The sequence below is a fragment of the Tauraco erythrolophus genome, chromosome 4, assembly GCF_009769465.1.
Source record: "Tauraco erythrolophus isolate bTauEry1 chromosome 4, bTauEry1.pri, whole genome shotgun sequence".
Lineage (NCBI taxonomy): Eukaryota > Metazoa > Chordata > Aves > Musophagiformes > Musophagidae > Tauraco > Tauraco erythrolophus.
In genome coordinates, this window is record NC_141468.1 from 64,721,681 (window position 1) to 64,865,859 (window position 144,179).

General features: G+C 43.4%; 3 protein-coding genes across 5 annotated transcripts; 2 read left to right on the forward strand and 1 right to left on the reverse strand.

The window, feature by feature from the left end:
• Nucleotides 1-1,683: 1,683 nt before the first annotated feature.
• On the reverse strand, nucleotides 1,684-2,334 carry ASCL1 (achaete-scute family bHLH transcription factor 1). Its single transcript, XM_086610792.1, has one exon. The coding sequence runs from the start codon at nucleotides 2,332-2,334 to the stop codon at nucleotides 1,684-1,686; it is 651 nt and encodes a 216-aa protein (XP_086466918.1).
• Nucleotides 2,335-12,047: 9,713 nt separating this feature from the next.
• PAH (phenylalanine hydroxylase) lies at nucleotides 12,048-56,065 on the forward strand. Of its 3 annotated transcripts, none has more exons than XM_086610303.1 (14): nucleotides 12,048-12,129; nucleotides 12,272-12,396; nucleotides 16,596-16,703; nucleotides 27,699-27,882; nucleotides 37,129-37,217; nucleotides 39,384-39,451; nucleotides 42,278-42,474; nucleotides 42,837-42,972; nucleotides 44,279-44,348; nucleotides 45,807-45,863; nucleotides 48,094-48,189; nucleotides 48,517-48,650; nucleotides 55,294-55,409; nucleotides 56,022-56,065. In XM_086610303.1, the coding sequence occupies exons 2-14, from the start codon at nucleotides 12,355-12,357 to the stop codon at nucleotides 56,063-56,065; spliced, it is 1,341 nt and encodes a 446-aa protein (XP_086466429.1). In that variant the 5' UTR covers nucleotides 12,048-12,129; nucleotides 12,272-12,354. The 3 variants fall into 3 exon arrangements, with proteins under 3 accessions (XP_086466429.1, XP_086466427.1, XP_086466428.1); XM_086610301.1 differs by having other exon boundaries at nucleotides 12,055-12,104; nucleotides 12,270-12,396; XM_086610302.1 differs by lacking the exon at nucleotides 12,048-12,129 and adding an exon at nucleotides 15,505-15,552 and having other exon boundaries at nucleotides 12,355-12,396.
• Nucleotides 56,066-61,850: 5,785 nt separating this feature from the next.
• On the forward strand, nucleotides 61,851-97,500 carry LOC104383676 (tyrosine 3-monooxygenase). The gene is made up of 12 exons (XM_009991893.2): nucleotides 61,851-62,048; nucleotides 62,967-63,141; nucleotides 67,151-67,239; nucleotides 70,834-70,901; nucleotides 72,108-72,158; nucleotides 75,862-76,007; nucleotides 82,930-83,065; nucleotides 83,715-83,784; nucleotides 85,468-85,524; nucleotides 88,580-88,675; nucleotides 95,610-95,743; nucleotides 97,341-97,500. The coding sequence occupies exons 1-12, from the start codon at nucleotides 61,851-61,853 to the stop codon at nucleotides 97,498-97,500; spliced, it is 1,380 nt and encodes a 459-aa protein (XP_009990195.2).
• Nucleotides 97,501-144,179: the final 46,679 nt, after the last annotated feature.

Genomic DNA, 144,179 nt, shown 5'->3' on the forward strand with positions numbered 1-144,179 from the left:
TGTGCAGTGATTTGAGGAAGGACAATGTAAACATTAATCATCCCCTCGCCTTTTGATTTGGATACACATTTGCAACACAGAAGGGCAAGAAAACAATGGTGATACCGCTAGATCTTTGCATATTTATGTAGAGATAGATAAAGATATATATATATGTTACATCCATCAGATACAAGCACTTCATATGCAAGTTAGCTCCCGCATAATATCATTTAACATTTTGTCCTTACATTCATCGTTGTCAATGGCAGAAAGAAAAACAAATTGCATGCAGTAGGCAGCCGATCATTAATTAAAAAAAGTTTTATTACGAAACTAGTTTGTATAAAACAGGGTTATACAGGACCTTTGTAAGTTTGTAATAAAACAGTAAGAAAAGGCAGTGGCATAGGGGTTGTTTGTTTGTTTGCTTGTGGTTTTTTTTTTTTCTTCCTTTTTTTTTTTTTTTTTCGAAAAGGCAGCATATAAAAACAAACGGCTACCATTTTGCGTTTGGACAATAGCTGCATAAACTTTGTTCACTTTGAACATTGTTTAATAACATTATTAATACATTAACAAAGTTTCTATAAAGTAAGACACGTTGGTGCTAAAGTACATCTGGAGGAAATCCAAGTCCTTTACAAAACCACATACAAAAATGGCAGTTGTAAGGTAACGTTGACTACAAGTCTAAACATGAAGAGGTAATAAGCATTACATATTAAAAAAAGTATCAAGATATACACATTTTAAACCATTTGTACAAAACCTCTATAAATCTCTCTCTCTCTTATGTACAAAAATAGCTTAATATATCCCCAAACTGGTTAGGATATATACAAATAGATTTTTCTTATAATAAAAAAATTCACAAAAAAGATTGGAAGCATTCTATGATGGAAACGAGAGGGCAAGCTCGGAGCGAGGGGAGGGAGAGGCGCGAGGAGGGGGGAGAGATGGGGCTCCAGGGGTTCTTTGAGTACAGCATAGCTTAATTTCAACATCTCCACAAACATCGGGGAACTAACTTTGTCCACAGAGTGATGAACGCCAGTCTCTGAAGGGTCCGCGGCGGAGGATGCGCCTGTACAGCTGCTGGGGAGGAGGAAGAGCTCCTCCGCAGGCCGAGGAGCGCAGCGCCCTTCCCCGCGGCTCCGGGGCGGGGGGCGGGGAGGTCCGGCCGGGGCCAGCGCGGCTCCCCCGTGGGACACCCGTTCCACCGGGGCACAGTCCGTGGCGGCGCGACGGAGCTCAAAGGCCGGCCGGGCTCCGGGGCTGGGGGCGGCCGCTCCGACCGCCCCCGCGGCGCGCAGCGCTGTGCCCGCCCGCCGAGAGACGTGCCCGCACCGCCCTCCGACGGCGCGGGAGAGGGAAATGCAACAGGTTCTTTTTCTGTGTGGATTTTGTCTGTCTGTGTGTCTCACATATATATATATTTTTTTTTTTTCCCTTTTGCAACTGTCCTGTAACAATAAAAGAGAGAGGAGATCAGAGCCGCGCCGGGACCAGCGCGGCGCCGGGCTGCCGGAGCCGCTCCTAAGCACCGCGCCCGCCTGCGGGGCCACCCCGGCTACGACCCCCTTCCCGGGAGGCTGCACCCCCGCTGCCCCGCGACCCCCCGAGTCCCCCGGGCTTCCCCTGTCCCGCGGCGTCCCGGCCTTCCGCGGGCGCGCACCCACCTGCCGCTGGGGCCACCGGCGCTCAGAACCAGCTGGTGAAGTCGAGCAGCTCCTGCTCCTCGGGACTAAGCGGGTCGTAGGAGCCCTCGTCGGAGGAGTAGGAGGAGACGGGGGAGCCCGCCATGGAGTTCATGTCATGGGAGTAGCTGGGCGAGATGGTGGGAGAGAGGACGCCGGCCTGGAAGGCGGCGCTGACGGCGTCGTGCTCGTCGAGAAGCTGCTGCAGGGCGCGGATGTACTCGACGGCCGAGCGGAGCGTCTCCACTTTGCTCATCTTCTTGTTGGCAGCGCCGTTGGGGACGTGCTCCCGCAGGGTGGCGAAGCCGAGGTTCACCAGCTTCACCCGGTTGCGCTCCCGCTCGTTGCGCCGCGCCACGGCCGCCGGCTGCTGCTGCGGGAGGCTGTACCCGAAGCCGCTGAAGTTGAGCCGCCGCTTGCAGCGCATCAGCTCCGGCGAGGCCGAGCGCTGCCGCTTGGCGGCCCGCGGCGCCGAGGGTTTGCCGCCCGGCGAGGGCTGCCCGCCCGCCGGGCTCAGCTGCGGCGGCGGCGCCCCCGGCGGTGGCCCCGGTGGGGCGGCGGCGGCGGCCACCGCCGCGGCGAAGAAGCACGCCGGCTGCAGGAAGGCCGGTTGCCCGGCGCCGCTGGCCATCCTGGCGGGGCTGCCGCTGGCCATGGGCGCGGGGGCGTCCTGCGAGGCGGGGGCGCCCGAGCGGCGGCCGGTGCCCGTCCCCCCCACCAGCGAAAAAAGTATAAAAAGAAGGAAAAAAAAAAATTAATTTGCGGCGTTCGCTTAAAAAAAAAAAAAAAAGAAAAGACACAGGTGGCGACGGAGGGCAGGGGGAAAGGAGCGGGCGGCGGAGCCGGGCGGGCGGGCGGCCGGGGCTGGCGGGCGGCTCTGCCCGCCCCCCTCCCTCTCGCCCTCCGTGCGGCGGCCGCGGGGAGGCTCGTGGCGCTCGCGTGTGTGCAGGCTGCTTTGCAAAGCCCCTTTTGCAAAAAAGTGGCTGGGGATTGTGTCTCTTATAAGGGGCGGACGGGGCTCGCCCCCCCCCCCCCCCCTACTTACTCACTCACACACACACACACACACGCACGCACTCCCCCCCCGCGCTCGCTCACACACACACACACACCCCCCCCACACACACACGCACACTCCGCACCTTGCGCCTTCCACGCTCCCCGGCTTTGCCGGCAGCGGCCGCGGGCCTCGGAGCGCCGCCGCCTTTTCAGCGCGGAGTGGGGGGGTTGGGGGGCGCGCACACACACACACACGGACATACGGACCCCCCTCCTCCCCCCCTGCAGCCCCCGGCGCACACGCGCTGGCCGCCGCGCGGCCCCGCCTCCCCCCGCCCCCCTCCGCCGCCCCCCGGTGCCCGCTCCCCCCGCCCCCTCCCCGCCGCCCCCACCCCTCGCGGGTTTGTTGTTGCAAGTGCGTGCGCCCGGCGCGTGCCGCGCTCCCGGCCCTGAGCAAACACCCGCGCCGGGGCGCCGCGCGGGGCGGCGGCGGTGGGCGCGGCCCGACGGGGCGGGAGGCGGCGCGCGTGGGCCGCCGCGGGGAGGGCGGTGGGGGTGGGGGGAGTGGATGGCGGCCCCGGGAGGGGCGCAGTTGAAAGGGAACGCGGGGCAGCCCTGCCCGGGGGCAGGGGGAGTACCCGAGCGCCGTTTGCTGCCGCGTCGTCCCGCTCCCCGCGGAGGTGGGGGGGGTGGGGGAGGGCGAGGGGGTGCGCACCGGAGCGCTGCTGCGGCGGCAGCGGCTGCGGGACGAGGGCGAGAGAGGGGGTGGCTCCCGGCAGATCCGGGGTGCAGCAGGTGCGGGCAGCCTCGGGAGGTGCGGGGCATCCTCTGCTCCGGCTGCCGCCGAGGTGCCCGCGGGCCGGGGGCGACCTTAGCGGCACCTGCCAGGTTTCGGAGGGGAGAGCCGCGGTGCGGGAAGTGCTGGCACGGAGGCATCCCGTGGCGTGGGCGGGCGGGCTGGTGCGTGCCCGCGGGAGAAAGGCCCTCGCCAGCGCCGGGACGCGGCTTGTGCATGTGCGCAGGCAGCCGGGAAGTGAAACTTCTCCGCCTGCGGGACCGCGAAAGGGCGGTTTCGTCCTTGTCCCGGCCCGGTACCACTTCCTTCGCTCGCCTGAGCTTCGTGAGCGTCCGCGACCCGCCGCCCAGGGCTGCTCCCCTCACGGCGGCCGGAGCGGCGTGTGCTCGGTACCGCACATGCCTGATGGCTCTATTAGCTTGCGCCAACGGCGGGTGAACCGGTGCGGTGTTAGGAGGAGCGCTGCTCCGAGCAGCAGCCTGCGTAGCCTCGGGAGAAGTCACCTTGAGTTACCCCTTCGAAATTCCCAGTGCCAAGGGGTGAGCCCGTCTGGCAAAAAAGAACCCCAAGAGGGGTTTACTCTTGGGTGCATCCAAAGTGGACGGTACCGGAAGGCCTAAATGCTGCCAACCGGCATGAGGTTTGTCTCAGAGGGTGCAATCAAGTGTGGGTGTGCTAAGCAGAGCAGAGCAAGCAGATGGGGAGCTGGCTCTCCCTTTGCTGCCAGAGCCCGTTTCCCAGGTCGTGCCCTCTGCTTACGGGTCCTGGGAAACTCTCCAAGCCCCTACTGCCTCCGGTGACATCCTGCAAAGTGGGAGCAGGTCATCACCATTCCCAGCAGGCGATGGCATTTGCTTGGAACTGGGGAGTCGGGATGGACCTGGCCTATGCAGGAGAAATTACCCCTGCTTCCAGGTGAAGTCTTGCTTGTGGTTTGGGGACGAACGTGGAAAAGCAGCGCTAAGGTGCTGCGAGCTTGAGGCTGGTGTGACTTGGAGGCCACACCGAACCTTGGGGCTGCAGCGGTGTGGGTAGCCTGGGAGACGTGGCCAGGCTCAGCACCGGGCATGCTGGTGGCCATACTCTTGGCCACCAGTGTGGCTGCCTCTCCCCGCCCTCCTGCCTTTCACATAGCCACGTACCTCTACAAGCTTTAACACATTTTCTACCCTCAGTCAGCTCTGTCTCATTTTCACCTCTCTCTGCACCTCTCCACTCTGAAAACTCAGAGGTGTGTGCACTCTAACCCCTTAAAAAAAAAGCAGAGCCTTGATACAACAGTCTTACTACAGAGGAGATTATGGCTCTAGAAAGTCCCTGGCAGGTGACTTTCATCCCTGGTGCTCACACCAGCCCTAAAGAATGGAAGGAGAGGACCTGCAGAGGCCCTGTTCAGGTTTTGGTGGAAATGAGTGCAAAAATAAGCCTGGCTCTGCTGCTGGCCTCAATTACAGCAGCCTGGAGCTGTGGAGATCGCTGCTTCTTGTCTGCCACTGCATCTCTGACCCTGACTGGGCATATGAGTTTAAAGAGAGATAAGCAGGGACGTGGTACGGCAGAACCCTAACATGCACCTGCTAACTAGTCTTTTAGAATTTTTTAACACGGCAGCTTTTAATGCAGCTGAATGATGAAGAAGGTGAAGTAGTTCTGTCTGGTCTAACCTCTTTCATATTTATTTCAGGGCCTTCTACACTGGTCACTGAGTTTCTGATTTTTAGCCTACTAGCTCATCACATGTGAGACATGTTACATCATTTTAATATCTCTTGGGTGGGACAGTGGACCTAATCAGGACACAACATTTGGTTTTGTTTTGTGTAGGAAGCTCTCACTCTTCAGTTCCAAGTCTTCTGGATGGTTTGTTCAACATTCCTTGTCTGACATCAGAATTCCCTGCACTGGAAATAGTTGTTGCATCATCAGCTCTGCACTGTGACATCTTTTGAGTGGGACACCAGTAATGAACCAGCCCTGCAATTTGAATCTCAATGCTTGGAGAAGCCACAACAGAAATACCAAAATAATTGCAGCCCTGTAAACTATATATACGTTTAAACAGAGCAATTCTTCCAGAGCAGCCCACTACTAGAACCAGTGTGGAAACACCAGGTGGGGACATTCCTGCCCTTTTTCCCCGAAATGGCAGAATGAGGCCGGACTTTCTGGGTCTCTCCTTCTCGAGTGGCAGAGGGCTCTTAAAAAGGCAAAAGACGTGAGTCCCAGAGGTCACCGAGTGTAACTCGCATGTAATTTTGCCTCCGTGACTCTATCCCCGCTCGGCTCCTCCGGCTCCGGGACCCAGGAGGGGAAAGGGAGGTGAGAGGGGAGGGCAGAGCCGTTTCCTTCCCTCTCCATCCGCTGCCACCGGGGAACAAACTCACCCCCCCGTGTTGTCCGAGGTGATGCCAATCTTGCCACCTCCCCTGTCTGCTCAGGGCTCAGAGTAAGGGCTCTGGGGCTGCCAGATTTATAGATAATAAATATTGTTTCAAGGTCCCCCGCCTCGAGCCGCTCGTATGCAGAGTCCTGCACCTGCACTTCGAAATTCCTAATTCTAACATAATGATAAATAGCCCTTGCCCTTTTCATTGGGCTTTTTTTGTTTGTTGTTTGTTTGTTTGTGTTTTTTTTTTTTTTTTAAATCTTTAACTGTCATTATTTTATAGTGGCTTTTTTGTGTGCCTAAATCGTAACCACACTCATAAGGTCTTTTGAAGTCCTTGCTTTTTTTTTTTTTTTTTTAAACTTCGGTACGCCTTGCCCCTCCCCCTCCCTTTTCTTTTTTAAAGGCCATTTACGTTATGATTAAATGCCGTCTTGGAAAAGCAGAACGAAAGTCGTTAATCTATATAGATCTTCAAAGAATCGATACATTCGGGACTTCTGTAGGATTTGTTACACTCCATTTTGTTACAGTAGGCAGCTCGTCTGAATTTGGGCACATGTGTTTCTCTCCCTCCCCTCGCCCTCCCCCTCCCCTTTCCAGCTTCCCCCCCAAGAGTGAAAATAAAGTAAAAGGTCTTTCATGGTAAACAAAACCAGCTTATTCTCCACATAGAACACATGAATAGCTGGAAAAAAAACTTACAATAAATGGTGCATTTTTTTCTCTGCTGGGTATAGCATTCAAGATCAGTCCAGTATTCAAGAAGCAGTCCATTTTTTGCTCAGCAAGAGAGTTTAGAAAAGAAGCGTGGGGTCTATTCAAGGATCTTTTCCCCCTTCACAATTGCTGGGCTTTATGAAACCTATCTTCCATGCCTTGTCAGAGTATTTCTGGGGACCAATTAGTGCTTTGTTGCAAGGCTTCTTTGCTGAATCTTTGAGCAGCAAGAAAAAGCTCTCTTGAGTCTCCCCTTATTTTGACTATTTCAGTCATTACTCAGTGTAATAATTAATATGACAACTGGACGCTGAAGTTTGTATAGAAACACCTCGGCTGCAGGAGAGAGCGTGCAGTGGGTGGTAACAAGCTACAGATCAGACCGAGAAGCCACACACACAAGGAAGGGGTAAAAAAAAAAAGAGAGAGAGAGAGGGAGAGAGCATAATGAATGAAAAGAAAGAGGGAAAGAATAAGATAAATAAATAGTTGGCGCAACCTGAAGAAACATAATACTTGGAAGGGAATAAAAAAAAAGGCAGGGGTTGTGTGTGTGTGAGGCAACCGCAGAGAGGTAAACTTATTTTGAAACAGTTTCTATATGAATATAATTTTCAAAACTTTGCTACTTTCAGAGGGCAGGAAAGCGATTTTTGCCTGATGGCTGTTCCTTCGGGTAAGGCATTGTCAAGGAGCATCTGCCTACACTTTCGCATATTTGATAAACTTTAGCGTCTCTTCCTAAGCGTCCTTTCACAGAAAGAAGGACTTTGAGCACTAAATCGTGTTCCTGAGTAATTGTTGCCCATCTTGCCCAGGGTGGAGGGAGGCTAGTTCTCGACATAGCGAGTTGAACGAGTTTCTTAGCGTTGCATCGCCTACAAGAGGAAGAAAGCCTGTGCCCTGAATGAAGAATTAAAAATGACATTTGACCAGGGACACCGCTGAATCCTTCTCGAAAGGCGTCTTGGGATGAACACCCATCACTTTGCAGACATTTCTTGGGCTGCCAATTAGGGCATAATAAATAATTAGAGGTTTTAAGCATATTAGATACAGCTCATGCTAATGAGCTGCACCAGGTCTTGTGCTAACCTGAAGTGACAGTTTGCATATAGGGCTGCAAAAAAAAAAAAAAAGAAAAAAAAAGAAAAAAAAGAAAAAAAAGAAAAGAAAAAGACAAAAAAAGCAATTAAAAAAAGCAAAAAAAAAAAGCAGCAGCCGCGGCAGCCACCCACTATCGGCCCCGGCCCCGGCCCGCTCGCCCCTCCGCCGCTCCCGCGGGTCCCGCCGGGCGCTGCCGCCGTCCTTCCGCGCCCGCGGAGCGGGGCCCTTCGCCCTCCGGCCCCGCCGGGTGGCCCCATTGTGCGGCCACGCGTCCCGCGTCCATCACAGCCCCGGGAGATAAATCACACCAGGCTGCGCCCCCCCCGCCAGTTTTTGGAGAGCTGAATTTTGGAGGCCGAGGGGCGTCTCTCCCGGCGCCTTCGAGGCGGCAGTCCCGTGGAAGGAGGCGTGGGAGGGGGATTGGGGTGATGCCGGTCCCAGCTTGGGAGGCGCACCACCACCACCCCCCCCCTCCCCGGGGGCAGGCGGAGAGGACAGCCGGATGTATGGGTGTCTGTGCCCCCCGTCCCCCCTCCGGCCGCCCCTCTCCGGGCTCTGGCAGCCGCTGCCATGGGGACACAGTGCCACCTCCCGGCCACGCCGCGCTCCAGAGAGAAGGAGACGGGGAAAACCCTCTGGGGAGGGGATAGGGTGCAGCCGAGAAGTATTTAGCAGCGGGCGGCAGGAGGATACGGGGAGCCTGACTCTGCAAGGATGGGAGATGCGGTGGTTGGGTGGTTTTTCAACCGTAGACCGGGATGTGAGGAGACGCAGCCTGGCTGGCACGTAATGGAGAGCTGCGGCACCTGGAGACCTCTGGTAAATGTATACACGATATTGACAAGGGGGGACCCTCCTTGCTCCCTGCCATCGCACACACCCCCTGAGATATTCACTGAATCCTCATTTGGGAGTTTTTCAAGAGCTTCTGGTTTTACTAGAAAAGCTTCTTTCCATTGCTTGCTGCTTCCTTAAATCGACTGGGACACCCTGAAGCAGCAGGGCAGGCAGGGAGCTGCAGGCCAAGGATGGTCCCAGTGTCCGTGCATGGGAAGGGACACCCCTGCCCAAACCAGAAAACACGCAGCTCTGGGGAAGTTGCCGCTCTGCAAATACTGGCTAAAAGCAGAGGCGGGAAAGAGCACCCTGTAAAACAGCCAAAGTCCATGACCCTTCGAACTTGCATCATGCTGGCCAGGGGAACCGGCCAACTTTCTGTTCAAAGAGCCCTCCTGGTTGTGCTGAGCAGCACAGCCAGGAATGGATGTGGGTGTGAGGGTATGTTTCTGAGGACAAAAAGGTGTTTTTTAGATGGTGGCAGTGTGGGACATCAGTTCATATCTGCATACGGTTGAAAGGAGAGGGGCTGCACGGTGCTGTAGCAAGAGCCCAGAGCAGAACTAGCAGACCCAAAACTTAGGTGCTCACCCAGGAAACTATGGCATCTGATCATTATTAGCCAGCTGGACTGAGTTGAATATAATGAACTAATTAACTAAGCAACTCAAGGTACCGATCCTGCCTACAAGAGGCAGGCCATTTCCTCCTAGCTGTGGAAGATGCAACAGTGTCCTTGGTGCTGCAGCCCAGGCTGGTGAGCAACAACTGGTGACCCCGACGTGATACATCCATGAGACCCTGAGAAGCCCTGACTCACTCACCGGAGCTGAGAGCCCGAGCCGAAAGAGTAGGAGCCCGAGCGAGAGTCCTTTGGAGAAGAAGGTAAAGCTGCAAGCCCCAATGTAGTATTTGCGGGAGGGAAGAGTGCTGGAGTTGGATGAATGGACTGGGTCTCTGCTCATCTTAAAGCCTTTGTGAAAACAAAAAATTGTAAAACAAAAAGGGGGAATTATGGCATCAGATCATTATTACCCAGCTGGATTGAGTTGAATATAATGAACTAATTAACTAATCAACTCAAGGTACCGACCCTGCCTACAAGAGGCAGGCCATTTCCTCCTGGCTGTGGAAGATGCAACAGCGTCCTTGGTGCCGCAGCCCAGGCTGGTGAGCAACAGGAAACGGGGAACCTGACACATGAGACAACTTGAAACCCAAGTGGGAAATCCCAGTTAGCAATGTCACTGACAGGGGACAAACCTATGCTTTCTATGCTGGACTAATAGTACGAAGAGGACAGGGAAGCTCAGGTAATTTGAGTTCTGAAATGATCCAAGGTAACCAATACTGATGCAATAGAGTGTTTGTACTGTAATGGCACTGCACACACACACACACGCTTTTTCTCCAGAACAAGAGAATTTGGGAATTTCTCCTGGCAAGAAGGAGTTTTGCTTCCCCCAGCCAGTGCCTTTTGCTACCATGCAACCTCTGACAGTCTAGACTGATTAAGCAGTGAACTGGTGGCAATACATTGGTCATATTATTATGGTTATGTAGCAATAAGAGTAAGAGCTAAGCTTGCAACATAAATAGAAAAAGCAAGGGGTAGGAGGAGTCAAAATATATGTTTACAAGGATATGGTGTGAGCCATATTTTGCAGAGCTGGTATTTCACTTTACTTTGCCATTACTGTCAGGGTAGAATAAACAGAGGGTGTAACAGTAAGAAAAGGAGAGGGAGGGATGGAAGAAAGCTGAAAAAGATTAAATGCATATAAAAGCTACAAGGAAGGAAAAGAGATCAAAGATTAGTGAAAAGAGAAGGAAAAAGAAAGAAGAAGGAAGGCACAAACAAATGACAGAAAAAGTAGTTTATGACTTTGGATGCTACAGTTATTTTGGCCAGCCGTAGGACATGCATTTAGGTTTTCTAAAATCTCATTGAAAAATATACCAGGTAGTGAGGCACGGTGTTTGGGAAAGTAAACAATACCAGTTGTTGGAGTCCGTCTTGCCCTACACGGGGACTACTGTAATCAGTGTTGCCACCATCCTCATCTCATGGTTCTTTTTTGCAGCGTGGCCTTCAGTGTTGCACAGTGGCTGCTGTGCCTGATCTGCACAAAGACAGGACACAAAATACTGCCTCCCATACTGAACTTCTTGGCTGAGCAGATAAAAAAATAGTAGTTTTCATACTGCTGGCAAGTACCAAGGTTAAACCTCCCTTTCTCTTACTGCCCCATCTCTCCTTGCCTCCACCTGCTGCTACAGTGTCAGCAGGGCCCATGTGTTACTCGTGTATCGCATCTGGGTGCCTACCTGGACCTGCCAGCCCGTACCACAGATTTGCTGGTCACTTCAGATAGTAGCTTTCTACGCATGGATGTAGCTATAGGATGCACAAACAAGCAGCTCCTCTGAAAAAGGTATGTATTCATATCCAAAGCACTGAGTTACTTCAGATGCACGTTATACAGTTGATAATTTCAGTGGGCTGGATTCTGACTCCGCAGTCATGGGGTTCCACATAGGTTTGGACTGATTTCTGAAAGTGACTCCACTCAGTTTTCCTACTGTGAGGCTGATTGGATTTAGTAGCTATTGGATTTTTTAAGTACAACTAATTCATGATAAGTCTTTGTTAGTATTCACCAGTCTGAGTTGACTGTGGTGCATGCAGTAGAGCTCCCCTCAAGACTAAAAAAACTGTAAAGAGATGATTCTGCTATTCCACATAATTCATCTTTATCACTAAAACATAGCAAGATTACCTGCCTTGACATAGCTTGTGTCAGTATAGACATCATCCTTCTGTATAACAAGACAGATACTTGACCAGCTGCTCACTTGCCCTCCGGTACTGGGCTACAGTATTCCCTCAACTGCTTTGGTGACTCTTCCTAAACCAAATCTGGCCTCTTTTATACCAATCCTTTACCAACCTTTTCTGAAGTTATTCACACACCCCACCCCATTCCCCTTGTAGCTCTCTGCGGCTGACGCTATATACAAGCACATATGCATCTTCTGCAGTTCTTCTGCGTCCTCCTGCCCTGCCCTCTAGCTCTGACCTACTCTCCCCTGCTCCTTTTCTTCCTTTACCACCTTCTCTTTCTCAACGTCCAGACTCACATCCCAGTGTGAGGTTCACACAGTTAACTTGTGTCTCACGCTTCCTTTGCACCGGGTATCTCTCTCCCATGCCTGGTGTGTGGAACGATGTCTCCTGCTCTCTGACCTCTTGGATGCAGCCCAAAAGGCCCTACTAAAGCACAAATCCACGGCCCTCCTTGGCCCCATGTCTGGCATCCAAAAAGCAGATAGTGGAGAACATCTGATCTCTGGTCACATGGAGTGAGCCCCAATGGGAAACCCACCTGAGGCTGAACACGCACACAACAATGGGAACGGACGGTGGGGAGGCTGAACCAAGGACGACGCGTTCATATGCAAAAATGAAAAGAGTGGCTGATGTTGATCAGGAGCTGGAAGGCTGATAATTCAAAGCATTCCGCTCGTCCATGTTGGGCTCAGATAGAAACCATATGCTGGAGAGCTGCTACGTGCTGGGGTGGGAATTGCAGGGGGGGTGGTTTGTCCATGTGCCAGGGGTGGGTGGGGGGGGCGTGTAGGGAGAACGCCCCCTTGGCACAGTGTCCAGTGGAGGGAGCTCGGGAAGGGGGGAGGAAGGGGATGGCTTTGCTTCAATTGCTCCACTTTAAATACCTTTGCACAGAGCTCTGGCCACTGTAGTAAGGTCAGAAGGCTTCATCTGCAGCGGCAAAGGGGCCTCCCTGAGTGAGCATCCCTGCCTCTGCAACATGGATGCACAGCACTGCAAAATGAATGGCGATCCTTTCCAGGTAAGCAGTGGAGTCTGTGCTCCTGCTTTTTGCAGGGGAGGCTATGGCTTCAGCCTCCCCATGCTCACAAATCTTGTCCCTGCTCTCTGAGAGGCAGTGTGACCCAAGATGGGAGGAACAACATGCCTGTCTCGATGTGTCTGTCTTGATTCTTTGCTGCGCCTGGTTGCCACTGTCCTCCCTTTTGGCAGCCGGCATACTTGTCTGTTGTTAATTGTGCTCGCAAATGTGCAGTGACAACAAAAATAAACATTGAAACAGTAGCCTTATATATATGGCAGGGAGAAGAAGCAGCAGTGAAAAAGACCAGCAGCTAATTAGAGGTCTTAAACCTGTGTGTGATGACAGAAAGCCACCTTCTTTTGTTAAAGGAAAGCAGCCGAATTTACGTGCTCTTTTGGCGGAGCTATTAGTTAAATTTTGGGACTCTGACATCTCCTTTTTGAATGTTTACTGACTTAATTTGAACCTTTTGCTTTGGGAAATACAAGAAAGTCCCGAAGCCCATGCCTTTCGATTACAGGTGCTATAGTTACTGGAGGGGCAAGCAACATAACCTGAGGCCAGCATGGTTAATTATTAGGACCAAATTCTGCATTTATGTCCTTTGCAACGCTGCTGAAGCCAGAGGCAAGCTGCAGAAGATGTGTAAAAAAGGGCTTCAGTTTTGACAAGCCTTTGTAAGAGCGGAGCAGCCAAGGAAGCCTGGTTTCCTACTGCTTTGTGTGCTGAGGCTGCACTCCCACAACAATTCTCTAGGGTCTCACCTGGCTACTTTCCCAAGTTGTATATAATTGCTTGGTCCCAATGACATCTATGGGAACTGGGCATCTAAGCTTAAACCTGACTTGGAAACTGTTTCCATTTCCAGAAGTAACTTAGGAATCTTATTTGCTTTGAAATTGTTTGGTGTTTTTTTTTTTTTCTCCATGTTTTTTCCCCTAGTATTTTGTATGTCTAGTAAGTCTGGAATTTATGACAGAGGTGAAATTTTTCTCTCACTGAAACAGCAAGCAAAACTTCCTTTGGCTTTAACAGCATTGGAATTCACTCTAAGGGCTTTATCTAACCAGCTCAGAAATGGATTAGAAGGCTGACAGGTCTGTGTTATTAACCTTCAATACTGCCATATGTGTCAGACAGGCAATATCAATCTATGTGGGAAGTGGTCAACTAAAACCACAGATTTGCACTGTGCTCAGGTAAACCCATCCTTGCATGCACACATCACCTATCTTTGAGATTGTACTAGGTCCAGGAATGGATGGTCATGTTCATTAACTGGTTCTTATTTTACTTCCTGAAAAAAAGAGGAGCTTGAAGAAAATTAGATCTTTATTTATTCCATGCTGTATTTATAAATCACATATTCATGTCATATAGGCAACATTTCAGTGACAATAAAACAACGTATTCAACTCTGTCATAACTGCAGTAGTAACAGAACAGTAGAACTATCCCAAAGTTGCAACTTGTCTCTATATGTCGAAAAACATGAAATTAGAATTGAGAATGGATAAACTGTGATCAACTGTTAAAACTATGCACAGATACTACAAAAAGCTCAGCAATAAATGTGAGTGCCTGTGTCTATGTTGATGTGTATTACCCTCCAATGTATATGTCAATGTATATTGTCTCCAGTGTGTATTGATGGATATTTCCTCCATATACATTGATAAGAACTGAGTACCAGGAAAACAATCATTTCACTCTTCTTTCTCCTTGCAATGAAAGCTGTCATCTCTGTGGGCTGACTCAGGCACGAACTAACGTTTGTACAAAGATCTTCCAGTGAAGTGAGCGTGTGTGCAAATGTGCAAGAAGTGAAGCAACTGTCACTCTGTTTGCAAGATGAATGCCTACTCCCTGCTGCAACGTGTCTTAATTTTAAGCACCAACATAAATCTATCTACAAGAGTGGGAAAATGAGTGAGGACAGATTGAAAGTGGCTGATCTCAACACATCAAGGCTAGTGGCCAATGAGAATCCGTCTGGGTTGGAAAGAAAGTTTTTAAGGCATTTTTGGGTAATCTCGTGATGTATAGAGATCAATTAACATCAGAATTGCATTGCGGGACTTGAACCTTGCATTATATCCCCTGCAGGTGTTCAAACCACATATTCTTCCTTTGTCACATAGATTCAAGTCAACCTGCCATAGAAGCTGGTCCTCACAGCATGCCTTGGTGAAAGTATTTTAAATGGCTTTTAAAACAATTCCAGTGCAGACCATGAAAACCAAATTCTCAGTCCATTGGGCAGACACTGGTGTAGCACAGTTCTGCCCTTAGGATCAATTTTGGTTGTGGTGGGGGAAAACAGAAGGGCAAAACAATGTTGGGACAATATTTCAGATGACGTTTTTTGTTAGACTATCAAAATTTCTGGACTATTGATGTTTGATTTGCCTTTGAACAGACTTCTGTCATTGTTTTCCTTTGTGATTGCTTGAGATGTAAATGGATTTCATTAGCCAGCTGCAACATCACTCCTAACTGCTTTTCCTCTTGATACCCATCACATAAGAGCTGGGCTACCCTGGCTGGGTGAGGACTCAGGAGACACAAAGATACTGCGGGAGGTGTCACAGTTGGACAGGTGACAATCTTCCCTCTGATTCATAAAACCAGTATTTCTACTACAGTTCCTACTAGAGGCTCCCCGTAAAGGTGGAAAACATTTGGATAACCTTTGCAACCTCTAGAAATAAAGCCTGATAGAAAAATCTGTTGCCAGTCTCTGACAATGAATTCTCAGGTTAGCAGCAGTCTCAGAGACACGCTGAAGAATCGCCAGTTATTTACTTTACAAAAGCAGGCAAATCCTTATAACACTGCCTCACAAAACGTAGTCCCACCAAGAACTTCATGGCTTCAGGGCAGCTGGATTTGATTATTAATTTGTCTGCTACAAAGACTGTCTTTTCTAAGGACAATATTTGGGAACTGAGACTCTTTATACTCTGATTTATGTGTTAAATTAAGCAATATAGTGAGGACAGGCTCTGACTGAAAATACAGATCTTCATAAAGAAAAATTGAATGGATATCTTGGGTCGAGTTTTGGCCCAGGACTTGTTACAACAGTACCTGTCTATGTTGCAGATGTCTGGTGTGAGCTTTGAAATACCAACCAGGGGGAATTTGCCCAAGGTCAGTAGATGTTAAAAGCCTCCCAACAGATAAGGCATTAATGAGACTTCCAAAAGCTTGTGATGGTTGTGGATCAAATTTACTCTAACATTAGAGAGATTAAGAAATTCTGGATGTTTCAGTAGGCACTTACCTGCCATGTCAGGTTCCCAGATAATTTTGAAAATCTAGCCCCCTTCCAGGAGTCAGTTTCCTATTTCTCAAGTGGTGAAATAACTCTTCCTTACTTAACAGGGTTGTTTTGAAAACAAATGCATGTACTGAGACATACTAAGACATTCTGGTAGTGAGAACCAAGAAAATAATTAAAATAAACATTCTCTTTGCTTGGGAATACTGGAAATTGCCTTTTGGAATTTGCAGAGCAGAAAATCAATAAGAGAAAGGGAACAAACATAGATGAAAACAACAAACTTGCCCTAACTGAACTCTTGTGGGATTTAGGGAAGATCTAAATGTTTGCTCCAACATTTTTCCTTTTTTTTCCCCTTGGTTTGTTGTTGTTCTTTTGTTTTTAAACTATCATCCATATCCTTCTTGTGAATAGCACTTCTCCTGGGTCTACCTGGAAGGCACAAGCAGAACCGAAGGGAAACATAGATCAAGGCCTGCCTCTCTGCACAGAGCTCATCTACATCGCTCTGCTTAATCCTGAGTGTTAATGAAAAGAAAGCTTGAGGGAAGGTCTTTGCGCTGTAGCTGAAACCAAAGTGCAGTAATGTTTCCAGTCATCCCTGAGCTTGATACACTCGAGAGATGAAGCAAGACAGATGATATTAGACTATTTTCATGTCCTTTTTCACTATCTCTCTTCCACATGGGCTCTAGTTTGAGAGAAAGGATTTGTGTCTCTACCATCCTAAATCAGAGCAGCCCCAGAGCTGCTCTACTTCTATCAGCAACAGTTGCCTTGATTCCCACTTAAAGCAACTTTATACCCTCCTTACATTGCTGATGCAGTGCAAAAGGGAAAGGGAGCACAGCAAAACTGACACTTAGGGTGAATGTAAATCGTTTGTTTGTTTTCGTTTATTTTCTTTCAGGAATCTATGTACATTGAAGAGTCCTCAAATAAAAATGGTGTGATTTCTCTGATTTTCTCTCTGAAAGAAGAAGTTGGGGCGTTGGCTAAAGTTCTGCGCACATTCGAGGTAAATATTTTCCTCCAGGTGACCTGATCAGGTCTTTACATTTTTGCATTGCAACAACATTTGCTCAGGGTATTGTGGTCATGTTTGTAACTCAATTTGATTGCCATAATGGGGGAAAACAGCATGCATTTGTTTTCTGGGGTTAAAATCCCTTAAAATCTTGGAGCAGATGTAGCCTTTTTAAGTTAAAATTTGATTTAAAACTCTTAAATTCAAACCTCTACTTTTAACAGATATGAGAGGGAAAAAAATGCATTTTCTCCATTTAAGAAGGAAATATTCCACTGTTACTGCTTGAGTAAGAGATAGAAGTGAATTGGGTCGTAACCTGAGATTGACATCTAAAGATGTATATGTATATGTCTTTAAAGGCAAATACAACCTGCACGTGAGCCGTGTGACTTAGTGCACATGTTGCATGAAGTACTTCTGGGAGCAGCTACCGTCCTCTTAGCCCTTGTCACTTCAGTAAATCTGATACAAATAAGCCGACCATCTCCCACCAGTGGTACTTCTACAGAGAGGGTAGAGGGTATCTGCAAAACAGCACCAAAATGACAGCACTCAATTTACACCAAAGGGACTAAGCAACTTGTACTGACTGATTTTAAAAGATTTTGGGGAAATAAGGAGCTGTCTACCTTTCAGGACATTGTGTGCCTATTTATTCTTTCAGAAATATTTCCCAGATGTCATGGATGCTATTTAAAAAGAACAAAATCCTTGCCATTCAGGATGGTTGTGTTGCAATACACAGAGCTGTGTACTCAGTTCTCTCAAGCAAATACACTGTTATATTGGTTTTGTAACTCCTTTTTTTTAAGAACATCATCATGTAATGGTTGTGCCTAAAAACAGCCCTTCCTACAGAACACTGGAAGAAGTTGTGGCCTGCATACTTTCCATTCATAAACTGAATTCACTAGGAAATGAAAGGATTGTGTGATATTAGTACAAATGCAAAATAATTATGAGTTATAGGATATATTTGATTCATTCAGATGAAGGGAAATTCATACCAATGACAGCAGAGCTAGTCTAAATCTGTAAATTGACCGCTGTAATACAGTCTCGCAAAACGTCCATATGTCGGTGGTGTGCATGTCTGTAGGAGGCTGTTGATGTTCTCTGGTTAAATGCGCTGCTGTCTACTAACCAATTCACTGTCAGCTCTAAAGGAAAATCTGCAGGGGAGCTAGTATGGGAAAGAGAGAAGTAGGCACTTCTTGGATGTGACTCTTCTTGCCCCAAAGCAGGTACCTAAACTAGATCAACTGAGTCATGGTTTTCCCCAGTGACCCTGATGACAGCTGAGGGGATGGGGCTCAGCTAAAGATGTGGGCATGGGTGGCTGGGTGGTTTCCCATCCCAATGAAGCCAATTCTTTCTGTGAAAACTTGCAGTCCCCCCTATCATCAAGGCTTGACCAGAAACCTGGCATAGGAGCTCTTATATCAGTTTTGGATGCTGTTGGCAATGTAGCAGGGAAAAGGATGGGTGGCTGGAGGAAAGACGTTTACTGGTACAAGCCTGGCCTGCAGCTTCAGCTCCTCAGGGCTGTCATTAGTGAATTCATGCGTGTTGGGGTGTGTAAACCAGAGCAGCCCTTGGGCTGTTCTAGCTCGGTGCAAAGGTCCTCACCCTGTGTACAGCGGTGTAAGACTCATGTGCACGCATGGTTGAGATAACCTCCACCTTTTCCAACCTGGGCCATAACCATGGTGCCCTGGAGGCACAGACTTTGTGCTCAGTGACATTTGCAGAGATAGGGGCAGGTGAAGGGTGGGGACAAGGAGGAAGACCTTGAGAGGATTTTTTTCTGCTTCTACCCCTTCCCTGCTTAATAAAATCAACTGTGAGATGCAAGTTAGCTGCAGGAGTTAGTTCCGACACTCTGTTGGTGGGCTTCTCTGGGCAGGGAGACCTCTTGCCTTGTCCCCAGGGTTTCTGTCACCAGCTCAGCTCTGGGCTATGGAAACACAGTGGGTTTGTCTCAGAGGGGTGGCACAGGGAGGAGATGTGGGACGGCTGCTCTGACTGTCGTTGGCTCATGCAACCACATGAAGTAGGAAAAAGGAAAACACAAAAGCCATAAAATATGATCAGACTGTTCCCCGGAGCAGACGCGGTACTGCAGCTGTCGACCCCCGTGGAAGGCCAGACCTTGTGCGGCCGCCGGTGCTGATGGCCATGTGTGGCGTGTTTGGAACCCATCTGCTCCTTGCTGAGACTGGGGGCTGCCCAGGCTGCTGGGATCTCTCTGGGCACTTGTGCGTGGGAACGCAGGCAAAGAGAGCGGCTCAGGCCTCTGCTCCTCCTAGCTCAAGCTTGGGAGCGATTAAGGGACAGTGCCTCCAGCACTGGGTTTCAAGGATTTTGCCTCTTCTCCAGCCAGTCTATAAAACTACTCTGGGACATGAAGGAGAGAGGAGGAGAGTTAAAAAAGCTGTAAATATGAAAGCCTTGAAAATAAATCTTGTCTCAAGACAGGGAAAAAAGAGTGGAAGCAAGACCCAGACTGAGACACAGGGAATTGGGGGATACCTAAAGAAAGGAGAGATCTTGTGGTGTCGTCAGCAGCCAGGCTACCTTTCTGTAAAGGAAGTGTCTGTGTGGACCTGAGGAGGTTCATCCTCTCCTTGGTTTAAGAGCTGGAGAAAAAATGTCTATTACTCTGGAAGGGCTGTTCAATCACTCTTGTGTCCCTGCCCAAGATGCAGGAGCAGCTCCTCACTCCCAGGTTCACATCCTGCCCACATCCTATTTCTGTGCTGAGGTGAAACTTGGCAAGGCATTAGCCCCCACCACAACTTCATCTCCATGGGGAGCAAGAGCCCAAAGGGAGCTGTGTTGTGTTCCAGGCTGGCCCTGCACCTGGATGACAGGAGGTCCAGGGCTGCTCACTCATCAAGCACTGTGGCTGCTCCCCAGTCCAGATGTTATCTGTACTCACTCAGAAGGCAAACCTTCCAGGGGAGCAAGTAGTATCCAAACACAGCCCAGATGAACTGGGTAAGCCCTGGTTGTGGGCCAGGATGAACTGAAGGTAGGGGAGCCTCATATCCAGGTAGATGAAGACACAAGGCCAGTGGCTACACAGAGAACGCTCATGGCACAGAATTACATCCTGTAACTGAGACATCAAGTTTAAGAGAATTTCAATGTTTTGGGGAAACATTACTGTTTGTCCTACTCAAACATCCCTCAGGGTTGCTCATGCAGTTGACAGAGTGTTGCACACTTGCATGTTTGTTGTTGTTTTTTTTTCTCAAAGACCTGAACTCTTTTTTTCTGTTCAGGAAAGGAAAGGTTCAACATCCACTTTGGGTGGGAGGAGAGACATTTCTCAGTCTCGCACACAAAAATAAGCAGTACTCAGGAAGACACCCCTCCCCAAAATCAGACACCATCAGGCTCCTAAGCTCTTCTGACCTCTAGCTATTGTCTACCCTCTGTTTTGCAAATCTTTACCTGGATGCATTAATCTGCTCTCCCTGTACCCAGGGTGTCCTATGCCACTGCTGACAGTACAGTCCCTGCAGTCTTTTCTCCACCTTCCCTGTGGAAAGGCAGTGTCCACAGGGCCAGACTCACACTCTGACATGTGCTATCATGTGCAGCTCAATCATGGCTTGCAATAGGCAGATTTAAAACTGAATCCACTTTGCTTCCACACTAGCTGCTCTGCGTGTATATTGGGATGTAGTAAAGATTCACTTTCTGGTTATCAAACCCAATTATTTTGCACTTGAAAAGCCTATTTGTCAAAAATCTTTATCTGTCCTAGTGCGCGTACAGCTTCCTTATGTGTTCTGCTTGGGCAATGCCTCTGTCCTCATCGTAGGCTTGAGAGTGGTCATAGATACAGCAAAAGTCCATCACCAGAGTCTTTACACCAACTCCATTTCAATAGGACCTGCTGTACTCTAAGCCACTGTTTGGTGCAGCCACATGCTGTTTATTTGTCTCATACTATTACAGAAGATGATAGCTAGGAAGCCAAAACTTGAATAAATACCTTAGTCTGAAACAGAACATCCCACGTAAGTAAAATATCATGCTTAAAATCAAGAAGGCAGAATAGTTATTGTGGAATTATGTTTCTTTTTCTGATTCACTGGAAACATCAAAAAGCTATAGAGTAGAAGTCCAGGTCAGAAAAAGACAAAATTTCCAGGTTTGTTATCAAAACTGAAAAAGTAAAGCAGAACATTTTGGGTTATCCTGAGTGTTACACTTGATGGGAATGTTTATTTTTCTCTGTAGTGATAAAAGCCTATTGAAATTGAGATCACTTTTTTAGACAACAAAGTCCATTCTGAAAGAAAAAAAAATGAGGGGAAAAAAAATTTGTCCTCCCTCAAAGACTGGTATTTTGAAAGTTAAATTCATCATTAAAAATATCAGAACTAAACATTCCAATATGCAAAAAGGATTACCGTCAGTTTTAACTGAAATTTTTACACGTACATTTGTGAATACATTAATCTCCTCCAATGTTCTTTGCCTGATGGATTCACAAGTAGAAGATGACATATCAGCTGTAGTATGTGGCAAACGTTGTGTTGGAGTATATTACAAGTTTGCTCAACCCGTTCTCAGAGAGGAGCCTTCCATCTTCTCTTCACTCATGTGACCTTCCCAAATGCAGAGCAGGACTTCAGTACGAGGTGCAGCTGTCAGTGGTGTTACTTACAGTGGGTAGGGCTCTAGCTCAACAGCAGCCCCATAGATTTGCACTGAGTAGTACCCCTGCTCCCAGAGTAAGTCACCGCGCTGTGGGAGGAAGTTCAGTTCTCCATTGGAGGACTGGATGGGAGTAACGAGCTGTGCTAAATGAGACCCTGCACTTCCAGAGCCAGCAAAGATGACTGTGCTCTTTTTCTGTTTAGGAGCTTGCTTTATTCAGCAGAAAGTTCAAAGTGACTGTTATCTCTTTGTCCCTTGGGAAGATATTGGCTCAGCAGTGTTTTGGGTTGTTTCCAAATCAGGACAAGCAGTTGCTTTGGCCAGAGGGTGTGTTGGATGTGCCTGCAGTGATAGGTGAACAGGTCAGACATGCCTCTACCAAAAGACTTGTTTTTTTCATCACAGTGTACATGTGCACAGTTACAATCGTTTTACTACACCTGAACTCACTGCTTCAAATCCATGTCTTTAGCCTGAGCTCTCCTCTTTCCAGAGCCAGGAGAGCAGGACTCCTTGATCTAGTAAACCAACATGTGTTTAAAGAGAGCAGTGCCCTCTTGCTAGCTGCTTGTGCAGTGCCATATGTTGTCATATACGCTTTTTGATTTCTCCTGCTCCACGTGTTTTGTGGCTAGGTTGTGCTGAATGCCTCATACCAAACCTTAGGGTTGGAGCAGAAGTGAAGAATGATGGACAGTAGGGGCTTCTCCAGGGCCAGCTGCCCTTTGGAACTGTTTTCTTGCAGGGGCCAGCTCTGGGTCCCTTTGCCTCCATGAGCTTGTCATGCGAGGAATACCCTAGCAGATGTGAAGGAGAAGATGGGGAAGCACTGTCTTCAGGTGAGAAGCAGGCTCTTGGACAGTAAAGCTGAACCAGACAGCTTCCTTTGCCTTCACTTTGGGAAACCATGGCTGAAGACATCACTGTAACTTCCTAACTCCTCTGATGTCCTGTGAAAATTAGACACTGAATTTCTACTTGTCCTTCTGAAAGTGTCCTCCTTTAGGAAGCCCTGAACTAGTCCGTGGCAAGGGTTAAAAGAACATGTAAATTTTGTGTGTGTGTGTGTGTTAGGAAAGTGCAAGTTCTCACTGAATGTTGATTAGCTGCTGATGGCTCTTCATCTGGTAACAATGTGAGGTCTTCTGATGAATGACAACAGTCATGAAAACAAGCTGCAGGTGGATTTCGAAGCTGTACTTAGTTTTAGCAACCATATACCAGAGCATTTAGTAGCGGAAGGACATATGAATGCCATGGGAAGCAGTAGCCCATAACATTCCCAGAAAGTATCCATCCCCACTGAATGCTTCTCCATGGAGCTATGAAAACACAACTTTTCTTTTCCAATGGTCAGGCCATTAAACTCTCTGCGGGTAGAACTAAGTTCTTTTGGCAGTGACATCTGCAAGACTGCCGACATAGTCTAACACCAGTCTGGCTTGATCCTGCTGGTGTGGGGTAGCTGCAGTGCGGGAGATGCTCAGTTGAGATGGCATAACTGGAATAACCTGGGGAAGGGGCTGGAGCTGCTTCTGGGGCCAAGGCAGAGATGCAGCACTGTGGGGTAAGGCAGTGTCATGGTTTAGCCTGGCTGGCAACTAAAGGCCACGCAGCCGTTCACTCACCTCCCCCACCTCCAAGGGATGGGGAAGAGAGTTAAAGAGGAAAAGGGAAAGAGAACTGTGGGTTGCGATAAGAAAAATTTAATAATATAATAATATCTGAAAAAATATATGTAATATAATATAATATAATATAATATAATATAATATAATATAATATAATATAATATAATATAATATAATATAATATAATATAATATAATATAATATAATATAATATAATACTGCTACTACTACTACTATCACTACTACTAATTTTTTTTTATATATATGTGTATATATACACAAACAAGTGATACACAATGTAATTGCTCACCACCTGGTGACCAACACCTGTCCTGTCCTGGTAAACAGTTCCAAAACAGATAAATCCTGACACCATAATCCCAGATGAGCAAGAGGTCTGAAAAGAGAGCGAGAGGGAGATAACACTCCAAGAGTCTGAGAGTGAGAACCCCTGGAAGAGCAAAAGCCCTTCTTTCCTGCCAACTCTCATCTATATTTTGGGCCTGACGTTGCATGATATGGAATACTCCACTGGCCAGTTTGGCCCTCAATCCTAAATCTAAGTTCAAATCACAAGGGGAGTTGTGGACCCATTGTCCCAGCCATGCCCCCCCCCCGCCTGTTGTGCTCCTGCACACTGGCAAAACACAACAAGCTGAAAAGTCCTTGAGACCTCAGTGCCAACTTTAAACATCAGTGCACTATCAATATTCTTCTCATAATGAATCCCAGACTAAAACCAAAACAGTGAGCTCTTGTAGCTGCTAAAAAGAACTGACTCTGTCCCAGTCGAAACCAGGACAGGTAGGCAGGGAGATGGGCAATCTCCTCCTGCATCCACTATTGCCTCTGTTGTAAATTGATATCTATATCCCTAATCCCTGTCATTCTAACTTGATTTTTGAGTGCTGAGGACATGTCTTGAGACTTCTTCTCTGATGGGGAGTGATAAAGATACAGTTAACTTGGATATTCAAATAATGAAAGCTGAGATCTTTCACCCCCAGGAGTGGAGATTTTAAGAAAGAAAACCCCAAGAAATCTGGAGTGATCTCTGCTAACTTCAAGGGATCTAGCAATACTGTACCCCTGTGATCTCCATTAGGTGTTACACAATGCTTCCCTTAGTCCTCAAGGCAAAATCTGTTCCGAGTTGTTAATACTTGCTAAAAAAGTATGTTAGAAATGGCCTAGTACCCTGCTTTGAAATAAATGCAAGGTGAACAGCTACCCCTCCTCTACCAATACAGAAGTGCTCCAGCAGACACATGGTTGTATGATAGGATGTGTCCATGTAGGAGAGACTCAACCTCTATGCCGGGCATAACCCTGACGAGAAGCAGGGAGAGACTGAAAACTGCTCAAAATAAACAACTAAACAAAAAAATGCCCTCACTCTTCTTTCTCAGGTGACCGTTTGTCCCCAGAAGTTGCAGCTTTAAATAAAGCATCAACTACAGTGAGAAATTGCAAGATTTGGCAATACTGAGGATTCAAAAAAGTTTTGAACAATGTGAAACTATGAAGATTAAACACTAGATGGAGTAGTTGGACTAGAATGAAGTTGAGATTCGTAAAGCAACTCTAGTAAGAGCCACTGTAAATATTTTGAAATCAGGGGCTTAGTAGCAAGGCGCAGTATATGAGAGCATGTTTCTCCAGGAGCACCAGTTCAGGGAGCTGGGCATATGCTGCTGAATTCTTGCTTTGAAAACAGTCACCAGAAGGGTTCTCCCTTCAGCTTCTCTGCTGTGGAGTCTGAAGCCTCGGCACAAAGCAGTCACGGGTTGGCACATTGCTGAGCTGCAGGCACTCCTCAAATAAACGGCAAAACAGCTTCACACTCTGTGGGAAGCTGTTCTGCTTATCTTAGGTGTAAGAAAAGAGGTGACCCTATGAGCTCCTTCTTCTCTGTCTTCTTTTTTTTTATCCTTTTTCCTACTCTTTTAGGTTGTGTCCGTACTTTGGGAGGCATCGATGGCCCTGCTGCCTTAAGCATCCTTGTGCCCACTCTGCAGCTTGTCTCTTCTTTTCCAACCCCCACATCATTTGCAGCAGTTGGTGAATGTGCTTTTGACTTTTTCAACTTACTATCTGGGTATCTAGCCTCCGTTTTGTAGGCGCCGCTGGTGGTGCAGCTGTTTGCTAAGCCAGGTTGGAGAGCTGGTACAGTGGGAAAGTAAAAAAACAAAACAAAACAAAACAGATATTGTTGAGGTACCTGTGTGATCTCTCAAATAGCTCTGCTGTCTCCAGGGACGGGATGCTGACGCAGGGATGAACACTTGTGAGCTGGGGAGGGAAGCAGGGCATAATGGCCACCGAAGAGAGGTCCGTGTTATCACAGCCTCTGCGAGATGTAGAAAGCCCAGTCAGCGCCCAAGACCCCGTTCCCCTGTGGATCTACGCAGAGACAGAATACAACACCCCGACTCATCAGCGCAAGGTGAAAGCAAAGCAGCACCTCGGCATGCCTGAGCCGAGCCTTCCACGGGGGAGGTCTTGCACCCGCTCTCCGCCATCGTGGGCAGGCACACCGAGCAGCCCAGCAGCCCCCGGGCTGCGGGCGCTGGCTCCGCGTTGCCGCACTGCTCTCGGTGGCGCAGCTGTGGCCAGGGGGCCGGTGGACCCCGGCGCCTGCTCCCTCTCAAAAGCTTTCCAGCCCCGAGTCATCCCAACTTCCAGCTCGGAGCCGCCCCACCTCCCAGCGCCTCACCAAGCCGAGGGTACAATGTGCGGTCTGTTTGTGAAATGGGGCTCTGGAGGCCTAAAACAAATTGTTCTTGGGATGCAGGACAGTGGCGGTGGTTCTCCCGCCCCCGACGGCCCCGCCGGGGCAGCGTCTCTCAAGAGCGGCCGTTGGCGAATGCGCTTTTGACCTTTTCAACTTATTGTATTGGTATCTAGCCAAACAATTCCAGTTCATCTGTAGCGTGCGACACGCAGGAAGCAGAGGAATGCCATGCATACTGTTTCCTACCAAGTAATAAACTGCCTTTTGTGGTGCAGTGAATGAGGCCTTTGCCACGGACAGCCAGATGCCCCCCTGCGCTGCGCAAGCAGTGAGAGGAGCAAAGAAAACCCTCAAGGGCTTGAGAAGCTCAAACTAGAGGGAGGTACTGAAAAAAAAACTTCCCTCTTTCTTTCCTGTGGGTCACAAGCAGATCCTCGCAACGCGTCTTCATGGATGAAATCTTGACCCTGCTGCAGTGGGGGGTTTGACACTGGCACCAGCGGGGCCGTCATTTCACCCCATGGAGTTTGGGGTCTTCTTAAGCCTGCAAAAGCCTTCTTAAGCAGCAAAACAAAAGCTTCTCCAGTGCTGCTAAGCACCATGTGTTAGCTCCTCTGGCTCTTCTGTGGTTGATCTTCAGGCCTGAATTTCCTCCAGGAGTTCGTCTATTCATCCCAGGGGATGGAAGCCCAGACCTGGCCTTGGCATGCCAAGGCTACAGCTCCAGTGTGAGCCTGACAAGAAAGTCAGGTTGTAAAGTCAGCACCAACTGAAACCAGTTTAAAAGATTTTTCTCAAAAAACAGAACATATTATTTTCATATTCAAATTGCAGTGCTCAGGAAAAGATTTGAGGTCAGCTAAATTGAGGTAGATTTTCCTGGGCTTGAGTTTAAGTGACTGGAAAAATAGGATTTTTAGCTACTTGTTGCTTTGCACATTGACATTGCACATACCCACCGGCCATGGTCATCAGGACTATAGTTGCCAGTGATCCCTTTCTTCAGAGCTAGGAGGAACTGCTGCTGATCAGTGAAGATGTTTGGTGAGATGGAATTTGAATTTCTGTGCTAAAGAAGAGAATTCTTTGCCGTGAGAGTGATCAGACTCTGGAGCGGTTGCCCAGAAAGGTTGCAGAGTCTCCATCTGTGGAGATACTCAGAACACAACTGCACACAGTCCTGAGCAATCTGCTCTAGCAGACCCTGTCTGAGCAGACTGCTGGACTAGATGATCTTCAGAGGCCCCATCCAACCTTAGCAACTCATAGATTCTGTGATTTTGTGATTGTGTGGTTTTGAAACACACATGTTTTTGTTTGTACAAACTTGGGCTGCCTTTTTGGTGCAGATCCACATTTCCCATTGGATCTCTGCCCAACACCTGCTCACAGCCCTGGAGACTGTGCAGGTGACTTTGCAGGTGACTGTGCAGTGGCTTGGCGGAAGCTTATCTCACCGGGTGCCCAGTTGCTTGCTTTTCCAATCTCCTTTCAAGATGCTCATAAATACAGCATTCACTTTCTCATGAGAGGGTTCTTTCCAGGTGGAATGCCTACTTCCCATGTTAATCCTGGGGAAATGTTCTTGTCCACACAGACAAGCTCACATTATGTACTTGCGGTACTGGAGTCACCATTTACAATACAAAGCCTATTTACAACTTGTATCCTGCTTTCATGTTTTTCGAAGGTCTATGTAGTGCATAGTCTTTATGTTGCTGTTCTGCACAAGAATGAATCCTACACCCTTCTCGTTCTTCCTTTTGTCTCTCTTCCTGTTGTGAAAGTCCTCAGTCCAGTGGTCACCAGAGGCAAGTCTGTACTTTTGAGTTATTTGGATTATAAAGTATGGGTTGTTGATCGGCACATAAATTTTAGCTAGTGTTTATGTCCTATTTCTTCCTCCAAACCCTGTGGGACCAAAATCTCTCTTTCTCATAGGAAAAAGGTATAAACCTGACCCACATTGAGTCCCGACCTTCCCGTCTCAACAAAGATGAGTATGAATTCTTCATTAACTTGGAAGGCAAGAATGTCCCAGCACTGGACAAGATCATCAAGTCCTTGAGAAATGATATCGGAGCAACCGTCCATGAGCTTTCACGAACAAAGAAGAAGGACACTGGTAAGGACACACTGACAGCGACAACATTGACAAGCAATAATTATGTCACATACTTAAATGACTTCTTTTTCCTGTGGCAAAAGAGTTCCTCTTGGATCTGTACAGTTGTATTTCTCTCTCTCTGCCTATTTTGCCTATGTCGTAAGATTTCCATGTGGAGATTTTCTCTCAGTGTAAACTGCCATGCTCCATCTTCTGCCATGCTTCTGACTAGGTCTCCTGGGAACTGGTGTTATGATGTTGTCATCTGTCTGACTGGTTGGCAGCACTCATAGTCTCTTAAAGACATCCTTGTTGCAGTAGCTTGTCACATTACTTACGGAAGTTAACAGGGATCAAAGAAGGATTGGAGTTACAGGCTAAGGGCTCAACTTCTAAATCCCTAGGAAATGGTGCAGGAAGTTGTAGGTACATCTATTTTCTGCTCCTAGTCTCTGTCCTGTTTTTAAATAGGTCAAATATATATACACAGATTTTGGCAAGTCATACAGGGTGGTAACCTTTGTTCTTGATACACACCTGTATCAAGAAATACGCAAAGGAATAACAGGGGTCCAGGTGGGACCCATACCACCATGTTTAGCGCAGATAGGTTAGCTTATCAAGCCCAATGACACGTCTTCTGAATCTCTGGCTACCATCCCATAGCCTTAGGACCACTGAGCACTGAAAGTCACTGCAGGGCTTTTACACTTTTAGCATTTTCCTATATTCTCTGTCCAAGAGAGAACTTAGAAGAGAGACAACAAGGATCTCCATGTAGGATGCACATCTGTCTAGTTACTGTCAGCCCTGATTCAAAAAACCCACATAAACTCAATCACAATTTAAAAGGGCAAACAGTTCCAGTAAAATCTGCAGCTGCATGCATGGACTTGGTTTGTAGATCAATTTCCCTGAGAAATCTAGGCCTTGGTTTGCCTTCTTTTCCCTCCCATCCTGTCCCCATGATAAATCTGTCTGTCAGTACCCAGCAGAGTCAGGCCTCTACAGTGCCATTTTGTGGAAAATACCACCTATTGAAGACTGCCTTCTGCCTTCCAAACGAAGGATGGCTCCCTGGAGTCCTCAGGGAGGTCACCAAGAGGGTGTTCTGGAGACATTTACAATGCCTGTGTGTTGTGTGTCCCAGCTGGTGGACTGACCTATCTTAAACGCCTCTCCCAGAGAGCGCTTAGGTGAAAAGAAGCTGTATTTTAACTTTTTAATGATACACAGGTCCTGTGAACCCAGTCAGACTTTGCCATCTTGTATAGTAAGTCCATTCAGAGTCAGTCCATATAGTGCCAGCACTGGCAGGTGAGTAGGTTATGATTGTGATAGGGCATCTTAGAAACAGATGTCAAATTTTAAATCAGAAGACAGGGTGGAAAGTCCTGCAAGGGGCCATGTGGTCTGTCTCCTGGAAAAAGGCAGGACCAGCTAAACCACCATCTGCCCTGAGCAGTGGAGATCTCCTAGGCTCCATGTCTCTGCACTGTGGGACTGCCCTGCTCTGACCAGTCTTGCTTGATGCACTGGAAGCTGTTGACTTCTCCTGCCTGCCTTGGACACTGGGAACAGATGATACTCTTCCTCTTTAGACCAGCCTTTTTACTCTCTGGTGACAGTATCCTGCCCAATCTCAGCCTTCCCTTCTCAGGACACCTGGCTTCTGGGCTCACGGCCGATCTTGTTGCTCTTCTCTGAAGTGTCTCCAGAAGATTAGATAAAACTCAGATTTAACTATGGGCTATAAGGACTTGTCGTGGTTTTAGGCTGATCCAGCAACTAAAACTCACACAGTCTCTCCTTCTCCAGTAAAGTAGAGAGGAGAGAAAAAAAAAACCAAAGGGACTGAGGGTTGAGACAAGAACAGAGGGAGCACCCACCAACCATGGTCCCGGGCAAACCAGACAGGGCTTTCTCAAAGCAAATGGGTTTATTAATGATTACTTAGAAGGACAGAGGGAAACAAAAACCGATTACTTGAGAGGACAGAAAGAAACAAAACCAGATCTTAAAACCGACACCTTCCCCCCCCACCCCTTTCCTTTTCCTCCCGGCTCTACCTCCTCCCCCCAGCAGCACAGGGGGCAGGGACTGGGGGAGTGCAGGTCAGTTCATTCCGTGCTGTTACTGCTGCCTCTTTCTTAAAGGAGAAGGAGTCCTTACCCCCTTTTCCCCTGCTCCAATGGATCCCCTACCCACGAGGAAAAAAATCCACAAACTTCTCCAGCGTGAGTCCAGCCCACTGGAAACAATCCTTCCCCACAGATTGCTCCGGTGTGGGCTTTACCACAGTCTCGGGTACTTAGGGAGCTGTAGCCACTCGCTCCGGCGTGGGTCGTCACGCAGACTCCAGATGCCTCTCTGCCTTGTCGTGCACCCCAACACGACCATCCTCAGGCTCAGGCATCTTCTCCCCACGGGCTGCGAGTGGGTCTCTGCTCCACCGAGGCCATCCTGGTTGCAGGGGGGCCGCCTGCTATCTCACCATCAGCCGCAGGGGAAACTCGGCTCCGGCACACCTCCTCCCACTCCATCCTCACTGACCTGCTGTCGATGCGGCTGTTTCTCTCAGATCTCAGTCCTCTCCAGGTGAACTCAGCCCAGTGGGCACCCCGGGAGTGGGGTGCCCCCGAGTTCCCCAGCTGGCTCCGCCACCGCCATTCTCCATGGGCGGCGCCGGCCCGACGCAGGCAGCCGCCCGGCCGGGAGCCAGGGAGCGGGGGCAGTGCCCTCCTCCCTTCTCTCCTCGATCCTGGGCGAAGCACCTTTTCCGGTTCCCTTGTCCTGACTTAAATAGGGCAATTCGCAGAGGCGCCCTATTGGCTCAACCCCGAGGGGGATGGCAGTCTGATCTGGTGGCCAGAACTAAGCCTAACCCGGTTCCAAAACCGGGGAGGTCGCAGGGAGCAAAACCCCTCTCCTGCCACCAGAACCACCCCCCCCTCCACATCAAACCATGACAGGACTCTATTGCTCTAGTGAGCAATTCATTAACTATTTATTAAACCAGTTGTTGCTATTTGCATTGTTGGATCCTTCATACAAAGTCCAGCTGCCTTCCAGATTCTCCATATTCAGGTAGGAACTGATGGTAAACGGCAGCATAACAACACAAAGAGTGACAGTGAAGTGTTGTCGCAGTGCCTTCCCCTTGCCAAATATCTCTAGGACCTCACAAATCACTCTGACACAAACCTTGTAGTGTAGCAGAGCTGACAAGAGCCCAGTCCTGTGCAAGGTATGGGGTATGGAGTGGTGGCATCCTCGTGAGGTAGAGGGAAGGATTGATCTCCTGCGCTTCCTTGGGCTGGCATGCTTCTGTGAACACCTGGCTTTACTTTCTGATTTTGGTCTTGTGGACCTTGGCTGCTGCAGCCCCATCCTTGTGCACCCTTGCACCACTGGCCGAGATGAGAGGAGGGGAGCAAAGATCCCACTGGGTGACCATCATCCCCACTGACTGCTCTCCCTCACACAGGTACGCATGAGTCAAACACCATCCATCTGCCTCTCCACTTTTTGGACTTGTGGATGCCGCTCACTCCTGCTGTTGAGATTAGGGAGGCTCTGCCACCCACTTCGATGGGAGCAGGAATAACTCTCCATTCCTGTAGGAAATCCCAGGGAGGTCAATTGTAATTCTGCCTTCGCAGGGAAATAAGGAGAGGTTTTGTGAGTTCTCCATGCTCCTAATTCTCGGGGATTTGCTGGAGTTGAAGCTGCTCTGTACAGTGGTGGCTGCCCAGCATCCAGTCTGAGACATACTTAAATGCCTCTTCAGATAACAGATGTGATTTTAATAGGATTTCAGACTTTAAATACTTTAGGTCTGGATCTTCCTCTTCCTTCCTAGGAACAACATGAAAGGATATTAATACCTTCTTGAGATCAGTGTTGGTAATCCTTTTACCATTTCCTTTGTGTCCTATCCATGACATTACATTTGAAGATGAAAAAGAAGGCGGCAGATACTCTTCGGAGTCAGTTCTTTCCATTCATGAGATGAAGGGACAAAAGGTTGATTAGGTGATTTATGATCATGTCAAATCAAAGAGGTTCTCTTTTGGGGGCTTTTTTATTTCCAGAAGAAAGCTACAGGGCCTAGCAGGGTTTGCCATTACTTTCGTGTTTCTAATTATTGTTAAGAAGTTAATAATAAACTTCATTAAACATATGTATAAGCATAGGCCAGAGTCGGTTAGAGATAGAGCTCTAAATATCGGCCAAGAAAGGCTTGTGAGTGAAATTCTGACCTCACAGAAGTCAAAACTCCTGTGGTCAGCTGTAGGATTAGGATTTCACTGCATGTTATTGTGTTGATCAAAGGTTTTTTGAGCTCGATTATCCTGTCAGTGCTGCAGAAAGGGACTTGATCCCTTTCTGCCTGAAAGGATAACTTGTGTTTGTTAGTTTCAATAATTCAGAAATAGTATAAAGTGGGAGTAATTTATTACTGAGGAAAAAGAGAAAGATTGATATTTCTTTTTGCCCTTTCCTTTTTTTTTTTTTCAATTTCAACTTCTCTCATGAGTAGTAAGGGTCCAGTCAAACTGAAATCCCTGAAGAGCTGTATTTTGAAAGGTCAAACAAGCCCTGCTTAGGGAATGAACTGTGGGTGGCAAATTCTGGGCTGAGGCAGCTACAGGGGCAGAGTGAGATGAGAGCAGCCCAAGCTGTAAAAAGTGTGGTAAGATGCTGTCCCCTATCAGTGATGGCATTAACAAATAACAGGCCTCATGGTGCCTTTTAGGTCAGCTTGCCTTTCAAACGTATCCTCCTGGCAAATCTGGCCATAATCCACAGATGTACTTCTGTGAAATTCTATTCCTAAAACACAGAATGAGAGTGATATGCCTCCAGGGAGAAAAATCTCAGAAATAGGGTTTGTGGGGATATTGTCACACTTTTTTCAGTGGGCAGGTAAAGGCTGGGAAGGTTTGCTCCTGGAGGCAGTCCAGGCTCCCATGGGACTGATTCTCTCCGTGCTGCCTAAAGATGCTCTCAGCCCTTCCTTGCTAAGGATTCATTTTGCTCATGCTCATGACTTGAGAAGAAAAACCCTATTTTGCTCAGTTTCCTGTAGGAAGCACACAGTGCCATTCTTGGGATAGCACTTTGCAAACAGTCAGAGGAAACTTCTGTATTCTGCCTCTTCTGTATAATTCAGTGTTAAACACGTGTATGTGCTTTGTTGAGCAAGGGCTAAACAAATGGCTTTCTCTCTCCTTTTTTTTTTGTTTTTGTCTGATCACTTTAACAACTTTTAGGGTCTTTTCTCAATCAAATGCAGAATGTAATTTTGGTTTCTCTTTGACACACCCAAATAGTTGCAAATGCCAGATTTGGATCAACAGTGTAATTTTCGCTGAGAGCTCTAAATCCAAAGGTAGTTTTAGAGCTTCAGATGAGATGGGCTAGCAGTCACTGGGCCAAAAGTCCTTTGTAGAATGGGAAGATTTGTTGTGAAAACACAGTGCATCTCCTCATGGTTCTTTTTGGAAACAAGCTGAGTATCTGCAGTCCACTTGGAGCCTATGAATAAAAAGAATTAAATATTATTCTGTTGCAGCATTAGGGAAATGCAGACAATTTATTGCATTTCTGAGACAGCCTGGGAGCTGAGGTTCTGTAGGGGCCTTGTTTGCTAAACCCTGAGGCTGGCCAAAGCATTCGGGACTGTTTAAAAAAGGGCTAAACCTGGGCCTCGAACTGCTATAAATTGCATAGACCTGTCTTTGACCCTCCTCACAATGGTCCGAATGGAGGAGATCTGCAGAAGTCCTTGCTGCCCCTGCTTTGCTGCCTCTCCTATAAATGGCTTATTAGCATTCTGCTAAGCATTTGACCCCGTGGTAATTTGGTCACCACTTGGGTGTCCAGCACGATCCCATAAATGCTGCTGTTTCACTTACAGACAAATCAATATTTATTACTGATCAGCCCACGTTTGCTCCTCAGACCTTCACAGAGGCCCAGTGTTGCAACAGCTTGCCCTGGCAATTCATTAATGGCCGTGCAGACAGACAGCGAGTCTGGTGAACGGGCTGGAGGAGGATGTTGCAAACAAAATATGGGATAGATTCAGCCAGGGGGTAATTTGATTTGATCTTTTAAATAGTTGCTGGGAGGGCTGGGGACGGCCTCCTGGCACACCACAGCTAGGCGAAAGACCCAGTAGCCCTTCTGCACCCTGGTCCCTGATGCGATGGCTGTACGGACTTGGTGTAATGCCTGCCCTTGGGTTGCGTTCAGGACCTTCGATTCTTGTTTCCACCAGAGCTGAGAAGGCTCAAGACTTTCCAGGACCCTACTTAACATCAGCTATGTCAGTGTAAATACCATTAAGCCTCCTTAGGATTTCCCTATTGTAGTCTGCCTTTCATTCAGTTCTGTGAGCTCAGAGCTGCTCTCTCTTAGCTACTGCCAGTGTCTGGAGGGACCTGGGAGGAGGGCAGAGATCAGCTGGAGATAGTTCAGGTACCTATAGGGTTGCATGCCTACAGACAAGGTGCTGCTCCTGTGTAGGGGGAAAAAAAGTCACCCATGTCCATCCCAGGGACTGTCACTGCATCAGCCCGAGAGTCAGTCTATCCCAAAGTTTATCCTGAGCTCTGACATCACTGCTGAAATCCACTGCAGGCTTCAGCCCCCACCAACTTGTCTGCACAGCCTGGACCCTTCAGCTCGTGGTGGCATCCCTGAGAAGAGTGGTTATTCATCTAACACCAACAAATCCTTTGCTGTGGGGCTGCGAGACAGCTTTTTTTCCAGTGCCTATCCAAAAACATTTCTGGGTGTGCCTCACCCCAAGCTGCTAGTGGGGAGTCCGAAGTACAAAGCAGCGAAACCATCCCCCCACCATCACACAAAGCTCAGTGGCAGAGCTAGGAGATAAACCGGGTGCCCGGCTGCCCACAGAGAAACCAGGGGCAGGATGGCTGGGTGCGCTCACCCTTCTTCACATGGCCTCAGGGAGTAGTGACTCCTCTCTAGGACTCAGACACACCTTTCTCTTCTCACCTCCTCTGACTAGTTTAACTCAAGGGGTTGGAGGTGCAGGAAGGTTGCTAACAGCAGCGTGAGCCAGTGTTTCTGGAGAATAACTAGAGAGCTAGCGATAGATCCAGTCAATAAAGCAATTTTGGGAAGATCTTCCCGGGGCTGCTGCTGCCATCTAGTGGCGTGTTCAGGTCTGGGTTTTAGGGCAAAGCTGAAGGTTGTGCTGCTCGGAAAGGGGGGGACCAAAACTCACTTCTGCTGGGCAGGAGAAGCGGGGACACAGCCAGGAGCACTGCCGAGCCGCCGGGCCGGGTTTCTGCCGGATCTCTGCAGCCCGAGGAGCCTGGGCAGCCCGGGACCTCTCCCGGCTTGAAGCCACCACCTGCCTCCTCTCCTCGGCCTGCCTGAAACAAATCTGAGGGTTCCCAGCGGGAGTGTTGGATGGAACCAGGCTGGTGGTGGGACGGTAGGTCGGGAGGAGTGAGCATGGGACTGACCCACGGCTGCCCAAAGTGTGCTCTGTAAATCTGCTGTTGTAGCTCCAGCTCCTCTATGCAGGCGCCTCGCAGAAACCCAGCGCCGCAAGTGCCCTCTGTATTGCTAGGCTCAGCAGAAAGCAAGGCTGAATAGTCCTGGAGCCAGAGTGATCCTCTTATCCTGTCGGTGGTCCATCAGCAGGGCACTGCAGGGAGCTCAGGCAGCAGCTGCTGGCTGGGGATCAGGTTTACTTGACACAAACCCCAAAATCAGATGGGGAGGTATGGCTGCGCGGCAGCGCTCCCAGCCGAGCAGAGAGCCACACAGGGCAATGGGCTGTTTTGCAAGGAGTGAATGAGCAAGCGACACTCGTTCGTGCAAGAAAGTCACTAAATGAACTGCAAACATTTTGTTGATAGAGAGACTCCTGCGGGCCCCTGGGCTTGGACCAGCAGACCTTTGGGTGATATTAGCCTTGAAGTCCATGTTGCTGACTTGTACTTAATGTGGGGAGCATATGGGACATGATTGCATGACCTGAGCATGGGGTACCTCCTTAGATGGAGGTCTCTTAGATCTCTTAGATGGTACCCTTTCCTTAGAAAAAGTATGGTCAACTGCAAGTGGTGCAGAGAGAAGTGTTGAGAACGCTCAAAGATAGCCCATGATTTCTGTACCTGAAATACACAGGCAAAGTCGGCCAGGAAGATGAATAGTAGATGAAGGATCTGACAGGGACCTATAAAATCCTAGGTGACCCAGAGAAGGTGAAAACCAACAACTGGTGTTTGTATGCAGGAACTAATTAACATCAAATAAAATAATCAAGTTTAAAACAAAAGGGAGTAATTTTTCATATAGCATGAAAAGAAATGATAGAGCTCAGTGCTGCAGAGTTTCCTGGAGGCAGGTGCGTACACAGTCTTAAAAAGCAATTAGTTGTATTTGTGAGAAGTTCTTTACAGGCGTAAGTTCTTTACATAATGTTAAATTCAGACATAGAATAATAATTTAAACCTGCTGCAGAAGATGGAAGAGGGAATTGCAGCCTGGTACAGCTGCTGTGCATGTAAGCCAGGACTCTTGCGGTCAAGGGGACATGTGGCAGGGGACTGCCTGGGCCGCTGGGTGAATACACTCATGAATCCACGAAGAAGACCTGACCTGGGATGACCTCTCCAAGTACCTCACGAGCTGCAAAGAGCCTCTCCTCATAGTATGATTGCCATGAAGACACTCGCCTTCCGCTTTCCCCTATCTGAACACATTGCACCTGGAAAGTCCTGTCATTCTTCCTTGCCTGCCGCTTTATATCCTTCTGTAAGGGGAGAGCCACATGGGCATTGCATGCTGTGTAGTCAGTGTGATCTCATTTCATATCCTGGCTGTGCTGTAGGCAGTGTGTAATAGTATGTGAGTTACAAGGCAATAGAGAACTGTGAAAGGAAGGATAATCTGGAAAATTCCTCCATTTCGATAAGCCAATAGATCAGAATAATAAACAGTAAATTGTAAACATTACAAGCCAGCTCTGCACCAAGGGCTAGAGATTCCTAACGCTCTGTATTCTTCCCACAGTGCAAAACAGCCACAAATTCAAAACAACTTTCAGGGTTTGGTCTTGCCTCCTGCTACAGGGAAAGGCCATTGCAGCCCAAAGAATTTAGTCCCTTGTGTGTGGTTCTTTATATTTATGACGAAAAGATGGAAAGACCAGAAGAAGGCCCCAAACCAAGTTAAAAACAACATACCAGTCTTTATTTCTTTTCTGTTTTGCAGTGCCGTGGTTCCCAAGAAGTATCCAGGAGCTGGACAGGTTTGCCAATCAGATCCTAAGCTATGGAGCAGAATTGGATGCTGATCATCCTGTAAGAAATGTACCTTTATTTTTTAAACATGTTTCTAGCTGTTGGGACAGGTGTTTCTCTCGTTTACATTTGCTCTGCTATAAAACAGATCTAGTAGACTGAGTCTCACATGGTACAGGACAAGAAGAGTACCATATTTCTACGGTTAGAATCAGCCTGATCCCTGGTTATGAAGTAAATCAGACCAAAGGTTGCCTTAATTCGAGCAAATACCAGGAGATCTTAAAAGTCATAGCGGTCATCAAAGCACAAGGCCACCACAAGGACACCTCTAGTTTTCTCGGGTGGCTCTGATGTGGTGACTTTTGTGAATCACTAGCAATAAAAACTTCAGAAGCAACGTATTATAGCTCAGAGATAGGAAGACTTGGTTTTTTGTCCTTGGTTACATACACACAATTGAGCTTACTGCCTTGTTATGTGGTTGTTAAATCTGACATGATTCTTATATGGTGAGACACAACAAAAGAAAAGGTCCTTGTTTCTAAAGGTTTGTGGTTTAAATGGTAGGGTCAGAAAGTTTTGTTCATTGGTTTAGCTGATTAAAAAATTTATTCAGTGGTTTTTCAGCTCTTCCAGATACAAGAATACTTTCTGTCTCTATTCCGTCTCCAAGCAAACAACAACTTATTTTCATTTGTCAAAACACACTGAGTTCCATGCGGTGCAACAGAAATTGCTGCTATTAGTTTAATTGAGATAGGGTGATTATAAATAAATTACATGCAGCGCAACAAAAATTGCTGCTATTAGTTTAATTGAGATGGGGTGATTAGTCATTCACTACCTATTGCTTAATTTGAGATGTGTTGTGTATCACGTACAATGATTCATGATATTCAGTGTGGTCATATGAAAGGCAGAATGAAAGGAGATACACTGAGTCAATGGCCCCCTTGTGTGTCATGCGGGAATAGACCAAGATTGTGTTTGAAAAAAGAGACCAAAAGGAAAAAAAAAAGATATTAAAAGGAATGAAACAGCTCTGCTCTAGTTCCTATAATTAGTTAGTGAGCAGTTTATGCCTTAAAAAAGAAACCCAGCTGCTGGCGTAAATAGGTGTGACAGTGCATAGAGTACAGAAAAAGAGAAATTAAAGGAGCCTGTGTTTTTAGTAGTTAAGTGATACGGAATTTCATCACAAATACCTCTATGCCAGGTTAATCTTGGACAGCACATTTTTTAGGCCATTGGCTGCCCCTTTTTGACTCACACTCTTAGATCTCCACTCTACTTCAGCTGCCTTCTGTACTTGGTTGTGTTTCGTGGCCCCTCAGTCCAGTTGTGCTGTGCACCACAGAAAGATTCGTTCATGAATGGCTGCAGTGCCCAGTGAATTGTTGCTATTTGCCCTGCAGAAGTGTGCCCTAGCTTGGAAGGACTTTCTCTGCTTTAGGTGGTGAAGACACTCCTAGCCCTGAGGAACTTTAAGTCTAAATAGCAGGCACACTGAGATAGGAGAATGGTTATCCTAGATGAAGATTTAGAGATTATATTTCTCATCCCTGGTTTTATTGGTAATTAGCTGCAAAGGTCAAGCTCCCAACCATAAGATCTATTAGACATTCTCTGCAGTAATTAAACCCTTTCAAATGGCTGAGTTTGTAGTGCAGATAGGGCTTTTTGGCCTGCTAAGTGCCTACTGTTCTTCTAAGAGTTTGAAAATGAACACCTTTAAGTGTGGTTCATGCTGAAAATCTGCCTGAAAAGTCTGACTGAGTTGATGAGCGTGTTTCTAACGAGGTTTAACTCTGCTCCTCTAGATCAGCCAAGCTGTCAGGAACTGCAAGAACCTTCATGAGAAACCAAAAGGACACGGTTATCTGAGTGCCGTTACTTCAGTGTATTGCTCTTGCAGAAGCACCTTGTTGGCACTGTAAAGGAGCATGTTGCCCTTTTTTGTAGCGAGTGGAAATGAGAAAATGAAAGGACCTGGGGAGTGAGAGGTGCTGGGAAGCTGTGGCTGAACGTCTGCTTTAGTGGCCCCGCAGACAGAGATATAGCGGTGCCCTGTATGCACAGAGCTGGGCAGGATGGAGGCAGCTTCCCCACTCACCCTCCTGCACTTCTCGGACCGCACCAGCCATGCCCGAGGGTGCTCGGTGAGAGGAAGACTGTTCACCACCTGTGCCTACACAGGGACTGACCATCCTTGTTTCTCTTCAGGGGTTCAAAGATCCTGTGTACCGGGCCCGGAGGAAGGAGTTTGCAGATATTGCCTACAACTACAGACAGTGAGTGCTCGGTGCACAGGGAGAAAGCAAGCCCACATCTCCTGCCCTCTCCTAGAGCTCTCACTCTACTGGCAATCTCTACATTTCCACAAGCGTCTTCCTGCTGTTGGCTTTTTTCTGCGCTGTGTTTAAATCTTCCTGTTCATGCATCTATCCCCAAATTGAAGTAGAACAAAAGTAAATTGTTCCAGGCACACATTTAGAAGAGAACATCGCCTCCCTTCTTTCCCCATAACACACCGCTCTTCCCTGGCTTTGTTGTCTAATTGAGCAGCAGACTCCTTTGCTACTACAAAGACCTGAGCATTGAATAAAGCTGCTTCTGGTATTCTCCCCATTAAACCAGAGCTGGGGGAGGAGTGCCTATCATTTACATTAAAGCAGGAGCTGCATACACTATTAAAATAATGAATAACTTATGGTTCTGATGCTAATCCAGTGCCTGATACTCTACTTTTATCATGTCTGGCCCAGCTGCAATCAGCAATTTGGGGTCTCATTTCCCAAGAAAAATAAATGAATGGCGATAATAAATTCAGTTAGAACAGGCTTGCTTGATTGCTTTCAATGATCAAATCTGGAGGAGATAAAATTCTGTTCCCAGAGCCACTCACACATTTACATTAGTACTACTGGGCCTGATTCTTGCTGAGACTGGTAAAAATTGTGATTGCAAAGGATAAAGTAACATATGTTGTACATTTAGGGCTCCACTTTGCACAGGACTGTGATGAAAAGATAGTCCCTGAGCTAAAGAGCTAATAATCGAATCAAAAAACAAGAGACAAGATTGGACTGATAGGCGGAAAGTGAAAAGAGTCAGGTGCAAAAAGTCAGGAGCCCACTCTATAGATAGAAAATTTGGATAAGACTATGTGGCTAGATGTAGATGGATCTAATGTCCATTTATAGGTATCCCACAAAAGATTTACCTTTCCTGCATAACAGACAGCAAATTCTGGTCTCCAATTTGCAGGCTTTCACCAAATCCTAGATAGAAACAAAAGAAGAAACATGTTAAACATCCTCTCCCCCAAATGAAACCATCTTAGGAAGATGAAGCCATTATATTCCAAAATGTAACTAATTAATATTTAGTCTGTTAACCAGATCCTCAGATACATTGGGAACAGAGCCTATACAGACCTGGATCTATGTCCTCAAAGCACCTTTTATGTGATGTTCCTGGACTTTCCATTTAGGTCTTTCAGTAACAGCGCAGTAAGTAGGGTGCGAAAGCCCACATCTGGGCTTCTGGGGCTTGTGGAAAGAAGGCATGTGGTTTTTTGTGACTTTGAGTGTTGATTCAGGAAGGCCCAGAGATGGATCTGTGATGTCTTTGCCCTGGGTGCTACACCTGGGGGACATGCCTGTCAGGGTCTACAGTGAGGAGGAGAGGTCAAGGGGGTGTCTCCAGCATGGGGGGACAAAGATGCAGAGAACCGGGCAGAAGGAGAGAGACAAGCAAAGTTATAAGGCTTCATGGGAAGTATCTGAAAAGGCAAATGTGCTGAGCTTGTTAAGGTGCTACCCAGCTACAAAAGTGAGGTGGATCTGTGGTTGCTTGTCTTGTACTCTTCTTCCCACCATCAATTACATCCTCTTCTGTGTCCCTTCTTTTGCACCTATTTTGTCCTCTTTCCTCTTGCTGTTTGCCTCTCTGGTCTGCCTTTGCTCTTTTGCCATCCTTTCCCAATGCATTTACGCATTGTTTTTGTTGAATGCTGTTTCCCTGACTTCTCTCTTCTTTGCTTTTAGCTTACCTTTTCCTTCTGCCTTCCTATGCTTCTGGCCCTGTTGATCCCAGAAATTTTTTAATTGAAATTTGAAAGATTTTTAAGCCATAGCTTCCCCCTGTGGCCCTGGAAGGTGATTGAGGATTACTTAGGAGTGCTATAGGAACAACAGTCCCCCAGCAATGTTCATAATTCAACATGATGTTTAAAGCTTCACAGATCAAGGAGGGCTGATACAGAGAGATAGAAAATGATGGTTCTCCAGAGGAGCTGCCCTGAGGCTCAAGGGAAAAATGAGGGAGTGGGAGATGGTAGGGTGTCATCAAGAGTTTAACAATAGGTCTCTGGGGCTTGGAAAGCTCCGGCATTATTCCAGCAGTGATGTTAACCCTATTAAGTTACTTAAAACCCTTTGATTTTTCAAAGCTGCTGGATTCACCTATGGCCCTGTCATTATTGCGAAGGAATTGACTATTCACAGGAGGCCAAGCTACATTGCTTGTGATTGTCTTATTCCTGCTAGCTTCAACATGAGCTAAGCACATGGAGGCCTGAGGGTGGGATTTGACTCAAAATTACTCTTTATGGTTATAAAAAGTCAAACAGGCTGGAGTTTGCATCTGTTACAACATAAAGCACGAATCAAAATTTCTCTGCTCCTCCAAGAAACAGTGTTTTGTGGAGCTGATGGTTTCCCTGTTGTAACCAAACTAATTAATGTAATGTATATTACAGCAAGAAATACAACAGCTGCTCCATATCTAGGAATGCAAATAAATTGAAAACAACAGCCAGCAAATATTTTTATAAGAACATCTTGATAAGACAAATAAGCACTAATTTCCTTTTACCACAGTAATGCAAGCAGTTTTTTAAAGGCCAGTATCTCAGCTAGGGTCAGTAGAGTACTTTCCAGCCTGTGCCTAGGGGCAAGTGGGGATCCTTTTGCACCTGCATGTCAGACTGAAGGCATCTCCCCTCGGGCACCAGCAGCTCCTGGCCAGCCCATGTAAAGTTCCTGAGTATGATGCTGAATGACATAGGACATTTTCTCTGTCATTCCTACAGAGGGTATTAATTTTCTTTCCAGTGGCCAACCTATTCCTCGAGTCACCTACACAGAAGAAGAAAAGAAAACATGGGGCACTGTCTTCAGGGAGCTGAAGAGTCTCTATCCAACTCATGCTTGTTATGAACACAACCACGTGTTCCCACTGCTGGAGAAGTACTGTGGCTACCGGGAAGACAACATTCCCCAGCTTGAGGATATTTCAAAATTCTTGCAAAGTAAGTTTGAAGCATGTAAAAGAATCAAATCAAATGAAAGGCCTCAGCTGTCAGCGGAGGTGGTGCTTCCAGAGATAGAAAAGCAGTCCCTGCTTTATCATAGGCTCCCTGCGGTGCTTGGACATGTCAGTCTGTGTCCCAGGTCTCTAAATCTTCCAGTGGTACGATGGTACAGGTGCTCAGATACTGTGATGGTGGTACACATGCGTAGAAAATTACCTGCTCTTTCACAATTAAATTCTGTTTAACATAAGGAGAGCAAAGAAAACAATTAACAAACTTTTTCCGTTGTAGGGAGTCTGGATAAGGATAAATCTAACACACTAGCTGTTTTTAAGATGCCTTTTTTTTTGTCCCTTCAGCCTGCACTGGATTTCGCCTGCGTCCTGTTGCAGGCTTGCTCTCCTCTCGGGATTTCTTGGCTGGGCTGGCATTCCGAGTATTTCACTCTACGCAGTATATTCGCCATGCATCCAAACCCATGTACACACCAGAGCCGTAAGTACTTTGACACGGAAAGTGTGTGAAGTCACAGCAGACTAACAGGAGAGTCAGCCCAACTGATAATAACCATGTGGGACTTTGGAGCACTCCTGGAAACAGAGCTAACAGAGATCGACGAGGCAACTGTTATCTTCTTGAAACATTTTTGGAAGATTTCTAGACTTTTTAGCAAGCTGCATTCTCTTCTGCAAGTTCTTATGGGACTGATCAGACAATTTTTCTACTGAAGGCGTGCTTATGAGGTGGCTGGGATGTGAGAGAGCAGTGTACAAAGGCATTTAGCTTAGCTACTAGCACCCAAGCAGTGGTGTGAAGTCCAGTGCAGGAATGACTCAACATGTTGCAAACAAGCTTCTGGCAGCAAGACAGAGGAAGCGCAGATCATTGATCTGTTTTTCAGTTTTATGCTGTAATGTTTCTCTCTGTTCCTGTCCGTTGTCTTTTTCCACTTGCTGTTTTCAAAACAGTTTTCTTCCTCTTCTTCATATTTTTGCAATTCTTCCTCCCCTCCCTTACCGTTTCTTTGCTTCCTACTTCTTCCCACAACACACTTTCCCCCTCTGTTTTTCTATCCCTCATTCTTCTGATTTTCCTCCCTGATTCTGCTCACCCATTCTTTTCCTGCACAAAGCCAAGCTGAAATGTTTTCCACAGACCTGGCCCTCCTGGGAGCATCTTATCCCTCTCCCCTTTCTGTCTCACCAAATCACTTCTCTGTCTCTGAAAAACCTAGTAGTCTCTAGATGAGTTCTTCCCCAAACATACCTGTCCAGCTGCCAACTTCAACTTATCATGAAAATAGTCCTACCTGAGGAAGGGCAAGCTTCCACCTAGCAGTGGGAGTCTGTGGGCCTGAACAGGGACTGGAGTTGAGCTCTTGAGGTACATGTTAACACTATTGTGAATTGTCTTAATAGCCTGAGCTTCATCTAAAGAGGTTTCTTGTCCTTGAGACTGAAAAGTCCATGTTCTCTTGGGTGAGGTGATATCTTTTTGGGCTTTCCTGAGGTGGATGGGTAGTTGGATGCATGGTTTTCTTCCGTAAGGAAGAACAAACAATGTATCATCCTTTCTTTGATGGATATATGATGAGAAAAACACTGAAAACCCTGGAGTGTGCAAGTATTTCCTTCACAAGAATAATTTTAGAGCAAAATGTTTTCCTGTGAGTCCTGAGCATTATCTGCTGGTAGCAGCAAATGCACTGCACTCCTGACTTTGTGCAGGCTCTAGGGCATTCATTCAGCATTGCTGGACTTTTCCTAAATTAAAGTTATTCAAATGTCATGTTTTCCTGCAGTGATATTTGCCATGAACTACTAGGACACGTGCCTCTTTTTGCTGATCCCAGTTTTGCTCAGTTTTCCCAGGTAAGTTGCTCTGTGGTTTTACTCTTTTTATAATTGAACACACCAGAGACTAGGTGACTCAGAGGATGAACCAAGAGCTATGAGGGATGGGGTGTTTATTAGCATATTGTTTAAGAGTGGCTGAGGCTGATTTATTTATTGCTTGAAATCTTGACACAAATGACTTAGGTGAACTCATACACTCAAACTCCAAACAGCTGTCTGCGTGAGTTATTCTTTTACAGGCGAACCCTTTGCAAAACTATAATCTAAAAAACTTTTTGTAGATGTTGATCCTTCTGAGCAAAGTTAAATGTCTCATGAGTCAGATAAATTATTGGCCCACCCTGCAGTACAAATGTTAGGGAAAGTGAAGATGTTTTTTTTAATTTTGTTTTCTGTTGAAGCCACAGAGGAGGCTGAGTAAAGTAGGGAACTGTCCCAGCTGCAAGCATGGGAGAAGGCTGGAGAGGAGCTTTCTCTCTGGTAAAGTTAATGTCTCTGGAAAAGAAGACAAACCTTGGTGAAGGAGAAAACTTTTGGCTGCATCTTGCCAGAAAATGTGGAAAGAGATAAAGTCAGAAAGACAGATAGACAGAGAAAAAGAAGGAAAAGAAAGAAAGACAGAAAGACAGGAAGGAAGGAAGGAAGGAAGGAAGCAAGGAAGCAAGGAAGGAAGGAAGGATGAAAGGAAGAAAGGAATGGAGGGAAAATGGACTCGATACAACATCCTGCTCACAAGACAAAAGTTGAATAGATGTAATTTGTAAGCACTCGGTGTTGCCCTCAGGCTCTATAGTTTCCAGGAACTGGGGTTTCCTTCAAGATGAGCCCTACTGCACCTTGGCTTATTAGGATTTGACATGGCGATGGCTGCTCCCATGCTCTTGGTGGGGGTGTGTGTGTGGCTCTGATTTTGCACTGCTCAGCCCTTAATGGAGCAAACGAAGAAAGGTACCTGGTTATATACAGCCCTCTGTGGCTGTCTTCTGAATCCAGCTATTACATTCCTCCTGGGAAAGTCTACGTTAGCTCTTAAGGTACAAATAAGCTCTTTTAAATCACTCATTCAAGACTCCAGAAAAACTCCTGCAATCAGGGCCCATCAAAACAAAGAGTTGCTAAGGTGTGTGGGTGTGACTGACTTATCTCCTCTTAACCGTATCATTCTCTTGGATGTGCATTGTAGACTTGATTAAAAGCCTGTCAAAGCAAGAGGAAAATTTTATTTGACCTCAATGGGCTTTGTACCAGGCACAAAGGATCATGCCTTGTAAATGACATTTGGACAAGACCCTTTGTTCATTTCTGGAGAAATTTCTGGTTTAAAATTGATCTTGCACTATAGGAGCATGTTCTGTAAACATTTGTGTGTGGTAGTAAGCAATGGTAACATTTAAAATGTGAGAAATCACATAAGACAAGATGGGAAGAATGTTTGCAATAAACAGCTTGAAGAATAATTGTTTATTGTTACAGGAAATTGGACTGGCATCTCTGGGAGCTCCGGATGATTTCATCGAGAAACTTGCTACGGTAATGTCATGGTTTGATGTGGAGGGGGGGGTGGTTCTGGTGGCAGGAGAGGGATTTTGCTCCCTGCGACCTCCCCGGTTTTGGATCCGGGTTAGGCTTAGTTCTGGCCACCGGATCAGACTGCCATCCCCCTCGGGGTTGAGCCAATAGGGCGCCTCTGCGAATTGCCCTATTTAAGTCAGGACAAGGGAACCGGAAAAGGTGCTTCGCCCAGGATCGACCAGAGAAGGGAGGAGGGCACTGCCCCCCGCTCCCTGGCTCCCGGCCGGGCAGCTGCCTGCGTCGGGCCGGCGCCGCCCACGGAGAATGGCGGCGGCGGAGCCAGCTGGGGAACTCGGGGGCACCCCACTCCCAGGGTGCCCACTGGGCTGAGTTCACCTGGAGAGGACTGAGATCTGAGAGAAACAGCCACATCGACAGCAGGTCAGTGAGGATGGAGCGGGAGGAGGTGTGCCGGAGCCGAGTTTCCCCTGCGGCTGATGGTGAGATAGCAGGCTGCCCCCCTGCAACCAGGACGGCCTCGGTGGAGCAGCGACCCACTCGCAGCCCGTGGGGTGAAGATGCCTGAGCCCGAGGATGGTCGTGTTGGGGGCACGGCAAGGCAGAGAGGCATCTGGAGTCTTCGTGACGACCCACGCCGGAGCGAGTGGCTGCAGCTCCCTAAGTACCCGAGACTGTGGTATAGCCCACACCGGAGCAATCTGTGGGGAAGGATTGTTTCCAGTGGGCTGGACTCACGTTGGAGAAGTTTGTGGATTTTTCCTCGTGGGTAGGGGATCCATTGGAGCAGGGGAAAAGGGTGTAAGGACTCCTTCTCCTTTAAGAAAGAAGCAGCAGTAACAGCACGGAATGAACTGACCTGCACTCCCCCAGTCCCTGCCCCCTGTGCTGCTGGGGGGAGGAGGTAGAGCCGGGAGGAAAAGGAAGGTGGGGGGGGGAGAAGGTGTCGGTTTTAAGATCTGGTTTTGTTTCTTTCTGTCCTCTCAAGTAATCGGTTTTTATTTCCCTTTGTCCTTCTAAGTAATCATTAATAAACTGTTTTGCTTTGAGAAAAGCGCTGCCTGTTTTGCCCAGGACCATGGTTGGTGGGTGCTCCCTCTGTTCTTGCCTCAACCCTCAGTCCTTTTGTTTTTTTTTTTTTCTCTCCTCTCTACTTTATTGGAGAAGGAGAGGCTGTGTGAGTTTTAGTTGCTGGATCAGCCTAAAACCACGACAGGTAATTTAATAAATGAGGGCTCAATTTTCCAAAGCATCCTGTGTTGTCTTAATTCTGCTGCCACTGAAGTCACTGGTAGAACTCCCATAGAGTCAAATGGGAATGGAGTGAAGTCCATGATTGGAAAACCCCACCCTTAAACAGTTGCATTAAAGGAAAACAACTTTGGCACCCCTTATTCAAAGTGACAGTTGTGATTAAACACAGAAGCTCAGACAAAATTTCCTCCAGCACAAACATATTGGGCAAGAAGAGATTACATGTTACTACATCTCCACAGGAAATTTCAGAAGGCAACTTTAGTAGCTATTCTACCTGAGAGTGTTGCTTCTCTTCCACCCTGCCAGGCAGATAATGTCCTCTGCAGTGCAGCTCACCTGAATCCTACTCTGAGACTCCTGAGACCCAGAAATGCAAACTTAGATGAAAACAAGGATATGCCTGTGAGATTAGTGTCCTCTGCATCAACTCACCTGGGCAAAGCGTTGCACCATCTTTGCTATTTCTGATAGATGAGATAGTTCTTCTGAGTCAGAGCAATTATCCCTTCAAAATGACAGACCAAGAAGTCAAGCCAGGCTGTGCACCATCTTCCATCAGTATTGCACTAACAGCCCATTCCCTCTCTTGCTGCTGCAGCTAAACACCCTCTGTGTGAAAACAGAACACAAACTTCTATCAACTAAGGTTCAAACTTCAACTGGGCTGGCCAATTAAAATGAAATTTTATTGCTATAATTTCATTGTCTCGGCTCTCTTAACAAATGTAAGCACAGTAAAACACAACTGTGTTTGTCAGGGAACTGAACTGATTCACAGGCACACCGTCTAGCACTATGCCCCTTCCAGAAGAATTTCAGTCTGTGTGGACATTTATTGTATTTATACAGTTGATAGTTGACACATAGCAACATTTTAAATAGAAAAGTGAACTGAAAATGTATTCGAATCAATGATATGCACTTCCTCTTTTTGGTCAAGGAATCACATGTTTCTGTCTAATTTTCTTGCTAGGTTTATTGGTTTACGGTGGAGTTTGGACTATGCAAGGAAGGCGATTCACTCAAGGCATATGGTGCAGGGCTGCTGTCTTCATTTGGGGAGCTGCAGGTGTGTTCTATAAAATAATATTTCAAAAATGTTTATTATCGTTAAAATTTCTCTCCTTAATGCATTCAGGTCATTATTTTGCTTCATATTTTATGCATAGAAGTAGCATGAAATGTCATACTTCATTGAAGAGCTCTGACAATTGTTTAGTGTATACATACACAGGGGACTCATACCTGCTTTTTTCCTAGTAAGTGACATTGTTGTTGTATTCCAGAGGAGCAACTCTTTCCTGACTGAAACTGGATGGCATTCAGTACCTCTTTCTTTCACATCAAATTCAAGCACTTTTTAACTGAAATGGATTTTTTATCCTTTTGCTCATAGTATTGTTTATCAAGCAAGCCTGAGATTCAGCCTCTCGTCCTGGAGAAGACTGCTGTGCAGAAGTACCCTGTTACTGAGTTCCAGCCTGTCTACTATGTTGCTGAAAGTTTTAAAGATGCAAAAGAAAAGCTAAGGTAATCCAGTCATTCCATCTAAGACCCAATTTCTTGTCCATTGCCTATACACTGGATCTCATTGCCATTACAGGTCTTGGGTTGATAATAATGTTATGAGAGGCATTAGAAAAAGTCATGCAATGCTTAAAGAGACTAAATCATTGTTAAACTCAAAATCTTGTTATGGGCAATAAGGGGAACATACCTTATGCATGAAGCCAAGAGTTTGTGGTTAGTCTAATTAAGAGTTTCATTCGTATAACCAAAATTCAACAAAAAGTTATTATTAGTCCAATTGCAATGACAGAATAATAGAATCATAGAATTATAGAATCATTTAGTTTGGAAAAGAGCTTTACGATCATTGAGTCCAACCGTAAACCTAACACCGCCAAGTCCACCACTAAACCGTGTCCCTAAGTGTCACATCTACACGTCTTTTAAATACCTCCAGGGATGGTGGCTCAACCACTTCCCTTGGAAGCCTATTCCAATGCTTGATAACCCTTTCAGTGGATAAATTTTTCCTAATATCCGATCTAAATCTTCCCTGGTGCAACTTGGAGCCATTTCCTCTCATCCTATCACTTGTTACTTGGGAGAAGAGACCGACACTCACCTTGCTACAAACTCATTTCAGGTGGTTGTAGAGAGTGATAAGGTCTCCCCTCAGTCTCCTTTTCTCCAGGCTAAATAACCCCAGTTCCCTCAGCCGCTCAGTTCCCTCAGCCATAGGAGTTGTTCTCTAGGTCCTTCACCAGCTTCGTTGATCTTCTTTGGACTCGCTCTAGCACCTCAATGTCTTTCTTGCAGTGAGGGGCCCAACACCGAACACAGTGTTTGAGGTGCAGCCTCACCAGTGCTGAGTACAGGGGAATGATCATTTCCCTAGTCCTTCTGACCACACTATTTCTGATACAAGCCAGGGTGCTATTGGCCTTCTTGGCCACCTGGGCACATTGCTGGCTCATATTCAGCGGGCTGCCGACTAACACCCCCAGGTACTTTTCTACCAGACAGCTTCCTAGCCACTCTTCCCCAAGCTTGTAGCATTCCATGGGGTTGTTGTGACTCAAGTGCGGGATCCAGCACTTGGCCTTGTTGAACCTCATACAATTGGCCTCGGATCATTGATTCAGCCTGTTCAGATCCCTCTGTAGAGCCTTCCTACCCTCAAGCAGATCAACACTGCTGTCCAACTTAATGTCATCTGCAGTCTTACTGAAGATGCACTCGATCCCCTTGTCCAGATCATTGATAAAGATATTAATTAGCACTGGCCCCAATACTGAGCCCTGGGGAACATCACTTGTGGCCGTCTGCCAACTGGAATCAACTTAGTTCACCACGACTCTTTGGGCCCGGCCATCTAGCCAGTTTTTCACACAGTGAAGTGTACATCTGTCCAAGCCATGAGCAGCCAGTTTCTCCAGGAGAATGCTGTGGGAAACAGTGTCAAAGGCTTTACTAAAGTCCAGGTAAACAATGCCCACAGCCTTTCCCTCATTCCCTAAGTGGGTCACCTTGTCACAGAAGGAGATCAGGTTAGTCAAGCAGGACCTGCCTTTCATAAATGCATGCTGACTGCGCCTGATCACCTGGTTGTCCTGTATGTGCCACATGATGGCACTAAGATGATCTGCTACATAACCTTCCCTGGCACTGATGTCAGGCTGACAGGCCTGTAGCTATCTGGATCCTCCTTCTGGCCCTTCTTGTAGATGAGCATCACATTTGCCAACGCTTAGAGTCAAAGCTAGCTAATTAATGCAAAACAAGTCTCTTTAAAATATTATGGTTATAAATTCTTGTACAAAAAGTCTCCTAATATCTACTTCTTTTTCTCAGAAGTTATGCTCACCCTTACACTTTCTTTTGTAGGTTAAGTGAACAATCTGGCAGCGGGGCATGAAGTTGTCAAGTAAACAGCATCTTGAGGTCTTCAGAGCAGGGCTGTGACATTAGTGAATGTAGTTTCTTCCCCTCTTTTGTGAGGAGGTGGATGATGTTCATGCTTCCTTTCTTCTTCCTCAGCCCAAGGCTTCCTCAGGGCCATTTTTATGTTTTTTTTAACATGCTTTACATCTTGCTCTTTCTACATTCTGCAAATCTGTGTTACTTGACTTTACAATTTATGTTAAATATTTTTTTCTTTGTCCCTTTTGTTTCCTCTAAAACTGTTTTTTTCCTCTGAGCTCCTAAGTTTGCTTTACTATAAGTAACTGACCAGTGGGGAGTTGTTGATAGCCCAGGGACCACCAGCATCATCTTATTCTCGCGCCTTCAAGCGTCCTTACTTTAGGGTCAGACTTAGTTCGCTGTGTACAACGTAACTACTTGCTATTCCTGCCTATATAAAAATTAACAATAGAGATTATAGCACATGGTTATTCGGAATTAAGCAAAACTGAAATAAATTAGGTAATAGCTACACGGTCATTAAACAATTGCTGTTACAGCTAAACAAAACTGCAGGCAAGCCTAATAAACCCAGTCCGGAGGCCTGTGTGGTTAGCTTAGCACAGAGCCTCCAGCTTGTTACTAGCAGCCTGTGTACAAGACTACAAGGCTACATAGTAAATCTTTCAGTCATCTGCAACTGATACACAGATCAGTTCCAGTTCAACAAGATTTTGAAATAATAGTCCAGGTTCAGTTCAGGTTCTTGAAACAAGAATGACTCGGACTGCGTTTGGGGTTCAGCTTGGGTTCCATCTCATAGCAATATTTCTATTTCTGTTTAAAAAAACCCCACACCACTGTATTTCTGGATATCAGCCAATATACTGGGGATTAGCCTTGGTTCACACTCAACAAATTTTTCACTTGGACATGCCACACAGGGACTTGTCCCAGACCTGCAGTCCCTCTTCTCTCTCTCTTTCCCCCCCTCCCCCATTCACAGATAAACACATACCAAGAACTGAGATGTTTTTCTGCCCCAGTGTCGTGGTTTTAGGCTGATCCAGCAACTAAAACTCACACAGTCTCTCCTTCTCCAGTAAAGTAGAGAGGAGAGAAAAAAAAACAAAGGGACTGAGGGTTGAGACAAGAACAGAGGGAGCACCCACCAACCATGGTCCTGGGCAAAACAGGCAGAGCTTTTCTCAAAACAAAACAGTTTATTAATGATTACTTAGAAGGACAAAGGGAAACAAAAACCGATTACTTGAGAGGACAGAAAGAAACAAAACCAGATCTTAAAACCGACACCTTCCCCCCCCCCCCTTTCCTTTTCCTCCCGGCTCTACCTCCTCCCCCCAGCAGCGCAGGGGGCAGGGACTGGGGGAGTGCAGGTCAGTTCATTCCGTGCTGTTACTGCTGCCTCTTTCTTAAAGGAGAAGGAGTCCTTACACCCTTTTCCCCTGCTCCAATGGATCCCCTACCCACGAGGAAAAAAATCCACAAACTTCTCCAGCGTGAGTCCAGCCCACTGGAAACAATCCTCCCCACAGATTGCTCCGGTGTGGGTTTTACCACAGTCTCGGGTACTTAGGGAGCTGTAGCCACTCGCTCCGGCGTGGGTCGTCACGCAGACTCCAGATGCCTCTCTGCCTTGTCGTGCACCCCAACACGACCATCCTCAGGCTCAGGCATCTTCTCCCCACGGGCTGCGAGTGGGTCTCTGCTCCACCGAGGCCGTCCTGGTTGCAGGGGGGCCGCCTGCTATCTCACCATCAGCCGCAGGGGAAACTCGGCTCCGGCACACCTCCTCCCGCTCCATCCTCACTGACCTGCTGTCGATGCGGCTGTTTCTCTCAGATCTCAGTCCTCTCCAGGTGAACTCAGCCCAGTGGGCACCCTGGGAGTGGGTTGCCCCCGAGTTCCCCAGCTGGCTCCGCCGCCACCATTTTCCATGGGCGGCGCCGGCCCGACGCAGGCAGCTGCCCGGCCGGGAGCCAGGGAGCGCGGGCAGTGCCCTCCTCCCTTCTCTCCTCGATCCTGGGCGAAGCACCTTTTCCGGTTCCCTTGTCCTGACTTAAATAGGGCAATTCGCAGAGGCGCCCTATTGGCTCAATCCCGAGGGGGATGGCAGTCGGATCTGGTGGCCAGAACTAAGCCTAACCCGGTTCCAAAACCAGGGAGGTCGCAGGGAGCAAAACCCCTCTCCTGCCACTAGAACCACCCCCCCCTCCACATCACACCATGACACCCAGGCTCCCCAGCTCCAAGGTGTACCTCCCCTGCTGCTTCCTCAGTCATCATAAGGCTGCAGCCTTTCCTTCTGCCCTTTTCTCTGGAGTAGCACCTGAGAAAGATAGCATTCTTTTCTAGTTTGTGGTATTAATATCCTACACACAGTTTCTGTCTTCTGCGTATACTTCTCTGAATCGCAAGTTCCTTGAGAAAGTGGAAGATTCTGCCATCTATAAAAATGATCTCTATAAAAATGATCTTGGAGCTTCTTTCATTTGTTTCAACAATCAAACTGGAAAAGTCATTAAATTGAAATAGAGGTCTAGAGGTTGGTCCAATGCCTGTGTTTGTGGCTTACACCTGGGCATGTGTGTTTGTGTGTAACAGAAAACCTCTCTGAAAAATTATGCTGAGGCTGAGCTAAAATATTTCAGCTTAAGGCATTCATCTTCTAATTAAGATCTTACTTTCAGCTGAGATTTAGGAAAACTGTCTTCTAATGTGGATCCCTCCCCTTAGAAAAACTAGACTGATGCCACTAAACATTTTCATCCAAGCCAACATAATTTTTTACCACTATTACACCTCGTGGCCTGCTCACACTGAACTCTGTTTGAGACAATGGCCTTAGCTGATAATAATTAGGACTAAACTGAAGAAGCAATGTGGAGGTGGCATCCAGCGTATTCCACTGTTCTGGGCATCTGGGATTTACCATGCTGAGTCACAGTCTGTATAGTGGGGCTCCATAATCAACTGCTGCGTGCTTTCCTTCCTCTTTCGGCAGTAACTTCAGTAATCTGAAGCAGATATGTAAGCCCGTATCCTGCTGAGGTCTACAAGGAGCCTGGAACAATAGCTTTGACCAGCTCATCCCATTCAGAGTCCTCCATTCCACAGTTCTGTGGTTATGCAAATTAATGTTTTCCCAAGATACCAACATCTTAATGCTTCTGCCACAGCATTAACTATTTTGCAGTAGGGAAGGCTGCAAATAAGAGATGGCAAGAGTGCTGCTTCACTCCATTGACTATCTCCTATCTTTGCAGTGACTTGGAAGCTACTACCAACCGTGCCAGAAGTTAGCACTTTGCTTGCTCCTTCATATGCCAGGATGGCATGGGTACTTGACTTGGTGGTAAATGGGGCTAAATCCGGCTGGAGGCCGGTCACCAGTGGGGTTCCCCAGGGCTCAGTGCTGGGTCCCGTTCTGTTTAACATCTTTATCAATGACCTGGATGAGGGGATTGAATGTACCCTCAGTAAATTTGCGGACGACACCAAGCTGGGAGGCTGTGTCGATCTGCTCGAGGGTAGGGAGGCCCTTCAGAGGGATTTGAACAGACTGGATCGTTGGGCTGAGGCCAATGGCATGAGCTTTAATAAGGCCAAGTGCAGAGTCCTTCACTTGGGGTATAAAAACCCCAAGCATCGCTATAGGCTCGGGGAGGAGTGGCTGGAGAGCTGCCTGGCGGAAAAGGACCTGGGGGTGTTGGTTGACTACCGGCTTGATATGAGCCAGCAGTGTGCCCAGGTGGCCAAAAAGGCCAATGGGATACTGGCATGTATCAAGAATAGTGTGACCAGCAGGAGCAGGGAAGTGATCCTGCCCCTGTACTCGGCACTGGTGAGGCCGCACCTGGAATATTGTGTCCAGTTTTGGGCCCCTCGCTTTAAGAGAGATATTGAGCTCCTGGAGCGAGTCCAAAGAAGGGCGACTAAACTGGTCAAGGGGCTGGAAAATAAAACTTATGAGGAGCGGCTGAGGGAGTTGGGGCTGTTTAGCCTGGAGAAGAGGAGGCTGAGGGGAGACCTGATTACGGCCTATAAATACTTGAGAAAAGATGGTGGGGAGTTAGGGGAAGGGCTCTTTACATTAGTGATGGGAGATAGAACAAGAGGAAATGGGCATAAGCTTAGTCAGGGGAGATTCAGGTTGGATGTTAGGAAGTATTTCTTCTCTGAAAGGGTTGTCAGCCACTGGAATAGGCTGCCCAGGGAAGTGGTTGAGTCCCCATCCCTGGATGTGTTTAAGAATAGGGTGGATGAGCTACTTGAGGATATGGTTTAATGGGGATTAGGGATGGTTGGACTCGATGATCTCTAAGGTCTTTTCCAACCTAGAAATCTATGAATCTATGAATCTATGAATCTATGAATCTATGACTTTACTTTCCCAGAAATGGCAGACTTGGATCAGGATTCCTATACTTTGCGTTAAGGAAAGGACAATAAAGTTTTCAAGTCCGGCAAATCTCGATAGCTACATAGTTGGTAGATACCAACTGCCATGCCAATAGAATAATTAGTCCTGCTTGGAAAAAAGCAAAGAGGGTAAGAACAAATCCAGATTCAAGCGTGTTACAGAATGCTGTAGGTCTCAGATCACTCAGCAGGAATTTCAGTTATTTCCTCTTGCAGATTTTCTTATTCCCTTCATCAACAAATGCACATACAAAGAAAAGAGTGAGTTATTGAAAAAAGGAGCTTTTTAACTTTGTATGTTATTTGTATTTTGCCTCAGGAAATTTGCTCAAACGATCCCTCGTCCTTTCTCTGTTCGGTATAATCCCTACACCCAAAGGATTGAAGTCTTGGACAATGCAAAGCAGCTGAAGAACTTAGCCGACACTATCAATAGTAAGAAATTACAGATTCGTTACCCTGAATTCCTCAAAACTTGAATCAGAAATAGCAACCACAAAGCAAATTTCTTCTGGTTGCATTTAATGCTCTGAGCCTGTGCAAGATAAAGCAGCATACATATCCTTTCTGATGCAAAAATTGCTTCCTAATTGTAGTCAAGCTTCAAAATAGCATTTCCACTTTACTGCAGCTTTTTACATCTGAAATACAGTTTAGTGGAGGTGCTAGGAAAGGCGGGAGGGCCTTATGATGGATTGTGATGTGTGGCTCTAGCTGTTCTCAATAAGGAAGAAAAGGAGCAGCTTGGCTTTAATCACACTTCCATTTGCCATTCTAACCTTTTTCCTGATGCATTTTCCCCCTGAAATTGGCTAGCCTGCTGAGAACCAGCACCTCTGGTCCTGTGAGCCATCCTTGTATGGCTGGTGAAGGCAAAGGGCTGACTCTGCAGATCTAACTCCAGTAAGACTCTAATAAACATTTCCAATTTAGCACTTCTTTGTTCACCTTATTCTTTCAGGGAATGGATATGAAGGTTAGATATATACAAGAGTGTTAGAAATGGGTTAGCTGTTGGATTAACAGCTCTGATTATTTCCTTTGCAGGTGAGATGGGGATCCTTTGCAATGCCCTCCAGAAGATAAAATGAAGATTTGCTGTAACTTGCTAATCACTGGCTACTGACAAGAAACCGCCAGTATTCATCTAGCCTTGGTCTATTATCTTCCTGTGTACTGCATGAATGCTTATGCTATATATCTTTATTATTATAGATTAGCAGAGAAAGAGGCACCTGCAAGTGACCCTTAAACTCTTTTGGCTTTCAGACACTAATCCATTTTTTCTCACTGATGCATAAAAATGACCTGAGTTGTGTGAATCTGGGGAAAGTCTCTGTATCTCTTGTGCTGGAGGTTAGCAGAAGAAGATCTCCACCATGCAGAGCTATAGTCTGCTGCAGCCGTGAGGCTGTATTACCACCCTGGGCCCAGGGACAGGATAGCAATGATTAACAGGATAATCCACTTTGCTTTCTCCCACAGTCATTCTCACCCTCAGTCCCTCACATTTGTGCAAGGTTCCCATGGAGTCCCAAGCTCTACAGCTTTCAGGGGATATACATATACTGCTTGGCCCTCTATACATTTGCTTTTACACACAAGCACCTCTATCCTGAAATAACACTTTTTTTTCTTTTTTTCTCAAGAACCTGGTGTTTCCATTGATCCAAAGCACAGATGCTAGCAGAAAAGACAGCAAGTATGCTGTAATGTCATTAACAAAAATTTATCACCGTGAATATATATACTGTATTTGCATAAGCACCAATCCCCAAAAGGTTTGTGCAGGTCAGGAAAGCTGCATGCTATGATGTGGCATTGGCTCGCAGAGCAGAGTCCTGAAGCAAGGCACTGAGGCTGCCTATCCAGGGCATGGAGTCTGTGCCTCAGTACACAACCCACAAAAAAGTCCCTTCAGAGGGGAGTTACCTAAAGGCAAGTCTGTGTGCCTGTTTGCAGTTGGATATGAGGTCAGTTTGTCAATACTTTGTGCAAGCAAGAAACCACACAGATGTTTTAACAGGACATCAATGCCCTATTAGTTCAGTCTCAGAGCTGTTCTGGCTGTAATGTTGTGTAACAGCATAGATTCATAGCTGACTCAGGACCAGCCAGCTTACAGAAAGGGGAGATCTCTCTTAATAGACATACTCAGCTAATCACTGTGGAAGGCTGACATGTGAAGACTACCTTGTGTTGTGTTTGTCCTTCTCTGAGAGTGCTTTACTCAGAACTGCTACAAGGTGTCTCCTAACTTTCTGGACTCATAGTCCAGAAGGTGGATGCCAACACCTTGGAAATGAAGGAGAAGTGGTTCTTACAATGCAGCTGGAGACATCAGAGCCTTCCAACTCCTAACTCACTGTATCTGTGACTAGAGTCCCCACCAAAGCTATGGAAGACCTGGGTTAGCTGTGTCTCAGTGCGAGTGCATTCAAACTCAAACATGGTCTCTTTTGAGATAGCTCCTAGGTTGTGGTCTGTTTTGGAGTCTCCTTCCTTCTCTCACTTGAGCTTTAATCTCCCTTTTTTGGTTAAAGCAGTTTTATTCTTCTCAGAGTATAGCTCGACTGAAGAAGCAAACAGAAGAAATTCCATCTTAACCCAACGGTTGAGCCACAAAGAGAGGGATGTTCAGAAATCTGTTTCTCTATTTTATCCAATAACTTTCACTTAAAGCAGCTAAATGCCCTCTTGGACCTGTCTACATTGTATAATGCCTCCCTGTAGCTCCCTAGTTGAAGGAAGGAGGAGATTAGTGTTTGTAAGTTGGAACTGAAGGAAGTGAAGTAAAGCAGAACAGTATTTCCAGCTTGAAACAATTCTGTATCATGATACTGACATGATTCAGGAGCCACATTTCTACTAGAAGACTCAAAGAAGGAGAGGGATTTGCAAGTCCACAAATCTCATACCTACTACTGTACTACTCTTGTATTTATAGTTTGAAAACCAATGGAGTTTTAATGTAAGCAAGAAGATAGCAGGAAGATAGCAAGTACAGCTGTTTCCATTATATTTATGGCAGGTAATAACATTGATCTAAGAATACCAGCTGGAATCCTTTTCGATAGATATATATACTTATGCAAAATGGTATCGTTTTGGTGCTTTGAAGTAAGCTTTTTTATCTCTGTATCTTTTTCCTTCTTTTTTTTTTTCTTATGACAATATCCGTGTAGATCTTTCAACCCTGCTTGTCATGTGTTTTCAGTGTGAAAGCCCATATTTTTCTCTCTTAATATAATAGGACCCATAAGGTAACTGTGTACCACAAAGAGACAATTTCTTCCCAAGTGTAAAGTCTTTCAAACTAATCCTCAGATAGCTTTCCAAGCTCCTCTGCTTCTGGCTGTTGTTATGAGTGACAGCAGTAAATCTGATACTGAGAATCCAGGATTCATGGTTGTCTTTTATGTGCAAGTGGAATGGTTAAAGAGTATTGATGCCATATGTCTGATTCTGTGTCCCTTAATGCAGGTTAAAATGAGCAATAACTCCAGCCAAAGCAGCATAACACAGCTGCTCAGCAAGACTAAGAGATAAGAAAAAGTTCAATGCTCAGTATTTTAAAAGCAGGCGAAATATACTGAAAGTAGATTTTATTGCAGAATAAATTAGCTTATGCATATGTGCTTTAAATAGTAAAAATAAGTTGCATTTTAAATAGTACTTCTTAATGAGTGACTTTTTATTTCCATGCTAAAGAAAATTAAAGTTGTTTAGCAAAATGCTTTTTGCGTTATCTGGCCAGTGTAACTCTTCTTTGTAAGATAACCACACAGATGGATCAGAATTAAATACCCAGGTAGGGAGAAACGCCCATTTGAGGCGGGTTCCATCACCAAAAAAGATATCTTGCACTGGTTATCACTCATCCAGACAAGATAATGGAGCTTTAAAGTGAAACTGATATTGAAAGAAATCTCTTGGTGTGTGTAATTACCTAGAAATGTACAGCAAAGCCTTGATTGCTCTACCTTTACATAATCTACATCTTTGTATGCTACTCTGACTAACCTAACCACCTAACTCAAGCAACTTTTTAAAGAAACCTTCCTCTCGTCTATCCCACTGTGATCACACTTTTTTGACGTCCCCATCTCCAGCTCTGTTTCAGGTGACCGAAGACGCCCTTTGGTTACACAGGGAGGCCTACAGGTTACACAGGGAGGTAGTCTCCAGATGCCTAGATATGACAGCAGCCTTGGAGTAGGGATGCTTTATTGCTCAAAGGATGCAGAAATTGTTGGAAGAGGGGTTAAGCACAAGGGCACTCCAGAGGAGTGCATGCTTTTAAAGCCTATCTCTTCACTGCTTCAAACCATGCTGGCAATTAGCAGAAAAGACTTTTTTAATATTCAAATGTAACCATTTAAATAACCTAAATAAACATAAATATTAATACTGTATCCATCTCAAATGAACAGCACTGTGCTTATAGAGGGTGGAGATATTTGCGATGGGAACGGATCAAAAATGGGCAAGTTGTTTGTGGTCATCAGCCATGGCCTTTTAAAGCACCCACCCCAGGGGCTGCATGAGAAGGGGTGAGCCTATTCTTAGAGTGGGACATCCCCACCTTCTACAGGGAGAAGCTGCCTGTCCCCATGGGAAAGGATTACACACTGCGCCCCAGTCCTCACATAGCCCTTTAAAGAGCAGCACCTGGCCTGAGACCTCTCCTCCTGCACTCTTAGAGGTCTCCAAAAGAGCTGAAAGCAGGACTCTGGGGTGTCTCAGCAGAGCTGACTTACACTGTGGGTGAGCCCTTCCTGGGCCTGCCCCAAGAATGGATTCAAGGTGGTATTGTAGTTTCCACTGGCTGGGGAAGGACATTTCACCACCTGGAGAGCCAGGCAGCTCTGTGCTGGTTCTGCAATGGTCTGCAAAGCCGAAGTCGTGGTGTAAGCTCTGCATATAGCGCTTCAACTGTCACACTGGTTGATGAGTCTGGTCTGGCTCCATAAGGAAACCTCAATTCGCATACAGGATCATCATACTTAGTGCTGTACAAACATGTAGAGATGGGACTCTGACACTAGAACATAAAGACAGCCATAGGAGCCTGATGGCCCTGCTCTGCCAGTATTTGTAACCAGTGCCTTAAACATGCACCTCAAGCCCTAAGGCTTTCACCTACGTGTCCACATGTAGCTGGAGTAGGAGACTTCGTACCCTTTGTCGTTTGTGCCATGCCTGTTGTTTGGGTGCGGGGATGCATGCACTCACCCTTCATGGGAAAGGGTCCAGTCTGCACTCAGATAGTCGTATTCAGCTCAGCTTGTTCTCCTTTGCCCAGCCTTGCCACCACTGCCGGGGAATGTGGGAGAGGGAAGAGAGTTTTTCCCCTTCAGTTCAGTTTGCAGCTGCAATTCAGCCGCCCCCGAAGCGCCCCCTTGCCCTGCCGCAGCCCCCGGGGACACGAGCCGGGCCGGGGGGCTCGGGGCAGCCGGCGGAGGGGCGAGTGCCGCAGCCCGGGGCCGGGCCGCGTTCAGCACCGCGGACAGCGGCCCGCCCCGCCCCGCCCCGCCCCGCCCGCGGGCGGCGCCAGCCCCGCGGCGCCCGGGCCCGGCCCGGGAGGGCGCTTCTTCCCGGGCTGGCCCGCACCGAGCCCTGCAAAACCCACAGTGCCTGAGGTCTGGATGGGCCAGTGTTCCTCAGGACACTGAGACATGCCTTCTGGGCACGGTGCTCCAAAATGTCCCGTGGGTTTTTCTGTCTTAGCCAGGCCATAGGTGGGGAAAGTGAGACTTTCCCAGTGCTCTGCGTTGGGCCAAAGGGAAACATGGTGCTCTGGAGAACAAAATTTTGTCGCACCGTCTTGAACTTCCCTGGCGAGGGAAGAGGCAAGAGAAATACAGTGCTGGGGTGTGTGAACCAGCCAGGATCAGCTAAGGGGCACATCAGAGATGGCTCCATCTGCAAAGGGAGGACAGAGAGACGGCCTTCCATGTGGTCCTGCAGACATCTTTCACAGATGTTCCAGCACACTGTATCTTCGGGTATGAAGATACGAGTGCTCATACCTAGAAACATGTTTATGGACATCAAGGGACGCCATGCCCCAGCAGGAGCAGAGATGAATCCTCCCTGAGCTTTCCCTGCCAGTTGTTAGAAAGATGTGATCCTGAGCTTTTTGAGAGTCTATTTCACTGGAGATGAAATCGTGACAAAAACAGACTCCAAAAGAGGAACTTAGGCTGGAAGCAGCACTCAACTTGTGTGAGGCTAGGGTAGGACAGGTCAGATCCTGTGGGCAGCAAAAGCTCAGAAGTAGACAATGAGTTTTGACTCTGGCTCAGGTATCTCTGGCGCTCCAACAATTGTGTCTGTGCAGAGGAGACATCACTTGGATTGGGCTAGGAGTTGGGTGAGACACCCCTTTGGTTTCCTGGGGGCATGGTCAATGCAGAGGTCCCCAATAAGGTAAGAGTGGGAAGAAAGGACAATCGCAGACATTATGCAGGACAGTCCAGACTGGCAGATGTAAAAGGAGCTCACTAATTGCCTCTCCACAAAGGAGCCCATTTCCAGGGGTGAATGGCTTGCAGACACCTTCAAACAGAGCAGGATGTCCCCGCTTTGAAGTTACCTATAGGAGGAGGGTTATCTTGAGCTGTTGCGCATATCCTACGCAGACAGTTTCCCTTGATGTGTCTGGCGTGGCCAACATAAATGTCCCCACATCTAACACACTGGCAACCACCTTGCCTCGCTGCTGGCTGGCAGCTCTGATCTAACCACCCACATAGACAAGCTGCATCTCCAGTCCCACCACATCCCCTGGTCATTGCTCTGGGAGAAGCACTCACATCCTCAGGCAGTTTCCACTCAACATCTGGCAATTGCAATCCACTCCCCTGTCTCCCAATGAAGACTGACTTGGTGGGGATCTCAAGCCAAAAGGAAGAGGCCAGCAAGGAGAAGGAGATGCATGGTATAGAGTCTTTGAACAGACGAGGCAGCCTGGACTCCAACAGGGAGGATGGCAGAGCCACTCTCATCTTGAGTCTCACTCTCTGCAACGTGAGGAAGATGGAGCTCTCTAGGGCAGCCAGAGTCTTTGAGGTACAGACCTAACCATTCCCTTCCTCCACTGAGCTCTCTCTTCTGTCCCTATTGCCTTCTCTCACAACCTGCATCTCCCCCTCTCTCACCTTTCTCCTACTCCCTGCCTGACTTATGCCTCCACCTGCCTTCCCTCTTTCTCATCGTCCCTGTTTTTCTACAGCTGCTCAGAGAGGTTGGCTGGCCTCTCCAGGTGAAGCAGGAGAGTGCTCTGGAGGGAGAGAGCAGCTGGGCACAGTCATTTAGAAGAATCATCATTTTATCTAAGGGCTGTTAGAGCAGATACCAAACTATTATTTCTTTCTAGCAGTTGTGGTGGCCAGCCACGACTAAACAACAGGCCAGCATTTCAAGCACTCAGCCTGTGGGGATGTTAGGAGCCAATGAATTTTCTCTGCATGTTTGGCAGGAGATATAGGGAATACAAAAGCTGTAAACCATACAAGCATTGTATATTCTGGGCACTTGAAGTATCCCTACCAGGTGCTCCCTCTCATCTGTGAAAATGAATAACTCAAAAGAAAAGTATTGTATTTGTTACTTATTTTTAATCGTTGGCAATTATTTACTGATTATGGTGTTATTATACATCAATCGATCTGCTTTCATTCTGCCAGGGTCTTAAGAGTTACCCAGCCACTCATTTGTTATTTCTGAACAGATGAAATGCTACAGTCATCAGTATCTCATCTTTCATCTCCACCTATCTCTGCCAAATTCTACAGAGTTGAATCTTTAGCTCTGCCTTCATTTTAGCTCCCTCTAAACTGGGCATTATTAGGCTTCATTGCTTAACATGCACTTCTTGTTAAGACCTCTTTTAGTCACCTTTTAAAGACATTGTAGAAGTGTATCTAGACTTACCTGGATTGTCAGTCGTTGGAGAAGCGTCATCATATGAACATCTGGCTCTTGCAGATGTTTGGAATTCAGATGCATCACTTCGAAACCAGAGGAGCCAAAAAGCCCAGGAACTCTGCTGATGATCTTGACATTTATGTTGAATGTGAAGTTCACAGTGCTGATATTAGTATCCTTATCACCTCCTTACGGAGAGTAGCAGAGGATGTGAAAACTAGCAGAGAAGACAAAGGTAAGAAACATGCATCTGTTAGTGCTGTTCTGTCTCTTTTTGCAGTAACTTTTTTAGCTTTAGCTTCATAATAGTAATTTAATTAGTATGGAAAGCAGGTGCATTCATTTTCCTTCACTGCGTGGATGTTTTCCCTGAATTAAGGCCATTCCCATTGGTGTGGAGAGCGATGCATTTTGTCATAGCCAGTAGAATTAAAGTGAGAAAAGCCTTCCAGCAAAAAGGGAGATGAGAAGGACAGAGCAGCAAAACAAGAAGCTGAGGAGAAACTGGAAACTCCTCAACGACAGGAAGACTGTGGGCTGAGAGCTGTGCAGAAAACTGACTTCTCTGAAGCTCTGCAGAGTGAACACAGATACTTGATGAGAATGCAGTGATATAGCAGAGGGTCTGAATGTTTCATTATCTTGTAGTGTATTGCGCTGGTTTTGTTAAAAGGAGCAGTAGCTGTCTGTTTATGGTGTCCTGGCTACTGCTCTTTGGGATCAGTAGGACTGTCTGGATGTAGATTGGCTCCTTCACTAAAGGGTACTAAAGGCAACAAGCTGTAAGAAGTTTCCAGAGTGCAAGAGGGAGAGAAGATCAGCAGAAAGTTTGCATGTTATCAGCAGGCTGGAAGAACCAGGGGATGAACTTCTTGTAGAGAACAGACCTGCTGCCAAATCTGGAGTAACAGAGCATCAGGCGTTTTCCCAGACACATGAAAAGCTTGTCTGGAGGTTGTGCAGCTTCAAAGGTTGCACTTTAGGAACAGTATTTTGCCTGGCAAAGTGCTGCAAGTGGCTACTCCACTGCCTGTGCTACATTTGAGTCACCATTCCTATCAGTCATCAGAATGGGAAATGAGTTTGCCAGAGACAGACGGGTATTTTTCTTGTTTACAGGCAGGTTGGGGATGAGTGAGTACAACCAGCTTTTAGAGACCTTTAATACAATCCTCAGGATGCCAGAAGTACCCCTGACAGGTGAGAAGGCTGAAGGTCCAGCTCGTAGGTTGACTTCTCTGAATACAGAATTTCCTTGAGGTTTCCCACTCTTGACCAGGCCAGGCAGAAATCCCCAGGGCTCTTTTAGCCAATATAGTCCTGTCTGGATACCTTTGGGTGTTGCCTGAAATTCACCTTCAGGCTAGTGGTGAGAGGCAGCTCACGTCAAGCTGTTATCAGGGGCTGTGGAGATATCAAAAGTATCACTGTCATCAGGGAAACTGGAGAGCAAAAGAGGATTTTAGAGCTGAAGGAGCGTTTCTTTAGGATTTTCTTGGGAGTTGGGAGGTTTGTGCTCAGAAATAGCAGTTTCAGATGTGCTAGGACTGGGATCTACAATAAAAACAAGGGACTGTTAAAAGAGGGTGTGTTTATGGTTAAAGCAGAGGAATACTAAGACATATTTTTTTCATATTTTCCTTTTTCTTATGGTTTTGAACAGCAATCACAAAAGTAATCAGGCTTATTTTGGATGTAATGATGCTAGAAATAATATACTTGCAATGCAAATGGTCACAGTCTTTCTGTTTCTAAGTTAGCTCAGACTTACACACATCACTCCTTACTTTGTAAAGAGTCTTTTCTGGGTGCTTCAGATCCCAGAATTCTGTAATGTCATAAGCAGTTCATTTGATTTCAAGATAAGAGCATCGGAGATTTGGTATTTGTGGCCCACAGAGACACCGTAGGTGTGGGCACCAGCAAGAACTGGGGATTTGTTGGTTTTGGCTTTAAAGCTTTTTGTGTTTTGGTCCTATTGAGGTGAATTTGGGAGTCCTAAAATGTCCGAGGACTTTCAGCTCAGTTAGCCCCTAGGTTTAAGATTGGCTAGTGGCTCATTTTACTGGTATATTTTATTGAAAGCGGCAGTGCATCTTCTTGAAAGAGGCTAGAGCAGCTTCACTTTTTAGTGGGGTTTGCAGATGCCTGTTAGAGCATGTTGGTAACTAGGACATTTCTAAGTTATACAAACATTCTTACTGGTCAGCAATCATTTTACTGGGAAGATGCAAGTGTGTAAGTTCTGGTTACACTTGTCACCTGAGGCTCCATCTCCTGGATTAATCTATTTTTTTCCCACATGGACTTTTAATTCTTTTCTTGGGAGTTTTTAGGTGAGCCAGATAGGCCTTCTCATGCAGCTTGCTGAAGGACAGTGATGAGACAACACCCTGCCCACAGTGACTTGAACCCAAATTAATTTGGTATTTGGTTGAGAAAAGCAGTGGTTATCTCTGCTTCCATGAAGCAGAGACAGATATAGCCAAACTGACATCTGTCAGCACTATCCCTGTTTTATTGGCTGCATCCACTTTTGTGGCCAGGCCAAGGGTTCTGCCATGGTCCTTCCTCTCCTCTCTTTTAGCCTATCATCTGCCCTCTCTCCCAGGACTCAGTAAAGGATAGGCAAGATGTGTATGGGAACGTACACTGGAGGACTTACGATCAGGTACAGGTTTTCAGGAGATATGGCTGTAGATGGCATGACAGGCATCTTGCATGCAGGACTATTGGTACAGCCAAAGACAAAGTCTCAGAAAAAAACTTCTGGGTTCTGTAAGACATCTGTCAGACTAGTATTGGCTATAACTGCATGAAAGACCTGAAATTTCCCAACATCATTGTGTGTTTGTAGCCTTGCACCTTTGTGAACTGACTGTGTCTGGTTATAATATAATAGGGCTAAAGCTAAATTTGCCATTCAGAACAGGAATGCCTGATTTATTGTGAAGTATGAGACTAAGATGACCCCAAATGGACCTTTTCTGAGTTGTAACACACTAAGCCTGATCAACAGCATCAGTCTGACCTCAGAAAACAGTATAACTTTGTCTTTTTTCAGTATTATTTGAATTCATTGATTATAAATATGGGCCTTAAATTAAAATGAGCACATTCTATTTTTATTTTAGTCACCAGAAAAGGTCTCTACTTCAGGGGAAGGAAACTGTTTGGAAATTCAGCTAATGCTAGAATAATTTTGCTCAATGTCCTGGTTTCGGCTAAGATAGAGTTAATTTTCTTCCCAGTAGCTGGTATAGTGCTGTGTTTTGGATTAATATGAGAATAATGTTGATAACACACTGATGTTTTAGTTATTGCTAAGTATTGCTTATACTAAGTCAAGGACTTTTCAGCTTCCTTTGCTCTCCCAGAGACGAGGTCCACAAAAAGCTGAGAGGGAGCATAGTCAGGACAGCTGACCCAAACTGGCCAAAGGGATATTCCATACCATATGATGACATGCTCAGTATATGAACTGGGAGAGTTGGCTGCAGGAGCAGCGACTGCTGCTCCGAGACTAGCTGGGCATGGGTCAGTGAGTAGTGACCAATTGCATTGTGCATCGCTTGTTTTGTATATCTATTATTATTTTTATCTCCCTTTCTTTTTCTATCTTATTAAACTGTCTTTGTCTCAACCCACAAGTTCTCCCATTTTTACTCTTACAATTCTCATCCATCCCACTGGGGAGGAATAAGCAAGTGGCTGTGTGGTGCTCAGTTGCTGGCTGGGATTAAATCATGACACTGAAAAAAAAGTAAAAATGAGCCAGAAGGAAAAAACTTGAAGTCAGGATACTTCTTGGACTGTTTTGTTTCTAGAAATTGTGTTTTCCTTTTAAAATGTTTTAACTCTTAAAGGTATGAAAATTTAAGACTGCTTTTTAGACAAGATCAAAATATTTTCTTAAATCCAAAATATAGAAATAAATTTGTTGTGCTGTGTCAAACAGAACATCTCATTTGGCCTAAAAAGAAATGTTTTTGCTTTTAAAATTGTTTATACTAATTAAAACTGAGAGATTATCATTGCAAGTTAGTTTCAGATAATTTTTCATCCAGTCTGCCAGTTTGGTCAGCAAATGAAGTCAATTGCTGACATACGGTGACAAGTAGATATAAATATTCTTAGATATTGATGAAAAGAAAGCTTGTAATCTTCAGCACAGCTTTAACTTTTTGTGTCTTTTTAAAATTATTTGATGCTATCTCATTTAACTTTTGTTGCTTTCTCTCCAGTGCCCTGGTTCCCCAGGAAAATCCAAGATCTAGACAAGTGTCACCATATGATCACTAAATATGATCCCAGTTTGGACCATGGTCACCCTGTAAGTTTGACATCACTGTTATTTCACTTTTTAAAAAGAAACTCTCTGTAAAGACATTTTTGTAAGGAACATTTCAGGAGTAAATAAATACTCATGAAAGGACATAAAAAATGAAGGATGAGATAAAGAATGATCTTTAGCAGAATTAGGGAGCACAGAATGAATAACTTAATGAGAAAAGCTTACAGGTCCTAATTCATCAAGGTACATAGGATTAACATCAGATACACACTGAAGTAATTTCTATTCAACATATTCTTTAGCATGAGTTTGCATTTAATCGATTTCATTGTTTAGTTTAATAAAATCTCTTGTTTATTATTTCAACCCTGATACATTTGAAGTAAGTCCACTTTTTACTAGCTGGTCCACATAAGGGTCAAGTTCCCTAGCCTTCTGCTTTTTGTGTTTTCTATGTTTTGACCTTTCAGATATTCCATATCTTCGTTTTTAATTTTACATATGCCAGGAATCTTATTCAAGTGCAGATGTACATAGGATGGTAGTGAGAACAAGTAGCAAAGAGCTAGTCACTAATAAATACCAGGTCCTCAGATCCCACAGGAGGGAGTATTATGCTTAAACTTGCAAAAATAATCTAGACAGAAAATGAGATAAATACATGGCAGCACTGATTAATGGATACCTGAACTGAAAGTTAAATGTGACTGGAGAAGCTCAAAAGGTCTAGTGATTTCAGTTGAGGTAAGCATCTAAGTTTAATATAGGAAGCAAGTCGGAAAGATTATTATCCAAATTTACACCTGACTTTTAGCAAGGTGTTTGGAGCCAGGATTTTGGCAGTATTTATTGATACTAGTCTGCAAAATATTGTTAGAATGCTTGTGATGGGCTTTGCCTTGGATTCAGGCATCATGTCTAGATTAAATGGGCCACAAAAAGAGCTTTACTCATAATAGTTTTGTGTGCATACCCTTTGCCTTGCCATAAGTAGAAACTCTAGAGAAGGAAGAGGAAAAATATGCACCGTAGAGTGATGATAATAGTAAGGCAAAGTACTGGGAACAGACAAGCAAACAAAGACTCGTTTCTCATAAAAGTTTTCTAACTATAGTATAGATGAGATATGAGTTAGATACAGACAAATAAAGGACTCCAAAGTGCCATTTTCTGACTGCCGAGGTAGGTCACGGAATTGTTGTGAAGTGTTCTGCCAAACATCACATAGAAGTGATGCATGAACAGGAAAAAAACCATTCGGAGGGACCTAATAGCTGCCTTCCGATACCTGAAGGGAATTTACAGGAAGGCTGGGGAGGGACTTTTTACAAGAGTGTCCACTGATAGGACAAGGGGAAATGGATTTAAGTTGAAGGAGAACAGATTTAGATTAGATCTTAGGAAGAAATTCTTCAGTATGAGGGTGGTAAGACTTTGGAATAAATTGCCCAGAGAAGTTGTGGATGCCCCCTCCCTGAAGGTGTTCAAGGCCAGGTTGGACAGAGCCTTGAGTAGTCTGATCTAGTTGAGAGGTGTCCCTGCCCATGACAGGGAGGTTAGATTAGATGATCTCTGAGGTCCCTTCCAGCCTATGCCATTCTATGATTCTATGACTTCGTACTGAAAAATGCAAAGAAGATTTAGAGGGGTGCCAACAGAATCTACGAGATTTTGTCATTCCCTTCTCTAAATATCTGAATTCTATTTAGACCCTTTCATTAACCTATACAATGTTAATATTGTTAGCTATGTACAATTCTGTGTGGTACAAAAAAAAACCCTTTACAAGTTATCTTCTATTTTTGAGAATCACTTATTAAACTACGATGCTCTAGGAGAGCTTCATATCCTTCTTAACTGGGATGTATTTCATTCTTTTTCATATTGTTCTGATAGAAACAATCCAAGCATTTATTATTTTCCCTAGCTAGCTCTGAGACTGTTTCTCATGTGATAAATGAAGGCATATGGAGAATTCTTTGAACTCGAGTAAGCTCCCCTCCTACTTTGCCAAATAGGATGTTTGAGCACTGAAGAGGATGAGAGAAAGCACCAGCAGTGCAGATACTGAAGTATTGATTGGGGATAAATCTACGCTGCAAAATGCAGTGCAATGTAGAAATACCTAGCTTGAAACAAGTTGGCTCAGGCACTGAAAATCGTTTGTCTGCAACAGAAGGGAGCACAACACAGGCTCATTTACTGTGCTGCTGAACATGGCTCAAAAAAGGACAGGTTGAAGGAAAGTATCAAATATGCTGATGGACAGGTAGCTCAGCAGAGATTTTGCACATACATTTGCTAATGAACAGGCAGTTTGGGCTGCCCATCTCTACAGCTTCACTTTGTTCTTTTCTATCTCTTTAACAGCCAGAAAAGCAAACGAAATACACTGTGACACCAGTCTCTGGGGCACCACGACACTAGCTGTAGTGGTCCCCAGGGAGGCTCCTGCTGCTCAGGGGATGGGTACAGAGCCCTAGGAACAGCAGAGACAAAGCTGAGAGGTCACTGCATCAATGCTAGCCTGGCCCAATGGCTTTTCCACGGACTTGTTATAGCTACTGACAAGCAAGGGTGGCATCTGAATGAACATATCCGTAACACAACAAAAATAAACACGCTCTCAAGATCCAGTTCTTTCCTCAGATTCACACACACAATACTCATTAACTGCAGTATTACTGTTGTTATTGCTACACTGAAAATTATGTGAATAAACCTAAGGGAGAAATTTGGCTCGTAGTGCTCAAAGTGGTTCCAGTAAATTCTGAATATTTTAGAATAATGAATATTTGTACAGTGATGCTGATCAACACTGCTTTATGAGTTATATTAGTAACACAGTGCCAGATTTCAGATTTTCTTCATATTATGAATGATGTAAAATTCAAAGGGATTTGACTCCACTTGGCTATTAATATTTAATAGCTGGAGAAGCTTGCTTGAAGATCAACTTCTAGTAAACACTGGTGGGGGGAGAAAGCTCCAGTATTTAATAAGTAAACTGCCCCTTTAAACAGATACCACTGAATCTGTCTTTATCATAACACAGTGATAAATGGACAAGGGAGGATTGAGAAGAAAGCCTCTAATTTCTACAGATTCAGCGGTGGATCTAATGATTTCTAGCCTGTGAGGATCTCTTCTCTCAAAGAGCAGAGTACTGTGCAGGCACAGTGTACTTTCTCTGGAAAGGTGGTACTAGGCTTGATACCATCATGTCCATCACAGCCCTGTACTGCAACCTTCGTGCTTTGTGTTTCAGAGCTTCACCTCTTCCCTAACAGAAGTGACGCACCTAATTCAATTCCATTTTTAATGTGATTTGTGTTTAAATTTGACTGTAAATGTAATGGTTTGTTATGCAGTGTTTACGAATTACTCCAAACCTTCCCTCCAAGCCATGTTACTCTCCTTCCTGGTCACAGGCCCCAGATTTTCACCAAAATGTCACGGATGTAACTGACTGCAGACTTTGGCTTATCCTGTTCATAAGTGTCAAGATTCATTGCCTCAAAGAAAACAGCCTATTTGAAGCCTAGTTTTTCTGAATGCTTCTGTCAGCAAATTTATTTATACCCAGAAATGTCTCTTAATGTAAAACTTTTTTCAAATTATTTTGTAACTCAGGGATACGCTGACCTGGAGTATAAGAAACGGAGGGCATTCTTTGCTGACCTTGTCTTTAATTACAGAGGGTAAGTACAAGGCTGCTGAAGAGAGACTTCAGCAGTCCCCATGTGCTTTCAGACATCTTTGTGTGCAAGAAATACCAGAGACTTAATCTTTCATCAGTGTATTAATGGGACTACTTTTAGAAAACAGAATTCAGCCACAGAAGCTTCCACTCCATACGAAATAGGCTTTTCACCCAACACAGCAAATATACCTTAAGATAAAAAAATCTTAGGATTGTATTTACATCTCCTTCAGTGCTGTATTTTGTCTTAGCAGAGGTGATTTCTCAATGAGACTTTCATTTCAATTTTGCAGTTCCTTTTAGGACTAGCTCCTGAGCTGAGGCTAATATTTTTCAAGGAACTATAAGGAACAATGTTTAGGAACGTATTTTTAACAAAGAAAAGCAATCTGTTATTTTTATCATTTGTTTCTACAAAGTATCTCTAACCATTTACATTAGCCACCTAAAAACTTAAAAACCTCTCGGGTCTCAAGGAGGTGATTGAAAATATTTCTGCCTTTATGTCTAAAACTTCACCAGAATCACACTGCTGTCTGACAGAGTCAATCAGGTGTGTGGATAGAACTGGTTGTGGATTATCATCCTCATGGTGTCCAAGAACTGGTGAAATCTCCCAAGTCTTGAGACATTTCTGAGTACAGTTTTCTCACCGCCACCATATATCACAGCTAGCACAGCACAAAACAACACAAAAGCACACACTGAACTGCCTCAGAGCTACTGAAGAAGCAACGATAAGGACCAGGAGAGAAGACAGCCTATCAGAGAAGTTAGTGGTGATAATCACACAGTGTATGCCTGGTCTGCTCTCTGCTGATGAGTTTATGAATGCTTGTCTGCGATGATTCTGTGCTGATCACATCCCTCAGGGATGGACCCTCCAGGCACACACTATATTTTGGTCACTAGGTTGCCTTCAGCAGAGGTAAAGGTAAGCTTGGAGGCCTCTTTTTTTCTTCTGTAAAGCAAAACATAGCTCCCTTTCTTACAATATCCCTCTCTTTCCTCCCTGTACTGGAAGAGAGGAGAAAATGCACACATTAGAGCTTACCAGGAAAAAGAAGTTGTAAATTATGTACTCTTCTGCTGTTTCTATGTTAATTACAGCAAATATTCATGATACAGGCAAAGAAAATAATACTTGGAAACTGAACTTGAAACCTGCTTCAGACACATGCGTTATTTCCTCTCTTCATTACAGAGGAGACCCTTTGCCTCGCATCGAGTACACTGCACAGGAGACTGCAACTTGGTGAGTTTGTTACTTACGCTCTGGCTCCTGGGCCATTCCACTGCAGTCCCAGGAAAGACTGTCAATGTGAGACAGTTGTAACATTTTAAAACCGTATTTGTCCATCTCAAATTTTACTCCTTGGTTAAGTGTCACCTTTTGGTCATTTGTTTTGCAGAAAGCTATTCTCAGCATTGGTCTTAACTGTTCACTTTCCAGAGCAAAATGCATTTTCCTGACCATCTCCACGCTTGCCAATTCCATCAAGATATCAGAAGCCTGAAAACACATGGAGCCTGTAGTAGAACTTCTTCTAACTGACCTCCAAATTAACCATAGCTATGGTGGTGACAGAAATATCACCTTTCCAAAACTGTTACCAGGAGAAAATGCCTACTCACAGGATGGAAGTTCACCCATGTGATGTGGCTAATCCAGCGTTCATAGGACGGACAGCGTTGCTTGTTCTCCTGCAAGTATTCATTGCTGTTAACACGAATAGATATCATTCTCTCAAACTGAAAGTAAAAGAAATTTGGAGTGCCCTTCCAAGATACATTATTTACACTGTAAAAAGGCCTTTGATGTCATATGAAATGATGGCAAGTTACTTTTACATAGGTGCAGCATTTCTTCACTGAGGCTTTGTTTCTCCTGAAGATTTGCCACTCAAAAAACCTCAAACTGAAACACGAACAAAATTAATTCAATTTAAAGTATCTTTGCAGACTTTATGTGAAGTATATGGAAGATTTGAAAGAAAGCAGAGTTCTTATTTCATATATCTCTGTTTCCACTTTCTCCCACTAACTTTAACAAATCTCAGTAAGCAGCAATAATCACACATTTGTATGATAATACAAACATAAATATGTCCAAATGTCCCAAGTAAGAGCAGAGTCCCAGGATTGTGCAAGGTCCCACATGTGCACATAATGAGAGAGTTTTTGTTCAGAAAAGTTTACCATTTAAATGGAAAGACAGCTGAAAGGTGGGAAAAAGGAAGAATGATGACCACATTTTGTAAGTGTGGAACTGAAAAAGCTAGAGCGAAAGTAATTTGCCCAAAATTATATACAAAGTTTATGTCAATGCCAGGAATTAAACCCATACACTAGATGTCTCATGCCAGAATGTCAACCACAGAGCTATCCCATCTTTTTCAGTGATTATTTTATTTTAAATAAAATCTACTGTGCCATAAAAAGCTTGAGGGGTGTTGCCCACAATCACATAGAAGCCTTGCATCCAACTCATCCAGGCAGTCACATTTTTATTAAGCTCGAATAGGTTTTTATAGCATTTTTCAGTTGTCTAAGATTGATGGTCAGTGTCATGCTCATGTTTGCCACCACCAGCCAACAATCTTGGCATCAGATTGTGTGTGAGAATGTCATATTTAAGAAAATTTAATTTTGTGTTCTTTCCTGTTTTTCCCTTTTGTTGCCAACCTCTGTCATTCCAGCCCTTCTCCACCTAGAATTCGTCTTGCTTTGGTAACTGAAGAGATTTTAAAGCAGTATCTGCCTATTTCGCCAAACGGCCAGCCCCAGCAACCCAGGTTGTCTTGTTATGTAAAGCTGTTTCCAAAATTAGACCTCCCAATAGTTGTCACAGCCCCCTGAGGCTGTGCCCTGAGGTCAGCTGCATTACACCACAACTTAATTGAGCACTGTGCAATTGAATGGGAAATTATAGCACAGACTAAATTCCCTTGGTGTTCAGTCTGAGGAGTTGTTGGATGCCTTCAGCTTGTAGCAACATGGTTATAAAAATGAAAACTAATCAAGTGAAGAAACACGAATTTCAGAAAACAGAGGGTACAGATGATCTGAGTTTCTGTTTTCAGGCAGGTCTCTTGGAAGGCCCTGAAACTAAGTAGTCATAAAAGACATCTTATGGGTAAAAGATATATAAGAAAAAGGGACAATCTGGGACAAAATTATGGGAATGCACCTGTCATGTTCTTCATAATAAAGCTGAATAATGACATTTTTTTCTAAAAGAATAGGGAAGTCTATGTAAAGTAGGGTCATTGCCTTTAAAGTCTTTCAAGTGGCTGGCTCCATCAGTTGTTATGAGGCTCCTTTCTAGAGCATTTCACAAGCTGTGCTTTCAGCAGTTTCCATCTCTGGACTGAAGTACCATCAAGTAGCAGCTTAATGGTCTTTTGAGTGATAGCACCTCCATACAGTGAGACATTACACCCATTTGAGACACTACATTAGGGCAAGCTAAATTGCTGACTGGAAATATCTACTACTATTGACTTTGGAGTGGACTTAGATGATTGCCTTAGAGGTACTTAGAGAGGAGGGACACTTAGCCTTGGATAATTCATCACTAGTCTCTGAGACTGCCTATGTTTCTGTGGTAGTCGATGTTTGGACACACAGTAGAATAATACTTTGATAAAAGAGACCATACGTGCAGAAGTATAAACAAGCCTGCTCTCTCTGTACTCCAGTCTGGGTACGAAGTGTGTGCTAGTTCAGATTCCTATGCAATCCCACTCAAGTCAGTAGTATTCTATAGGGAAATAAGCCAGGACAACACTTGAACTCTAGTTCTCATTTTTCCTAATTATTCTATGGAAATGTCCCAGTCTCCTTCAGCTTTTGCAACAGTGACAACAGCCACTGTTTCCCTATGTTCTTTTATTTTTTTTTCCTCCTAAGGTTTTCCTCTCTCCCTTAATTTTGGTTCATTACTCCCACACTGTGTAAGACATTTGTACAAATTAAGAGAACCATTACTAGGGACTGGCTATCACCTCCATAGCAACAATAGCATCACAAAAAAAAATACAATACAAAAACAACAAAAGGTCATTTTCCGTAGCCAGCATTTCCAAGAATGATCTCAATTTTCATAAAACAATGTTTATAAAATTGTTAACACCCTAGGGCCATGTCTGAACAAAAATAACTCTTTCTATAAGGTTCTTTGCCATCCTCTTACTACTTGTTTATTTTGCAACAGCTAAATATATTCCAAACCACAGCTCTAAATCCAAGCACCATCAAGTTTGGGAGAAGCTTGAAGCCTGTGCCCAAATCTGGTTATATGTATTTTTCTTCAGCTGGTCTCTTTTTGCATAATGGGCTAAATGCTTCAAGAAGTTGGCATGTCTTTCAAATACATAGCCCATGCCAGGCATTTTGAAGTGCAAAAGCACGAACCTCTTTGTCTGTCCAGATGTTACTCTTCAGTATAAGAAAATGTGCTTTTTTAGGAGGAAGTTTGTAAGAGTCAAGTATAGGCTAGGCTTCAGCATGAAGATGGAGGGACCAAATTTCAAGTTGTACTCTGACATAGAGAAGAAAGAAATACCTAACTCGTTTCATCCCTAAACTGTGCAACATAGAGAAGGCCACAGCCTCAACTTTCTGCCTGGAATTTCCCTGGTGCCTCTAACACCCTGATACCTAAGCAAGAAACACTTCTGAATCAGGATTAGAGTCCTGTTACATTAAAAGGGGGTATAGGAAGGGATAAAACTGATTCGCTGAAGAGAAGCCACCTTCTGAAGGAAAAGTGAAACAAAAACCCTTATGTTTTGCTACATGGACCCAGACATCAGCTTCCAAGCACAATGTGTCCTTAGTTCAGATTTTTAGACTATTGCTTATGCCAGGAGTTTGTGCCTCTCTGTGGATTTGTAGATGGGACACAAGTACTGCTTTATCGAGATGGGTTGTGCTATATGGCTTTTGCTTTTCAGGAAAGAAGTCTACAGGAAGCTGAGCAGCCTTTACCCTACTCATGCCTGTACACAGTACCTGGATGCTTTCCAGCAGCTGGAAAAATACTGTGGCTACCAAGAGGATAACATACCTCAGCTTGAGGACGTCTCCAGATTTTTAAAAGGTCAGTCATTATGAACCATGGTTTCCTGGATATGTTTCTACACCACATACGCACACAAAGCATCTCATAGGACCCAAGCTGGTGAGCTGTCGAGTTCCCTTGTGCAAGATGAGCTGTAGCACACAAGGCATTAATACCAGGCATATTTAGGGACCAACTATAAATTTGTGTTTGCTCTGTGAGTGGCTACAGTTGGTGTAGCACAAACCAGCTAATTCCAGTATTAGCAGCAGTACAGCCACAGCAGCACACTGCTCAGAATGACTTCCACACACAGGTTTTCTATGGGTTTGGCTGCATTTTATGCTTTTATAGCTACACTGCTAGTAAAATTCAAACATAAGTACAGGTACCTACCTCCCAAGTCTGCTTTTTTCTGATGCATGAGACAGAACAGCAAGGCATGCTAGAGGAAAGGATTTCCAGGTGGTCCTGCTAAGTCAGCTGCTGACTTGAAACAACACTGCTTCTTTCTGTCTCCATGACCCCACTTTCCACACTAAACTCTTTGGTACCTACCACCATGTGGCTAGCAGTAGGGCAGAAAGGCTCTGGTGCTAGTCTGGAAGTGTATGTAGAAGTGGCCTTAAACAAAAGGACACATAAGATGGCTAGACTGACCTACCTGCTGTTAGCTGGAGGCTGACTAGCAAGCAGCAGGAGAGGAAGGGAGCCTGCATTATTTTTATGAGGCCACAGGCTGCATGGATTCCCAAGGCCAGGTGCTTTGTGTCAACCAGCTGATTTCTGTTATCAAGAATGACTAAGGAAAGGCGGTCTTTAAAGCCTCCTTGCTGCTTCTCAGTGACAAGGAGAGGTACTAGAAAGATGAAGACAGGTGATCACTGTGAAGAAATACATAATAATAATAATAATAATGTGACCTGCTCCATGTATCAGTGGGTGATTCTAGTAAGTTTGAATAAGCTTTCTGGTTCTGCAGAGTTTTATAAGACATTGCCATTTTTAGGGAAGTTAAGCAGTTCAATAACAAAGTTTTTATTGCACCTTTAGTGTAAAGGAATGGAGGGTTGGCATATGAAAAGGGTATCTCATGAGCACCATTGCATCCAGCTGTAGGAATTTTTCTGTGTAAGCATTACATATTCTTTCATGCATTTTCCCCTCTATTCAACTATCCATCTTATTTCTCACCTGTAGTAACTGGGCTAATGAACATTCCCATGAAGTACTTGATCTTATCTCATTTACACAGTAGCTGACAGCAGGGAGCCCCAGAAATCATGTGATGCTGATTTGATTACTACAGATATTCATATTCTGTAAGTGAATCAGGTGATTTCAAAGTGGTAGAATTTAGGATAATGTAAGAATATCCTGTCATAATACTATTTGCATTGCTCATGTTGTTTGACAGGATTTGATTGCCTGGAGTCTTGGCCCTCTCGCTTCTTTTGTAGGCTCTGGTTCTAAATTTTCTCTATGCCATACAAACTGTCCTAAGGAAAAAAAAAAAGCATTAGAAATAGCAATTCTGAAAATTCTTCTAATAGTGGTTGGGAAGATGTTCACAGTGAATTTCAACTCATCTACTATAAACACCGAGTGTCTAGTGTAAGCTAATTATCCAAATTATTCTGACCAGAAATGAGAATCAGACACTTCAGAGGCGTTTTATTCTGTCCTAGAATGGGTGTCTAAGGAAAATGGAAAGAATGGCTCTCAGGAGTGCTGGCCCTACCCTCTTTAAACTGCAGATAAAAACCCGGATTAGTTTAGCGCACAGGCTTTGTAAAAGATTATGCATAGATGGAACAAAGTTTGTTCAAAAGAACTGTGTTTACAGCTAGACACAAGTAAGAGTGAGTAAGCATTGCGGTTTAGGCCTAGCTGGCAACTAAGCACCACACAGCTGCTCGCTCACTCCTCCCCACCAGTGGGATGGGGAAGAGAAAATATAACAAAAAGCCCCAGGGTTGAAACAGGGACAGGGAGGCATCTCTCACCAATCACGGTCATGGGCAAAACAGACTTGACCTGGGGACAAATCAATTAAATTTGTTACCAATCAAATCAGAGAAATAAGGAGAAACAAAGCCAGATCTTAAAAACACCTTCCCCCCACCTCTCCCTTCTTCACGGCTCTACCTTCTCCCCTGAGTGATGCAGGGAGATGGGGAATGGGGGTTGCAGTCAGTTCCCACATGCTGTCTCTGCCGCTCCTTCCTCCTTAGGGCGAGAACTCCTCACACTCTTCCCCTGCTCCAGTATGGGGTCTCTCCTATGGGAGATGGTCCTCCGTGAACATCTCCAATGTGAGTCCTTCCCATGGGCTGCAGTTCTCCATGAACTGCTCCAATGTGGGTCCCTTCCATGGGCTTCAGTCTTTCACCAACAGACTGCTCCAGGGGAAGCTTCCCACAGAGTATTGGCCTTCTTTGGGTGCAGCCACCTGCTCTGGTGTGGGGTCCTCCACAGCTGCAGCTCTTCATGGACTGTTCCACCGTTTCTCTCATGGGCGACAGGGAGGCCGCCTACCGTCTCACCATGGGCTGCAGGGGGAATCTCAGCTCCGGCATACCTCCTCCTGCTCCATCCTTACCAACCTTGGCATCTGGGTAGCCATTTCTCTCAGATCTCAGCCCTCTCCTTGCTGCAGCTGCACTGGGCCCAGCTGGCCCAATGATTTCTGGCACTCCTGACGGGATGAGCTCTGCCCAGCAGGTGCCCTGGGAGCGAAGCACTTCAGAGCGCTCCAAGCTGCTCCAAGCCACAGCCGCCACCCCTGGCCCTGGTGAGGCGAGGTGGGGGGGCCCAGCACAGATGGCCGTCTGCATCTTCTCCCTCTCTCTGCTGTAGGTCCCGCATGGCGCAAGTCTCTTTTTCCCTTCTTAAACATGTTACTCACAGAGGTGCTGATTGTCTCGGCCCTGGCCAGAGGCAAGTCCGAATCGGAGCCTGGGAAGCTTCTAGCAGCTTCTCATAGGAGCCACCCCTGTAGCCCCTCCCCTGCTACCAAAACCCCGCCACACAAACCCAGCACAGTAAGCTATTTCAGTCCCATTATATGTGGCTTTGAACTGATATCTTACTTATCTTCAATAATTCCTTCTAATAAGGTCATTTCACTATGCACAATAGTTTCTAGAACAGCATGAAGATTGACATTATTGCAAGGTCCCTTTGTAACAAACTCAGTTGGAGTCAGAAACATCTGCGAGGTCTGCAAAATCTGTATTAAAGACAGCCTCATGCCAAGCAGCCGCTGGGTGAGGGGTATGATTTATAAGGAGTTCTTCTGATTTATTACTAATTTGGGTGGCTTTTACCACCAGCATCGGCAAGGCCAGAATTTTTGCTCCTTACAAATCATCAACCAACTGCGTGCTCAGGCTCTTTCCTGTGTTACAGGTGTGCAGTGCTCAACCAAACAAACCTTAACCAAACTGTAGGCTGTGATGTGTCATCCCAAAATTCCTCGGCATACAGTGGATACATTTCAACTATAGCCTATGTGGAGATGCGTAGTGCAATTCCTTCTGTCACTGTTTAGCTCTGGGTGAGCACCAAACTGTACCACTCTCCCATTTAGGCCATAAATCCCAGCACATGTCTTTGCTAAATACCGCCTCTAAGGACTGGACCATTCTTTAGCATATGTGATGGTAAGACTTTATATAGAATAGAATAGAATAGAATAGAATAGAATAGAATAGACCTGCCTGACCAGTTCAGGGCTGACCAAAAGTTAAAGCACATTGTTAAGAGCATCGACCAAATGATTCTTAAACAGACAGGCTTGGGGCATTGACCACCTCTCTAGGAAGACTGTGCCAGTGTTTGACCACCCTTTCGGTAAAGAAATACTTCCTAATGTCCATTCTAAACCTCTCCTGGTGCATCTTTGAAAAAGCTGCCTGGTACAGCTTTGAATATAATAAACTATAGGGATGAAGTGAGAGAGAGAGAGAGAGAGAGAGAGAGAGAGAGAGGGATATCCTGGAGACAAAGTTACCATGTTATAACCAGCACACACAGCCAGATAAACTTCCATCTTCTTTTTTACTCCGCAGTATTCATGAACTCAAGCAAGCACTTCATTTTGACTTCAATACAAACTGAACTACAAGATCTGCCTAGTGTTACCTGGCCTGCTAGTAAGGCTAGAACAGAAATGAACTCTACATCTCATAAGTATTTCATAATTACTTAAAGGGAATTGAAATGGTTAACCATGAGACCATTTAACATGGCAAGTGTTTTTCTAAAGGGGTAACTGGATGAACCTAGGTACATCTTTCTTTCTAGGAAAGATGTTTGGATTTAGGCATTCATTGTCCTCCACAGCTGGAAGAAATTACAGCCAGTGAACTCAAGCAAGCTCACACGACAATGCACAGGCCTGTATACATGAGTTTTTTAGGCCAAGAATCAAGCCTTACAGATCACTTTAGGTCGACTGCTCAAGACCTCTTCAACTCATTTTGATTTCAGAGATCTTTGGGCAGCAGATCCAATCAGCCACATCCCTAGTTCTCTACTGATTGCTGGTCTTATTGTTCAGTAATGAAACAAGTTCAGATTTTGCATTTATTACCTTCAGCAGATAACTTTTCCTATGGTTTTTCAAGGCAACTGGCCAAGTCTGTTCCATCAGCAGACTGTCTGATTCACTGGCCTATATTTAAAAGGGCATCTCGGGGAACATAAGCTGTAATTTTCATTTTCCCTCCTGCTCCCCCAACATGGATGCTAAAGCAATACAAATTTCCCTAGACTCTTTCATAGTCCTTCCAAAACTGAGTTACTTAAGGCTTGGTTCTTGTCTGATGTATTTTTAATCTGGTGCAGTTTTCACTTCACTTCAACTCAGAATTTATCCCAAAGATGAACAGATTCTGAGATATTCACATTCCTCTGGATTGGTTTAGCATAGCATCAGCAGCAAGGGAGTACCCTTCTTGTGCCAGCTCCTGGCCAGCCTAAGGAGACATAGCTGATGGTTTGTCTATCAGACAGACCAAACACCTTGCTTTCTTAATTGGGGAGGGGGGAGAATAGTAAGCTGCTTTGCAATCACTTCTGAATCCCTGGTTAACTCTGATGCTTTTGCCCACCATATACACAAAGATAAAGACATAATCTCCATAGGTTTTTTGCTGTTGTTGAGCTTTGAGGCAGTTCTGTACCCATTACCTTTGAATTCAGTGCAGTATAGGAGATAATCATGGCAAATGCTAACCACTTAGTCCCTCACATTGTCAAGTAGAAGCACTCCTTGCTGCCCACTCTTTTTTTTTTTTGTCCTGTATAGCTTCAGATGTTTTGTCTTCTTCTAATTCTTCCAGTGAAGCCTTTTTTTTCCCCCCTTTTCTTCTCTTTTTTCATCTTTTTTTTTTTTTTTCTTTTTCTTAAATGAGAAAAGTGCTAATAGCCAGACAGACCAAGACAAGAAATGCTGGAAGAAATACTAAAAACCAAAACCAAACAAATCTTGTAAATGGCTTGGTTTCTGGGTGGGATTTTTTTTGTTTGTTTACATAAAATAAATCAGGTTCCAGGCTTCATGACACAATAGAATATGGATAGAGAAGGAAGAATAAAGCCATTTCTGAATTTTTTTAAAATGTAGTTTTATACTTTAAAGAAGAAGAAATGTCATTTGTGGGAGCTGAGAATGCAACACAGATTTTTAATATAGGACTTCAAAAAGATTATCATTGGCTCTCTTTAAAAGAAGTGATTTTTAGTTTTCTTAGCTTTGCAGACCACCAACATGTTTCCCATAGAAATGTAGATTTTGTATTTTGCTGACCATGGGACTGGTGATTTTGTTAGTCGTCTTTCACGCACCTTTTGCAGTAATGCAGAGTGTCCTGGGGTAACATTGATAGCACAAGCTGAAATCATAGTGCAAAAGTATTGCATTTTTCTGTCCTGTTCTTTGGGCACACGCAAAGCAAAACACGTACGATCACATCACTGGGGGGATGTGTAGTTAGTTTTAGACGAACTTAATTGTGAAAAAAACCCCCACAAACAAAGGGGAAAAAGAGGTGAGAGCACTGATGGAAATTCTTTTGTTAAATGGTTAAGAGCCAAATTCCAGCACCCTTATCTCTGATGAGGACCTGTTTGCTCTTTCTTCTGCATTTTCCCATTCTAACGAGGTCTGGGCAGAAACATAAAATTGATAGCAAGTTTTGCCAGGGCTGACCTAGTGTATACGTGTGCAGCATGGACTGGTAAAGGTAGATGATGTTGAACAGTATGTTCCAATTCTAGCTCTAGGGTTTGTTGAACCAGGCCCATTGAGGAACAGAATTGCTCAGACTGGAGCAGACCCATGGTCCACCTGCTTCTGTCTTCAACAGTGCAAGGTACCAGGGGTTTCAGTGCAGGGAATAAGAAAGTCTGCAAGATGAGGCTAAACAGTAACCTAGCATCAGGGAAGAGCCAGGTGCTCTCAAACAAGGGTAGGGGTGGGGTGTGTCCCTTATCTAACTCCTGTTTTTCTTTTACATATGCTATACAAGAAATGAGAGAGAGAATCCAAGCATTAATAGACTAGTCAGGACTGAAAATGTAGATTCTGTCCCCTGCTCGATCATAAGGATCATATATGACCTCAGACACATCACTGGCATGTGGGACATAGCAGATAAATGTGTGCAAATGTGCTAAAAAAGTAAACTGGGATAGGCAGCACTTCCACACCTCATATCATTGCTGTGTGAATACATGTAGGATGGATGGCTAGGTGATTTGATGTTGCAGTAATTGGACCTATAGCAGTTCAGGGGCACGTTGATAATGATAAGCCAGGATGTTCCTACTGTGCTTAGGTGGAGGGAGCTACTACAATAGAGCATGAAGGTCCTCTGAAACTGCTTACCTGAAGTAAGTGTGCCATGTAGTTAACCCTAGAAATGCCTAAATTCAATCTCACTTCCTTTTACAGAGAGAACAGGTTTCCAGCTGAGACCAGCTGCAGGACTGCTGTCTGCTCGTGACTTCCTGGCCAGCCTGGCATTTCGTGTCTTCCAGAGCACACAGTATATAAGGCATTTCTCTTCTCCTATGCATTCCCCAGAACCGTAAGTTTGATGCCCTGGTACAATCCCGTCCTTCTGAATATGTTGGGGATGATTCTCTTGGGAGCAACTCTGAAGCTGTATCCAGTAGTCCACAGAATGAAACAATTTGAGAAACTGGTAGCTGGAGAGTTAGAAAGGGAAGTCATGCATGAGAGGGTGTGGGTCTCTCTCTCTTGCAAAGTTGTCTGGGGAAGGAAAAGACTGGGGAATATCTGGCTTAATCTTTTCATCCTGCCTTCAGTTACCATCTGCTGGGGTTTGATTCCTTGCTGTGAAACCCTCCCAGTAAGTGCTGGCCAGACAACAGCAATTACATTTAATGAGAAATTATGAGTTTGCACAGACGCTTTTGTTGTATGCTGGGACAAAACCGGGGCCTTCCAAAGATGTTGTGACATACGAGACTAGTGCCTATGCCATCCCAAGTGAGACAATAGCCTAGGTAGTGGGGGGGCAGCTGAGTCCCCATGGCAGAAGGGAGTGCTTTGTCACGCTCCCTGTAGAGCCAGGCCAGATACGGAGGCAGCTACTGCAGAGCAGCCCTCACGATAGCTCCCTTTGTGGGGGGGTCTCTCAGTTAAAGTCCTTCATGGGAAGTTCATGTAGGAAAAGAAACCTTCATTAAACATGCAGGTCACTTGTTTTCCAGAGACTGCTGCCATGAGTTGTTGGGTCATGTTCCCATGCTAGCTGACCAGGAGTTTGCCCAGTTCTCACAGGTAAGAAGCTTGTTCCGCTGGCTGTTTAACCAACTTCTCTGGATAGCAGGCCAGACGTGCCTCACAGGCATGCAGCTCTCCCTGCTCAAAATGCTATTTTAAGACTCGATTGTGCCTGACTCACAACCTCCGGGGTGGTGGGCTAGCAGTGCCCCGGGAGACATTTACTCTGAGGGAGTGGTAGCGCTGCTCCCTATGGACATCTTGTAATAGGAAGGGCAGGCAGTGCTTGTGGGACTTCTCTGTGGGAGGGCGGTGTCAGCCTGCAGAATTATGCCAGCAGAGTCTCTGCGGTGCTGCGTGTTTGAGTCGTACCGGCTGGCTTCCTGTCCTACACCGCATGAACCTAACCAGCAACAGCCAGTGAGTCCCCAGGCTGGTTCTGTCTCTGGATGTAGGTTTTCATCTCACATGATACTTTAATTGTGTCCATTGCCATGTCATTCATTAGAGTTGTTTTTCATTTTACAACTCACCAGATTCTCACGGCATTGCTCACACTGGTGAGGAGGTTCCAAAAGCAAACAGGGCTTCTTTGTACAATGAGGGGCTATTTAGTAGGAGCAGTCAGTGACAGACCCAAGTGAACTCAATGACCTCGTATAATTAAAGACTTCAGAGCTATGAATGTGCCTCAAAACCATAGCAGAAGGAAGAAGATAACTCATATTCTAGGCTTATCGATCAGTGGCCAGTGTAGAAACTGACAATAAGAGCAGAGGGGTTACATGATGTAGGCCCCTGTCAGAATACCTTAAAAAGAAAGCCGATTCACTTCATATAATGTGGTTTCCAGTTGTATTGACTTAAATACATGCCAGGTTTCATTTTGGTGATAAATATTGGTTATTATCAGATTCAGATGAGTAGTACTTAAAATATCCTAGTGGTCTATAATTTACTCTGGAAGAAACTCTTCAGTTCAGTTCAAAACCAGAACTGAAGACACATTAGAAATACGAGATTATAGCAATTTCAAAATTTTCAGCTTTTTTCTTTTCCTATCTATAACACAGACTGTGCAACATGGGATCGTATTAAATGAATTTTCACATTTCACTTTTTTTTTCCCACAAAGTATTTTCACAGTTGAAATTCACCCCATGGAAATTCTGTTTTTTATTCCATTTGACATGAGACGATGAATGGTGAAAATGCCCTAATTTTTTTTTTTTTTGGCTGCATGATATGTCTCCTTGGATAGCTAAGAAGAGACATCTACAGATTCCTGTTGTAAGAATAACAATTAAGAGGAAGCATAGATGAGAGTAAACAGAATCCTCCCTGCACTGATCTGACCCTCTCAAAAGGGCTGTCAGAAAGAGAGTGAGAAACGGAAAGGTAACGGCAAAGATAAAACCCACCTTGCTGTCCTTCCTACTCATGCCTCTCTATAAATCTCTGCCAGGAATAGCCCAGCATTAAGCCAAGAGATGGTTAACTTTTCACAGAGAACGCTGAGGATTAAGTGCTCATCTAATGTGGCTCCCAGTGGTATAGCTAGGGGCCAGGGAGAGGTAGGCATCCCGGAAGCCATGGAAGGTCATTTTGGGTGACAAAAACAATGAATAGTTCATGCTATTCATGCTAGAAATGATGTGGTCCTCCCCCTTCCCCTCTTTCTCTCCCTTGGGCTGAATAATCACACTAGTGTAACACTGCCTGCTTGCTTACTTGCTTTAGGATATTGGACTGGCTTCTCTTGGATCATCTGAAGCGGAGATTGAGAAACTGGCCACAGTAAGTACAGATGGCAGTTTAATATCGGAGGCAAAACCCAAACAATTCACTGCATATCCCTCACTGTGCAGGGAAGGCTCTTCTCCGATGTCTCAGATTAGCCACAAAAATGGGAGCACCAGCAGGATTGTCTCTTCTCCTCATCCACAGGTTAGGGAGGTGCTGGAGTAGGGGCAGGAGTCCCTCCGGGGGAGTGCAGAAGCATATGATTCCACATGAGGAAATGCTTATATGTTTTGCTTCCATGAGAATATATTGCTGAAGCTGAGTTTCTACCATTTCAGCCACAGAAGAGTCCCAACTTGCTTTCCATATTCACCTAATAGAATGGATACTCAATGTGATTCCTGCATTTTGTCCTACACAGGTGCAGGGAACCATTAGGATTTGATTCACCCTGTATTCATTAATCTCAGAAAATAGGTGAGCGCTTAAAAGCCACTTGAGAGCACGTACTGTTGTTCAGTTCTGAGTCATTAGCCTGTATATATCTGCCAAAACAACTCACGCAGCCCCTTGCTGCCATCTTAACGTGTTCTGAAAGTGGGCTGGAAGCCAGATGTTTGGGTTTTTGTTTTTTTTTTTTTTTTCTGACAATGACAGCCATTTCCCACTCTTGATGATTTTTGGAGTGGAGGAAAAGAGCCTTACCCTCACCCAGCTGGGTGAGTTTCACTCGGAAATGAAGTGGATGGGAGGATACTATCGCTCCTGAAATTCCTCACCCAGCCCACAGGCTTGCTCATGGTGAAGTGGAAGGAGGCACTGTGTGAGGGAGATTATGACTCACCTAAAACCTATCTGCATGTATCCATCCTTGGGTCAGGACTAGGTAAGACTAGCAGTGCTTTTAGAGTTTGGAGAGCAAAAGGTACCAGTGCTGAATTTTTTGTAGCATCATCCAGGTCCTGGGCTGGTGATGTAAGGGGACTATGTGAGCAGAGGCAGTGATACATCCACATTTCCTCTGCTATTTCCCCTTTCTTCTTCTAGAGAGGCTTTGCTAGGGTTAAAAGAATTATGAGTCCCAGAGGGTCATTTTGCATTACCCAGTGGCTTACATAGCATTCCTCTGCCAGCACCCCTCCCTGACCCTGGACTGGCTAGGACTAGGTTAGAGGCAAGGTTAAGGTTAAAAGAATGATGAATCTCCTATCTGAAACTGTCATGGTATCATCTAGGGTTTGGGCAGGTAGAATAAGGGCACCTTTTTGAGAGGGCTACCTGCAGTTCAGGATCTGTGAGAATACAATTTTGTAACTGTCAATCACATATTCTCAACAGTAAACATGTTCTGGATTAACATCTCGGTCTTCAGTTGTTTAAAAGTTACACATCTAATCTAGTCTTATTGTTTATGTTCCTTCACTAGAAAGTGAAGATAGAGAAGAACCTGTGACATGTTAGCTATCCTGACATAGATGGCTAACAAAAATTCTTTTTTTCTCTCTGGAAGTCCCTGTCATTCTCTGTTCACTATAAAGAGAATGTAAGTAGTCAGCTTAGATGATATGACAACATTTAAGCTCAATAAAAGTTTATTTAAAGAACCTCAGATTTGCTTGTTGCTATGATCTATAACATTTGTAAGAAAAACTTTGAAATACCATTATTTCATTCAGTCCCTGGACTTCTTTAAGTAGGTGAATCTGTGCACAAGAGATGGGACATTGCCAGTGTTCATGTTATCCATGGGGTGCCACTAGTACCGTGTCTCGTACCCTGTTAAAACAGTGAGAGCTGAAAGATCTTAACTAAAAGTCAAATACAGAATATCTAAGGAAACACTAAAAATAACTCCTCCTCCTCCCATGTCTCATTCTCTAGTCAAAAAGACCTTCTGCAAAATGAGGAGATACTCAAAAGATTTTTCGCTGTGAAATAATAAGAATCAAGATTATTAACACAGTAAGAATGCAGAATTATTAGCTGAACTGTAGTGAAAGAAGCTCAGGATTCTGCAAAAGAAAGATCCTGGCATGCTAGTGGTAAATTTTCGGGCTAAAACCAAGTCATCAAAGTTACAAGACATGTGAAAGCGGGTGGGAGAAAGAAAGTAAGAAGCAGAATAGACAGAATAATATGGAGTTCCACAAACTGCCTGCAGTTCTTTGACAAGAGTTCTGAGAATGCAATACTTATGGCTAAACTGAAGCCAAGGTCCAGCCCTGCGTATGAGACAGCAAAGAGTTATGTGTCCCTAAAGGAACTTTGAAGAGCTGTGACATAAAACCATATTCTTGAAATGCCTCATGTTTTCCATGTTTTTCTTTTGCACAACACCTATCCAGCTGCTCAGGGGTCAGGCTGTGCCCAGAATCGGTCCTCCACTGTTTATTACCTTGGATGCTATAATAAGAGAAGGGCTAACAGGTTGGCTGAGCCAAGAGTTGCTTCTATCCTGCTACTGTCCAGCAGGTAGAGGAAGTATGGCCCTAAGTATGCTTTACTGCAAGATAGCCCAGAGAGATGTATCTTTATTTTCTACTGAAGCGTGATAAAGATACAATTGGCATAATCTTAGAGGGTGCATTGATGCTAAGGGATAACTCATTCTTCAATTCTTCTGAATGGTATCACATGGAAAAGGAGGAGAGAAACTGTCCTTTCAAGTACCTTTCCTAGGGTCTTGAACCCTAGGACCTATGGAGGTCTACCTATCCTTCTGAGGACTATGAGCTGAAACCTGCCAGCTTTCACTGACTATTATGAAGCTCAGATCTAAGAGGTTGCAGGGTGATTTGTAGCATCTTGCCGAGAAAGAAGGCAATAGGAATTTATGACTTTATTTACCTGTGTAATTATCATTAGCAATTTCTTTTTCTTTTTTTTGGGTGGTGAGAGTGGGAAGGATGACAAGTTTTGAAAAAATGTGTTGCAATTTTTCTGTTATATATGTTAAGAAAAAAATAATTTTCTTAAAATATACAACTATAAAACTTGAAGATACAAAGACATTAAGGAATAAGGATAAAAGATAGTTAAAGGAAAAATGAGAAGCTTAAAAATGAACTGCCTGTTGAGACTGTTTTTCACAAGTTGTTCTTATTACCAGCTTTATTGGTTCACTGTGGAATTTGGTCTCTGCAAGCAAAACGGATCGATCAAAGCTTACGGGGCAGGACTGCTTTCATCTTACGGGGAGCTTATGGTATGTGTCTAACGTATGGTACTGAATCTAGTTTTCTGAACTCTCTGGTAAAAGCAAAATATTGTTTCCTCACATAAAAAAAATACAGTCTAAAATATTGATTTTTCTTTTGCAAAGAAGCTCATTCTCCCTTCTGAGAAGCTGCTGAGTAGGGAGAAAACTACTGTAGGATTGCATCCATCTTCCACCTAAAGGAATGAAATGCAATGAAAGCAACCAGCCTATAAAGTACTAGATTTGCTTCTTACTGCTCCTGGCCAGTAGTAATACAGTCGACTGTAACATAAAACTCATGTACCTTTCTGAATTACTCACTAGAGGGCAATATTATGCCTATTATGAACTCTGCTACTTCGTCCATCCCATTGACGTTCATGTACATATGAATCAGAAAGGCACTGGCTGACTGGACCAAATAAAGGACAAAGAAACTGTAAACAGCATGGACACTGGCAAAAAGAAAATGCTTTAGTATTTTACATTCCTAAATACTTTTCAAAACTAATCCCAGCTTGAGTTTTATGTAGATGAAAATCTGTGTACGCAGGTTTGATACTGCCCTGCCTGGGCAGATTAACTGTTGAAAGAGGGACTGTACACCTTTACAGAAAGCTTATGGGTTTTCTCTCCTTTAGACAAACAGCTGATAGGGGAGATATTAATTCCTCCTCAGTTTTGCAGAGCATTGAAGCAGATGATCAGTTTCTGGGTGCAAAAGCCCTAAACTAGTGTCAGTAGGTCTAAATTGCTTCAGGTTGTGCAGATACTGGATGATTTTTTGGAATCAGTAAGAGCCAAAGGAAAAAAAAAACATTTTTTTCCAAGCATTTTTATAAGCCAAAAATCAATTTTTTTTCATGGGAGATGTATTTTAAGCTTAACACATAGACACAACAGCCTAACAGCCAACTACATAATGCATTCACATGGAATCATGGCTGGATTAGCACGGCTTGGACTCCCATAACTGGGGATAGTTGGATTGTTATGACAATAAACATATTACAAAACTCTCCTAATGGTATATGGCTCAACCCACTTCCCAGTCAATTGGCAGAAGGAAGAAACAACATGTTAACATATCTCAGTACATTTATTATAGGAGTCCCAACAGAGGGGAATTTGAGGGTTAAAATATAGAAAGGGGGACCCTCCCAGACATCAACCTTCATTTTATCACCTGGTGAGTTCAGCATTTGTTTTCTTGCAACATTTGCAATTTGGAAACTTTTGTGAGCAAACTCTGTGTTATATGATTTGCAGAGCTTTCTCTTTTGATAAGCTGAGATCTGCATGCTAATTAGCCCTCTAGAGAAATCATAGAATCATAGAATGGTTAGGGTTGGAAGGGAACTCAAAGATCATCTAGTTCCAACCCCCCTTCCATGGGCAGGGAAACCCTCCACTACACCAGGTTGCCCAAAGCCTCATCCAACCTGGCCTTGAACACTTCCAGGGATGGGGCACCTACAACTTCTCTGGGCAACCTGTTCCACTGCCTCACCACCCTCAATGTAAAAAATTTCTTCCTTATATCTAATTGAAATCTCCCCTCTTTCAGTTTAAATCCATTGCCCCTTGTCCTATCACTACATGCCCTTGTAAAAAGTCCCTCTCCAGCTTTCGTGTAGGCCCCCTTTAAGTACTAGAAAGCTGCAAAAAGATCACCCCGGAGCCTTCTCTTCTCCAGGCTGAACAGTCCCAGCTCCCTCAGCCTGTCTTCACAGGAGAGGTGCTCCAGCCCTTGGATCATCCTCATGGCCCTCCTCTGGACTTGCTCCAGTAGCTCCATGTCCTTCTTGTGTTGGGGACTCCAGAGCTGAACACAGTATTCCAGGTGGGGTCTCACAAGAGCAGAATAGAGGGGCAGAATCACCTCCCTCGACCTGCTGGCCACGCTTCTTTGGATGCAACCCAGCTTTCTGGGCTGCTAGTGCACATTGCCAGCTCATGTTGAGTTTCTCATCCACCAGCACTCCCAAGTCCTTTTCCTCAGGGCTGCTCTCAATCCATTCTCTGCCCAGCCTGTACTTGTGCTTGGGATTGCCCCGACCCACGTGCAGGACCTTGCACTTGGCCTTGTTGAACTTCATGAGGTTCTCACAGGCCCACCTCTCCAGCCTGTCAAGGTCCATCTGGATGGCATCCCTTCCCTCCAGCGTGTCCACAACACCACACAGCTTGGTGTCATCTGCAAACTTGCTGAGGGTGCACTCGATCCCACTGTCCATGTCACCAACAAAGATGTTAAATAGCACTGGCCCCAGTACTGACCCCTGAGGAACATCACTCGTCACTGGCCTCCACTTGGACATTGAACTGTTGACCACAACTCTTGTTGCGAGTGCGACCATCCAGTCAATTCCTTATCCACCGAGTGGTCCATCCATCAAAACCATGTCTTTCCAGTTTAGAGACAAGGATGTCGTGTGAGACAGTAGCAAATGCTTTGGATAAGTCCAGGTAGATGATGTCAGTTGCTCTTCCCCTATCCATCAATGCTGTAACTCATCATAGAAGGCCACCAAATTAGTCAGGCAGGATTTGCCCTTCGTGAGGCCATGTTGGTTGTCACCAATCACCTCCTTATTTTCTATGTGCCTTAGCATAGTCGCCATGAGGATCTGCTCCATGATCTTGCCAGGCACAGAGGTGAGACTGATGGAACTAAATGTTCCCTCTTTTCTACATAGCAACCTGATCTTGTGCCTAACTGCTCATGAACATGAGCAGAAGCGTGCTAGCACTATCACAGCACTCCTCTAAAGAACAGCGAAACGTGTTGTTTTGAAACAGCAGATCAATGAGTTTCCCTACCAGTTAGGCTCCAGTGCAAAGCATTTGGTTTACATGTCTATCTGTTCTAGGATAAGGATGAAGCTACTGTTTTTCTGAGAATCCTTCAGTACGTGGTATATTCACAGCCGACAAACAGGAAACATAGGCTTGCTTTTATTCACCTGGTAAAACCAAAAAGGTCCAATATCAAAGCACAGCTCAAGGCAACATTTATTCTACTCTGCTTGCCTGAATACTTTATAGTTTTAAATGAAATGCATTTATATGTTAAACAGGATACTAAAGGGCAGAGGTGGTAATGTCTCCAATACTTATGTAGCTTTCATAGTAATATGCACCATAGAATTTATCTGCATGATGTTACCTCCTTTTCCTGTTTAATTTTGACACAGATGAACGTAAAAGTTGCATCAAAAATGCTCACTTCTGGTGACTGGAGTTGAGTGCACCACACTTATGCTCTCTCTCCTCTTTCTACTCTTTTCTTCACCAGACACCAACAAGCTCTTCTGCTTTTGATTAGAGTAGTAGGCAAGAACTACTTGTTCACAAAACTGTGCTATATAACACAAAAGTGTAACTGCATCTCAAATTCCCAACCTCTAAGGTTGACAATGGAAGTAGTAACTGTCCTTGAGCTGATAAATGGGAGATCCTTGCCATTACTTTTTTCATCGGTAGTTGTTGGGTAATGCTGCTGAATAAACTTTTGATATAGCTGGGTCCACCTAGGTCTTCATCCATTGTATTACTGAAATTAGATGCAGATGTGATAGCATTTATATTCAATAGGTGATGAAGAAGGATTAGCCTTCTTCCAAAAGTGTGTCTATCTTGCTTGGAACATCTAAGAGAGTCTGAAGATGGGCAAGTAGTTCACCAGCAATGCTGCTGTGTCCTGTACAATCCCTATGTAAGCTCTGCAAGTTCGTTATGTAGCTTTTGGGACAGCAGCTTAGTGGGTTCTGTGAACTTCACCTTGAGTATCTGAAACTTCTTGCACACAAGTGAATTACATCCATGGCTTCAAATGCTGAAGTTTCCTTTTATGGCTGACTGATTCATCTCACAGATTTTTACTTGGAACAAAACTGAAATACAGAAATGTTTCCATTTAATAATTCTAGTCTATGTAAGCATCTGATTCGAACTTTGGTATAGACTGTGGCAGAGTGAGTACAGTGCTGAGGTCCTATGCCTAAGCACCTGCTTGCAACTTGAAAATGTATACCAACTGTCTCTTCTACATCTGAAGAGAGGAAATATGTATAGTGCGGTGTCTATTTTGTAGAAGGGATTTTTTTAGAAATACAGCAGTGGGCAGGCAGTTTTGTTAGAAAAGATGAAGACTGGAAGATAGTGAGGCTTGTGATAGCATTCAGTTTCTTGCAAAGCTCATTTTACAGTCTTAGACTGGCTCTTGAGAAAGCTCCAAATAAGTTTTCCTACCACTTGGGAGAAACCTGTTGTCCATCCTGATAATTATCTACCAGTCTTCTCAGTATGGGTCCAGACGTTGGCTTGTGCATGGAGGCTCCAGACTCGATTCAATTTCACTTAGCTGATCGGTGTATTTGGCACAGGCAGACTCACTGCAGTTCATAAGACAGAGGAGACATGCTACAGCAACCTGTTCACAGAAGGGGTTTCCTCATCACTGAAGGCTTCTGAACCAGGAATAGCAAGTCACAATGATTTGGTCACTGAAGAGGCATTAAAGACATAGTTACTAAGGGTAGGTGGTTGGCTACAAGAAGATAACATCTAATTGCCCGGGAGGACGAGCAGCAGTACATCCAGCTAATGTTACGTGAGAACTTAGCATCAGCAAAGAGCCTGGGAACATCTCTGAACTGTAGCCTGGACTGACTGTTTGTGGGTGTGTGACTGTAACCCCGGGAACCACATCCTGGCTATGAAATCTTCAAAATGTTTTCCTCTTCTCCACAGCACCCACTCTGATCAGTTTGAATTCAGCTTCAGGTAGTTGTTTTCTGTGGATGAGCTGATCCTGCCCAAACTCAGGGCATAATGTGGGAGAAAAGCAGAGGATGAGAGGTAGAGATAGACACCCTGTGCACGAGGCTTGCACTTCAATCCATGTTATCTAACAAATCATTTAGTGACAGCAGCTAGGTATTGGAAGGGACAGGACGACCATACCCAAGTCTAAACTGAACAGTTGTAATGGGTCTGACTGCTGGCCAACCTTGCCTCCTCTGAACTGTAAGAATTCCTCCCCAACAGCTCTCGGTACTGCACTGTTTATTTCACTATATTCTGTCAGCTGTTCTACATTATCCAAAATGCTTCTCCTGTTAACACTCAGCTGGACTCTGTCCTACATACTGTAAAATCTTATGGCTCATACCGCACTTCTGGCAGCACTCAGTGCTACATATGCTTTTCTTGCAGCACAACAAGTACTTAACTTGTAGAGGCCTTTAAGGCCATCCGGTTTCAAGCTGAACTTCCACTGAAATCAATGGGATTTCTGTTCTGCTTCAACACTGACAGCATAGCGGGACCCCTGTCAGGTTTTGAGTTTCTGAAATCTTTTCCCATTAGTCCCCAGAGCTTCTAAGATTATAAGAGCAGCCTCATGTTTGTGTATACCATCCATCTTAGATTGTATGAGTGCTCTCCAAGGTTTATTCTTCAATTACACACTGCAAATGAAGAACAGGAAAAACACCATCTTTTAGCTTTTTATATTCTTGTTCTTTTATTTTTTTTTTTTAAAGCCGTATATTAATTTCTGCACCAGTTCTGCAGCAAATTGGCCTACTGGTTAAGGCAGGCCTCCAGTGATGGAGAGTTCAGTCTTAGTTCAGTGAAATACCTGAAAATGTGCTTAAGGGTACTGTCTGAATTTTGCCAGTTAGCAGATTGAGCTGAAAGTATTGTGCAGCGTCACTCACTCTTACCAGTTGTTTTCAAGTACCATGGGACTTGGCATTTGGTCACAAAAGGGACCAAGTGAAGGGAGCCTTCTGGAGACTGGGGAGGAAGTAAGAAAGATAAACAGGCAGATCGCTATGAAGGCATGGGTACTAAAAGGCTGTCCCTAGGTGGATGGGACCCACTGACCAGGCTGAAGGTGGAAGGAAAAGTCTTGACGTTGACTGGGATGACTTGCCTTTTTCCTTTTTGTTTGTACCCAGGACACTTCACTAAAGTAGCCACAGCACCCACCAGCCTGGCCAACTGGAGACCAAACCAGCTTTTAGGCACATCTACGGTGCAGTTCAAATGTCATGGGAGCTGAGCTAGCTTTAAACTGTCTCACTTGGGTTTCAGGGGCAGACAAATTGTGCAGGAACTCACTTTAAGCTTGAGCTGCGCTGCCTTCCCAGGACCCTGTGCAGGAACTAAGCATCCAATACCAGTACCTGTGCAATCACACTGTCACCAGCTCTGTTGCTGGCTGGTTTAAAAGTATCTGCAGCATGTGTAAACAAATTATAAATGTGATTACAGACTGCAGCATGGACATAAGTGGCTTCCATAATCATCCTGTCTCCTGAGGGAACAACGTAGAAGAACCTGAGAAGAACATACAGAAGAATCTTTGCAGGCTCGAAAACCAAACACGCGTACACAGAGTGTAGTGCATATTTATATCTTGGGTTTCAGGGAAGCTTTTAGGCTGCTTGATGGCACGGGAGCTGTGCAGAAAATACCAGGAGCATTCTGTCTGTCCTTCAGTGTAGCAGGGAGTGTGAGATTAGTGACATGGGCTGGGGACTTTGAAATAGTGCTGCACAGGACTGTGACTCTTCTACAATACTAGTTGAAAAAAACAGCATGATATTATTTTTTCTTCTAGATATTCAGATTTTGGTGGGTGGCAGACTTTCCTATTCCCGTCTGAGAACATAGCTATGGTAACCAATCATACATCACTGTAATACAGGAAATATAACTTTCTCTTTTTTTCTTTTTTCTTCTTTTTAAAAATCATATATTATTCAGTTTATTAACTGCTAATTATGAAAAGCAGCTTTCACCTGTGAAAGAACAGGACTTGATATTACCTTTAACTATTCCACAAAGAGCATTTCACAGCCCAGTGGGCACTAATTTGTGCTGTGTTCATTCACCTGCTCTAACCTGTGTTGTTCCCATTACAAAGTACGCTTTATCAAACAAGCCAGAGTACAAGCCTTTTGATCCCGAAGTGGCTGCAGTTCACCGCTATCAGGATCAAGCCTTCCAGCCTGTCTATTTCGTAGCAGAAAGTTTGGAAGATGCCAAGGCCAAGCTTCAGTAAGTAAAGCGTTTGTGGGTATTTTCATTGGGGGGGACACACTGTCTTGAATCCCAATCTCAAATACATCTACCACTACTGCAATAACCGTGCCAGGCTCCCTCACTGAGCACTTCATCTGCACAGTGACTCTTTTATAACAAAGTTAAACATGAGAGTGTTTATGTCAGAAAAGCTTCATAGAAAATCATAACTATACATTGTTATGCCCTCTCCTATGTTTCGTCTTAGCAATGCCTCATTTTAGCAACTTCGGAGTAAATTCTGCAACTGAATAGTGAGAGTAGAGTGCAGTCCTAAAGCCGGGGTGCCCATGTGCTAGTCTGTACAAATAGGGGGTTGTGAAGAACTGATTTACCCAAGGTCACACAAAAATTTTATAGCAGACTCAGGAATTAAGATGGATCAACAGGGGGCTTAAAACAAGATTACCTTTCTCCTCTGATTATATCTGCACAAGAATGTGGAATCAGCATTCACGGGCAATCTAATTTCTACAAAGCAGCTGACTGCAACCTAAATAACATTATCAAATTAGCTCGCTGTGTTTCTAAATGCATTTCGTTGGCTGTGTTATGTTACACAGTAAGCATTTTTTTAAAGTTTTTTTTAAAGTAAGCAGGGTTTAAATTCTGGCCTTCATCTCCAACAGTTAGAACAACATGACCAATTCTGGCTGGAGGCAGGAGGCTGGTTGTGGAGCTACTGGGGAGCATGTAGGAGCTGAAATGAGGAATTTATTAGCGGAAGAGAACCTGGGCCAGACTTCTTCCCTACTCCCCCCACCTCATTGCCAGAAGCACTGTCTGCTGGGGTTATAGCAACGGCAAATTAGGCCCCTCATCTTAAATCTAAAGGTTCACATTAGATTATTAATGCGTGTAAAAACGTATCTGAGAGCTCACTGGCAGAAGAGAGAGGACTTTCAAGAGCATTTGACTCAGACAAACCTGAAAAGAACTTACAATGACAAGGAATACACCATTCTCAGACCTGAAGCTTTTTCATACATTTTTTCATGCATAGCTGTGCAGCCAAAGTTGCTCAAAATAACTGAAGGCACAAGAATCTGTCGGAATGGAAAACATAAGGCAACATCAGTACAGGGGGTTCCCACCAACATGTACTTAATGGAAACATTGTCAAAAATGGCAAGCAATCGTGTTTTTTCTTTTAATAGAGACAGCAAAATAGCCCAGGATGCCTAGTATCAACAGGTTTTTAGAATTTTACGCAGAAAGAGCTACTCCAGGTTATTTTTTGGAAGTGAAGGCGGCAGACATGCTGTGTTCCTGCATTCCTCAGCTTGTGGTTGTAATAACTCTGAATTGTGTTAACGTAGAGCTGTAAGAGCACAGATGGGTCTGAGCCAGCCGCGCTGAAAAGCAGGCACTGCAGATCTTTTGCCTGCAAATAGTCTAGCCATGGGGAGGATGTACTGCACCAGAGAATGCCAAGGAGCAACAGTGAGGAGGTGTCACAGCAGCCTCTGCTCCCTAATAGGTCCATACCTACATACTGAGACATAAGGTCCTGCAGGGTTTACACTTAGGGAAATGGCTTCTGACCTGGCAAATCTGTCTTCTTCCCCCACAGAAACTACATGATGAAGATCAAGAAGCCTTTTGCTCTGCACTATGACCCGTTCACCAGCAGCATAGAGGTTATGAACACACCTCAGAAAGTCAAGAGGGCACTCCGTCAAATGAAAGAGGAACTGAAAAACTTCTGCTTAGCCCTTGAAAACCTCTCTTAAAACTACAGCAGTACATCTCACCTGGCACTGAGATACTTATAGACAGTTTAAACACTTGAAGGTGTAGTGATGAAGTTGTAGTTGCATGTGGAAATCTTTAACCCAAAACCAAGCTCTGTCAAGTTAATCTTTTCACTGTAATTTAGGCTGCTGAATTAGCCATATTAATGAGTTCCTATTGAGTATGTTTCAATAACAAACAAGACCAAATTACTCCAATTTTTAGTAGGTGATATGAGCTACAGCTGTTTAGACTATATTTATGTGTTATTATTGACTCTTACAGGTTTTTTTATTCATCTTCCACCTTTTTATCTGTCACAAAATAGCACAGTAACTCTTCAGCCACAGAGTCTTTTATTTGCTGCTTAAATGACATGATCATGATCTTTTAGGTTGGCTAGCTGCCTACAGCTAGCAGTCTTTGCAGCTAGCTCATGTCTGCCAGCAATTACCATCGGCTATTGTGCTCACAAACTATGACTGGTTCCCTTACAATGTGCAAATGCATTTACTCCTGTCCACTATTTATTTTTTAGACAGTCATCTCATTCAGTAGCCTTCAAATATGGCTAAATAATTTCCTGTCATACTTGAGATCACAAAATATTTGTCCCTTGGCTAAAAAAAAGACAGAAAATAGTAGACTTATGATACTCTGGCTCTGTCACATACAAGGATGCTTAATTTGAACAGGAAATTTGGATTCTGGGAAGGAAATTTGGGTGTAAGGAAGGATTTTCAAAGAAGCCTACAAGAAATAAAGTTCCACTGTTTTTTTCATGGGATTCCAATACCCCTGGGGAACTTTAAACTTTAACTGTTTCTTACTGATGTCATGAAGACACTAGTAATAACCAAAAGGCTAAATCTACTGAACATCTAGTGTAAAACCTAAGATCAACCATTAGCAGCCATATAGCCTTGCTATGGAAACAATATCAGATATGTGCTCCAACTCATCCTGCCTCCCTCTCCAGTCCCTCTCTGAGATGTGTCTGAAATTTATCTACACTTTTCAGGTCACATTTCCCAGAATCGATCCCATAATTGCCTTTTCCAGACTTTCATGCGACTTTCATGCTCTTCGTGTCCTCTTCCTTTCTCTGCTATCCACAAGTAGAGACTAGTTCAGGAAAAGAAGAGGAGGATCGTGCCTAGAACGATTCCCTCTCCTATTAACAGCAGCACAAACAGATGGAGTTGATACAGGTTTGGCATAAGCAGGGGCAATGTGGATCTCATGGCTCAAGCTGAATGACAGCAATCCACAAATGTCAATCTGGATTTATCCTGCACGGCTCAGAATCTCTACTTTTTTCAAAAGCACGTTTAGCGTGTGGCAGACAAGAAGCTTGTCCACTGCTATCCACTAACTGTCAGTGTACATGGTCTGAACTCCGAGGTAAATGTGAGGTGGTTTGGCTCTTGATGGAAAAAGAGTCATCATTTCTGCCTTAACTGGTCACTGTGGGATAGGAGCATGTACACAGAAAGTCACAACAGAGCAATTCACATGCTGTTACTTCATACAGAACTTATTTCACTGTAATTTGTCCATGTGCCAGGCCCTAAAGAAACTGTCTTATTGAAAGTTAATGGGATTTTGCCTCTTAAATCTTCATGTCTATAAGCACTTCAGAAAATTTTCCCATGGGCAGCAATATAATACTCAAGATCTGGGGAGCTGCTGCAAAGGCTTCATTTTATTAAAATGTGGTGATGCCTGAAAAATTTGGAAGTATCTTGGCAAAAATGGCTATGAGACCTCTTCCTCTCAACAGCAGGAACATCCCAAGTTCTTTCTTTTTATTTTTTTCATTTAAGTCCAAGATTCTAATTTTCTGTTCCAGGAATACACTTGCATATCATAAACTCTGTTTAGCTAGATAGTCAGACAGGGACACAGCTGAAGTGAGTTCCTTTGCTTCCAGTATGTATCTGCTGTGATGGGGGATGATGTCTCAGCATACTTTTATAGATTTCCTTCTACTTATACTGCTCATACACATATGTTTTGTTACATATTGTAATAATTTATCTACTTCCTGCCAATTGGTGCATAGGCAAAAACGCTTGATAGTTCACAACAGATTGTTTTCAGAAGTATTATTTTCATCAATGAGTTATTTTACAGTGAAAATTGAACCATGCGCTCCAGTTTTGTGTGTTTTCTTTTCTTTCTTTTTAAGTGGAAGATAATGCCAGAGAGGAAGAGCTATCAAAATATTTTCTATAGATGGACTCTGTAGGCCATAGGGTCTTTTTCATGTATTCCCTCTGAAACAGTTGAATGTGGAGTTTAGACTTGAGTTTGGCTATTGCTCAGAACAGACCTATGTTTGGAAGAAATGAGAGACCTGATGGATTTGTTTTGCCCAAGGCCTCACACTTTCCTTGGAGGGACTCCAGGCCCGCCCACACACCCTTGTCTTTTCCAGTTCCTGTAGCAAGGAGAGAAAAAGAAACCATTTGGAGCCAGATCCTCCCACCCTTACACATGCTGAGTAGTACCCGATCTCTCGAGCAATCCTATCGACAGTACTGAGCCTATTTATGGTGCTGCACAGAGACAACGAGAGCAGGATTATCAAAACCTCTGTGGGTGTACTCGCTTTTTTATTGTCTCAATGACAGTCAGCCAGCATACACGGCTAGGGTAGGCTCCGGTGAAGCTTAGCAAAGCTTCAAAAATAATTAATTTAGTTACTTGAACTTTTAAGAAACATGAATATTTTTCCAAAGGAGGCAAATCTTTCCCTCCTTTCTCAGGCAAAACCTACCCCAGGATAGCCGAGTTTGACAGTCCCCTCTAAGGAGGTCCAAATTCTTCTTGTCTGATTCAGCGTAGTGACAAAGCAAAAGTCTTCAGGTTTACATACTTATGAAGTATACTGGTCATGCTGCTTTTCCAATGGTCATTCTTTCATTTCCTCACAGAAGCCAACCAGTACCTTGTACTCCTGTTAGTATAAGGCAGGGGTGATGGAGAAGGCAGTAATGGGGCCTCCTGATGAAAATAATGACACAGAGGAAAAAGCACCAACCAGTAAAAATATGTCTTTTTGTCAGTTTGCATTTTGCAGTTTCACATTAATCTTGCACAAGAAGGCTCCAAAGCCAAGTAAAACACATCTTGTGACTTGAAACTGAACTGATGAACTCCCCATGGGTCCTTTGCTTATCCTGATAAACTTATTTTTCCTAGATGGAGTGCATTTAGAACAAAATAGTGTATGTTATTAAATCTGTATTGTGTTGTTCTGTTATACATGGGAGAGTTAGTAAATTCAGTTCGTGGGTTTGAGTTTGTTTTGTTTTTTGGCTAACCAAGTCTGTCCTCTACCAATTTTGGTCCACCTTCAAGCCTCCAGCTGCTTCACTGCTTCCCTGCAGATTTACTAGGGATGCCAAGGGTACCACTGTGTAAGGAGAATACACAGTTATGCAATTTGGGGAATTTGGCAGGACAGGAAGAGGAAATTTAGGCAGGCCTCCCACCCACTCCCATGTGAAATAGTATTGTATTACAAGGCAGAGCTGTCATCCTCAGAAAGACCTTCTCAATCTCTTCCCTCTGGTTGCTTTAACATTTTGACCCTTACACTACCTGTTGAACGTAAACCTTACTTAACCAATTAAAGAAATACCAGAGGGGTAAAAATAAAAGAGAAAAAAAAGGCCTTCCAAGAAAAGAAACTTCATTACCCTCAGTCGTCCTTGTCTCTGCTGATCCATGAAGGAAGAAGCAAACAAACAAAAAAGCAAACTGCCATGGAAATGTTAGTGTATACTCCTGAAGAAACCTGAGACGTGAAATTGTTCCATGTACAACTACACACATGAAGATCACCTTACATACATCACTGAAATGCCATAACTTACTTAGTAAATCATGACCATCAATTAACCTCACACAGAGGTGTTACATGACTGCTTGGGGCAGGAAATGAAGCTATCAGGAAAAACCCTCCAGTAGCTTTGCCTTATGCATGTACTGCAAAACCAGAAGGTTCTCTGGAGCCTGCTTCCGTAGATATCCTACAGCATGGAGAAATTCCAGCTGGCAAAGAAACAGAGGGGTATATACATACATCCCTAGTAATCTCACCCATCACTAATCAGGAGTTTATACGTGGGCTTTGAGATTTAGTCAAGAGGACATTACTTCGCAGCACTCTTCAGCTGGCGCACGATCAGAGGTTGGCAGAAAGGGTTACTGGCTGTATCGTATTAAATATACATTAACTTTGGGTAACACTGGTGGCTGAGGCTCAAAGTGAAAGCAAATCTCTGGCACTCTCTCCCACCACAAGAATTCCTCAGAGGAAAGAAAGTCAGACTAGAAAAGCAGTCTGGCTGACAACTGGCAGAGCAAAGGGACAAGGAATGGAACGGACCAGTAGATAGACCTAAAACATGTTTGGTTTGCATATGCTGTTTTATTATATTTGAGAAAAGTTTCTGTTTGAAAGGGAGGGTTTTTGCATAAAGGAGAAAAGTTCATACCTGTAAGAGTGTAGAGGAGCCAAGGTCTGTTAAGACTTTTTAACTGTTCCTGAGAAATGTTAGCCTTATCTAAGGCATTTACTTTCAGCGTGGGGTACAAAGGTTAGAAAGTAGAAAAAGAGTCTTTGGTAAAGAGTTTTTTACATGGTATGTGGGAAAGCTGAAGCTGACCAGGCTTCACTGCCCTGCAAGACACAAGAGTCCTGAATGTTGAGTGATGGCTACGTTAGGAGGGACAAGGAAGCAGCTGGCCAAGCACTGCCCCTCCAGCAGAAGACTGTAAAATTGTTATTGCTATAGCTTCATGCTAGGTGCTGTCTTTTACCCTGCTTAATTATTTTTCAAGAGTTTTCTTTGATCCCTTTATTTAAAATGCGATTTACTGATCCCCTTGGCTTGTGTTTACAAATGGGGAAAATGAGCTCACTGAACATGAGAAAGTTCAATATTATTTTCCCAGGGTTTTGGGTGGAACTTGAGCAACAAATGGACCTTCTTAAACTGAAACCTGGCCCTTGCTGAAGGCAATTAAGACCTGGTGAAATGGTTACATTTGGGTAAAAGAGGTGACAGTTACCACTTCATGTATCCAGACCAAATCTCTACTCCCATCCACAATCACTAGCATTATTCTTCAAGGTATGTCTTTCACAAAATTGCCCATGACAGATTTCATCATAAGCTATGAATATAAAATATAGCACATAGCACCTGTCAGGTACAGTAACTAGAGAATTCCTCCAGTTTGGAATTTCAGTATCTAAATGGCTGCTCTGTAACAATTTTAGATACCGTTTTCAGTTACGTGACCTATTTCAGCTGTCGCTGAAGTTGTGGACTTTGAGCATGGCCTGTAATAAAGCACGATACGTTGTTGACTTCAGGGAAGCCAGTTTGATGATCCCACTTACAAACCCTGAATCAACAGCAAAATTTCTGTTGAGCAGGCTAACAGCTAAAATGCGGAAGTAAAAATAAAGTATCCATTTACAATCATATCACTGCGAAGCGTTTAGTACTTTCCTCTTATATTTACTGACAGGGGAAAAAAAACTCAACTACCAGTATTATGGAAATATTCCTTGAAGTGGTAGACTGGCACACTTTAAATACTCTGACATAGACAATTAAAATTAACTCATAGAAGGAAAATATCTATTAATTTGTTAGTTAATGAATGCTGTCTTTCAAGAACATCTCACAAGATGACACAGATGATCATCATTATGTTTTGTATAAGTGTTAGAAACATTCTCAATAGAACTTGTAAAAAAAAAAAAAAAAGAAAAAAAGGCCTGTTTTTAAGTATTTCCTGAATGAATCCCAAAACTGATGGGTTAGAAATGGAATGTGTGTTGGATGATGATATGAATTTTGTACAGTGTTTAAGTCTTGTACTTCAGACTTTTCAATTTGGTTCTGACTCTTGCATTAGTTCATATTTCTTGCTTTAAATCTGAGTAAACAAAATGATTTCACTCAATTCTTATGTCTCTAGTGTCCTACAAAGGCAGTCTTTGTAACTGAATCTGAATTTTAGCCCTCTTTATGAAACGTTGTGTTAGCTGCAGGGAGCTGGAGGAGGAAGGAGTTTTATAAATGAAACCTGCTAGTCAGTGTTGCTTGTTGTAACTTTCTTCCAATTACCAATCTTTATCCCTGGGCAGGAAACAAGTCAAAGGTTACCATAACAGGCTTTCTATTACAAATGTATGATTCAATAGTGATATCAAGTGCATACACAGTTTGGTAATAATTCCACCCCATCACTAATGTGGTAATGGCTTTATGATTATATTGCCTGTTTGGGTTGTGGGCAAACCATTCCAGCACATTTTCTCAGTACTTTGTGATACATCATTAGTTTCTGCATTGCTATCTTGCTTGGTTAAATTGAGTTAAAGATAGATAAAAAAACAAATTTGGGTGGAGAAAATTGACTTTCCTATTGCCTTGACATCTCTATTTGTCTGGGAATCAGACTGAAAACATGAAGCATAGAAGCAATGATGCTATTATGTAGAAAACTAGAGAATATCTTGCTCTTTACTGCTAAAATGGCAAAGATGGGCTGTACAAAGACTTTCCTGATTAATTTCTGCAAATTTTTCTCCACATTCCAGCAGTTTACTGAAGCCTTTAGGTGCTGACTAACAACTGAATAGAAACTGAAGTTATTCAGAGGACAGTTGGGCTCAGTATGTTTCCCACTGATTGCTTAGTTCTGTATCCTCAACTGATGTAAAATGGTATTACATCACCAGATTCAGAAGAGCTGTCTTAAGCTATACTACATGGCCTGCTATGTTTCCTGAGAATTCAGGAAAGGAAGTTCAGATTTGTGCTTTCTAATATATTGGTTTAGAGATTATGGAATCCTGTTTATATTTGCATGAAAGACAGAGTAAGATAAATTATATCATTTAGGAAACATGGAGCAAGAATAATTATTTTTTTACATAAGAAACCCAACTCGTAGAAGTAATGAAGAACGTACTTTCGTAGCTGAGGGCACCAACAAAACCCAGCAAGAGCTGTTTTGCTCTGAATTCCTCCTACAACACCATCACAGAGTCTTCTGCTAGCAATTTCTCTCCAGAGAAACAGATTCAGCATTTGTCACATTACCAGACTTCCATCCTCAGTAAAGAAGTTATTTTTGGTGTGATATGAAAATCTTTCACTAGAAAGATCTCAGTAGATGAAATTAACATATCTTTAAGATTAAGGACTTTGGTACACAACTCATTTCTCCGTGGAACCTCTGCTGTTTCACAGTATTGGTCAGCGGAAGAGAGGAGCAAAAGGACAGCAAGTGACCATAAATGGGAGAGTCCCAGATTTGTGGTAGTCCTGTGTAGCAATTCCACTGTGCTTGAGGCAGAGCAAGAGGTGAAGGATCTAATCCTGAATTAAAGGACCACTATTGCATAGAGCTGGAATGGAAGAGACCTGCAGTGCGTTTACTGCCCCTCATGCCCTAGGCTTATCCTGTGCTTCTGCCACAACAAAAAGTAATGTATGTACTTTGGTCTTTCCCATCTCCTTGTAAGACTGAAGCTGGGACCAGAAGGGAGCTGTGATGCTTCAATAAGTTTATTTGGGCAATAGGAGAAGTAGGGCAGGGAAAAGTGCTGAAGAGAGTATGAGAACTCACTAATGTCCCAATACCTGTGGGCCGAATGTTATCCTGAAAGCAGAATCAAAAGATAGAAATGTTTTTCCTCTCTCTGCCAAAAAGGGAACAAGAAGTTGCGCACAGGAGCATTGCTCCTATCAGAACTGTGTCAGGAATAATAAATATGTTACTGAACAGAATCACAGTGGTTGGAAGGGACTTCTGGAGATTGTCTAGTCCAACACCCTACTCAGAGCAGGGTCAACTAGAGCAGGTTATGCAATAGTGTCCAGTCGGGCTTTGAATATCTCCAAGGACAGAGACACCACTGGACAGCCTGTTCCAGTGTTTGACCACTCTCACAGTTAAAAAAAAGTTTTTAAAGTTTAAGTGGAATTTCTTGTATTTGAATTTGTGCCCATTGCTCTTGTCCTTTCACAGGATACTGCTGAGAAGACTCTCGCTCTACCTTCTTTACTCTCCCCATCAGGTATTTATATACATTGATAAGATCTGAGCCTTCTCTTTTCCTGGCTGAAGAGGAATGCTCTCTCAGCATCTCCCTGCATGTCACATGCTCCAGTCCCTAAATCATCTTCATGGTCCTTCATTAGACTTACCCCAGTATGTCCCTGTCCTTGTACTGGGGAGCCCAGCACTGGCTGCAGCACTTCAGATGTGATTTCACCAGCGATGAGCAGAAAGGAAGGATCACCTTCCTCCATCTGCCTCTGCAATGGCTTTCCTAATGCAGCCCAGGATGCTGTTGGTCATCTTCATCTCAAGGGCAGATTCCTGGCTTATAGTCAACATGTTGTTCATCAGTACCCTCAAGTTAGGAGGTCTTTGCACTTCACTGAGTTTCCTGAGATTCCTTTTGTCCCATTTCTCCAGTTAAGAACTCAGTGAATTCCTCAGCCTTTTCCATGACTCCATTCAGCAGCATGCCTACATTTCTCCCATATTTTTTGCAGAAGATGTACTTGTAGAAGTCCTTCCTGTTATCCTTTACATCCCTCACCAGATTCAACTCCAGCTGGGATTTAGTTTTCCTAACCTCATCCCTGCTTGACATAATGTGTCTATATTCTTTATGGGAGATCTGAAACAAATTCTACCGCTTGTATGTTTCTTTTTTATGTTTGAGGTTTGTCTGGAGGTCATTCTTTAATCCATGCAAGCCTACTGTTGTCTTTTCTTTGCCTTCCTGCGTGTCAGGATGGACCATTCTTGAGCTTGGAAGAGGCAATCCTGGAAAAAATGATCAAGCTGTCTAAAGAAAATGTAAAGGATGGGGGAAATGAGACGGAAGAGAAGCAGAAAATATTCTACTGTCTATCATTAAGGTGCTCTGTAGTCATGTTAGAGACCTAAGTTCATCTGATTTCTCCAGCGGACACCTAATCTACCACACAATCTACCACACAAAGTGAACTGCTATAATAGAAGAGCAATTGAGGGAAGCTTGTTCTGTAATATGAAATAAATGGGGTTTTTTGAACATATTCTCTAGATGTGGAAAGCCATTTGATTGTGTGTCACATCAACCCACAGAGAGAATTTAGCATCAGTATAAATCTGGGTCTCTAGCCTATTGACTAACAGGAGGCTCAGTTCCTCAAAAGATTTTGCCTTCAGCTATGTGAGACCCAAATCAGACCATGCCAAATCATCTTTGCCGTGTAATTGAAATGTCTAAGTAACACTCATTTTTCAAATCCTTCTATAGTTCTTGTGTGAGGAGATGCATCACACAGTACATCTCCTCCTGAGTGTGCAGAGCTTCAGACCGGCAGGAGGGTTCCTTCAGTTTTAGAGAAAAAGAAGACAAAGTTTTTAATACATCTTTTTCTCTTGCAATCTGTTAAGTGCCATAGGACACTTCATCCTGATGGAGTGAAGAGGCCACCAATAACATTCTTATTAATAATATATTCAGTAACTGAACTTTCAGGTGGTGTTCTGATTTCTATTCTTCCCTGAAGCACAGCATTGAAAAAAAGGAGAGCTGTTGCAATCCCAGCATGTGGAGAGAAGACCATGGAGGAGTTGGGACTCCAAGGTTATACACTGCCAAAGGACTTGTTGGTTGAGTTAGCAGGTAGAAGACAGTCAAGGAAGCTGTAAGTAGCCCTGAAGATTGCAGTTGAGAGCAGGCAGATCAGAAGAGTTGCTTATAGAAAGGTATTGGTACTCTGGTATCATAGGAACATGATTTCCTTTCTACTTGCTTCTGTCTATATCCTAGAGGAGAATTATACTGTCACATCCCTTTGAGGGGTACCCTTCACCTGCTGTCGCACTTCAGAGCTCCAGCAGACTTTCACGATCTGTTTCGCTTTTGTTGTCTGCCCAGATCCCGAACTGGCTCCATTCAGAAGATCCAGGCTATATCGTCCTAGTCAGCTGGACTGCCCACAGTCACCTTCCCCAGCCAGTGCTGTGTTTATTCCGCAGGGAGCGTACCTGCGCGAGGACCCGCTCGGTGCTATTTACCTTTTGTCCACAAGGTGGTAGCGCAGCATTAACATTAATGTAAACATGGTGGCACGCTTTACTTTTCGCCCGGTAACCTGACAGACTCTTTCTACTGGACAAATCTTGACACTCTTCTTCCTTTTGTTAACTTTCTAATTAAAGAACAGCGTGATACATTAGGCCAAAGACATATACACCGGGATAGTAAATATTTCCGAAAATAAAGAAGAGAGACAGAAATCTATTCTGTGCCCAAAAGGGCTATTTGAAAAGAACAAGTGGTGGAGATAAAATCATGTAACCCAGCTTTGAGATTTTGACTTGTTTCCAAAACTAGTGAGGCCAGATATTATCAAATGCTGCTCAAGGGGGATGAAACTGGCCGGGCTGCAGCGGTTCCTAACTTCACACTTGTTCGGCTCTCTGGCTGCCGAGCGCAGGGTGGCAGAACTTGTCCTTTCAAGGTTCACCAGAACGCATACCTAGTAGCTTGTAGAACCAGATGTTGGTCATTTCTTCAGAGTATTTAGGCTCTTTTCTAAAGCTAGTTTAGGTTATATTTTTGCCTTAGACAACAATACTACTGGCTTCAGACAGTCCCAGCTACAATCCCGCTCCTCTTTCCACTGCTCATTGCTGCCCACCACACCTGGCAGCGTTAACTACGAAAAATCAGGAAACTACTTCAACAGCATTCTCCTCTCCCTAACCCATACTGCTTTTTTTTCCAGCCAAATTTCAGAGGTCTAGTTCTTAATACGGGCTCATGAACAGTTGTGCTGCCACTAAGGACAAGGCATTGTGCTTGCAGCATAGCATCAGGAGTGGGAAGGAACACATTAAACTAGATTAAGTCTATGAACACTTTTTATCATGGACCTATGGCTGTAGTTCCCCATGGTGAGTGAGACTTCTTGCCAGAATTTGTGTCTTATTTTTCAGTTTGTTGTATCAAGTGAGGTAAAATGAGCTTCAACAAGTCAAAATGCAAGGTCCTTCACCTGGATCAGGCCAATCCTAGGCACAAATACAAACTGGGCACAGAGTGGGTTGAGAGTAGCCCTGAAGAGAAGGATTTGGGGCTGTTTATAGATGAGAAGCTCAGCATGAGCCAGCAGTGCGCTCATGCGGCCCAGAAGGCCAACGGCATCCTGGGATGTATCAAGAGAAGCGTGGTCAACAGTTCAAGAGAGGTGATTTTCCCCCTTTACTCTGCTCTTGTGAGACCCCACCTCGAATACTGTGTCCAGTTCTGGTGTCCCCACCATAAAAGAGACATAGATGTGTTGGAGCGTGTTCAGAGGAGGGCCACAAGATGATCCAGGGGCTGGAGCACCTCTGCTACAAGGACAGGTTGCGGGAGCTGGGATTATTCAGCCTTGAAAAGAGAAGACTTCGGGGGGACCTAATAGCTGCCTTCCAATACCTGAAGGGAACCTACAGAAAGGCTGGGGAGGGACTTTTTACAAGAATGTCCACTGATAAGACAAGGGGAAATGGGTTTAAGTTGAAGGAGAACAGATTTAGATTAGATCTTAAGAAGAAATCCTTCAGTATGAGGGTGGTAAGACTTTGGAATAAATTGCCCAGAGAAGTTGTGGATGCCCCCTCCCTGCAGGTGTTCAAGGCCAGGTTGGACGGAGCCTTGAGTAGCCTGATCTAGTTGAGAGGCGTCCCTGCCCATGACAGGGAGGTTGGATTAGATGATCTCTAAGGTCCCTTCCAGCCTATGCCATTCTATGATTCCATGATTCTTTAAAGTATGTATTTTGCATTAATGCTTCTAACTACTTAGAAAGTTACCTAATAACAAAATATTTGTCAATTTTTTATATCATTAGTACAGTATAGCCAAGTTAATGAACATCTCATGAGGATTCATACATTCTCAAAACCTCTTCATACTCAGGTCACAAAATAGAAGTCAGTTTGTTAATGATTTTTAGTAGTCAGTCTTTTGCTCAACAGAAAATCAGAGCTGACATCCTACCTCCAGTGAATTATGCTCAATCCTGAGATATGTAAACCAATCAAGTAGTGATTTTTGCTGGAGGAAGGAGTAGGAAGAGAGATTTATCTCTTACTTAGTGCGGTCTCTATCTTCACATCACATCACAGTTAGTGCTGATTAACTAGGCCACTCTCTAAACTTCCTAATCTGATATCTCCTTTAACAAGTTACCAAAAAATGCTGCTGTAACCTCAAACCCAGGCTGCTAGGCTTCTTACACAGAATTGAAAGGACTGAGTGTATTAGTGTCAGAGAGATCAAAAGAAGATTTTCAACCTAGTTGGTACCAGAACCCAGTGCTGGAACAAAATTCCCTTGTTAGAGTCTATTTACCAGTAATTCTAGGTGGTCTCTGATCAAAGTGCTGGAAAGTCCTCCTTAGTGTCATAGTGACACCCCACAATCCTTATGACCAAGACAAAGTGTTGCACAAACTATGCAGACTCTTAGTTCCCAAGGGCATTACTACATACCATGGGTCTGACTATAATTCTTCATCTGTTACTGTAACTGTAGTAGGAGGCCTTTATTTATGTCAGAATACCCTTACAGTGTGCTGATAAAGTATTATGAAGTATTCCAAGGAATGGACATAGCTGTCTCCAAGAAATGGAACTGCTGTTCCAGTCTAGTGAAACTATCCAGTTGAATGAAAATACTTATATTGATGGAAACAATGTTGCCAGAGTGCTCTTGCCACCATTGGGGATCTCACACTCCTGACAGACAGGGCCTGGCAGGAATTTGGAGTGTAGATGGGGCCTAGATCAAAGGAACAGTTTGGAGCTAGAAACATATAGCAAGGATCCTTTCAAAATGCTTTTATTTACAGAAACATTCAACTGAAATAAAGTCTCTTAACAGGAGGTCTTGATTACTTTTCCATTTCCAAACCACACATCATAATGGGGATGGAATGTGGTTACCATAAATTGTTGGTTTACAAATCATCACTGTCTTGTTAGCAACAGCTAGGACGTTAGAGTTAGAGCAACAGTTTGGATGTGATAAAATAGCAAGAGCCCATTTTTCATGGCATCGTTGGAATGAATATAAATGAATTCTTCCCAGAGATTCATTGTGGTGGTTGTGGTAAATAGCTAACTGCATATTTCCTGCTCATGTTGAAATCAATGGGAGTTTTATTATTGGCATCAGGATAAGCAGGATTTGACCTTAATAGAAAAGACAAGAGGAAAAGAGAAAAAGATGAGGAAAAAAGAGAAGAATGAGCCTCCGAGTTCTAAAGTGACTAGCGATTCATATGTCTGACTGAAGACACTTCAAAAGAGGAGTCTGAAAAGCAGAAAATACCAACAATCTGAAACTGGGGCCCCGTTTCATTTGGATTTCCTTCCAAATTTTCCTTTGAATTGTCTGCTTGTGAACTTTGAAACTGAGGAATAACCAGTACTAGTCACTGTTGAAAATGCAGATTTTCAAATTTTCCTTTTTCTTGGAAATGCTTCTGCCTCTCTAATGGCACTGAAGAGTTCTCTCATTGGGTTTTGGATGAAGCCTATAAAGATCAGCAAAGGCATTCTTTCAGGGAAGCCAGCACAAACTTTCTTCCATACTTGTGTTTGAGTCATGATCTAGATCACTATCAGTTACTTAACCTTGCCCAAGCAAAATCCACATCTGCTAATAAACACAATTAGCAACCCTTGACTCTGTCATATAGGTAAACCTTTACAAGAGAAATTCTGCATTACAAATAGAGGAAACAAGAAACTCTGGCCCAAAAGAGATCACTACTCTTGCTTAGCTAATAAACTAAACTACTCAAATTTATGGATTTCTCTTCAAGTACTCTATAAAAATAGACTAAACAAAACAAAATGACAATATATGCATTCTTTTCACATGGTATAACACATCACAAACTTATCCCTTTATCAGGCTTATTCAAAGCACTCACCAAGGTCACAATAACTAAATATAGTTGTCTAAATATTTAAGAGAGTGAGTGAAATCTGGTCCTCTAAAGTCAACAGCAAGACTTCCAATGACTTCCCATAGACTAGAACGGATTCTTAGCTGAGTAAATTTAATATCAGTGGGACTAGAATGCTGTCTATTACTGAACATATAGTACTCGCCTACTTAGATTTTAATACAATAAACATATAATCATCCTCCCTGAGGTATAGATGCCCTTAAAAAATAGCTAATGTGGAAGGATGCCAATAAAGAGATAAAGACCAAATGCAAAGAACAACTCTTCTGCCCAAAAGAAGTACCGGTCTATTTGACTGATGTCTATTTTTCAGTATGCACAAACTCTGTCTCCTCAAATAAAAGTCTATATCCAAGAATTCTGATTACTTACCATGAACCTCCATTTGTACCTTCAGATGGGCACATGGGTGCTGCTGCTGCTCATTCTGATGAGCATGTTGGTAAAGAACTTGGATAATGTATCAGTGTTTCAAACCAGATCCTGCAGCAATGTGAGGCAGGATGAATTTAACCTTCTCTAACAAAAACTGAAATTGCAGTATACATTAAATAGAATCTAACATATGGAGAGAAAGAAGTCAAGTCAAAAATTACCATGTTGTTTTTTTTTTAAAAAAAGGGCCTAATACTGTTTATTCTTTCCCATCTGATATTATTTTTTGCTTCACTATACAAAATTCTCATTAGCTGCAAGACAGCCCTTTAAATAGCATGTGTTATCCCAGCCAGATAAGGAAGGTTTGTAAAGGAAAGTTGCGTCTAATAAATGTCATTTTTCCTTAACAGAGTCAGACATTGTTGAGTTCTAACACGTAAGAGCAGATGATCCAACTGAGATTATCACAGGAAATTCAAAAGGAATTTAATCCAATCCTAAGATTGGAAATCAATAAGATTTCTTAACTGTGAAGTACACAAAGGGCTATGTTGACTTTTCTCATATTTGGTAGAGACCCCTTGTCTTACCATAGTACTCTCTAGAAAATGATCCTTTATCCCCAAAGTGTTTCTGAAGTTGCTTGAAGAAGTCAGCAAACACAGCTGAGACTGATTTTGGAGGACAGATATATTCTGTGTTCTAGAAAACCCTAACCTGTCAAAAAATTCACCCTCCTGGAAAAAAAAGGTAGGTAGTGCTTCTCAGAAGATGGACTTAAATTTATCAGTTTCATTTACCTTTAACCTGGACAACATATCTCAAATCTAATCACTGGAGTACATGAGGTCTCTACTGAAGAGTGACCTATCGCCCATTTTACTAGTTTGATAGATTTGTTTCTCATTCCTCCAGAGTAGAACAGGGATCTTGGGTCCAAAATAGCAAAATACCTGCATTTCACAAGAAGATGACTTATCTCCCTGGTTAGCTCACTGTTCTACAGATTTCAGAAACAAAATTTCACATAGAGTTTCACTGATTTCCCTGTGACATCTAGTATGCTCAAAAGAGAAGCATTCAAAGTGGTATCTTGGACATGTGTTGATTTCCTTCCTTGGAAGTGGATTTGATTTCACTAGTTTGATTTAATTACGATGAGTATTTAAACTCTGAATAAGTCTGGGCTATGGCTTTACTAGGTGGTACAATATCCAGGACTCAATATGAATAAAGGTATTAGAGGAATTTCAAAATGTTTCAGCATTTCTTTACATGGCAGACAGAACGGTCTTGTAATGTAAGCTTACCTAACATAAGCAGCCTTGCTTGCAGGCTGGTAGCTGTCTCACTGTGGAGCAAGGAGCTTAGTAAGTAAGGGCTACTTCGCCCACCTTGGGAGAATTTTGCGGCCTCTGCTGAATTCCCTGCTGCCACAACCGGACTCTCCCTCCCAGCACTCATCTGCAGCAGGAAGTCAAGTCTGCTAGCTTGACGTTTTTGGTGGAATCAAAGCTCACTCAGAGCTCATTCTTAAGCTGTCCTAGTATGTGCCATAGCAATATCAGTTAATAAACTACTTGCCTGACCTTCATCAGTTTTGATTAAGAGCGGAACACCCCAAAACCCAGACTTGGGACTCCAGGAATTATGGACCAGAATATTTAGAGGCTGTGCAGAGTTTACACTGTAGACCAAGTTGCCTTTGAATGCACTAAGATTCAGGCATAAAGAAGCCATTTTCTGTATCAAGATGTCTAGAGGCAGTTTACACTAATTCTGTACTTTCTGTGTGTTTATTTGCCAATAACTGAGTAATTCAGGTAATGACATGCTTTCAGGATTACCCTTTTATGCACAAGCACTTCCACATCCCCACCTGCCCTTTTAACTACTGCTTTTTCCTTGACCTTAATTGTAATTAAGGAACTTCCATATTTCAGCATTCTGGGCTGTAAGAGAAACATTTAAGTGGTTCTGTAATAGCCATAGTTAATGCAGAGAGCTGCTCACAATCAAGCAATAGGCTAGGAGTGGAGTGTATTGAGACCTTACTGGGATATGCCCAGAGAGATAGGGTCTTCTCAGCCCGCATAATCCTGAGAACACCCATGAAGTCGACAGACTCTGTAGAGACTCCTCTGGAGATCAGAAGATGCTTCAAACTGAGAGCTTCTTACATCCTGCTTGATGGATATAATAGCAACTGTTCAGGCATCTGGTAGCCTTTGGCTATGTGCTTCCTAAAGAGTGTATAGTACTGCATACTTCTTGAAGAGCACAAAGGCTGTTGGTATGTGATTTATAAACAATGCACAAACCAGAATGTGGTATTCAGAAAACCAATGTGTTTCTAATGTTGTAGATGTTGTTACTAACATCTAAATTATAACCCCTCCCCATACCTTCCAAACTAAGTCCAAAGCACCTATCCTTGCCAGGGACAACAAAGTAACCCAAATTTGGAGTTTCTCGGTCAAGATAGCTTTGAGTCATGACATTTCTTTAAAATAAACATTAGGAAATCATCCAAAAAGTGAGATCACCCCACTTTTTAAAATATCTTCCTATTATCAGTTAAATTTTCCTGAAAAACTGTAATCTGACAGAATTTTGCCTGTGCAATTTCAGGTGGACTAATTTCAGCTTGAGAAAGTCAGGGTGGGATTCAAAATCAGGCTTGTAATGGAAGATTTTGCATCAAACTAAACTGTGGAAGAAAGAAGCATCTCTCCATCTTGTATTTTCTCTCAGCCAGATCTAACAATAACTTTGCCTCTGTTACTGAACTGAGCCAAAAAAACAGAAAAACAAAAGCCAAAGAAAAACCAAAAAGACAAGAAGCAGAGACAGCAAAGAAGACAGAAAGAGAGAAAAAAAAATCTACCCTGCATACAAACGTTGCTCTGAAAGCTCAAAGATAAGAACAACAGTCTCAGTAAAAGTCACTTTTGACATTAGGAGATGACAGAGGCCACAGAGATGGCAAAGCACCTAGTCTGACCTACTGTCAAAAAAAGCTAATGAAAACAAGAGGAGAAAAATAAGGGAAGTTTGTCACTTTAAAAGAAAAAAGTAATTTTTAACACCAACAGTATGCAAACCAATAAAATACTCAGATGTTGGATCAGGTCCATATCAAAGTAACTCAGCCTATAATTACATGAGAATCAAAAAATGTCAAAACACAATAATAAAGATACTGTGGAGTGCTGTGTCTTTTGTGGAGCAAGCTCAGCCATACCACCAAATAAGGGAAAAAGCTAAATAGGAGTTCAGGATGATGATTACAAGACGGGAACCATAATGAATGGGAATGGGCAGAAGTGGGAAGAAGAGAAGAAAAAGGGCAGTAACTAGCAGCAGTGAATAGTGAGTGAAAAAAAAGAGGCTGCCTTGTGTTAGATACCTGAGAAAGAGCTGCAGCAGTCATGTCTTGAAAAAATCTCCATATCCGAGTTTACAGAGAAAGATAGTATCTCTCATCAGTCCCACTGATGCTATTAGAAAAAAAAACAATCATGCTTTCAGAAACACGGGCCAACCTTCAGGTACGAAATGGAAAAAGGGTTTTATGTGCCTTTAAGGTGTTCTCATTTTCCAACGATATAAGCTGGAGTATCAAACATATCACCTCTTCCCACAAAACTGATTTTGGCAGCATACTTGGCCCATCATAGAGGTGTCAATATTGTCATCAGGAATTCCCAGAGCAGAGAGTCAGATATAAATTGATCCAGTTATGCTGAGTAAAGTGAACACCTATCAATTTTCATTAGTTGGTAAATCACTTCAGGATCTGGCCAGCAGCATGCTTAGTCCTAACTGCTTGACAGGGAATGCTCCCAAATGTGCTAATCATTTATTTACCTTTGTTCCTATTGAAGTGAGTGGAAGCATTAAGCTTTCACTTTGGTGGGAGCAGGACAAGGCCAGCCCCAGATGCTTTGAAAAATCTTACCTATTTCAAAGAAAAAATTCGCTGCCTTGTGGTGTAAATCTCCTATATTTAAAAATCAGACAGGAGAGTAGTGCCTGATCTAACTCCTTGTTTGCGGGTACAACATGGATGATTTCTAATATCTCTTCATCAGACTTTCAACTGTGCATCAAATGCAAAGAAATGGAGAACAGGAAGTCTGAGTACAGTTATCACTAACTATTCTACCCAATGGCAAATGGAAGAATCAAAAGGTAAAGAAACCCAACTGGATAAAACCTCCTACTCCTTCAGATTGCACATTTATACAAAGGGACAGTAACCTTCTGTCCCCAGAAGCTATTCCTTTTTTTTTTTCTTGCAAACACCTCATTTACTCTTGAAGCATAAATAACAATCCCGAACTTACTGCATTTTATCCTAGATCTACTACTGCAGTCAGTGGGAGTTTTGAAAGTGCAAGGAGCATGCACTGGACTAGATCCTTGGGCTGTAAGATCTAAGTCCGAGTCTATGCCTTTTTCTATGCCTGAAAAGTGCCCACAATTTTACGAGTAACCTATAAAAACAATTGAAGTAATTGTGGTTGTCTCACATTGTTTAGATTGTTTGCTTTCCATTCCCCAGCTTTGTAATATGAACAGAGCTATTACAATGATCTATTACAGTTCGGGCTAGTCTCGCTATAGAGAACTCTGTACAAGCTGAGAACCAAAATGTAGTCACAGCTCCAAACAGCTTGGGGACGAGATGAATTCTTTGTCTATCCTGCATCCTAAATGTGTCCAAAATATTCTAGTATCCATATATCTACGTGGATCGCTTAACTCCCTCTTGAACTCTCCAAGCTTTAAATTGCTTGTCAGCCACATGTGAAAATCTCTACCTCCTGTAATATCTACATTCCAGAGCTTTCTATCACTGATTTCTCTCAGCAGTAAGGTTTCTTCTGTTCTTGATGCCACTGGAATGATGGGACTGAGCTGCTCCTGCCTTTTGTACAGATACTCAGAGTTGTATGTGGAGCAGAAGTGTAATCAGCCCTAAGCCAGAATTTCAGAATTTTGTCAGTCCCTTATTTAGTGCATCAGCACGAGGGAAGGGCTAGCTGAGATAACAAGGTAACGTGATCGCTGCTGCTGGCAAGAGGACAACCGTCAATATTGCCTCTCCTTTTCACGGAAACATACCTGGCTTTATGAAGAATAGGTTAGCAAATATTTTAATACAAATAGTAACCTCAGCAGAGCTGCCAAAGCAGGCTCCAAAGAGACTGACTTGTTTACAGTCTGGACCAGTGCCTTAAAACCTGACGTGCTTGTTCAACAGAAAATTAACCCCAAAACGGGTATCATCTTTACGGCAGGGAGAAGTTCCAGAAAGATAATATCCTAACTCTCTCCAGCTGAACTCAGGACATTGTTCACGTTTTATCACATCAAGTGCCCTTGTAGTCATTCAGAATAAACAAACAAATAAAGAAGTGAGGTATATCACATGTGATAGCTTGGGTCACTGGGACTGCATAGATGTTTGGATGTGGCCCAGTCCCCTGCCTTCACTTGAATTACTACTGGAATCTAACTTCTCGCATTGTTTTAAGAGACTAAATTGTTCTCTCTATGTACTTTGGTCATCCCAACTCAGATGTTATCTTTTCCTTTCCCACTTTAGTTTTTGGCTACAAAAACATACATGAAGAAGAGTGCTGAGAAGAGTGTTTTTCTCCCAGCTGTGGAGTGTGTATGTGTGTCTACGGTACCGTTCTCCTCCAAACACCTTTGACAAAGATTGTAATTTATGAGGACATTTGTTTAAGAGGTTACTAGTGATTCTCATGATAATGAATTCTGGTACAAATTTGGCCTTGGAAGTAACTGGTAATATCAAACTGGTGTAGGTAAAAAGGAATAAAAGAAATAGTTTCCAAAGTTACTATAAACATTCAGTAACAGATGAAAACTTCATAGGGAATGGTCACCAATCCGGAAAAGTCACTCTGCACAGGTGTCATAATCTTTAGCTACCAAATTTCTTGGAAGATGGAGGGAAAGACTGGTCCTGGAATTATTATGCAAGACCTGTAATATTGGATTTACTAACAGAGACCTCGGTCAACTTTTGTTGCGTAATTCAGTTGATTTTAAGCAACCCTATGGGAGAACAAGAGAGAAAGCTAATGTGGGACAGGTGAGAGCCAACGCTTTTCTATGTGACCTGCCGGCAGAGCTCTGTGGGAGGCCACGCGTTGCCCCACATCCTCCATGGAGGTCAGTGACAGGCATGAGTATTGCAGCTCGTAGGTGGAAACAAATGAGGGTGATGCTTTTCATGCCCATTACCTGGTATGTCACACTCCACTTCTTTGGGAGAACCTGATCTCAGACCTCCATAGTGGTAAAACAAATTAACTGGATTTGGATTTCATGCAAGTATTCAGGGATCATGAAACTTTTACTGAAACTAGAAAAAAAAAAGATTTCTTCTGTCCTACAGATTATTGCCATTGGAATTCCTAACTGCCATTATGAAGCCATTTATGAGATGTTAATATTAAGAGACTTCAGTTGTGATCATAGAATCACAGAATGGTTTGGGTTGGAAGGGACCTCTAAAGGTCATCTAGTCCAAGCTCCCTGCAATGAGCAGGGACATCTTCAACTAGTTCAGGTTGCACAAAGCCCCATCCAACCTGATCTTGAACATTTCCAGGGATTGAGCATCTACAACCTCTCTAGGCAACCTGTTCCAGTGTTTCACCACCTTCATTGTAAAAAAGTCCTTCCTTATAACTAGTCTGGATCTACTCTCTTATAGTTTAAAAACATTACCCATTGTCCTGTTTCTACAGGCCCTACTAAAAAGTCTGTCCCCATCTTTCTTATAAGCCTTCTTTAAGTATTGGAAGGATCTAGAAAAAAGGATGAACATAAGGAGTTGTTGCTTGGGATGCTCAAAGGAGATATTAATTTATGATGGCAGAGGAATAGTAGCACTCTTGATGACCAAGTAGCTTCATGTTTCCAGTAGCGTGAAAGCACATGACTTACTTTCTCATTCAGCTACTCTATCAGTGAACTTGTCGGACAAGCAGTTTTTCTGGGGCTGCAGCAATATGTCATTTCTTTTAGGGATAGAGTAACAGTCCCTGTCAAAGTGGTGGACTGTTGTTGAGAAAGCAAAACTGAGGCAGCCTGTAGTTGCCAGTTCACAGGAAGGCTGGGATTAAGTACATAATCCAGCTAGGTTTTGGTGAGACCTGAAAGCACATACCCACTTCCACAGAAGATACCTGATGGCACCTCCTCTATACTGAAAGCATAATAGAATGCAATGAAAACGGAAAGGTTTCCCACAGTATCCTATAATTCTTTCAAAGAATTGTATCCTTTTGGTAGAATTCTGTAACTGTTAAAACCAGAAAAAAAGAGCATCGTTTCCTCTTCTGTCTGTATTTTTAGAGTACTATCCACAGAAACTTGTTAGAGCCAACCCTATTAAATTCCTTACAACCATCCCACAAGGGTGGTTCTTAAAGTGAAAAAGAGAAAAATGCTGACAGTTTATGTAATGTCTTTTTCACTTATACAATCTGAGAGGTTATCTAGGAATTTTAATGGTATACAAGTCTCTGGTGGCAAGAATCAAGCTGGAGAGATTTCTCTGCAAGCTCAGCCTTGTTTATCTGCTTGTCCTCCTGTACACCCTTGTCCCATATCTCTCTCTGCTCCTGAGAAGGGAAAGAAAAACCACATTCCCTTGAAAAATGACAGACTGAACTAGAATGCAGTATTTGGACGACTGAAAGAACCCTCACATTTTACGAGAGCTGCTTCTGGGTCTGTTTTGCTGGAAGCAAACATTTGCCTACTAAAAAGTCTGGTTGGGTTCAAGTGGCATAGTAAAATGTTCCCTTGCTAATCTTTACTCCATTCCTTGCCTTTCCCGTAAGCAGCCCAGGTTCCTTAATCTTTTCTATCTAAACTTACAAAGGGGCAGAGTCCCCTCCCCTCTCCCTTGCACTGTACACGATTTGGAACTCCAGACCTTTAAATGCCTAACTCATACCCTTCTTGCCATTTAGTGTATTACCAACTTCTGCGCCCCTGTGCTATTTTTCCTCCTCACATGTCTGGTACAAAATGTTAAGCATCCTTGTGACCTTTAAACATCCTGCACAGCTCTCCATCTCCTCTTTACGTGATCCAGACTCATCTCCATCTCCTGTTAGAAAATCCTGTGCATGCACCTGGCTTCATTACATCAGCATATATGCACACAGCTGAGCTAACACATTTCAATGAATCTACTGCAGAAGCAAACGGAAATGAATACCTCTCCTTCTGTCCACAGTCCAGCAGTTGCTCTACTGTGGTGTCAACTTGGCATAAAATTAGAGCTATCTGTAAATCTGCTTTCACTGTAACCTGCATGCCGCAAGGTGGGAGCTAGAAAAGAACAACACTGACAAAATTTTGATGGTGGCTGCTAAAAACTGGAACTGTTTTGGTTCCTTGTGCTTGAAATATCAACTCCTATGAGTGTTAAAATTTAATTCTCTTTCTCTGCTCGATGAAGTAGCTACATACTCCAGGAGTAATGTGTGAGTAAAGCAAGCGTTGCATGAGAGATCCAAGACACATAACAGTCACTATAAGCTATACAAAATTTACCTAAAATGCAGACATCCCCATAGTTGTATTTTGCAAGATTTCTGATAGGGATATGGTATGTTTCAGTGCTGTTTTACTGTACAAAAGCACATGATAGCTCTTTCTTTAACCTGGACAATGAGCATTCAGGAAACAGCAGAAAATGGCCTAAAAATCATATAAATATACATGCAGAGCAATGCATTTTATCTGTAATCCTGAGTTTGACTGCAGGGAATACACAGTCCTTTCACCTTCAAGGGCAGAGGGCTCCTGGGTGGGAGGGTATGGTAAATGACTCCTGAGCAGGATGAGCCAGTGAGTAGAAGTGTGAGTTCATCACAGGCACCAGTTAGCTGAAGGAGGGCAGTGGTGTAGGAAAACTAGTGCTGTTAGGAATAAAAAGTCTGCTCAGGATTCTTGTTCTGAACTTGACACCAGAGTACCAGGAAAGTCTCTGTGGGAGAGTTTGGAAGACTTCAATTCATGTCTGGTGGAGCAAACGGCAGTTGTAAAATCTCAAGAGATGTGGGCCACCCAGAGTGTGTCAGTTTATCAACTGGACAGCTGCGGTGTGTCTGCAAATGCCAAACCATAAGCAAATTGGCAGGGGAAGCAGGAATTGTGGCCAGCACACAGTGAAGTGGCTCCTGAGTCTCTGAATCGCCTGCCTCTCAGAATACACTTACGGTCCAGGCCGGCCTGCCAGCTCCAGCAACTCTACCGTGCAGCAGGCCAGTGACATAAACACGTCTTGCACCTGGCTTCACAGTCTTTGGGAAGATTTCTCTAATATAGAGAATGGCAATCTGGGACTATTGTAACACTCTGCTCAACTCCCTGCCTTGGGTAGGATATCGAGATAATGATGCTGTAGCTAGAAAGACCTGATACTCTTATTGCTCCTCAGCTAGAGAAACAGCCCTTTGGGAGCTACAAGCAGTGTAATATAGGGGCCTTCCAGTGGCAGAGAAACCACTGAGGGACTTGATCAAATGATCTACGATCACAGGAGTGAGCGTAGCAGTAAAGCTACTTTTGTACAAACACAGTGGTCTTACTACAAAAGAGAGCCCTGTGTCTTAAAGGCAAGAGAGTCAGTTGCTGCTGATGGCTGAATTTTCCACCCGCAGGAAAAAAGATGGAAAGTAAAACAAATTAACCACGAGAGGAAGGCAGAGAATCATGTCTTGAAAAACAACTTAGGCTACAGTGACAAGATAACCAACATCAACAACAAATGCCCTAAGAAAGTGGACATGCAGTAGGTTAAAGATTGAATGAAGTGTTTTTCAAAACATACGTGATATTTTATATCAGCCTATCAGATACCGCATAAGCTGTGATACTTATGATTATTGGCTTTTATAGTAGTGATAGTAGCAGCATTAATGTATCAATAGGCTCTGAACAGAGAACCTCTATACCTAATGAATTCCTAATGAAGTTATAGTGAATCCTAATGGATTCCACCTAATCCATTCTGAGGACGTTAACTAGGGCTTATTTTGTCTGGATTCTAAACTCCTAACACTGCAAGTAGGGGCAGAGGATTATCCAAGCTTCCTAAAACTCCCTAACCAGTGAAGAATTAGGCAAAGGCGGGGGAAATACATGCTGTTGTTGCCGGTCCTCTGCTATCCTCAGGGCCGTTTAGCAGACTGTTAGATGTTCCAGCCCAATGTTTCCTCTTGCTTTCCTATACTTTCCTTGGAGAAGAATGCACACCAGCAGACCGGGATACACTCTGAAAACGCCTGAAGTTGTTCTGAGGTTAAAGGAGAGAGAAGGGTGTCTTTAGGAACTAACAAAAGATCTAATCTGTCTCTCCACTGACTCTACTTTCCTTGTGAAGGGAAGGATCAGTGTCTCCAGAATCCTTGCCAGTAACATGGACACTTTTTCCCTGCAAATACAGGGAAACAGTCTCAGGGCATTTTATCAACCAGGAACCAGACACTGGTAGCACTGTTTTAATTGAACTATCAGTAAAAGTTCGCAGCAGTTATTGAAATGTCCCAAACTCTGGCTTATGGTGATGACCATGACTGAAACATGCAGAACATAGACTGCTTTAGATGTGTTTCCCAGAAATGGGAGGAATCAACACATGGTCCACATCAGGGGGGCTGAACTACAAGACCTTTAAAGATCCCTTCAAATCCAAACCATTCTATGATTCTCTGTTCTCTGCAGTTGCATAGGCATTCTAGAGCTATGAATTTGAGAGATGAGCGTTGAGGTCCATTAGGGAGCGGATGGTGATTTGGGATAGCAGAGGACATCAAGGTATGTGTTAGTGAGAGAATAAGGAGACCCCTACTGCACTTCTGCTTTTCTATTCCACCATGCCTGTCAGGTTTTGCATATTCTTAAGAACGCAATGATGTCTGTTCAAAAATAACAGTGCTGGCCCAGGCAGCTCCTGCAGATAGAAGTGAGGGAAGGTAGGTGGGGCTGAGCAGGCACCAGCTGTGACCATGTACACAGTTGCCAAGTGGCACCAGGTGAAGACTTGCCACTGGAGCTTTCTGTAGTTTGCAGTCACTGAGTCAAGTGGTTCTGAGGAAGATGTACATCACCTAAATAACGGGGTCTTGCTACTCTGCTGCTGCATCCTTTCTGCTCTCCAAATAGAGTTGAAGTGGGACCATCTGGCATAGGCTGACTCTACTCATTTTGCTCCCTGGATCTTTTGTCATAATCACAGGAAAGGACAAAAAAGGGGGGAAAAAAACAACTAGAAAACCAACCTTGCATGTTTGACTCCTTACCCTTAAGTACCACACCTACTAAAATAATCTTTTGGCTACTGAGGTCAGAATGAACAGTGAATTTTGCCTGAAAAACACAAATAGAAGGAACTTCTCTTTTTAAACTTTCATGGCAATATCCAAGTATAGTCTTGCAACAAAATCCATCTTATTAGTTACAGTGCATAGCTACAGATTTTATTAATACAGCTCTAACAGGAAAGGAGAAGAGGGAAAGGGTTGATGATTAGTTTTTAACAAGATGATATGACAGCTATGGCTCTAGCGTGTCTTGCTAAAGAAAGGGAATTATTAATGTAATTGCAGAAAGCTTTGGCAGGCCTCCATTATGAATACAATACAATTCTGACCATCCATGTGCAAAAAGATGTACTGAAAATGAAGCAGGTACAGAGAATGGCCACACAGCTGATCTGAGTCTTCCTCATAGAACAGGACCTAAACCAATCAGTTGTTCAGCCTAACAAAACAACGGCTGCCAGATGTTCCAGTGATTGTAAGCTCAGCAGACGTATGGGAAGGTATAAAAGTATATACAGAGAAGAAATTTGAAAATCTAAAGACAATAACAGTGTCAGTAGTTGAAAACTGGCTAGGACTAAATTTATGCTGGAAATTAGAAGGTTTCAAACTTTTGGAAGAATGAGCAGAGCTTCGGTGCTCCTCTCCCTGCATTCCCTACTCACTGTCCTGCACAGTCTGCTTGAGTTGCTATTGCTATTTATCCCATGCAAATCTGAACCAGCAGCACAAACTGGTTATTGGACTGAATGGTGATCCCAGCTTTCATGGTTCCCAGGAAACCACTCTCCGTGAACAGTACCTGTCCTTCTGTGCACTAGGAGTGAGCAGTTTTTGCCCTTCACTATCCTGTAATGCTTAGTAGAGTTGAAGTAGTCACATTCCATTCCGTTCTGTAACAAGGTTCACAAAGCAAAACACCACTTTTTTTTTTTTTCCAAACATGGTAAAAAGGCAAGTCTTAACAGCAAAGCCTCTATGTTTTCCCCTAAAACAACAAAAAAGACATAAGGAGAATCAGATTTTAAATAAAGACATAGAATTCTACATAAGCACTGAAGGTAGGCTGGATGCTTTAAGATTATCCACCAGGCAGTACAAAATTTGTTTTCTACTAACTGCTCCATACCAACTATTGAAATATCATTCATCCATTCTGTGCACTGCTTTCATCCCTACCATACATTACAAAATGTAATACTAAAGATAAGAAACCATCAACAGCAGCTACACTGCTTTCAATACATCTGCTTTCTACGCCTCTGAGAACCAACACCAACATCTGGATTAATTTTCAGTGATTTGCAGTAGCAAATCCTTATCGTTAGTCTGAATTCTGGCATAAAATCATATAAACAGGCACTAGCGTAAGAATATTGAAATGCATCTGCATGAGAACTTGCTATTTTGCTCATAAACATGGGAACTGTCATATTTAAATATTTCTCCAGTACAGTCATAAATCTCTCTTATAACTGAATGTCTGAGTCTAGCTTTCTCTTTGAACTTTATCTTGCCTTAATGGAAATGTGCTGTCTATGGTTCTTTTTTTTTTTTTCCATTTTAGTTGCTTGCTTGTAGTTTTGTCTACTGTCTGTGCTGCAGATATCTGTGACTTGTTAAGTATTCCTATGTTACAAACGAAGATACTGTCTACAAACATAGTGACGTACAAGGATTTAAATTGGAAATATTGTATATTCATCATCCTGATCCCCTGTTCAGTGAAGTCAGAAGCAGCTTTTATCCACTCCATTTATTTTTAATTAAGCCTTCTAAAAAAAAAACAGATTGGCCTGAGGCATGAAGCATAGATCAGAAGTTCATCTTCTGTAGGGACTCCGATTTGAAGGCTTCCTTTAGGTCACACTCTACCTATGGAGCAAAGACAGTGCTGCAACTGAGGAAAAACTCTGCCAAATATACAAGATCATAGGTAACACTAAATAATTCCTTCTTTTTATTCCCAATTAGAAAATTCCAAAGAAAAAATGAGATGTCCACTCTTCTGAATAAATTAGTAGTGAAAAAAGAATAATCAAACAATTGTGTCGACATTTAAAGAAAGTCAATGATTCAGATTTTAACTGGTTTCAACATAGAGAAGCGCCAGGAAGGGTATGTGTGATTGCAGATGCCAGGAGGCTTGTATGTCATTATTAGTCTTAACAGAAGTCCATGTAAATACAGCATACAAATGTTCTCTCTCAGGGTCCTTGAGTGGCAAGAGTTGACTTAAATGCCGGTGAAACTTTTGGTGAGAGGTCCGTGAAAATAACTTTTTTTTGGACATGATACTATTTAGTCCTCTACATAATGTAGCCTTCTGTGTTTCAAGTGGATTTTAATCCACGAGGCCCTGCGCCTGCATACACAGTTAAGAAGGCCAGGAGACCCTCTGATTTCACCGGGATTATGTGCATCTTCTCAATAAATTAGGAAAGATGAGAAATTTTCTCCAAGCTTGATTGTTATCAGGAAGTGGTACAGAGAAATTTGTTATCATATCATCATTTAAGCACAGATTTGATCAGGGGAGATTAGCTTTTAAATCTCCCAAAATACAGGATTAGCTTAATCTCAGGGTGCTCTTTTAAGATTTGCCCCAAACTATTAATTACCTTTCCCATGAATCAAAAACCTGAGTTTTTTCTCTTGCTGTAAAAGGGGATCTAGCTAGAAGCATATAAAATGCCATAGTTTAGCTCCTATTGAACACATGCAAACATAATCACCCACCTCCATAAGAGTATGTATACCTGTATACCAGCCTGTATACCAATGACAGTTTTAGATTTACGAGAATTATGTTTTAATGAAATGCGTGTGAGACTGTCATGTTTGTCTTGACCTGTCACAGATAAGGCAGAGAGCAACTCTTAGACTTTAGGGAATCCCACATTTGAAAATGTCAACAATCATAACCAGTTCTGCCCCAAGACTGGGACTAGTGGACATGGTATTTTTAAAAATATCATTTTTGCCCTCATCTATAGAGTTGAAGTGCAATGGCAAACTCAGGAAAGTAGTTAGAATGTGTTCCATAAGTCTGGTGAAACGCTTGTGTCTATAGCTTGATGCTATAGGGAAAAAAAAAAAAAAATAGAAGGAATTTCATTAGAGTCTACTGGGTGCTGAAAGAGCTAGTGCAGGAATCCAAGAATTTCACTCATTATGCTGCGGTACTGTTCAAAAAAAATCACGAGAAACAAGGTAAATGGTGATATATAGCCATTTATTCTATACTGCACTAATAGCAAAAGGCTGGGAAGCCAGCCAGTTACACAGGAAGGTTCTCCTGTAATCTCTATATTCAATACAACTCCCCTGAAATCTCTACAATTTCTATAGGGAGGTTACATTTTCACTTTCTCTTCTGCTGTCCGTAATCAAATGTTCTAGTGCCAGACATCATTGGTGGCCACAAAAGGATCATAAGAGCATCGTAAGTTCGTAAAATGAATGGATACTATTGCTAACACACAAAAAGCTGAAGGAGAAAAAAACCCTCTATTAAGAGCACCATAGAAATCAAATTCTCAGTAGCCAGTATCACTGTAAACCCTATTTTACCATAGCTTTTTTAACAGACTGTATCACAAGCCACTAGTCCTTGCCAGAGACAACCTGCCCCGTTATCCAAAGTGAAATCTGCTGGGAAATTTGTATGAACTCTGCTGGCTTACTGAGGTAAGTGCCTTGTTATCCATTCTGACAGAAAGGAGGTGGGAGTGATCCCCCAGAGAAGGACTCCAGAAGACAGGACGAAAAATCTGGCGAAAGGAACCCTCCAACCAGACAAGCTTGGGGAATTGGCAGAATATACGTGAAATTATTGCTAATGCACAAATTAATAACAAAAGCACAGAGCAAATGGACTCTTGTAGCTTTGGATCCAATAGGAGTACCATTCCGCACCTTCTGATCCCTGACATCCATCTCTGGCACTTTGAGGGCCAGTAAAGTTATCTTCAGACATACTTGAAGCATATCCAGCCATTGTCGCTTTCAAGACATCTTTGTAATGTGTGCAGTCTTAAAGACGTCTTCCTATAGGAAGCAGCTGCTGTATGAAAAAAGAATGAGCTTCCACTGGAAAAAAAAAGTGCTGTTATTGAAAATGGTCATTACTTCACCACTCAGCCTGCTAAAACATTAAATACAGGAAATTGCCTCTCTCAAATCTTGTATTGCTAGACATATCAAAAAATATACAGTCTTTGCAGGACTCCATCTTTGCTACTCTCAGTTTAAAAATCAACTTTGAACCCCTATGGAGAAAGCAAGCAACTATATCTGTTTATTTTAGGAATATCCATGAGTACGCTTAACGACATGGACACTAGCAGCAAGACTGATATTACTGTGGTCTGTGATAAAGAAAATTATGAAGGTCAGAATAGCTTCATAAAGGAGCAGGTCATTCCAATGGTGACAATCATGCTGTCTATGGAAGACTAGAGCCCAAAACCACTTCCATGTGTCCATCTTTGTGGGTCATCAGAAAAAATGGTATGATGAAAGGGAAAACCTAGCAGATCTCCTGGACCGTGTTAAAGGAATATTGTTCCTACAGTACTACCAGCACCTTATCCTGACACAGAGATGTTGTTTCCAGTCCTGCTCTATAAGAAATACTTAGCTCGAAATGGTTATTGTAAACTAACATGAAGAGCAAGTCAAAAATTGTGAAAAATGTCAAACTCAGTTTTCTTTCAAAAGGCACTAAAACCTGAATAAGGTTTAGTTTTCTCTTTTTCCTTTTCTTTTGGATACATTATTTACAACTTTTCCCTGGCCCTGTACTACCCTATCTCAAAGCCAAGGAATAAATAAATGCATACACACATATGTAGTAGGGTCACTGAGTGTTGAGAAAGAGAAGAAAAATTTATCAGATCGAGTCTTCAAATTAGAATTAGATCTCCTTTTGAAAGGTATCATAGCAATCAAAAAGAAGAAATACGTTAAATAAAGGAATTCCTAGGGAATAATTTATGGCTGGTGTTACACAGGAAGGGCTTGAAATGAAAGGGGAAAAGTATGAACTCAATATAGTTCAATATAAGGGGGAGCTAAAATATTTTGCCTCTCGCACAGAGAAGACTCCACCCCTATGGGAGTTAGGGCATATGGTAAACTTTGAATTCACCTGGAACCGAGAGCCAGTACCATAGAGTCAATATACGGCCTCTGGTAAAAGGCAGCTGCTCCCACCCCAGATTCCTATGAGGTCTCAGTCCAGGGAGATAGGCAGCCATGCTCCTTACAGGGGAAGAACCATGCCATACTGGAGAGCAGGAGCTCCTCTTTTGGGCTCAGGCATTTTGAAGTGATTTTGCCATAAATGAAAGCAAAATATTGACTCCTAGGTAACTGGGACACCTATACAGGCTCAGATAAGCTCTGTCTAGCCCAGTATCCTGTCTCTGATAAGAGATGCCTAGTTCACCATTTAAGCCCAGGGAAAGCACCAAACACCCAGGCAGACGTCGAGGTCTGGTGAAGCTCAGCATTTGACAAAAGTTGTTCCAATCAGTATTGCCCCTCGAAAAATATGGAATACTATGTATGGGAGAAGCAGCATCTCTGAGCCAGCATGTGTCATTTCCTGTGTAAAGAGGTTCTTAATAGGAGCAATCATTGAATTTCTGGGGAACTGCAAAGAGATCTTTCCACAAATAATGATAACACACTTACATTAAAAATAAAAGAAAACAAAACACCCCCCAAAACTTCAATATGCCCTTAAAATACTTGCTGTAGGAAATCAGATTAAATGAACAGCAGTTGTTCTTTCTGCTCTTCTGGCATTAAAATCTGAGTGTTTCTAATATTTTTTCACCTTTTCAACATAAAATGTGTAGAGGAGCTGAAAACTCAGAAACCTCAGGAGCATATTTTAACAAGAGCTGGAAAAAGGTTTCCATTTCTTTACGTATAACACAGTAACTCATGTCAGTCTTTCTTGCATCTGATCACTATCACTTGTAAGTCAAGGGCCAAGACTGCAGTAGGTAATATAGAAGTCACTTTTTAATCTATACTGGAAGAATGGATATTTGTTCTAGCTGACAGGCTGGCAGCAACTCAGAAGAGCAATATATGAGACAGATCTCAGAAAATGGTTTTTTATTCTCGTTCAACCACAGTACAAATTTCCTGATGAAGCTGGAGTTTTGGAATGCTTGACATGTTCTCTGTGAACCTTATTACCAAGGTTGAAATTATCATGAATTACTATTGTACTCATTAATAGAAGTTCTTAGAGACATTAGGTCACCTACTGGCTGACCTTCTGGAGTAGCAGATTTACATTACCCTAGACTCAAAAAATATCAATATCAGCACTTAAACACAGAAGATTATTATATAGAAGTCTGCTGAGTTAAATCAAAGGATTTAATGTATCATTCTCAGAGACCAGTAATCATGTATTCACACCTGCTCCAGAAAAAATGTCATTGATTAAATTTTGCTAACCTGGGATTTATTTTCATAGGTTTATACCAGGTTAAAGGTCATAGTGATCCCAGATGGTATAACACAACTTCAATCACATCTAAAAGACAGTTCATTGTTGGGTGCAGGCAGATGGCCTAACAGAGCATTCAAGTAGAGACTGGAAGCATTTGAAACATCAGTGGCTAGTTCTTATTTACACCTGAGAACAGGTTAGTATAAGAAAGATGATGAATGCCAGAGGTAAAATCTCAGCGACGCTCGGGTTAATGACACCAGAACTTCAACTCTGAAGAAGTGCTTTCATAAAATCTCTCCCAAGGTTTTTTAAAACTTAAAGTCATGTGGTTATGACAGTTACGTACATTTCAACCAGCAAGAAGTTTGCATAAATGCTTGAGGTTTGGGGCCAGATTCATTTGAAAGTAAGTAATACAAAATTGGAACAATTAGTTCCTGTTCTTCCAGATCCCAAAAGTTCAGGCAGTAGTTGGAGATCGGATCTGACCCTTGTTTCCACCTTCACATGGTAAGTTCTAAGTGTACCAAAGAAAACAGCACTGCTCTTCATTACGACATCTTAACAGAGTCTTTCAATAACTAATTACAAAGATTTGCTAGTGATTTTCCTTTCCACTTCTTTTCCTCAGAATGCCTAATGTAACTTTGTCTTTAACTTATCCATACTAAAATAAACATGATTCTGCTTCCCTGCTGTTGGCTTTTGAAATTCTGCAGATCTAATCTCATACAGTTCCTTGGCTTTCAAGCTGTCAGGTGAATTTCTCTAGATGTGTACAGCTATAGCTCCAGTATATTTTGTTCTTCATTTGTGTTGGACATGAAATTTTACGGTTTGATGTTATGCATTATGGAGAGGCTGGAAGGGAAGGTTGTTCTCTTTGCGCTTGGCCCTGAGGCTTGGCAGCCACACTGCAAAATGGCTTTATCCCCAAACCAGATGTTCAAGTTGTTTAAATAATATCTTATGTTTCCTTCACAAAATAAAACAAAAACTCACTGTATTAGAAGGTTTCAGTGTTATAACTGTGATTTTTGTTGTCTGCATTTTGCCCACCAGATGGTAGCACTGAAATGAAATCAGAAGTTTTCTTATCAAAGCACTTATCACTCTCCTAGGTTGGACAAAATTCCTGCTTTGTAATGTTTGTAGGATCTAATTGCACATAATTCCCTGTACTCTACCAGCTACTGTTTTGCCTGAGAGCAAACACAATTCAAATATAAGTAAAATGATCTAAGATGGGCCCTCTTCTTTTATGGCTTAGGTCTCATCCAGTTCACTTGCAATTTATATCTTCCTTATTTCTTTCTTCTCTATCATAATTTTGTTTCCTATCATTATAAAAAAGACTAATGGAAGGAATGGCATTCATAAAACGTGACTGCTATGACTAACTTAGCTGACTTTAAATTTAGTAAAACTGAAAACACAATGTTGATTTTCTTACGAAAAGCTTGTTCTTGGTTCAGAGAAGACTAAAGATGACCAGAAGACTACTAAAACTACACACACAGAGTAACTAATGTGTTGCCTTATGCAGAAGTTACTTTTCATCTCTGTGTTATCTGCTTTTGTGTTTTATTGCTGGACTAAAGATACCACCCTGATTCACATTTGTGATAAGAACATTGCCCAAATGCCATGACAAGTAGCTTTTCTTAGCTCATTATGGATAACAGGCAGCAGAGAAACCAAAGATATGAGAACTATTACCCAGAATTCTCCAAGTATGCCTGTGCATACAGCTTTTCATTCAGAAAAGAGCTTTTAATCACATTCAGTGAATTCAAATTCTTACTTTTTCTAATGCTTCATTAAAGTGTCACCATTAGTAGAGTTTCCCAAGAAGAAAGACTTTGTAGAAATCAAAGTGATTTTTTTCACTTAACTACAAGCTAGTGACTATCTAGAAGTTTGGACTTAAGCAGAGTACTCATGTTCTGAGAAGAAAGTAGTGCACACATTTTCAGTGAGATTTGAACCAGAACCCTTTTCATGTAAGAAGTGTGTTCTTTCCCAGGGCTCTTGCCGTGCTTAAATGGCCAATATATCATTGTTTGCAGATCGTTATCTAACATAGTGAAGTTTCAGCAAACACATTTTTACTCCACAGGAAGGATTATTGTCTCACATTCCAGCAAGAAAATAAAGGCCTCATAGAATACCAAAGCTCACAGTTGTCAACTGTTGCAGGAATAAGTCTTCACGAGCTCTAGGTCTACCAAAATACATGGTTTGATGCTTTTCTATAGCCTTGTGTTTTTACAGGCACAGGTTGGTGGCCGGTCATTAAGGAGAACTCTTGGACTATGTTGAATTCAGACCTTAGTATTTTATCTCCTTTACTGGAGTGGACCTGTCTGGAACTAAAATTCTTGAGAACAAAATTCCAGGGAATACACGAAGTCATGAGTTCTGTGACAGGATCAATGCAAGTCCCTGAGGAAACAGTTTTAAAGGTAAATGCCAAGGGAAAAAAAAAAAAAAAGAGCTTAGCAAATGGTTTGGTAAAGGAGACTATAAGTGTCTGGTAAGTATCTTGGTACTATACCATTTTAGCTACCTGCTGGATTTATGCCAAGATTTTGAAGCAAAATGAACCTAGAGTGAAGCAGGTTTAAAATATTTTGAACCTTTGCCGTCAGCCTGGAACTTGAGCAGTATTACTCAATTTTCCATACCTTCTTTCTGAACCTGGCTGCACAGTAAGAAAATTTGAGGTGGTTTTCTCTAAACCTGGGTGGCTTCATGTTTTTTTTTTTTAATATAGAAACCATCTGAAGTGTTGTTTTCACTAAATTTTGACCCCAAACCAGGCAAAAACTTGGTCATCTCAGCTGAATTTTCTTTTGAGGTTTTGGATTCCTTCCAACCCTAAGCTCACACTCGGGCTGCAGAAGATTCATAAGTGCCTTTTTTGTGAACCTGCTGAGTTTACTCTTGCCTTACAGTCAGCACTCAGAGATTCCACCAAAAGGTGAAGAGAAAGGATGTGCAAAGGACACGTGGTCCAAGCCTGTAGGCCCTCAATGTGCACGCACGACTTCCAATAATTTTATTGAGCGCACTATGCATGGAGCACCTCTAAGTCATGGAGCACATCTAAATCATCCTACCCCTTTGGCAGGAAGAGTGATGTCACCGGACAGGGACTCAGGGTTCAATTCCTGTCTCTGATGCAGATTTCCCCTCTAGTTTTACACAAGCCAGCCAGGGAAGAAGTCCAGGTCACGCAGAAATGAATGACAGAGCTCTCATTGACATGAGGTCAGGCTTTCATCTTAATCTGCTTGCATTGTAGCTCTAGGTCTTCCACCTGAAGCTGTTTTACTTCATTCTTTTTTTTTGTCACAGCCATTTGGACTATAAACTCTCTGAGTTAAGGGCTGTGTCTTAGTACGAGTCTCCATACAGTACCTAGGGTCAGCAGGAGCTGATCTCAGGTGGGGCCTCTAGGTGTTCCTGTCATGCAGATGACAGACAGTAATAAATGAGAAGCACGTGCACTTGACCTGAATGGAAACAGATGAAGAATACAAATCCAGAGGATTTCATTCAACAAGATCACAGCACTGCGCTCCCCTGTTAAACTCCCCAACATCCTGCAAAAGTGCAGAATCTTCCCGTAGAATCTGCTTGCTAACACAGAAGAGCAATGCTTCTGGCACAACAGAAAGCTGTATTAATGTGAATACTGTGTCAACGAAAAGTAGTTTTTACTCAATATTTTATTTCAGCTGACTGGTTGGATCTAGGCACAAAGACACAAATTACATAAGCTGGTAAAAAAAATAATTTTTAATACATTCATTATAAGTTTATAAAGCATCTTTCTTCTTCAACATGTGGACATTAACTAATGTTAACAGGAGGTGAAGGGAGACCTGAAAGCTGTGTGCTTACTTCCAAGTTTATTCATGCTTAACCTCCAGATCTCTCCATGAGATCTGCCAATTTACAGGTTCAGCATTTGCACATTTCACACTAGATTCATGTTGCTTCTAGACTGTGTATCCTGTCTACAGCACCGCAATTCACTACCTGTACTTTCATAAGCACAGCCATTAGAGAAGATGCTAAACAAGTAGCACCGCTCACTTCCATGTGTAATATTCTGGCCTAGAGTCTATGAACATGGGAATGGACAAGACCCCATATGTTATCACCTGCACAAATGCAGCACTAATATTTTCCAGTGTGACAGGCAATGGTTTCAGCACATTCAGATACAGCTCTATCTTCAGTTCAGTTCCCTTCTCCTTCACCCAAGATTTATACAGGCACTTCTAATTTCAGAGTCCCCAGTTCTTCCATTGCCTGGAGGTGCTTCTGCTATTGTGTGTATCTTGCCTCTTCCTGTTCAGAGACTCAGAGTTGTTCTTCCAGCAGCTTTCTAACTCTTTACCTTTTCCTATCTAAAGGAAGCTGACCTTGTTCTAAGCTAAAGAGTAACTGCATCCTCTCTTTTAAAAAGAGGAAACAATGCTCTCTTTGGCTGCATCCATGCTAGTAAACTAAATGTGCTAAGGAATGTTCCCTGGCCCACAGCACATCTGGCACATAACAGACTGCCTCAATCCCATTCACTTCTCTTACCCGCCAAACTGGGGCGAGCGCATCCAAACTGCCTACTGGGAACTGCCCTTGGCATGCACTAACTCCCAAGCCATACTTGGGAATTGTCTAGGAGAGTGCTATCTGACCTGGGTCAGAGCGTTGCCAGTATCCTTGCTAACAATTTAATGGAGAAAAGTGGTCTTCAGCTCTCAGGAACATTCCCTGGCATTGCTTAGCTTGCTAGAGTCAGTGTAGGCTTGATCCCTGTGCCGTTAGCTAAGCACGCATGGTTGACAGTATGTACAGTCATATTCTTCTAGTTTCTGCATACCAAATCCTCCAGCGATGGGTTTGGCTATCAAACTAGCAAAGCTAGAGGTAGTATCAACAGCACTGACGGAGTTAGACAGATCTCACTGTCCTCAGTGGGATATAAAAAAACAGCAGGGAAAAAATAAGGGCGGAGGGAAAGAATGGCTTCTTCAGATGCCTACATCAGCCTGCTTTTTATCCCAAAATATTTATCCTCACAATTCTTTGTTGTATTTCTCTGAGCTCCTGACTCTTTTCTCATCCCCATGTGTTTTATGTATACCCTGCTACTTCCTCTGTGATCTTTTTTCTTCCCTTCTCACCTACTCAGAGCTATTATTTCTGAATCAACTTTGACACACATTTCTCAAATCATTACTTTTCTTTCCTATGTTATGTTTCTCTACTTTAAATTCTCCTCTCCTACATACTTTCCTCCTTCCTCACAACTACAAAAAGCTCTTCTGATTCTTTACTCCTTTGAGATTGTTTTCTTCCTTTAGCCTTTAATCTTAATCATATATTGTTTAAAATCTAGAATAATTCTTGGACTTCTTCCTAGTCTCACAGTTACTTCTTGCCTTCTCTTGACATACTTTTCCTGCACCCATTCTTTAAAATTCAGGATACCATAAAAACCTTTCCTGTTTGTTTCATAACCATAGCCCCATTCCATTGTCTGTTGTCTCTGTGTCCCTTGACACTTCTCCCAGACATTCCACTATCCATTCTCAAATAAAAACAACAGTATTGGTGAACACCAAAGTTGTTCACAGCCAAGGGAAGTGGAAGAGAGTATGTCTATCAATGTCAGTGGGTTTCATCATGGTGGGATCACAGCAATGGAGCCATGCAGTTGAAGCTTGCCAGCTGTCAGGTTGGAAAATTTGACAAACCTTGACATTTCTGGTAAGACTTCAGTGTGAGTCTAGGACATTCACAGTCTAACATCTGACTCTCACTCAAGAAGGTCGAGTGGTAATTTCCTGTTCTTCTTTGGAGGTTTGCTTCAGAAGTTTCAATCAGTGTGACCTTGCTATTAGCATCCATGTTTCATTTGCATTTAGTCCATAGATTATGCCAGTTTATTGTTTTCCTGGAATCACAATTACTCGTCTGACTTATATTTTACATTAATTAAGGTCTAGAATATTTGATCTTATGTCTAAAAGATACCTCTGTGCAGCAGTAAGAACAGCAGTACAGAAAGACCTGAGGTACTTCAGGCAGGAGTTTATCTGCAACAAGTTGGAGTTCAGTACAGACCAAATGCTTAAGCATTTAGCCAGGACCTTGGGTTTGTTTTGCAGCCCCAAATCCTGGTATCAAAGCTACCTGTTTCTGAAGGAGCCCTGGCACATCTATACTGAAAATCAACCATTCTTTTGAATGCATTGCAAGATTTAAGGGAAGCATATAGCATGTCTATAGCTCTCCAGTCTTTACTGGCCAATAGCAAGACTATTAGGCAAGTTTCAAGTGGTGGTCAACAGCACCTGCCAACCTTGGAAAGTTTATGAACAAAATGGAGGTACACTAGCAACCCCAGGAGTCCTACGTTAATTAGGCACAGTTACTAAGCTCAAACAGGAATAACTGGTGACATGCTATGGCTTGCAATCTACAGGAAATCTCAATAATCTGATAATCCTTCCTGATGCTGAAATCTATGACTCTAGAAAAAACATTTTTACGTAAGATACTGATATTGCTATTTTATGTGTGGCTTGAAGTATGAGTGTTTTGTCAAATTGTAAATTAAATTTCAATTTTTGAGCCCATTCTTTTTCTGTAAACATCATTAATTTTATTCAGTAGAAAATCTGCTATTCTGCAACTTTCCAAAGCTTTCTTTACATTGAAAAAGTTGCAGGGTTACAAAGAAATATATATTTCCCCCCACTTCATTACTCCTCAACATTTCCGAAGATGAAAATGTTTTCAAAGGCCACAAATGAAAAAAAAATTTGGAAGTGAATGGTCCCTAGACATTAGTCTTTACATTGTAGTCAGTGGCAAAAGAAACTAGGGTGCAGGGAGGAAGGAAAAAAAAAAAAGGAAAGGAATAGAAGACCAAAGTGTTTGGTTCTAATAAAAAAATGGAAATTTAGAAGAAACTGAAAGCTTTTCCTGAAAGTTCTAGTTTTGGAGAAAAGCCATTTTATATTGAGATGTTTTGCTCCAAGTATTTTTTCAGTCAGCTCTAGATTAAACTGTTCGAGTTGAACTTTTGCTTCATTAGCTGTTTAGCAGTTTCAGGGCAAATCAACAAGACATAGACAAGTCTTAGTACACTCCCCAAATATTCCTTTTTGGTCCAAACAGTTTAATTTTTTTTCTTTGTAGGATTTTACCCCTTCTCTCAATTTTAAGAGCACAGATTTCATTTGATCTTTGTTGTTCTTTGGACTGTCTAAAAAATTTTTGTTGAAACTATGTGATAGAAAATTGGGGATTTGGCAAGAAAAAGCAAACCCAAAACCAACAACTTTTTGCAAGAATACTTTCTTCTTGTAGAAGATTTTTTTAGTGTTTTCTTAAAAAGAAACCACTATTAAAAAACACCTAGTTTTCACCTCTAGCTGAATTTTCTGAAGGAAAAATGTTTCCAATCGAACTATTTTAATAATTTCAATGGCGAGTTCTTTATAACCTTGATAAGCTAGTGGATGCATATAGGCATCACGTTTTTTGTTGTAAGTAATGCTTTCTATTTTTATAAGTAACACAGTCCCGCAGCTACTGAACACTCTCCGTTTCAACTTAACTGGGAGATAGTTCTCAGTCCTGCTACTACTCCAGACATGTAGAGCAACAGCTATTAGCTTAGCAAACTGTAGTTTCCTTGTGACTGTAGCGATACAAGCATACAAGGAGGTGTAAACAATACAGAGGAGATTATAACAGACTCAGAGCAATCTCCCTGTATCTAAAGTGAGACATAACTTTTGGAATCATGCAGGTTATATGGCCTATTGACTGCATATGCTGGACACTAATTTCTGGCAGTCTTCTGGTACATTCATTTTGTCTTGCACTTGTTCTCCACTGTCATTAAAAATTGTGCCAAAGAAAATTTCCAAGGAACCTGGGAATCTGGGGGCTGTGTGCAATCTGAGGAATTTCAGGGTGGAGTTAGATATCTTACTTATCAGGGCCTAAGATCTCATAGTTTGTTCACTGTTCTTACAGATTTGGTCCTCTACCAGGATGGGGGTGGCAGGGCAGAGGAGGTAAACCTATATCCTGATCTCCTCACTCTCTTCACCACCACCTCCCCCCAACACACAGTTATTGTATGGTTGTTTAGTCTTCTCATAGTAGGATATTTTTTCCCAGAGTTGAATACAGCTGTAATACCAGTGAGAGTGAAGGAAACACAGTGGCTCAGCCCTTCTTCCCAGTTACTTCAATCCACCCACAGCCAAGATCATACTAGTGAATGGAGTTTGCTCCGTTCATTGCATTTGAGTCTTCTCCCTCAGAAAAAAATTACAAAGAAATAACAACAGTCCTGTGCCTTTCCCATCTATCTTCTCATTACAAATGCCAGATGCTTATGATATCTTCCCACTTGCTTACAGGTCTTTTGAGACTGTAATTAATCAGTAGTGTACTCCAGTACCCAATATGCAATGGTCTTTTCTTTATGCCTGTGAGGGAGACCTTCCCTCAAACTTGGTGTTACCCTTTTGGCAAGGGCAGGCAGCTGCTGCGTCCTATCTTGCTGTTTTCTTTGCTTGTGGCTAGAAACCTTTCTTGGCTCCCTACCCAGCCAGCCAGCACTTATTCTCTCAACAGTAATAATCACATCCAAATTAGATTTGCTGTTAAACAACGTCTCATTTCTTTCAGAAACAGGAAAAATGAAAACATGTATAGGAAAGCCTTTATTCCTATTCACAGCAACAGGATGCGGGGTTACAATGGGTCATGAGAGCATATGGTGCAAAAGGTGAATATTTGTTGAGAACCTCTGCTGTTGAGATCAGACCCTAGAAACTGCATTTTCTCCATATGGGTTTGAACATTCCTACTGGCAATGACTATTTGTTTCGATTCACACAAAAATTTGATTTTGGGCTGACCGCAAGTACTTATTTATTTTGGGTTCAACCACTGAACCTTCCCCCCTCCAGTCCCAAGTAACTATTTAAAATAAATAAATAAAAAAGTAACATCTTCTACAATTCTAATCCAGACTGTTTCTTAGGCCAGAGTTTCACACTGTTTCCCACCTCTAAATTAAGGACTTCCTGATCCTTTCTTCCTTTCTATGCTCAACCATTTTTACCCTGAAAAATGCAGGCCCACATGGTAAATCAGATAAGAGAATTGGGATTAGTCTTTGCTGCTGATATTTCTAACTGACAAGAGATCTATTTTGCTGCTAGCTAAACCCTAAGCACTGAGAGAATAGAGTGATTCTGTACAACAATCTGCTCTAACGTACTTCCCTAAGCATCTCTTGTCAGAACCAAAACAGAAAACATCATGAAGCCACCAGTGAGTGGTTCCAGTGGCTTCTTCTCAGGGAGTTATATCAGTGGAAGTATCTGTCTGTACACTACCTTTTTATATGTTTTTTCCCTAAGTACATGCCATCAGCCAGAGACAGAAGACTGGACAACTAGATTTTGTCTGACCTGACACATCAATACTTACAAAATACTGTCCAATTTATCTCACCAGCTCCCAAAATAACTTATATCCTTCATCTCTTAGAATGCATGCAGAATTCTCATTATTTTCCTAAAAAATCTCAGAATTGGCAGACAAATAAGAAGTGTTTTCATTTACCTTTATTTCTTAACTGGGCTAAGAAAATTTCCATGGGTGGCAGAAGGTTGAAATCTGTGTTGGTGTAGCACGCAACAATTTATTTCAGTTACAGAGTATACTGCTTTCCCATTTATCTGAAAACTAAATTAACCTTCCCTCAAAGTTTATTGTCCTTGTTAAAGACACTCTTTTCAGCATTAGTTATTACAGATACCACGACATTGGTGTTAAAGGCAAATTACTACACTTAAATCTTTCTGAATCTGTCAAGACCTGAAATAATTTTTCTTTCCCATATCTGCAAGGGAGAAACTGCCTCTGTCATTTTTATTTACAAGCAGAAAATATCTTCTGAAATTTCTTATTTTTATAGGAATGTAATTACTACCGTTCTTTACTAGAATATCAGACTTAGACTTTATTTAATATTAAATGTTTTCAGTAAGGATGAACGCATACACATGCAGAAAGAATGAAAGTTTAGACTTCAGCAGTAGACCACATAGATATACTTTAAAGAACAAGTTTATTGGAAAAGACTGCAGCTGTCTCATAACATTAAAAACACTGATCAATAATGCAGGATTACGTGATAAGAGAATAATTATGCCCTAATATATCTTGAAAAATATTTGAAAGTATTTCAAGGCAAAGTTATCTGAATCTGAGAAGTGACACAGGCAGAACACCACTGAGGGGTTAAAACTGGCTGTTTTTTATCCAAATAGGTACATTGCATTATTGAAAGGGGTGTGATGTGCCAGAGGAACTACTAACAAATTGAGTTCATTCACATGAATACTTATGGTTACAAGACACCGGTGGTCCTCTGCCAGTGGCACCAGTAATACAGGAGTAACAATAGATTGCCCATTGAAAGAGCCTTACTGTTGTGGCTTAGAAGCTGGGCAATGATTCTGAACTGCAAAGGAAGCATCTCGGCCCTTATTGTAGAACAAAAAATTACTGGTTATATGACTTATTTGAGGAGCTGCTGAAAGATTGTTTCATTTAATGAAAGACAATATTCTTTCAGCATATTAGATAATGTAATGTAACACAAAAGAGTGCTGGTATTTCCTGGCATTAGCCATAGAATATGGGTTGGGTCATAAAAGACTCAACCACTGGATTTAGCAGCTAAGTTATATACCCTTGCCCTGCAGATATTTTTTAATCTTGGAAAATTAGATAAGCAAAGCTAATGTTTCAACCAAAACCAACAACTACCACAGATGAATTCAAGAAATTAGTAAAGCACAAATCAATATCTATAGAAGAAAAGGCAGGGTAAACTCTTCGAATTCTCCACACCCATAAACAGACTCTACTGATGTCTTTTGGATCTGTTAGCAATAATCACCTCTGATCCTCCATGATTGTCCTGGTTTCAGCTGGGACAGCATTAGTTTTCTCTTTAGTAGCTAGACTAGTGCTGTGTTTGGGATTTGTTGTGAGAAGAACGTTGATAATACACTGATGTTTTTGTTGGTTCTGAGACATCAAGGACTTTCCAGCTTCCCTTGTTTTGCCAGTATGCAGGAGCACAGCAGGCTGCAGGGGAGCATGGCTGGGACAAAGGGCTCACAACTCCTCATTTAGAATTTGAGTTCAGATTTAGGATTGGGGCCCAAATTGGCCAATGGAATATTCCATATCATACAATGGCATGCCTAGTATATAGATGAGGGTTGGCCAGGAAGTTTGTCTCGATCACTCTCTCTCTCTCTGTGATGGGCTGGTATGAAGGGGTTTCTGGTGGCAGGAGAGGACACTCTCAGGATCTTTTTCTGGGGCTCTCGATCTTCTGGGATTGCCCTTTCAAGACTTCTCTGTTTCAGCATCACTAACCAGGAGAGGACAGGTGTTGATCAGTACGTGGTAAGCAAATACACCGTGCATCACTTGTTTCTACATATTATTAATTATCATTATATATGTTATCATGTATTATTACTGTTATTATTTTGATTATTATTTATAATTTTATTAAATTGTTCTTATCTCAATCCAAGAGCCTCCTTCTCTTTTGCTTTTTGATTCCCTTCCCCATCCCCCAGCGGTAGGGGAGGGTGAGTGAGCAGCTGCATGGTGTTTAGTTGCTGGTTGGGTTAAACCACGACAATAGCTTACAGTGTCACATTGGACTCTGAAGCTCATGGGGCTGTGCCTGACCAGCTCTGAAAGTGGAAACACTGCTGGAGGTTTATACTTAATTTTCCTGTGGCTTTCTGTTTCTAGTGGCTGCATTGGCTTCTTTACATTTGTTCTCAAGAAACAGAAAGCAAATGACTCCAGATATTCTCTTCCAAGAGCATTCACCATCATGGGTGCTTATAAGAAAGGGCATTGTTAAGATCATCAACTTATTCCCTTAACGGAAGTCCCATTGCTTTGCTTGAAATATTCTCAGACACGCTAACGGTAACATCATACATTCTTGGAGTAAGATTTTTGCCCTATTCGTTATTCTTGATGTATAGTTCTTCTGGCTAACCATGGTTAACCACCTTTGGTTCAAGAAACCCATTACATTCTGGCACTGAAACTTCCATTCTTCTGCCCCTAAGTCTCTAACATCATCTTTGTACAGCAAGATGTATCATATGTTTTGCGATAGTGCTCCATGTGAATAAATTTGTTAAACTCTCCAGGATATATTCTCATAACCAAACTATTTCTGCTAACCCATGCAAACATTCAAAAGAGATTGGCTGAAAAAAGTAGAAGTTTATGAACTGCTGAACATGATTGGTTATTAAGTCATCTGGAATCCTGTATGCGGCAAAAGGGATGTTACACTACAAATGTATAAATGGTTGCTTTATGAAAAATAACATACAGCAATTTAAACAAGACCCTTTTCATTAAAAAATAATTAATTTAATCCATAAAAATTATGAATCAAATAAAGATAAAAGTGAGCAAGGTCTTCCTATTGTTTCAAGTTCTTGTTTGTTTTCCAGCATTTTGTTTCTTAGAAACATGTTAATGCTTAAACCCTGATAATGTGCTCAGATCCCTGGAGTAAAGCAAGCTACACATTATGAGATCTAAGGAGCAGAAAAGATTATTTAAAATTCCATTAGCACTTCTCCAACAGTCAGCACAGGGACATGTTGATGACACCTAGTGATGCCCTCCTGATCTCAGCATGTTCCATTACACTTTCAACACCTTTGCAAAAAATCAATGTTAGGCAAGGATCTCCCTGAAAAGAGCCCTCATAGACCACTTCATGTTTCCTCTCCTAATCATGGATATTCTAATTATGCCCTTCTCAAGGCAGGATTTCACACTGAAGAGTTTTTTCAATTGCATGGACAATTTCTGAGGCTAAAGGGCTATGTGTAGAGTAATCTCTATCATCTAGATTCTTGGGGTATATGGTTTGTTTTTACCTCAAGTGATGTACCCACACAGTCATGAAACCACTCATAAATCAATCCAATAACCAACAGTTATATTTCCCAATCTGGATATAGTTCTACTGCAGTTAAATCTGTGTGTTGAAAGGAAATGCCCCCAGATTGTCTTCTTTCAGAAGGCATTCTCTAATCCACATAAATTTGTATCAACTTGGACTCTTCGTTAAACTGGGAAAAATTAGTTTCAGCTCCTCTGTGGTAGTTCCCTAAGTCTTTCCCCTTGTAAGCACAGCGGCAATTCCTATTGTCCCCTAGCAATATGCCCAGTGGAATATTTATGATAAATCAGGGAATAGGTTTGCTTAGAAATAGTAATGAGACTATGAATCTCTGGGTGGCCTTTTTCTTTTGAAGTCTTTCCACTTGTCCAACAATCTTACTGATGTTCAGTCAAATCCCTTTCTCACAGCACGCAAATGATAGTAGGTTTCCTAAATAACTGGTCTTATTCATCCCAATTGGATATTAGTTCTCACTCAATTTAAGGGTTTTTTTTGCTTGGCATACATTACATAAATTTTTATAACACATAATTTCTGTTCACATCATCAATCATTATTTGCAGTCGAAGAGATTTTGGTACATCTTATATGTCAGTGGAATCCTGCAGGGAAAGCACTTGAACTTATCTGCTCAAGAAGCTAAAAAATAAAATAATTTTAACATATAATCTAGGTTGGGCCTTCTCAGCTCTTCTCACATGCTACGAAATAACTTGGTAGCTTTGCCTCCTTCCAAACGTGTATATGGTGGTTTTATCATCACTTCAGTTAGCTGGCATCTGACCTCATTCAGTGCATTCTAATTCTGCTAAACCTTTTACTTTCTTCCACAAGGCACCAAAAGGGTTGTTTGCACTGCATGTATGTTTGGCAGAAAACTAAGATCTGGACTGTTGTTGTATTACATCCTGAGTACATTTCTTACCATTAAATTACTCACACATTTTTAAGACTATTCCTCTCCCATTCAGTAGATCTGCTAAACACCTTCTGGTTATCAGAGTGACATTCAACTTTCTTTTCCGCTATTTTGAAACCTGAGTGATGCCCATTTAGCTTCACTACATTAGTGTGATTTTTGCCACTCCAGCTCCTAACATCTTTGCTGCATAAGAATAATTTTACAGTTTTACTGCTAAGCAGCCAGTAAACTTTCGTTTAACTATTTGATATTTCAACAGCACTCTTTTGAAATTGACTCTCTAGGCACGGCTGGTATCACAAAACACTATTTTAAAGAAAGCAGATATACCACAACAGAGAATAATCA

Coding starts and splice junctions, on each gene's coding strand:
- ASCL1 (XM_086610792.1), bottom strand. CDS start 2,334: ATGGCCAGCGGCAGCCCCGCCAGGATGGCCAGCGGCGCCGGGCAACCG.
- LOC104383676 (XM_009991893.2), top strand. CDS start 61,851: ATGAAGACTGACTTGGTGGGGATCTCAAGCCAAAAGGAAGAGGCCAGC. Junction 62,049..62,966: donor GGGCAGCCAGAGTCTTTGAG/GTACAGACCTAA, acceptor TGGCTCTTGCAG/ATGTTTGGAATTCAGATGCA. Junction 63,142..67,150: donor AACTAGCAGAGAAGACAAAG/GTAAGAAACATG, acceptor CTTTCTCTCCAG/TGCCCTGGTTCCCCAGGAAA.
- PAH (XM_086610301.1), top strand. CDS start 12,055: ATGTTGGGCTCAGATAGAAACCATATGCTGGAGAGCTGCTACGTGCTG. Junction 12,397..16,595: donor TGAATGGCGATCCTTTCCAG/GTAAGCAGTGGA, acceptor ATTTTCTTTCAG/GAATCTATGTACATTGAAGA. Junction 44,349..45,806: donor GTTTTGCTCAGTTTTCCCAG/GTAAGTTGCTCT, acceptor TTATTGTTACAG/GAAATTGGACTGGCATCTCT.